The sequence below is a fragment of the Camelina sativa genome, chromosome 11 (genome assembly GCF_030686135.1).
Source record: "Camelina sativa cultivar CO46 ecotype springtype chromosome 11, ASM3068613v1".
NCBI classification, from domain to species: Eukaryota; Viridiplantae; Streptophyta; class Magnoliopsida; order Brassicales; family Brassicaceae; genus Camelina; species Camelina sativa.
The window spans coordinates 16,198,174-16,311,503 of NC_141890.1; the positions used below are offsets into that span (position 1 = coordinate 16,198,174).

Sequence of the window (113,330 nt, forward strand, 5' to 3'; positions counted from 1 at the left end):
AAATTTGGATATTCGTAGACGAAGAATAAAAAAACTTTCTTTATCTTTACATTTTATCCAACGAAAAAAAACGAAAACTATGTAGTATAACACTATACATAATAAAAAAGTGCAGTCTTCTTTTTTATGTTTAAGAATAAAATCAGCAATTCTATAAGATTGAATAAAAATTTCCATCAAAACTCCTTTGATATAATTGCTATGCTTAGTGTGTGACTCGTTGGTTTAGGATTAGATTAAGATAAAAAAAAAAAAAGAACTTACCTATAACAATAACTAATAACTGTAGCATTAAGAAATAACCTAAGCAACTCATTGCTTCACATTATCTGGATAAAAAAATCAGTCAAGATATGATAAATTGATCATATCATTGTAGCAACTGAATAAAAAAAAGAATAAAGAAATATGATTATAAGTTCTGAAAGGTAATCGAAAAGTATGCGGATAAGTGGAAGGATGAAAGAAAGAGAGAAAAAAATGAATATTAATGATATATGATTCCAATTTGGAAAGTCTATGAGGTCACTGTAAGAAAAGCAATGTAATAAAGCATCAATACAGATTCATTCATAATAATTAGATAAATCTGTTCTGAAAACAAAAAAAATTAAGAGCCTTGAGCCAATAAAAACTGAGAAAATTGACTCAAAAACAAATTAAAAAATAAAATTCCCAATCAAGAAGCGATGGGAACGACGGAACCCATGAATATAGAGGATTCTATTGAAAAACAAATCTTAGTAATTCATTGGACAGGATGGCGGAATAAACCAGAAACTTTATTATCTATTCTGATTTTTTATTCTGATATTTCCTAGGATAAACATCAAACTTAATATAGATATTGAAAGAGTAAATATTCGCCGGCGAATATTTTTTTTTCAAGTAAAAAGTTTTTTCAAAAAATAAAAGAAAATAAGGATTTGTTAGAATATTCTAACTCTAACAAAAACGACATTCAAGATGATGATATTACGCTTATTTTTAAATAAATAGAATTCATCTTGGATTCCATTTCGAAAAAGACATACACAAATTTAGAATAAATCAGATGAAATTTAATACCATGATTAATAGAATTAATCATTAACTACATCTATATTGTAATACAAACTTTTTTAGTCCTTTTATTCGCGAGGAGCTGGATGAGAAGAAACTCTCACGTTCAGTTCTGAAGTAGAGATGGAATTTCTAATTTAGAAAAAACCCATCAACTATAACCCAAAAAGAACCAGATTTCGTAAACAACATCGAGGAAGACTAAAAGGAATATCTTCTCGTGGGAATCGTATTTGTTTTGGCAGATATGCTCTTCAAACACTTGAACCCGCTTGGATCACATCTAGACAAATAGAAGCAGGGCGACGAGCAATGACACGAAATGTACGACGCGGTGGAAAAATTTGGGTACGTATATTTCCAGATAAACCAGTTACAGTAAGACCTGCGGAAACTCGTATGGGTTCTGGGAAAGGATCCCCCGAGTATTGGGTAGCTGTGGTTAAACCAGGTAAAATCCTTTATGAAATGGGTGGTGTACCCGAAAATATAGCCAGAAAAGCTATTTCAATAGCGGCATCAAAAATGCCTATAAAAACCCAATTCATTATTTCTGAATAGGAGTATAGAATGAAAAAGCTAAATAACATTTAAGGATAAAAAGATTATAAGTTTTCTTTTTTTTGACAAACAATATTTTTTTACTTCGTCCTTTGCATTAAAAGAAGAGATACAAAAAAAATGATATGATTCAACCACAAACCTATTTGAATGTAGCAGACAACAGCGGGGCTCGAAAATTGATGTGTATTCGAATAATAGGAGCTAGTAATCGCTGATATGCTCATATTGGTGACGTTATTGTTGCTGTAATCAAAGAAGCAATACCAAATACTCCTCTAGAAAGATCAGAAGTGATTAGAGATGTAATTGTACGTACTTGTAAAGAACTCAAACGTAACAATGGGACGATAATACAATATGATGACAATGCCGCAGTTGTCATTGATCAAGAAGGAAATCCAAAAGGAATTCGAGTTTTTGGGGCAATCCCACGGGAATTGAGACAATTAAACTTTACTAAAATAGTTTCATTAGCTCTTGAGGTATTATAAGATCTAAATATCAATAGTTTAGTATAGGATTAAAAAACTGGTATTGAAATTAAATTAATTAATAGATTGTGTATCACGCATATACCCTTAATAATAAAACATTAAGAATTTAATTCATATATTAATATATAATTCGTCTATATCTAAATAAAAGAAAAAGAACATGTTGATTATATCAAAATTATAGAACAAGAAGGAATTTTAACTTATCATGGGTAAAGACACTATTGCTGATATAATAACCTCTATACGAAATGCTGACATGAATAGAAAAGGTACGGTTCGGATAGGATTGACTAACATCACCGAAAGCATTGTTAAAATCCTTTTACGAGAGGGTTTTATCGAAAACGTGAGGAAACATCGCGAAAGCAACCAATATTTTTTGATTTTAACCCTAAGACACAGACGAAATAAGAAAGAATCCTATAAAACGATTTTAAATTTAAAGAGAATAAGTCAACCAGGTCTACGAATCTATTCTAACTCTCAACGAATTCCACGAATTTTAGGCGGAATAGGGATTGTAATCCTTTCGACTTCTCAAGGTATAATGACAGACCGAGAAGCTCGACTAAAACGAATCGGCGGAGAAATTTTGTGTTATATATGGTAATCCTTCTAATATAAAAATTAGATATCTGGAATTTACGATTTGTGAAAAAGGGGGGGGGGGGTTGCGTAATAAAAACCCTGTTCAAAAAAGTTTCGGATGTTTTACTTCGAATGAAATTAAAGAAAAAATGAATTATTGAAAGTTTTCTTTCTGAATAACTTCAGAACGGCATGTTTCGATTTTGTTTAGATACTAAAGATTTCTTTTCATGCTTCTGAAAGGATTCGACATATTTTAGGTATACCTATAGGATAAAAAAGTAAAATTTTGAGTAAGTTCTTAGATATAAATAATTTAATCAGGGGACAACCATTTTCTAGACTCGATAACAAGGATTCAAATGAGTAAGTGGTTTTTTTTAATTTCAACCATTCCTTTCACGAAGATACAATTCAAGATTCAAAAATATCAAGAAACCTTTTTTTCGTCCACCAATAAATATATTCACAGAATTAAGGAATAACAACTATGAAAATAAGGGCTTCCGTTCGTAAAATTTGTGAAAAGTGTCGACTAATCCGTAGGAGGGGACGAATTATAGTAATTTGTTCCAACCCGAGGCATAAACAAAGACAAGGATAATCTTACTAAACGAACTCACGTAAAGGAAACCGCACGTCCAAAGAGCTGAAAAAGGTCTGTTTTGACATGAAATGGATATATCCATATATTTCTTGTGAAATGAGAAAATATGGCAAAACCTATATTAAGAATTGGTTCACGTAAAAATACACGTTGTGGTTCACGTAAAAATGTACGTAGAATACCAAAGGGAGTTATTCATGTTCAAGCAAGTTTCAACAATACCATTGTGACCGTTACAGATGTACGGGGTCGGGTGATTTCTTGGTCCTCCGCAGGTACTTGTGGATTCCGGGGTACAAGAAGAGGAACTCCTTTTGCTGCCCAAACCGCAACAGGAAATGCTATTCGAGCAGTAGTGGATCAAGGGATGCAACGAGCTGAAGTAAGGATAAAAGGCCCTGGACTCGGAAGAGATGCAGCATTACGAGCTATTCGTAGAAGCGGGATACTTTTAAGTTTCGTACGAGATGTAACCCCTATGCCACATAATGGTTGTAGACCCCCTAAAAAAAGACGTGTATAGAACTAACTAAAGGATTAAAGGGTTTCAAGAGAAATAAACGATTCAATGATCTGATCAAATAAAATTACTATGGTTCGAGAGAAAGTCAAAGTATCTACTCGGACACTACAGTGGAAGTGTGTTGAATCAAGAAGAGACAGTAAACGTCTTTATTATGGATGCTTTATTCTGTCTCCACTTATGAAAGGTCAAGGCGACACAATAGGCATTGCGATGCGAAGAGCTTTACTTGGCGAAATAGAAGGAACATGTATTACACGTGCAAAATCTGAGAACATACCACATGACTATTCTAACATAGTAGGTATTCAAGAATCAGTACATGAAATTTTAATGAATTTGAACGAGATTGTATTAAGAAGTAATCTATATGGAACGCGCAACGCGCTGATTTGTGTCCAAGGTCATGGATATATAACTGCTCGAGACATAATTTTACCGCCCTCTGTGGAAATCATTGATAATACACAGCATATAGCTACCTTAACGGAACCAATAGATTTGTGTATTGAATTAAAAATCGAGAGGAATCGCGGATATAGTCTAAAAATGTCAAATAACTTTGAAGACAGAAGTTATCCTATCGATGTTGTATTCATGCCTGTTCAAAACGCGAATCATAGTATTCATTCTTATGGGAATGGGAATGAAAAACAAGAGATTCTTTTTCTAGAAATATGGACAAATGGAAGTTTAACTCCTAAAGAAGCACTTCATGAAGCCTCCCGGAATTTGATTAATTTATTTATTCCTTTTCTACATGTAGAAGAAGAAACGTTCTATTTAGAGAACAATCAACATCAAGTTACTTTACCCTTTTTTCCTTTTCATAATAGATTAGTTAACCTAAGAAAAAAAACAAAAGAACTAGCCTTTCAATATATTTTTATTGACCAATTAGAATTGCCTCCCAGAATCTATAATTGAATCAAAAAGTCCAATATACATACATTATTGGACCTTTTGAATAACAGTCAAGAAGACCTTATCAAAATTGAACATTTTCACGTAGAAGATGTAAAAAAGATATTAGACATTCTAGAAAAAAAATAGAAAAAGCATTTCAAAAAAAAATTGACTAAAAAATCAATTTGAAATTGAAATGGATTTTAAACCTTCAACGTAATTTCTATTTTCCAGTCGAACCCTTTTTAATTAATTAATGAAATAGATATGTATCTAGGGAGAATTCATTTGGAAATGACTACTCCCTAGATACCCACGTCTTTTATTTTACAATTGAATAAATTTAATTAAAAAAGACCTAAAGTTAGAGATTTATCAATCGATAATGTTGCTCCAATACCTAACCACAACGCCGCCATGATGCCAATCAAAAAGACGGTTGTCGCTACTGGACGACGAAATGGATTTTGAAACTTATTAACATTTTCCAAAAAGGGTACGGTTAATAATCCCGCTGGTACTGAAACCATTAAAAGAACACCCAATAATTTGTTAGGCACTGTACGAAGTATTTGAAATACAGGAAAGAAATACCATTCAGGTAATATTTCTAAAGGAGTTGCAAAAGGATCCGCAGGTTCACCAATCATTGATGGTTCTAAAACCGCTAAGCCTACGTTACAAGCAATGGTACTAAGAATGACTACTGGAAAAATATATAAAAGGTCGTTGGGCCATGCGGGTTCCCCGTAATAATTGTGACCCATACCTTTAGCTCATTTAGCTCGTAATACAGGATCATTCAAATCTGGTTTTTTTGTTATTGGGATAGGTGAATTCTTATGGATCCATCCCCCGAGGGAACCGGACATGATAATTTTTTATCATCCGGCTCGAGAAAGAATTAATAAAACTACAAGAATTAATCAAACTAAATGAATACATACAAAAAATATATATGTTATCCACAAGTATTTAATATGTAAAAAAAGAATTATCTGATTCCAAAGTTATTGCAACTAAAGATTCCAGAAATTCCATTCTGACAGGTACAGGTAAATGCTCAACACCCACGTAAGCTTAAAAAGTTGATCATGATTAAGTGCTTTCTGGGTCGTCTCATACCTTATCAATTCGTCCTTAATCTCAAAAATTATATCGAGATTTTTCAAATACAAAGGATTTACTTGTTACTAATGGAGTCTACCCTCTACTCTTCATTAGATCCTGTATTCACTCCGATAGTATCATAAATCGTGTTGATGAAGAGAAAATGAATGCATTTACATACTATTAATTATTTTATTTTAGTCCAAAATAACTAAAAACATAATCAGGATTATGTTCCATCCCGTAATCTACTGGATTTTACGGAGCCCACTCATCCACGACAGCGTCGGGTATGATCATAGAAAAGATTCTCTTCAAGTGAACCAGCCTATCCCCTGTATGGGGCTTACACAGTTGTTGGAACAAAGACACATTTGGCTGGGAATTCCAATGTAGCAGATAAAGTCATATTTCTGCACGGCCCGATCAATAGTTCAAGTCACACACTCCCATAATCCATTATCTCTTCATAGAATTCCCTTCAACCTTTTATGTCAAAAAAAAAATAAAATATTGTGGTGAAGGGAAATATCCAAATACATGTCTTATTTTTTTAATAATCCATATTTATAGCAATAAAATACTATCGTTCCTTCACCAAGTAATAAGTAAGTACAAATATCTATAATCTATATTCTATATTATTTATAACGGACCAGAAATACCTTGCTTACGTATCATTAGGAAATGCATTAACATAAAGACGGTCGTAAGAAGAGGTAATACAAAAGTGTGTAAACTATAAAAAAGAGTCAAAGTGGATTGTCCAACACTAGCACTTCCGCGTAATAATTCTACAAGAGCTGATCCTATTTCCGGAATAGCGTCAGGTACACCTGTTACAATTTTGACTGCCCAATAACCAATTTGATCCCAAGGTAAAGAATAACCTGTTACACCAAAAGATGCGGTCAATACACCCAGAACCACACCAGTAACCCAAGTTAATTCACGGGGTTTTTTAAAACCACCGGTGAGGTATACACGAAATACGTACAGGATCATCATTAGGACCATCATACTTGCCGACCATCTATGTACTGATCGGATTAACCAACCAAAGTTAGCTTCAGTCATTATATATTGAACAGAAGCAAAAGCTTCAGTAACGGTTGGACGGTAATAAAAAGTCATAGCAAATCCCGTAGCTACTTGTACTAAAAAACAAGTAAGGGTAATTCCACCTAGACAATAAAATATGTTGACATGTGGAGGAACATATTTACTAGTTATATCATCTGCAATCGCCTGAATCTCAAGACGTTCTTCGAACCAATCATAAACTTTATTGAGATAGGTAAACCAAGGTTACTCCCCCTCCAAGAACTGTATATGAGAATTTCATCTCGTACAGCTCAAACAAAAAAAGACCCAAATACTTATTGAAACAGATATGGAATATAAAGTTTTAAACTTGTCTCTCATTCAATATTATTTAAAGATATGAAAGAGTCAAAATGCGAAAGCTCGTCTTTGTGGTTAAATGCCAAAAAATCAAGTAAGCTCATTCGTCTTTATGTTGTGTTGATCGTTACAGGCCTCTTGAATCTTCTAGATTACCTATCTTTATTGTCTTTTTTTATTTGGTATTTGTATGGAACGGGGATAGGGATTTCTTCTTGTTTTCTTTATTATTGATAGGAATTCTCTTGTTAAGACCCTACTTAACTAATCAATTGAAACCTTTGATTCATACGAGAACCACGATAATTCAATGAAACCTTCAAAGTCCAAAGTTCACTGAGTGAGAACCATTGGATCATCACTTATTCAATTTCAATAAAAAAAAGCTATAATGACTAAAAACATAAAATACAAAGAAGCGTTTGTCCTTTGATCCAAATAAGAGTTTAAAAGCAGAAAACTATTTTGATTTATTAAAGTTTATAAGATAGAACAGAAAGAAGTCCGGCTACGAGGTCTCAGTATTAAGTATGAATCATAGTTCGAATACTTTGTGATCTATTTGATCTATTTCGTGCTCCAGATACTCGAATGAATATCCGACGAAGTAAAACCATCTTGATAAAGATGACAGACCCCATTCTCTGTACTATCCATAGGGTCAATTCTAACAAGTCACACACTCATATTCCGGAAATATACAATGCAGAAAATAATTTCGCGGTCGAACTACCAAAGGCTAATAGGCTAAAATTGTTAGACCTACATACTTTACTTTTTTGTATCGAGCTAAAAGCAAGAACTTCAAGATTCTTCTCAGTCTAATTAACTGAAATTCCATCCAGTAGAACAGAAGAATTATAAATCTCCAAAATAATAGATAGGAATACTGCAAATAGAGCCATTGCAACACCCATCAAAGGGGTCGTTCCCCATCCAGGAGATACTTTACCATATTCGGAATTCAATGGTTTCAATAACTTCCCTACAGTTGTGCTTCTTGGACCAGATCTAGAACTATCCTCAACAGTTTGTGTAGCCATAAATCTTATTTTGTATTCATTACGATCTGTTGACTTTGTATACCATTCCGTTGTAAATAAATGATCTTAGCATAGATCCAGTGTGGTCTTTCAATTCTATAATAATGGAAACAGCAACCCTAGTCGCCATCTTTATATCTGGGTTACTTGTAAGTTTTACTGGATATGCTCTATATACTGCCTTTGGGCAACCCTCTCAACAACTAAGAGATCCATTCGAGGAACACGGGGACTAGTTGACGTAATCAGCCTCCAAATATTTGGAGGCTGATTATGTCAATGAAGATAATGAAAAATTATTTCATTTTTTAGTTGAAATTTTAGGTGGTTCCCGGAAAAAAATAGCGAAAAAAATTATTCCTAAAGTGGATACTAAGAGAAATGTATAAACCAATGCTTCCATAAATTTGATCGTGGTTTACAATTATAGCTTTCATACCTGTTTTGTTTACTTGGGAGTATCCCTCTAGAAAAAGAGTCAAAGAAACGACAGCGATTTAAATAAAGATTCCTACAGTACCCTACCTATTAAATAAAATCGCAAACAGAAACTAGAAGAAAAAAGCAATGTTGCATCAGACTGCTTGTCGTTTTGTAGTTGGATCTCCAAGTTTTTGGAATGCCCCAAATTCCACTTGAGCATCCAAATCTGGATCAATACTAGCAAAAACATCTCTGAAGAGGGTTCTAGAACCATGCCAAATGTGTCCAAAGAAGAAAAGTAGAGCAAATGAAGCATGTCCAAACGTAAACCAACCTCTTGGGCTGCTACGAAAAACACCATCGGATTTCAAAGTCGCACGATCTAATTCAAAAATCTCACCCAATTGAGCCCGTCTAGCATATTTTTTCACAGTTGCGGGATCACTATAACTCACTCCGTTTAGCTCACCACCATAAAACTCAACAGTTACACCTACTTGTTCGAAACTATATTTTGATTCTGCCCTTCTAAATGGGACGTCGGCTCTAACAATTCCGTCTTCGTCTACCAAAACAACCAGAAATGTTTCAAAAAAAGTAGGCATATGGCGTACAAAAAGTTCACGCCCTTCTTTATTTCTAAAGACGGGGTGTCCTAAACATCCAACAGCTATTCCATCCCCATTGTCCCTTGAACCCGCTCGGAATAACCCCCCTTTTGCTGGATTATTACCAATATAATCATAAAAAGCTAATTTTTCAGGAATTTTAGCCCAAGCTTCTGATAAACTTTGATTTTCAGCCAGTCCAGCACTAACTCGTCGATATATTTCTTGTTGAAAGTATCCCTGATCCCATTGATAACGAGTAGGACCAAATATTTCGATGGGAGTAGTTGAAGAACCATACCACATAGTTCCAGCAACAATAAAAGCTGCAAAAAAGACAGCGGCAATACTACTGGAAAGGACGGTTTCAATATTGCCCATACGTAATCCTTTATATAGACGTTGAGGTGGACGAACACTAAGATGGAATAGTCCCGCTAATATACCCAACGTCCCTGCTGCAATATGATGAGAGGCTATTCCTCCCGGAACAAAAGGGTCAAAACCCTCCACGCCCCACGCCGGGTTTACGGGTTGGACCTTTCCGGTTAGTCCATAAGGGTCGGATACCCATATTCCAGGAACATATAATCCTGTTACATGAAATGCGCCAAAACCGAAGCAAGCCACTCCTGAAAGAAATAAATGAATTCCAAAAATCTTGGGTAAATCCAAAGAAGGTTTTCCTGTACGTTCATCACAAAAAAATTCTAGATCCCAATATACCCAATGCCAAATAGCTGCCAAGAAGCACAAGCCAGAAAACACGATATGTGCTCCGGCTACCCCTTCGTAACTCCAAAGACCCGAATTCGTTATAGTCCCTCCTGTAATAATTCCAACCGCCCCACGAATTGGTTATTCCTAAACGAGTCATGAAAGGTATAACGAACATACCTTGTCTCCATATTGGATCAAGAACGGGGTTGGAGGGATCAAAAACTGCTAATTCATATAGAGCCATCGAGCCGGCCCAACCAGCAACTAGAGCAGTATGCATTATATGAACAGAAAGTAAACGACCGGGATCATTCAATACAACAGTATGAACACGATACCAAGGCAAACCCATGGAAATACCCCTTTATCAACGAAAAATAGACACTATGTAACTTTATTGCATTGGAAAAAACTATGCTACATACCCCCCCCCCCCCCCCTTTTCAGGTAATTTTTTCGGAGAAAGGATTAATATTTGTTCTATTCTGTTAGTAATAATGGAACAATTCAATTCATAGAAAAAAGGGAAGCAGATCTATTCTATATCCGATAAGTACCAATACGCAATGGGGGTGAATCCTATTTTATATGAACCAAGATAGCTATTGTTGTTGATCATTCAGAAGCCCGTTCGTAAAAAATTTCCTTTAGTTTTATTCATTCTCTCTTACTTTACTTTTATTTTATATTTTATTTAAGCTTATTCAACTTATGTATTAAATATAATTAATTGAAATATGATTAATAAAGTAGGACGCTTGCTAAGGTTTTGGCTAAGGTTTTGGATTCTTGTTTGATGAGGTATTCGCATATGTATGGAAGTGACTCTAGGATCTTCTCTTTCTTGGCTGAGCTTGGTGTTACGTTAACTCATGAACCTGGATTTCATCAGGTAATTAAGGAAATGGTTTTTTTTTTGTTTTACTAAATTAGTTGAAACAATTTGGTATGATTGAGAATTTGAGACAGTCAAAAGCCTTGATTTAATTAGAGTTGGTAGTTCACTGTGACATTGATGCTGATTGCTGAACAAGAATATTTTGAGGGATTTCCATATTAGACAAGTTTAGTTCAGTGAGATGAAAACGTTAGGTTAGTTGTCTTATGTGGTTGATATTGGATTAGTGTGGTTAGTATGTGCCTTTCTGTTGCAGTAATTTCCGGATAAGTCTAATTTGCTTACCTTACCATATATGAGTTGTGCTGCTAGAGAAGTTAATTTTAATATTACTATATATGTGTTCTTTTCATAGGTCGATGTAAGAGGGAACATATTTGGTCTGCTATGTGCACACCCATTATCTCCATTGGTATCCCTTCATCACTTGGACGCAGTTGATCCGTTCTTTCCAAAAATGAACCGGACAGAATCTGTGGCTCGTCTTATCGGGGCTTCAAGTTTAGATACTGGGAGGATTTTGCAGCAGAGTGTGTGTTATGATTCTTTGAACACAGTGACTGTTTCGGTTGTGTGGGGTTACGCGATTCAAGTTTATGAAGGTAATAAACTTCTCCCGGATCTTCTCACCCTGCAAAAGACGTTTTCTACATGGAGGAGAGGGTCAGGGGTTCAAAGCAATTATATGTTCAGTACAAGAGATTATCCCAGGGATCCATGTGCGAGACCCCTCATCTTTTTCTTGGACAGTGTAGGATCAGATGGAAATGAGGGAACATGGAGTAATTATTATCTCCATAGAGTCGGAAATTGCCACAGAGCAGAAGCTGTTAAGCGTCTAGAACGCATCAGAGTTCTATCTCGTAAGCTAGAACTTGGTGCTGAACAGGTAATAATCTTATATCTCTTGCTTATCAGTAAAATGCCTTCAGTTTTTCCCGAATTCACATTTTTCTTTTCTCAGATGGGTTCTCCTCGCCGCCAATGTTGTGACATCTCCTCGTCTTATAACAAATAAATGGTCATTAATGTAAGGCAATGCATGTCGGATGAGCTAATTGCCATGAACACTTAGCAATTTTGTGTTTGCTATTCTCTTCAAGAATCAGCTAAAAAAGCCAGAGCAAAGGTCTACGGTTCTTCTGCTCGAAACCAATGGTGTGTTAAGGATACGTCCGTATCATCTCATTACCTCTGCAATATATTGTTTCCTTGTACAGAACTTTACATATCTAGCTAAACCTAGTCTCCTCTACTCGACTTATGTATATATACTAAGATGTAATCCCTTCTGTAAAATATGCAATACATACAAAGCTTACATGGTATCAGAGCATATCGATACCCTCCTTAAAATTTTCTTTTAAATCTCTGCAGCCGCCTCCTCCTCCTCTGTTTCTTCTTTTGTGTTTCTTCCTTCTGTTCTCATCTTTTCCATTCTTCTTCCTCTAATTTCAGTCTTCTCTCAAATCTAATATTCTCGTCATTTCTCCATGGCTGCAATCGCTGAAACAGTTGACACACAAAGTCTCCTCAACATCAACATGATGAACATCACTAAACTCACATCAACAAACTACATGACATGGAGCCTCCAGGTTCACTCCCTCCTTGACGGCTACGATCTTGCTGGATATGTCGATGGCACTTCCGTTCCTCCAGATTCCATGCTCACTACCTCAGATCCGCCTACTCCAAATCCAGCCTATGCGACATGGAGACGACAAGATAAGCTCATCTTTAGTGGGCTTCTTGGTACCCTCTCTCCCGCCTTGCAGTCCCTGGTGTCTAAAACCAAATCTTCTGCTGAGATGTGGAAGACAATCTCTGCCACCTATGCTAATCCAAGTTGGGGTCACATTCAACAACTTCGTCTCCAGATCAAGCAATCTGTTAAAGGTGACAAAACCATTGATGAATATATGCAATCTCTCACTACTAGATTTGATCAACTTGCTCTCCTTGGTAAACCACTTGCACATGAAGAGCAACTCGAGTACATCTTTGGTGGTCTTCCAGAAGATTACAAGACTGTCATTGATCAAGTTGAGGGTCGTGAGACTCCACCATCGATTATTGAGGTGCATGAGAAACTCATCAACAAAGAAGCCAAGCTTCTCGCTGCTGCTCTGTCTGTTGTCACCACTGGACCCACTTCTGCTCATGTTGCCACCAATCAGTCATCTCACGCCTCCGGAAAGCAGTCTTATCGTCCTCACCAGCCATGGAACAACAACAACAACAACAACAAGTATCGTCATCAATACTCACGACAAGATACTCGTATGACCAGAGGCTATCAAGGCAAGTGCCAAATCTGTGGTGTGTTGGGCACAGTGCCAAACGGTGCTCTCAGCTTCAACAACAGCCACACTTTGGCTCTCAAAGTGGTCTGCTTCCGCCTCCCTTCCGTCCGTGGCAACCACGTGCAAATCTGGCGGTCGGACATCAACAACCAACAACCTCATGGCTCCTTGATAGCGGTGCTACTCATCACATGACAAGTGATCTAGGTAATTTGGCGTTGCACCAACCATACCATGGTGACGATGCCGTTCTCATCGGTGACGGTTCTGGACTCCCGATCTCTCACTCTGGTTCACTGTCTTTACCTTCTTCCTCCTCCTCTAAAACTTTATCCTTGACCAATGTTCTTTGTGTACCAAATATCCATAAAAACCTTATTTTCGTCTATCGTCTTTGCAACACTAACAAGGTCTCTGTTGAATTTTTCCCTGCTTATTTTAAGGTGAAGGATCTGATGTCGGGAATCCCGTTACTCCTCGGCAGAACTAAAGGTGAGCTTTACGAGTGGCCGGTCTCACCATCTACCATCAAATCCTTTTTTGCTTCCTCTTCCACAAAACCATCTCTCCAAGATTGACACTCACGTTTAGGCCATCCTTCTCATTCTATTCTCAAAACCGTTGTTTCAAATTTCTCTCTTCCGAATTTACAATGAGATTCACAGACCATGTTGTGCACTGATTGTGCTATCAATAAAAGTCATAAACTCCCTTTTTCGCAATCCTCTCTTCTCACCACTTACCCTCTTCAAATCATCTTCTCTGATATATGGACCTCACCAGTTCTCTCAGTTGATAACTTCAAATACTACCTAGTGCTTATCGACCATTATACACGCTATACTTGGATATATCCTCTCAAACAAAAATCCCAAGTTCGCGACACCTTCATCAACTTCAAAGCTCTCGTTGAAAACAAATTTGGCACACGGATTGGAACTTTCTACTCCGACAATGGCGGTGAGTTCTTAGCACTCCAGCAATTCTTATCGAGAAATGGCATCTCTCACCTCACCTCTCCACCACACACCCCAGAGAACAATGGAATCTCTGAGAGAAAACACCGTCACATTGTCGAAACTGGGCTATCTCTACTCACTCATGCTGGACTACCACACAAGTACTGGACTTATGCATTCTCTACTGCTGTCTATCTCATCAACCGCCTCCCCACTCCTGTTATCAACATGGAGAATCCGCTTCAGAAGCTGTTTGGCACGACACCAAATTACGACAAACTCCGCGTATTTGGGTGCTTGTGTTTCCCGTGGCTCCGTCCCTACACCAAACATAAACTTGAAAATCGTTCAACTCCGTGTATCTTCTTGGGATACTCTCTGACGCAAAGTGCTTACATATGTCTTCAGCCCACCTCTGGTCGTATATACATCTCTCGCCATGTCAAGTTTGATGAACAGAGCTTCCCGTCGTGATCTCCGTCACAGTCACCAGCAGTCTCCACACCACCAACCTCTCCAATTCCTCAACCCTCTGCTGTTCTCATACGATCTGACAATTCTCCATTGCCATCTACCCTCCATTCACCACAGCCACCGTCACCACTCGTAATGCCGCCGTCACCGCTGCCCGGATCTCCGACGTCAGACCATCATCAGCCGATAATCGAGGAAACCGTCAACAATACAGATCGTGATAGTGTTGTCAACGCCGATCTCGCACCAACCCGACTAGTTACCCAACCAGGCCAACTCAAACAATATCAACGTCGTAAACCCACTTCAGGCCCAAACTCGAAGGCCCATTCAAATCCATCAACTTCAAACCCAAATCCAACACCTCATACTAACCCAACTCCAACCATACCTACTCAACCCGTCCAACAACCTCTCGCTGCTAATCAACACCCAATGACCACTCGCCGGAAAAATAATATCCAGAAACCAAAAACCAAACTCAATCTCTCTATTGCTCTATCCCGACATATTCCTCCTGAACCAACTACAGTGAACCAGGCTCTAAAGGATCGAAAGTGGAGAGGAGCTATGTCAACTGAGATTGATGCCTTTGCACAAAATCAAACACTTGATCTTGTCCCTCGTCAGCCTCACTTTAATGATGTTGGTTGTAAATGGCTGTTTAAGAATAAATTTCTCTCTAATGGTTCTCTTGGCAGGTGTAAGGCGCGATTGGTTGCAAAGGGTTACTCTCAACAACTTGGCCGAGACTATACTGAAACCTTTAGTCCCATAATCAATCCACAACGATTCGTTTGGTGCTCGATGTTGCAGTCTCCAAATCGTGGCCTATCAAGCAGCTCGATGTGAACAACGCCTTCCTTCAAGGTACTCTAGAGGATGAAGTGTATATGGAGCAGCCGCCTGGCTTTGTGAACTCGGATTTCCCTAATCATGTTTGCAGGCTTCGGAAAGCAATCTATGGATTAAAACAAGCCCCCCCGAGCATGGTACACTGAGTTAAAGAATTATTTGGTGAGCATCGGTTTTGTTAACTCTCTCGCCGACACATCATTGTTCGTTCTACAACATGGACAGGACTATGTCTATCTCCTTGTCTACGTAGATGACATCCTCGTCACAGGTAGCAACAACGCACATATTCAAAGGATCCTCAACCTCTTAGCTGAGCGCTTCTCTGTCAAAGACCCTGAGAATCTCAATTATTTTCTTGGACTTGAAGCACATCGCACAAGCAACGGTCTCCATCTCTCTCAGCGAAAATATATTGTGGATCTTCTTCACAACTATGACATGTCCACTGCTAATGCAGTCAGTTCTCCCATGGCGTCATCGCTAAAACTCACACTCACCTCTGGTACTGCTCTCTCGGATCCCACTACTTATCGTAAACTTGTTGGTAGTCTCCAGTATCTTGCTTTTACAAGGCTTGATATAGCATATGCGGTTAATAAGCTCTCTCAATTCATGCATCGCCCCACTGATGTTCACTGGCAAGCAGCCAATAGAGTCCTCTGATACCTTGCTGGCACACCCACACACGGAATCTTCTTCTCCTCTACCAACCCACTCTCTTTACATGCGTTCTCTGACGTAGACTGGGCAGGGGATTCCCATGATTATGTATCAACAAATGCCTACATAGTCTATCTTGGTCAAACTCCCATCTCTTGGTCTGCCAAGAAACAGAATGGTGTTGCTAGATCCTCAACTGAAGCTGAATATAGTGCCGTTGCAAACACAGCTGCCGAGATACGATGGATATGCAACCTTCTGACAGAGCTTGGGATCAAACGAAGTGCTCCTCCGGTGATATACTGTGACAATGTCGGAGCAACATTTCTCTGTGCTAACCCGGTATTCCACTCACGGATGAAACATATCGCTACTAACTATCACTTCATTAGAGATCAGGTTCAGAACGGTCTCCTACGCGTCGCTCATGTGCACACAACTGATCAACTAGCTGATGCACTTACCAAACCTCTACCACGACACCAGTTCCTATTACTACGAGGCAAGATTGGAGTGACCCCCGCCCCTCCATCTTGAGGGGGAATGTTAAGGATACGTCCGTATCATCGCATTACCTCTGCAATATATTGTTTCCTTGTACAGAACTTTACATATCTAGCTAAACCTAGTCTCCTCTACTCGACTTATGTATATATACTAAGATATAATCCCTTCTGTAAAATATGCAATACATACAAAGCTTACATGGTGGACTCCGAGGTAAGCTTGTTGATGCGACAGTGTGTATGTAAGAGAACTCTGCTCGCATCAACCTTAATGCTCAATAGGTGGGTTAGCTTTATCTTCCTGACCAACTTCGGGAAAAGTGTCTCATAGGTGGGTTAGCTTTCTTGACTTTGACCATCCAGAAAACTCGCAGGATTCTGCATTTAACACCATAGGTTGTTTCTTTGTCTCACTCTTTTTGTAACAAGTGGAAGGAGAAGAAGAAAATTCAGTTCCTTCTTATGTATATGGTTAGTCTCATTCTCTATCCAAAGTTTTGAGTTTTTAAGTTATGTGAGGTTTTTCGATTGCACCTTTTTGTTTTGTTTTGTTTTGCACAATTGTAGTAACAGTCTGTTCACTAATTTTGGAAGCTTTTTTATTTTCTTTCTACTTGTTTCTTACAAAAACTCATTTGTAAATACCAAAACATTCTCCTTTATATAAGTATATATTGGAATTCACTTGTTTTGGAAATTGAGTTTACCAATGAAGAATGCGAAAAGAGATGCCAAGAGAATGGGGAAGGCGATAAGAACGACAGCTACAAGAGCCAAAGAGTCATATTTACAACCAAAATAACCTTCCAAGAAAGCTGAAACCTTCTTCTTCTCTCCAAAAGCTAGTATCTCTTTCTCCATATCTCCATACTGCGATGTGAGCAATCCGTTCAAAACCCATGACGTAGGGCTCAAGTAATACATCCAAATCCACCACCTTGGAATGTTTTGCATCAACAACAAAAACTCGCAAAATATCATAACAGCAAGAATAGAAATCTAGAGACTTGGTGAAGAGAGGTAAGAGGACTTACTGGTTTTGGCATGACATAACCAGCAAAGAGATTGACAACTGAGTAAAAAGAAGAGCGGAGAGTAAAAGCAACGTGAACATTTGGGGTCACGACGACTAAAAGCATGCCGAAATAGTTGAAGATGAGCAAGGAGCAGAAGATTGAGTAGAAGCTCCAAAACACTTTGAAGACCGACCAGTGATAGCCAACCATAGGGTACACGATTATCACATATACAATAGATTGGAACAATGAGTATGGAATTTCAACCAACACCTGAGCAAGTGAATACGCCCATGAGTTGTACATACGAGCAAATCTTTCACGGTAGAAGACATTACGTTCCGTTGCAACGCAAAACAACACAGTTGAGCAGTTGTTTATTCCAGAGTATAGAACAACCGTGAACATTGAGCCAAATATGTTGAATAGATCTTGCTGATTGTTTCTGCAAAGAAAGAGAGGTAAACAAAGTTTGATTAAGGGAATCACGCTGTTCAAAGTTTGGATTCAAGAAAGATGGCGGCGGGAGTGACGAACATTTCCTTAGCTTTTTGCCAGAAAAGAGTGCCACAGAGAACAGAAGTGAAAAACATGAAAATGATGCGAGTGAGATTGTAAGAAGGGTTTCTCCAATAAGAGAGATGGTGTTTCCACAGGCATGCTTTGAATTGTTCCCAACCCGTTTGAGCATATCGTGAAGACAAGATCAAACCTTCAGATTCTAAAGATGTACATCTCATTCGCTCAATTACCATTTTGTTCTCCCTAAAACAGAACAACAACAAAAAAAAAAGACTATAACAGTTTCAGGCGAAACAACATCCAGGGTATTTAATTAAGTGATTCTTGTTTATATAGACTTACTTAAACATAGTTGATTCCTTGTACATCTGTGCCAAATCAACACCAAGTTTGTCTTCTGATGATTTAGAAATAAGGTCTAGTATCCAAGTGGCTGGATTAGAGTTCTCTTTCATTTTCGAAACTCCAGGAATGCTCTACAGTAGAAATTTTCTTGTTCTAAAATAAAGAATAAACCATACTTTATATGCAACAGTTTCAGTATTATTTATAGAAACTGACCAGGAAATATTCGTTAACTTTGCATGAATGTTGTCCAATAGGTCCATAGTAGATAATCTTTCCTCCATTTTTCATCAGAATCAGCTGCAATTGAATGGTCAATATGATGTATGAAACTTCATAATGAGATGAATGTTAATTTTACAACTTTTTTACCTCATCAAATGCTTCAAAGATATCTATGCTCGGCTGGTGAATTGTACAAACAACAGTTCTGCCAGTCTCAGCGATGTTCTTCACAGCTCTCATTACAATTGCAGCAGCTCTTGCATCTAATCCTGTTGTTGGTTCATCCATAAATATGATTGATGGATTAGAAACAAGCTCAACAGCTATTGTTAGTCTTTTGCGTTGTTCTGTTGTTAAACCGCTTATTCCAGCCATTCCTACTATGGAATCTTTAATCTCCTTTAACTCTATCGTCTCAAGAACTTCATTAACTATTGCCTGAAAAAGTAAAAAAAATAACTCAGGCAAGGAAGCTAAAAAGAAAACTTCTGTTTCTTCTCAAATAATGCACTTACGCTCTTCGTTTCTGAATTGATGTTAGAAGGAAGTCGAAGCCAAGCAGAGTATTGTAGAGACTCTTGGACAGTTAAATTAGGAGAATGAATATCAAACTGTTCACAATAACCTGAAACTCGTGCAAATGTTTCTTGAACCTTAAGGTAACCGCCTACTTCTATCTTTCCTTTAATGTCACCGCGTGTTTTCCTACCCGAGAGAACATCAAGAAGGGTCGTTTTACCAGCCCCACTCACACCCATTAGAGCAGTGAGTACACCTGGCTTGAATGCTCCTGATACGTCAGAGAGAAGCTGCAGCTTCTTTCCCTTTTTAACAGAAATGATATATATCCACTCATTATATAACTCTATGTCTTGTTTGAAAAGTATTCAAGAAAACTTATAATACTCTCTAGTCTTTTACCTGAGGAGTCTCAATAAAATATTGTACGTCTTGAATGTGAAAGTTAGGGGTTTGAAAGGCAATGCATTTTTATATTGGGAAGCAGATTCAGAACTTGATACATTTTCTTTCTCTGAGCTTTGAGTGTTCTTCTCACGAGAAACTATAGCGCGAGACTTCTGCGAAGCTGAGAAATAACAACTTCATTAAGTCACACCTTCATCAAGTCACATCTTCTATATATATGTATCTTGTGAACTTACTCTTTAGAAAGGTTAAGGCTAGTGCAAAAACAGTATTAAAGAAGAGTGTGAACCCAATTAAAGCGCTAAATGCATTCCAGTAAGATTGACTACCAAAGTTCAACCCGCGAGCATCGAGAACTTGTTCTCCCAAAGTTATGTTTTCAGATGTTTTTTTCTTTTTTTTTTGTTAAAAGGTATTCAATTATAAAAATATAATGTCCAGTGGGCTATTTCCGGAGTAGGTCCATACAGAAATCCCAAAGGGTCCAACTCGTTTACATCAAACCAGACTAAACCGTTGGAAAAATAAAACCGGCCGGGTTACAACAACCGGATTAAACCGGCACTACGTGAAACCCTAATCTACAAACCAAGAACTCGTTTTGCAGCCGCCATCCATAATTGCGGATACTCGACCGGAACAGGACCTCCGGCGAGCCTGGACGACGGTAACCGAACGGAGATGGTGATCCAAGATCCGTTTGCCATCCCGCCACCGTAGAACCGTTTTGAGAAGGAGGAAGAGATCCAATCTGTCATTTGTCGTGGAGGATCCATGCTCAGTCGTGAGAGAGAGAGAGGCAGCAGGGAGTAGATAAGAGGACCGTCGACGGTGGCTTAGCTTCACCAGATCAGAGATTACCTCCCTTATCATAACCAATCCGGTGAAACCTCCAGAATCTCCGATCTCCAGATCTATCTACCCTCTTCTCTCGTCCTTCGCCGTGAATCTCCCTCTTCCGCTCCGCGTAGCAACACCTTCGGTAGAGCTCTTTACCGTCAGCGTCTCGCAGATGCTTTTCCTCTCCACCGCTCCTTTGATTTCGTCCAACAGCTTCGCCGGGATGATGCAACAAGTCACGAATGAAGAACCATGGACCGGAGGATCCTCACCGCCACCGGAATTAACGGAGGACCCAGCGTCGGCGCACGAGGTTGTGATCAGAAGAAGAAGGCTTTTGAGAGAGAAAAATCGCCGCGCGTGGGATTCAGTCGCCCGATTTTTCTCTCGACTTTACTTACGTTTCTTGTAAATGCTTCAACTTTTTCACATAATAATATGTTTGCTTTCAGATGTTGTCTAAAGGTAATAAAAAATATGATAAGGATCAATAATGAACGAAACATTTAGCTACAAAAATGTGAAAGCGTTATGAAGATTAATTCACTAGCTACCTTGCTCCACCGATGGAGCAAAAAATTCATTTGCGGTTAGACCAATCTCAGCGTATGACAATGGAGAAAGCCAGAACCCCCACTCAAGCCAAGCAGGCATTGAAGCTGAGACATAACAAGAGAACCATAACAATGAAACCTCCAAATTCAGAGTAATTCAAGTTCCAAGTAACAAACTTACGTTTTCGAACAATGAACCCTCCAAATACTGTGATAATCAGTACACAGATGGTTCCCATGGTTGTGGCAAGAACAAAGTTTCGAAAGATGGCAGCTATAGCACGGAACATTGATATACATGAAAGGTGTAAAGCGAAGAAGATCAAGAACTGGCGAATGAACCTGAAGAACGAAAAAAACATATTTTGGTTAAGAAGAGAAAAGTTTCAAGAACTGAAGAGATTGTAGTACTAGTACCTTCCCATCTCAGGACTGTAACCAATGACATAATATGTAAGAGATGTCCAGAGGAATGATTCAAGAAACGAAATTGGTATCTTTAAAATAGCAGAACGGATTGCATGTGCCCAAGCTGGATAAAAGTAAAGCTCTTTTTGCTTGCAGAACACGGCAATCCTCGAGATTGTCAAAGCGAGTTCTGGAAGTCCATCAGCAAGAAGTTTAAAGAGAGAAAAGAATAAAGAACCCATAAGATAATTAGCGTGACGAGCATCTCTTGTAGAACCAGTTCGTAAATAAACACTTATTGTGATGGAACCAATCAACATTAGCTGCAAGAAAGAGGGCAAAAAAAGGTTTAGTAAAGAAACAAGTAAAAGCTTTTTTGGAAAAGTATAAAGAGAACTCACAAGTCCAGATTTGAATACGTAAACGAAAGAGTTACGTTTCATCAGAAGAAACTCTCTTCTTGAACAAGCTTTGAGCATCTCCCAGTTACTAAGTGAGTATTTTTTAAAGCACAGTGCATCCTTGATAGGAGTCTGAGAGTACTTTTCACATGGCGTGGAGAGTTCATCTTGTAGTTGTAATCCAAGATCAGACTTTTCAAATTTCTCAATAAATGAGTCAATGGATACATAACAATATGGTTTGTCTCTGTGACACCAATACTGTTCTTGATCTTTTCTTGAAATAACCTGCATCAAAAAGAGCATGATGATAAGCGACAGCGAGCCAAGCTGGTGCTTGCGACCGCTCAAGAAATATGTATTTAATCGGCCAATTTTTTAAGTAAGAAGTCATTGGTTCTACTGGAAACATACTACTAGCATAATGAAAGAGTCTCAGGTTCGACACCACATAATGCAATTTCTACAAAATGTTTTGGTTTTTAAACAAAAAAATCAGCCAAATATTTTTTTCCTGCTTGGAGCCACCAAAATCTCAGCGCCGGCTCTGCATCCATGAACAGAGTTTTTATTGGACCTACGATCATCTCCCCTGCAATATGTATATACCAAATATGAAACTTTGCTTTGGAAGATCCTAAAAAACCATTGTGTGAAAAGTTAAAAGTACCTGTAGTTAATCTTCTCTTTTGACCACCAGATATTCCTGGTCTTGAAGCATCTCCAACACGCGTATCTGCACAGATATCGAGTCCTAGTATCTGAATAATGATATTTTGAATATTTTGGTATTTAGGTATAAAACTAATTGATATATCAAAAATTATAATTATAATTTTGGATAACTGAATTATATCAATACTAAATATTATTAATACTATAGATATTAGTATATTACTATATTTTAGGTTCTATAGATACCTGTTTCGGTAGCGGGTATTATCCTAACCCAAATCTAAATCCACATGTTTAGCAATTAAAATCCAATAGAGTTATTTAAGTATATCTGTAGTAACCCGAATTTTTCTTTCAGATCGGATTCTGGGTTGGATATTCGGGTATGGTTTTTTTTGTCTAGCTCTATATAATATGTATTCTGAACTTGGCTACAACATCGAACGACAAACCGACTACTCTAGACACTAATATCTAATGTATAACAAAATATCATATACAAAATAATAGAAAACATATATACGAGGTGTACCGACAGTGTATTAAAATGGTACTACCCACTCCAAAATTATTGCTATTAGTTTAGTATACAATATAATTAATATGTACAACAGTACATATATCATTAAGAAAACACTAAATTATTAAACCATAAAATAAACAAAAATAAAACATGTTTACGAGGTATACCGCGGGTGTGTATCTAGTGATTTTATTAATTCTGGAAGAATAAGAACAAAATAAACTGTATATCAAGCCTAGAAGTAGAGAGTAGAGACCTTCAAACTATATATATTAAAGGGATTAAAAAAACGAAACACACTTTTATTGAACAGGTGCGTACCCCTAGAGTATTTTATTAACAAGAACCGAGACATAATAAGCTATGGCATACGTCACAAAGTTTTTAACAACATAAAATGGATACAGCTTTGGTTGCTTTCTTGTTGCCTGATTCCATAAATGGAGCCCAACTACCACCAATCCATTAAGAATATGATCCAAAAATAGAGCTACGATGGTTATAGCCAAAATGCAATTTTGGCCAACTGTGTCAGAGATAGTAAAGGATGCTGAAAGGTTGGAGGACTTAATTAAGGAATGAAGAGGATCTCCTAAGATGTATTCTTATTGGTCACACGATCGTCAACACGTGTGAAGTGGTTAGGGTTGGGGTTTGTCACACGATCGTCGACACGTGTGAAACGATCCTAACAAATCCACTTGTTTGCGAAAAGAACTTTTGGTACACAAATGCAATGTAGAAAATGTGGAGATTGAAACTTAATATCAAACGATAGCATGCAGGATTTTTTAAACCAGAACAAAGTAGAGTACTTATTACAAAGCCATACAACTAAGATAGAGTTCTTAACCGAGAATAACAAAGATAGATAGTAGGATAGAGTTCATAATCAGCAGCGTGGAATATAACTAAAGATATAGAGAGATAGAGAGGTGGAGATAGAGATGGACACGAAATCTCGACACCTTGATCCAAACAGTACTGTCACAACGCTTCCCTTCCCATGGCAAGCTAACACACAAATAGAGATAAGATGAGTCAATAAGCGACACACATCACAAGTTACACAAACAGCAACACAGGAACCAGATAAGAGGAGTTATGGAGAAGCCGGAAAAAAAAGAGCCTTGAATCAACTTATGAGAGCAATCTTAGCCTTAGAAAGAAGACGGTAACCTAAGAGACAAATCAGTAATGTCCTACAATCTTACCAAAGTAGGAGATAAACATATAACTAACCTCAAATACGGACCTCCAACCAAACGCCGTCGACCTGTGATGTGCTTGCGTTATCTTTAGCGAATTTATTATTGACTCGGACCCGATCCGTCTTCGTCCCAATGATGTCAAAACACGTTCGGATATTTTTCGGGAGACCCAATCTCACTTTGAGCTCGCCGACGGTTAAGTCACCGAGTCTGTTGAGATCCATGCCTTCGGGACCGGGTGTGTCGGATGCATTCCAACGAGCGTTCACCGGGCTGAACCCATATGATCGGCCATCTCTCAGTCGGATAGAGATGGTGTTCTCCCACGGCGAGATATTCTCGACAAGTCTGTAGTCGAAGTCGTATGGATAGTCATTTTCATCAAAGAAAGGAAAGGCACTCGTTCTCCACGCAGTCTCCCAAGCTCCGTTGGTCCTCGCAAGATAGTGGATGTTGGAAGTGGCGGAGCTAGGCAAAAAAAGTTATTTAAAATTTTTGATTTTTTTTCCAAAATTTAACCTAATTTAAAAAATTCACCACATGGTTATACCCTACCCCGGATACTGGATGTGGAAAGGAACATCAATACGACGAAGTAGACTTGAGCAATCGGTAAAAACATACACGTAGGCTCCGTTTTGGAGGGGGTCGCTCGTAACGAACAACAGCGTTTGGCTCAGTGAACTGAATGTTGAGGGGTGGAAGGTCGTACCGGTCCGTGCTAAACGGATTGTAGAGAAAAATGTTGTGAGAAGACTTGGGGTTGGGTTCAACCGAGTCAGAGGCCACAACCCAACCTAGGTTAGAGCCTAAGAACCGAGCACCGTGGAAATGGTGGTCGATGCAGCGGTAACGCCTCTCCCGTAGCGGATCGTAGAGATAAGCTTGAGCTGCTCCCCTTTCATGCTACAAAAGCCATGGCTCGTCTCCACGGTATCCTCCTTCCTTGAGAGTAGGTAAGGTATTTTTCCATTGGGTGTTCATCAGACGGAGCTCATGAGCTTCCACCACGTTGAACTTTTTGGGATCAGCAATTGTGAGCATAACATCACGAAAACTGTCCCTGCAAAAAAAAGGACGAAGAGAGAGATTAGTTACATTTGATTACTCTTCTGCAAAACTAACAAAATCGAGAACTGAGATAGGGTTGTTAGAGACTTACAGGTTGGAAAACATTGTAAGAGAAGAGAGGCGGCGAGGAGTTAGGAGATCAAGAAAGAGAAGTAAAGAGAGGCGGCGAGTAGCTAGGGGGGATCAAGAAACAGTAGTGAGGGTGACTTGAAAAGAAAATGGCAGAGTATTATATGTAGAAGAGGAGTCCAGCTTGTAAACAAACAAGAAACCCTAACTTTCTCACCCCCAAAACAAAAAATAAATAAATAAAGTAAACATTAGATAAGCAGTGAAGCATTAGCTCAATGAGAAACTTAGGTAAAGAGAGATAAATGCACCCAACTACCATTACACTTGTTGGTTAAGTGGAAAAGTAGCTAAATGAGAAATGTAAAAGATAAACAATTACTTCAAATTTAAAATAAAGGTAAGGAGAGAACGGACAAGAGATAGGGTAAAGGCTTCCTCTCTACTGTTTTCGGCTATTTTATATAGTAAATAATTATATACTTACATATTTTACAAAAAAAACAAATTAATAAAAAACTAAATATATTGTAATTAGTTTAAATATGCATGGACATATTTAGTTTAAATATGTAGTTAAGTCTTTTTAGGTTCAAAGGTATATGCAGACGTATACTTATATGTATGTAGAGTTCAAAGGTATATGCAGACGTATAACATATGTAGTGTTCAAAGGTATTAGGATTTAACCTGCGGTACACCGCGAGACAATATTTTTAATTCTAAAAATTTAAAATTTATATTGTATTTATTTGTTACTTTATTATTGTTTTATTAATTTTAAAAATATAAAACTTTACAGGTATTTGATATAAGTATTCAAAGTATAGGATTTTTGTAGTGTTTTCAAGGTTTTAATCCGTGTGGTATATGTATAGTCTAGTAATACATTTATCTCCTGGTACACATCTAAAAGTGTTAAAAAAAAACAATTCCACTTAACTACCTATATGGGATTAATGCCAATCCGTCTCACCAAAATCAAAATAAGTTTTTGCGTAAAAAAAATAATCAAAATAAATTTTTTATCAAGTTTAATTATGTTAATTGTTTTACCAAATTAGAATATTTTTATAGTATATAATTTTTCCATGTCAATATATATAGTTTATGATAAACAATAGAATTTTATTTTTTTTGGTAATTCCTCAAAAAATAAAAAAATAAACCAAGTTATATGGGGGGTTTTCAACATATTTAATGTGACATTTTATAATTGAATTTTCGGTTTAGAAAATTTATTAATGTTAATATAATGATTGTAAACTTTTGTTATGGAAAATCTGTTGTATACCATTTAAATTTGAGAGATTCTAGCATCCACAAAAATAGTTTTGGAGATTTAATGGGTTAAAACATTAATGGGTAGAGTTGTTTTTGGAAAAATCGGAATGTATAGATGTTGTTAAGATTTTATGGCAATAAATGTAACAAATATTGGTCAATTTAAGAAAGTTTAGTATTTGAGTTTCTCTGCAATATTATTTATAGAATTGTTTTAGAGGTTAATGTTGTAAAAAAAATTAAATAAGTAAAACTTAAAGGGCATAAATCAAAATGTATTTCAAAAATGTTAATATAGATATTGAGTAGTTTTAATTTATGCATTGACGTTTTCCATAAATGCAGTTCAACTACCATCTTGGAACTGATCGCATTAATCTAACGTTATAAAATCTGAAACAAACGCATTTAACTTACCTTAATCCTATAATATCTGCTTTTTGCCATTTTCCCAACATTTCAAAATGACAAACAAATTTAATAACATAATAATAAGTCAGGTCAAGAAAAAAAAACATAATAATAAGTCACATATTTACTATATATTTTTTCTGTGTTTTTTACTCATCATTCGCTGTCATAAGAACATTAATAAATAGAATAGAATTTCTTGGACACAATATAGAAAGTAACATTTTAATTAAACGTTGGATGAATAGAACAAGTTTATGGATACAACAAAGTTCTTTTATTCTTACAAATTTCGCTTATACTATAAAACATTACGATTGATGTAACGTCGTATATAAGTTTTTTTTTTTTTTCTTTTTTTTTTTTTTTGTCAACTGACGTATACGAGTTTCTTTGGTCACAACTGCAATTTGGTCAGTAACATATATCCCGGTTAGTACTCTTAAATCATTTTTTGAATATTATTATTTATTTAAGATGGATTTTTTTTAAAACTAATATAATTTAAAACTATTTTTAAACTAAATTTAGTTTTAAACTTACGAATTAGAATTTCAATTTAAATAACAGTAAAAGCAAAAAAGTCATGTGTTTAACATGTTTCTCTTCTTCCTTTTTTTTTTTGTGGACAACAAGTTTGTTTTTTTTTTTTCTAAAAAATAGATGCATGCAGCACAAGGACATGTTTCTTAGTAACCTTTTTTATAGAGTCATCATAAGAAATTCGATCCGACGAGGACGAACCATGACCCAAAGACACACCCGATCGATTTACGGTTTTGTTATAAACAAAAAAAATAATCATCCAGTAAAGATAAAGACTGCTGTAAAATCACATAAGCTACACGTGTGTTTAAATTAATATACCATAATAATATACACTAATTTATGAATAAGTATACATTAAAAATGTTTACGTACATTTACATGCAATATCTTGTAGTGTATAATAATAGCTCGCATCACATATGGGACAAGAATATTAACGTGCAAATGCATATATATGTCGTATCTACTATAAAACAAGTACATATATATGTCTTTCTACGTAGTATTTTCATTACATACATAAATTGCATATATATCATCTAGTTAACACATATACAAGTTGTACAAAACCGTCTTAAATAACCGATTTAGGCAATTCAAAAAAAAAGGTTTTAGCTAGATAACCAACAAAATTAATTTGCGGAAAATTGTCACATATGAAAATGAAACAATGAAGAAAAACTTATCCCAAAAAAAATGATGGAAGGAAAACTGAACACAGACAAACACACCGCACCGCGTCGATGGTTCCATGCTACATAACATTGCCCCTACGTGACCGACATATCCGTTAACTGTGGGAGTATATGGCTAACAGATTATTAAAAATTTAATCTAGCTTGATCGGAATTATCGATTGAAACTTGATTTGTACTAATAAAAACATGATCACGTACAAATAATTTTTTGGGACCGAGAATGATAAAAGATAATTAACTAACTGTGATTAGTATCTAATGGTAATCTTTGAAAGAAAACTAAATTAATTTTGTTTTTGGTGTACTTTCGTACAAGATTAAAGTAAAATAAATTAAATGGTCAACTTCGTTTACTTTAATCATTACCTGACTTTTGAATGTCTACTTACGAACAACTGATGTCACTAAGAAGTTGAAATATTAAAGATCGGATATTCCATGTAGTTTGGTTACTAATTAAATTTAATAGAATATTTAGGACAAACCATCAACTAATTAAACTATTATACATGTTCTTGGGACCAATACGAGGTTTCTAATTCTAGTGGTCGTAATATAACGTCCAAAAAGAATGTCTGGCAAAAAAGACCCCACAAATATCTTTCGATAAAATTTTAAAAATACAGTATAAGTATATTCAATGCTTCTTATTTATTTATCCAATACTCTAATAATAATGGCTCTAAAGTCTAAATAGCAAAAACAATACGTACATGCGGAACTCATCAAATCAGCTAAAATAAGAACGGGTCAACCGGTGTCAACAGTGCAGAATGCAAATTAAGAGGTTTTACCATATTCTTAATTATGTATTGAATGGTGAAACATAGTCTTATATTCCTATCCTAAAAATACCAAAAATTACATAAATGTTTACAGTATACTATACATAATTGTTTGGACAAAAGTAATCGATTCGTTTAGAGACTACGAAAACAAGAAATAGATATTGAATAGTCGTTTTTATTGATCAAAGTATCGAACTCAAATACAAGAGTTTTAAGGCACAACGAGTAACCCTAGCAATGCTTTGGAATTGAGTCGTGTGGCTGTGTTTTGGGTCTCTTGTTCTGCTCTCGATTTCGTGTCTTATTGTGTTGATATCGCTCCCTTTTTATAGAGAAGTCTCTTTACCCTAATCCTCATAGGATTTGGGCTTGGTAACCACCTCTACATGAGATAAGGCCGTTTTGAATATTCTCCTCAAGAGATAGACTCGAATATTCTCTTAACAATATTGGTAGCCATATCCCGTTACGGCCTGTACTGATCCATTGCTTACCGTTACGGCCCATGTTGATTTAACGTTTAGGTTGGTATTGACTGAATATTCTAGATAATACATAATTCTCTATTATTTAATAGGATATATCATAATTATAATAAAATTTATCTATTATAATTTACATGATTAAAATTAGGCCTAACAGTTTGCCCCTACTCTCTATTTTCTTAATAAGAATTTAGAGAGTAGTGTAGTCTAAGGTATTATTTTAATAAGGCAGAGTTAATAAAATTCCATATATGACCAATTGAATAACGTACCTTAGCTGACGTATACACTTCTTTGTGCACTTAGTTTCGATTATGCCACACGAAGGTCCTCGTGGCCTGCTTCTTTTTGAAATGGGCTTCAAGCTCCTGGCCCATTACCAAGTGCTATCGAGAGGTAGTCCAACAAATCAAAGTTTTTGTTTCTTTTTTTTGTCTTTGGTAGTCGTCTCTTTCAAAAGGTTTTCGCGTATCCTAGAAGCCATTTTTACGGCTATTTCTTTTTAGGAGACCGTTCACAGATCTGCTTCACTCTCTCTTGGATGAGCTCGGGTAAGTTGAATTTGTGTATTTGTGTATATGTGGTTGGATCTCAGAAGCTATAGTCGCTACTTCTTAAATCTATGTTGGTAATTCTTCTCCTTGTTTCACATTTGATAGGAACTTTTGAATCCGCTTCTCCTCTTCACTCGTGAAGTCCTTTTCTCTTTGGTAATCGTCCGGTAAATCTTTTAATTCCTCTTTGTCATATCTCCATGTTCCTCTATTTCTCATAACTTCACGATTTGAACTCGGCCGTAGCCAATCTTTGAGGTGAATGTTCACAACAGAGGGTGACTCATGTGACATTGTAGTTGGCTTATCCACCGTGGGTAATAGAATAAGGATATGCCGCCAGTCTTCTCTGAGTGCTGAGCCAAAGATGACCTCCAGAAAAACTCCGCTCGATGTCAAGATTCTTATCAACGACCCACCATCAGCTTTAAAGGAGGGTGACATTGCGGAGCTTAAAACAACTTACGGCCTGTCACCTTCTATGGTTTTGAGGCTTCCAATGTCTTCTGAGAGAGCTTCAGACGCCAGGCCTGATGAGATTGTTGTAAAGGTATGAATCTGTTGTATGTTGTATTCAGGTGGAGTCTAAGTGTGGAAGACACTCTCGGTGAAAGAGAGGGTTACTAATTATTTGAAGTAAAAAGACACGTGAGTGGCACGTGAAGGAGCTTTGTGGTCTCGTCTGGTCAAAGGAGGTTAAAACCGGAGTGGTTAAGCTAGCAACCTTATCTTATCTCTTAATCACGTTTTTTAGATCTCGAGTTAGTTAGATCGATGTGTGAGAGAGAGTTGAGCAGAGAGATCGGGAGAGAAAGCTTTTGTAATGAGACTTTGTTCTTCCCAAGTTATAGTGGATTTCGGAGGTGTTCCTCCGGCGAGACGTAGGGATCCGGCAAGGATCCTGAACTCGTTAAATCGGCTGTGTTGTCTTCTTCTTCTTTCAAGTTCTTTCTGTTTTGGTTATCTTTCGATTCAATCAGATTCGTTTATCAAAGTCGTGTGCGTGCAAATCGATTATAAAACATTACAATTGGTATCAGAGCTGTACGGTGAGGTGCACGGAGGTGAATCGGAGATGTCAGGAGTACCGATCGTGGTGTTTGACGGATCGGGAGACTTTTCTCTGTGGAAGACGAGGATACGAGCTCATCTGAGTGTTATCGGTTTGAAGGATGTGCTTGTGGAGAAGTCTCCGTCGGTTCCGCTTACAGAGGAGGAGTTACAAGATCCAGAGATAAAGAAGAAGCGAGAGGCAGATGAAGCAGCAAGGATGGAGAGATGTGATAAGGCGAAGAATGTGATATTCTTGAACGTCGCTGATAAAGTCTTGAGGAATATAGAGTTGTGCGAGACTGCAGCGGAAGCTTGGCCTACTCTAGACAAGATGTTCATGCCTACATCGCTTCCACATCGAGTTTACTCTCAGCTAAACTTCTATACTTTCAAGATGCAAGAAGGTAAACGGATTGATGACAATATTGATGACTTCTTGAAGATTGTTGCGGACTTGAATCATTTGCAGATTGAGGTATCAGATGAGGTTCAGGCGATAATCTTGTTGAGTTCGTTACCAGCTAGGTTTGATAGTTTAGTCGAAACCTTGAAGTATAGTACATGGAGAGAGAAGTTAAGATTAGATGATGTGATGGTGGCTGCTAGGGATAAAGAAAGGGAGGTTGCTCAGAATAGCAAATCAGTGGCTGAAGGTCATTTTGTTAGAGGTCGATCTCAGGAAAAATATACAGGTCAAAACAACAAAGGCAAGGGAAGGTCTCGTTCTAAGTCCAAGGATGGGAAGAGAGTGTATTGGATCTGTGGAAAAGAAGGCCACTTCAAGAAACAATGTTACAAATGGCTGGAGAAAAATAAGGGAAAGGTTCAGGGTTCTGACAAAGGTGAGGCTGGGATAGCAAAGTCAGGTGGTGATCCTGATCATGCGATGGTTCTGATGGCAGTAGGGGAGAGTCTTGCTGCATCAAGATATGAAGCTGATGAGTGGGTCTTGGATACGGGTTGCTCGTTCCATATGACTCCGAGAAGAGATTGGTTTTGTGAATTTAAGGGTTTAAATTCTGGTTATGTCAAAATGGGAAATGATACAGTGGCACAGGTTAAAGGAGTTGGAAGTGTCAAGTTCAGGAATCCTGATGGTACATTGGTGGTCTTAACGGATGTGAGGTACATACCAGAGATGACAAGAAATCTGATCTCCTTGGGTACTTTAGAGGATAAAGGGTGTTGGTTTAAATCTCAAAACGGTGTTCTCAAGGTCGTGATGGGGTGTTCTACTCTACTTAAGGGTCATAAAAGAGGAACACTCTACATACTTCAAGGAGAGTCAGTTATCGGTGAGATAAATTCATCAGAGGATACAAAAGATGAGACAGCCTTGTGGCACAGCAGGTTGGGCCATATGAGTCAGAAGGGTCTGGAGGTTCTAGTAAAGAAGGGATGTCTGGATAGAGATGTGATCAAGGATCTGAAGTTCTGTGAGGACTGTGTTTTTGGAAAAAGTCAAAGGGTGAGTTTTACATCAGCTCAACATGTCACCAAGGAGAAGCTTGGATATATTCATTCGGATCTATGGGGTTCACCACACAACCCTCTGTCATTAGGTAATTGCCAATACTTCATCTCATTCATAGACGATTATTCAAGGAAGGTCTGGATATATTTCTTGAGGAGGAAAGATGAAGCTTTTGGAAAGTTTGTGGAGTGGAAACGAATGGTGGAGAACCAGTCTGACAAGAAGGTGAAAAAATTGAGAACAGATAATGGGCTTGAGTACTGTAATCAGTCCTTTGATCAGTTCTGCAAGGACGAGGGAATTGTGAGGCACAGAACATGTGCTTATACACCACAGCAGAATGGTGTGGCAGAGAGATTGAACAGAACAATAATGGAGAAGGTCCGAAGTATGTTAAGCGAGAGTGGAATGGAGAAGAAGTTCTGGGCAGAAGCTGCATCTACAGCGGTGTATCTGATAAATAGATCGCCATCAACGGCGATTGGCTTCGAGTTGCCTGAGGAGAGATGGACCTCGGTAAAACCAGTCTTGACAACACTTAGGAGGTTTGGGTGTTTAGCTTATGTGCATTCGGACCAGGGGAAGTTGAATCCTAGAGCTAAAAAGGGAGTTTTTACGAGTTATCCCGAAGGTGTTAAAGGATACAAAGTGTGGTTACTCGACGAAGGAAAGTGTGTAATAAGTAGAAACGTGGTTTTCAGAGAGGATGTTTTGTACAAGGACTTGAAGTTGAATCCATTGGGTACTTTTGATATAAGCATGGAGAGTGTTGATGCTAGTTCAGATCAAGGTGGAGCTAGTACAAGTAACACTAATCAAGGTGAAGTTGCATCGGGGGTACTTGATCAAGTCAGTATGACTCCTGGTCAGACGTCAGAGAATGTCACCACATGTCAGGATCAGTCTGATGTTCAAGATAAACTTGAGGATTCAGAATCTGGTGAGGAGGATCTGAGTGATTACCAGCTCGTTAGAGACAGAGGTAAAAGAACGGTAAGAGCTAATCCAAAATACAGTGAGTCAAATATGGTTGGTTTTGCATATTACACAGAGGATGGAGGTAAGCTAGAGCCAAGAACTTTGTGAGAAGCAATGTTGGATCCAGACTGAGAATTCTGGAGAGAAGCTATGAAAGAAGAGATGGTGTCTATGAAGAAGAATCATACCTGGGATTTGGTGGAAGATCCAAAGAAGCAGAGGATAGTAGGGTGTAGATGGGTGTTCACGAGGAAACTAGGGATACCTGGAGTGGAAGCACCGAGATATAAAGCTCGTTTAGTTGCGAAAGGTTACACGCAAAAGGAGGGTATCGACTATAAAGAGATTTTTTCACCCCTGGTAAAACATGTTTCTATTAGGTATTTGCTGTCTATGGTTGTTCAGTTTGACATGGAACTACATCAGATGGACGTCAAGACAGCTTTTCTTCATGGTAATCTTGATGAGGAGATTTACATGTCTCAGCCAGAGGGATATGTAGATAAAGAGAATCCAAACAAGGTATGTTTAATGAGGCGATCTCTTTACAGGTTGAAGCAGTCACCTAGGCAGTGGAATCTTAGGTTTCATGAGTTCATGGTTAGAATTGGGTATTCTAGGAGTGCCTATGATAGCTGTGTGTATCAGAAAGATCTAGGTGATGGGTTGAAGATTTATCTGCTTTTATATTTAGATGATATGTTAATTGCTTCTGTGATCAAGTCCCAAGTTTCAGAGTTGAAAAAATTGCTTAGCACTGAGTTTGAAATGAAGGATCTGGGTAATGCTAAGAGGATTTTGGGAATGGATATTACCCGAGATAGGACTGCAGGGATTCTGACTTTGTCACAAGAAGGTTATGTGAAGAAGGTTCTTAAAACTTTTGGTATGGATCGGGCTAAGGCAGTGTTGACACCTATGGGTGCTCATTTTAAGCTCAGAACAGCTACATATGAAGAGTATGAGGAGCAGTTTGATAAAATGAAGGTTGTTCCGTATGCAAACACAGTTGGAAGTATCATGTATTTGATGATAGGCACGAGGCCAGACTTGGCTTATCCGGTGGGAGTAATCAGCCGGTTTATGAGTCGTCCTCTTAAGGATCATTGGCAAGCAGCTAAGTGGGTCTTGAGATTCATGAGGGGGACTGAAGGAAAGAAGCTATGTTACAGGAAGCAAGAAGATATTTTGCTAAGGGGCTATTGTGATTCTGATTACGCGGGTAATCTTGATAATCAGAGGTCACTTACTGGTTATGTTTTTACGGTTGGTGGGAATCCCATAAGTTGGAAGTCTAAGTTGCAGAAGGTGGTTTCGTTGTGTACTACGGAAGCGGAGTATATGGCGTTAACTAAAGCAGTACGAGAAGCTGTTTGGCTAAAGGGACTTGCTGAAGAAATGGGTTTTCCACAAGATGCTGTAGAGGTTAACTGTGATTCTCAGAGTGCTATTTTGTTGGCTAAGAATTCAGTGTATCATGAGAGGACCAAACACATTGATATCAGGTTGCATTTCATCCGTGATATCATTAGTGAAGGTTTGGTAAAGGTGGTTAAGATTGCAAGTGAGTGCAATCCGGCAGATATTTTTACAAAGATTTTACCAGTGGAGAAATTGGAGGGAGCATTAGAGATGCTCCGAGTTACTTCTAACTGAGTGGTAGAGCTCAGGTTCCGGAGGGGGAATCCAAGGGAAAGGCTGTGAAGACAATCACATTCAAGGTGGAGAATTGTAAAGATATGAATCTGTTGTATTCAGGTTGAGTCTAAGTGTGGAAGACACTCTCGGTGAAAGAGAGGGTTACTAATTGTTTGAAGTAAGAAGACACGTGAGTGGCACGTGAAGGAGCTTTGTGGTCTCGTCTGGTCAAAGGAGGTTAAAACCGGAGTGGTTAAGCTAACAACCTTATCTTATCTCTTAATCACGTTTTTTAGATCTCGAGTTAGTTAGATCGAAGTGAGAGAGAGAGTTGAGCAGAGAGATCGGGAGAGAAAGCTTTTGTAACGAGACTTTGTTCTTCCCAAGTTATAGTGGATTTCGGAGGTGTTCCTCCGGCGAGACGTAGGGATCCGGCAAGGATCCTGAACTCGTTAAATCGGTTGTGTTGTCTTCTTCTTTCAAGTTCTTTCTGTTTTGGTTATCTTTCGATTCAATCAGATTCATTTATCAAAGTCGTGTGCGTGCAAATCGATTATAAAACATTACAATTGTTATCTACGAGCGCTACTTTGCTGCAGGTTTCCGTGACATGGTTCCTTCACTTGTTGCCAAGATGGCTACTCATTTCGCGATTTCACCTGGCCAATTTTATCCATCTGCCTGGAGATTGTTGACTACCATCCAAGCATTTGGGGAACTAGAGTCAATTCCCATAGGGGTAGAAGAGATTCTTTACGTGTACTACCTGATACCATTCAGGGTTGATCCTGGTCGATATTCAATGCATACGCGAAACGGTCCTCCCTTAGCAATTTCTTCCTATACTTGCAGGGTTTAACATGTCGAATGGCCAGCCAACTCCCACTTCGACTGCCTTTGCACGTTTCATGACAGCTTCAGGGAAATTAGCGGGAGCCAATCCATGTACATCACTTCAAGCACCAACTGATTCCGGAGATGACGTTCAATGCCTAGGAGATCGTCCTGCCAATAAGTGTAAGTCTCGCTGTGACACTACAACTTCATCGGAGGCGAGACGATCGAAGGCTAATTCTACTATTGCGGTTTTACCTCCTTCTAATGGGTCAATGATCAACCCCGATGCTTCATTGGTTGCCGAAGAGCTGAAAGATTCTCGCCCATGACTTTGAATCGTTAGCCACCGTTGGGATTGCCTTGTCATCTGAGCATCAAACTAACGAAAGTCTGAGGCGTGAGTTGAGCAATGAGAAATCAAAAACTGCTTCTGCTCATGAGACCATTGCCTTCAAGAACCGTGACATCGCAAGTTTTGAAGCAAAACTGGGTGAATGTGACCAGGCCATAATTGAGCTTAAAGCTGACAAGGAGCGACTGTTGGGTGAAAAGGAAGTGCTTCAAGATGAGTTTGTTTCTCTCAAGAATTGAATTAAGGTCCTGAAGTATGAGCTGGATTTTTACTTGAACGGGGCAACCATCATAGCTCGATGGGAGGCATTGCGTGAATGCCTGCTGGGAGAGCATAAGAAATGGGATCTAGGTGAAGTGGATATGCAGTACCAGACCGTGATGCGGAGTCAGGCGCTGTTTAAGGGGATGCCTCCTCCTACCTTTGGGGATTCCCTTGCTCAGATCGGAGCTCGAGAGCAGGGTGACTCCAGACTAGATGACTCATAACCTATTGCTCCATGACCAACTATTTTCTTCCCTCGTTATGACTTATTTAGCTTTTGTCTTTATCGTTCTAGTAGAACATTGTCGTACTTAGGTCTTCGTAGTGATTTGCGTTGAACGCATATGTAATCCCTTTAGCTGTAGTATCTGCCATTGTATCAATTCAACTTGACTTTGCCACTTGTAATGTTAAGCAACGACACCGTAGTGATTAGAACTAACATTTCTTTTTAAAGTCGATGCTTTGAAATGCCTGCGTACGAGTTCTATACTGGCTTTGCCATGGCAATGTTGCCATAACCAATCTATTAAATGGGATATGCATTCGTTCCACATTGGTTTGATATTGCCGGTTTCGTGTTAGCCAATTCGGTGAATTGGCTTCACACCGACTCTGAAACGATAAAGTTGTTGTAACCAAGTTACTTGAATTCACATTGGCTCCAATCCTTTGAATTGATTGCGTGGTTGACTCTGTGTTGGTCTAATCCGTCATGTGGCCAAACCCACTTTATTGAATTGGCTGTAAACAATGTGGTCCCTAACCAATTTTTTGAATTGGCTGCATATTGACTTTAAATAGAAAATGTGGTTCTTAACCAATTTCTTGAATTGGTTACACATTGGCTCTACATTGACTTTTAAATAGACAATGTAGTTCCTAACCAATTTCTTGAATTGGCTATACATTGCCTTTAAATTGGCTTTTAAATGACAATGTGGTTCCTAACCAATTTCTTGAATTGGCTACACATTGCCTTTACATTGGCTTTTAAATGACAATGTGGTTCCTAACCAATTTCTTGAATTAGCTACACATTGCCTTTACATTGGCTTTTAAATGACAATGTGGTTCCTAGCCAATTTCTTGAATTGGCTACACATTGCCTTTACTTTGGCTTTTAAATGACAATGTGGTTCCTAGCCAATTTCTTGAATTGGCTAGACATTGCCTTAACATTGGCTTTTAAATGACAATGTGGTTCCTAGCCAATTTCTTGAATTGGCTACACATTGGCTTTTAAATGACAATGTGGTTCCTAGCCAATTTCTTGAATTGGCTACACATTGCCTTAACATTGGCTTTTAAATGACAATGTGGTTCCTAACCAATTCCTTGAATTGGCTACACATTGGCTATTTTGTCATAGCCAAATCATTAATGTTGTGCTCGTGACATAATCCGGGTTCGTGACCCAATTAAAGCGTCTCATAGCTCATTTATTGTTAGCAAGTGTTTTGCTGTCAAGTTTGCTAAGTTTTGACCCGACCATTAGGTGGATTCCAGATTTGTTACATTCCTATAGCGACATCTCGCTAATAGGCAGTTTGTAGCGAATGTTTCACGTTTCAGGTGATTACCCCGTTTCTGCAGAGAGCCTATTGTTCATGTGTTCATGTGTCAATGACTTCAATGCGCAATGTGTTGAAAAGCAGGTCACATAGACCATAACTAAATTTTATTAAAACCATTGCCTAAAACTTGAGACATGTAGTACTATCCTTCGGGAAACTCAAAAACACCAAAAATAAATAATTAAAAACCAAAAACCCAATTCACTTAAAGTAGTAATTCTTTAGATGTAAGGCATTCCAGCTGTTGGAGGGTTTTTCCTTCCTTATTTTGCAACTTGTATGCTCCTGAGCCACGCACTTCGACGATTCTGTAAGGGCCTTCCCAAGTGCGACCGAGTTTTCCAGCTCCTTGTTCCATTGTATTTTGAAAAGTTCGTCTCAAGACCCAATCTCCTGTTTGGAATGCCGTGTTATGACACTTTTGTTGTAGCTCCTAGCCACTTCCTGTTGATAACACCAATTTTGGATTTTTGTTGCTTCTCGTTTCTCATCTAGTAGATCGAGTTCGAGACTCATCAATTCTTTATTTTCCTGCAAGTTAGGGTGCTCGGTACGTGCCGTTTTCACGGCTACTTCACACAGAATTACCGCTTCCATCCTGTACACAATTGAAAATGATAAGGAGAGAACAGACAAGAGATAGGGTAAAGGCTTCCTGAAATGCCCCAACCCGATTTCTATCTTACCGCGATAACTCGCGGCCAAGTTTTACCGAGGAATACTTAACATTTTCCGGTTCAATTCTAGACAAGTCATTTTAAGCATAAAACAAAATACTTGAATTAATAACGAGGTTCCAGTACAACGGTGAATTTGCTAATAAGCTATTACACGTTTTCATACTAGACCGAGTACAACTACCCAAAAATAACCATCCATCCTTCCTTGCCTTAGTCCCGCGAACTGGTTCCAACGTCCCAATTATCTTCCCGATCAGAAATATTTCCTGCGACACAAAGGAGGCATAAGCAAAAGGATTTGCTTAGTGAGAGCGGTCGTCTCATCTCACCAGGCCACAAGCAAGTAATCGCAATCAAACAGTCAATTCAAACAGTGATTATTGCAAGTCGCGAACAAAAACTCGTCCAGCGTAACCATGCGGAGTGACCGAGCAATCTTCCCGCAACCGGAAAGTCCTTAGCGAACATTATTGTTCCCAAGTGAACCGCCGATCTAGATCCTCGATAAACCGCATCGATCACCAAGACTAAACAGCAGATAATCAAGATAACGACAAGCAATCATACAGAACATACATGACAATCAAGGACTAAGTGAATCTATGCAAGAAAACGACACAAGACTCGTCGCCATGGTCACACAACTCAAATTTGTCTCTCAGATACAGTTTCTAACACCTCTTGTCGCGTAGAATCTCGACCAGATCTCCCTATCGCTCGCGCTTCCCAGAAATCTAAGACAAACAGACCAGATCTCTCTATTCTTTCTGAGTTCTTATCTTTCTCTTTCACGCTCGTGAAGAACGACGCTCTATTTCTTTATATAGACGAGTCATGACAGTTCACGCCGAAGAAAACCGCTGAAAACCGTCAAATACGATCTCTGCGTCCTTTCTCTCCTGCAAATAACCGTTCCCGCGTTTTATAGATAAAACGACACCGTTCCACTAAATACCGAGAAAACACGCAAATCAGCGTACATGGCCGAGAGTCTACCCGTGGATTCACGTATCACCGATAGCCGCTCGTCCGCTCTCCGACCAACTGTCCCTCGAAAATCGCATGTCGAGACTCGATGCGGATTTATCGGACTTCAGCTCAAATGATCGACCATCTCGATCGACCATCGCTCGATCATTCATATGGCGCGCGGAGACGGGCGTTACACTTCCCTCTACTATTTTTGGCTATTTTATATAGTAAATAATTATATACTTACGTATTTTACAAAAATAAAAAAAGATTAAGAAAAAACTAAATATATTGTAATTAGTTTAAATAAACTAAATATGTAGTTAAGTCTTTTTAGGTTCAAAGGTATATGCCGTATAACATATGTAGAGTTCAAAGGTATATGCAAACGTATAACATATGTAGTGTTCAAAGGTACTAGGATTTAATCTGCGGTACACCGCGGGACAATATTTTTAATTCTAAAAATTTAAAATTTATATTGTATTTATTTGTTACTTTATTATTGTTTTATTAATTTTAAAATTTTAAAACTTTACAGGTATTTGATATAAGTATTCAAAGTATAGGATTTTTGTAGTGTTTTCAAGGTTTTAACCCGTGTGGTATATGTATAGTCTAGTAATACATTTATCTCCTGGTACACATCTAAAAGTGTTAAAAAAAAAAAAAACAATTCCACTTAACTACCTATATGGGATTAATGCCAATCCGTCTCACCAAAATCAAAATAAGTTTTTGCGTAAAAAAAAAATAATCAAAATAATTTTTTTTTATCAAGTTTAATTATTTTAATTGTTTTACCAAATTAGCATATTTTTATAGTTTATAATTTTTCCATGTCAATATATATAGTTTATGATAATTAATAGAATTTTAATTTTTTTGGTAATTCCTCAAAAAATAAAAAATAAACCAAGTTATATGGGGGGTTTTCAACATATTTAATGTGACATTTTATAATTGGATTTTCGGTTTAGAAAATTTATTAATGTTAATATAATGATGGAGATTGTAAACTTTTGTTATGGAAAATCTGTTGTATATCATTTAAATTTGAGAGATTCTAGCATCCACAAAAATAGTTCTGGAGATTTAATGGGTTAAAACATTAATGGGTATAGTTGTTTTTGGAAAAATCGGAATGTATAGATGTTGTTAAGATTTTATGGCAATAAATGTAACAAATGTTGGTCAATTTAAGAAAGTTTAGTATTTGAGTTTCTCTGCAATATTATTTATAGAATTGTTTTGGAAGTTAATGTTATTAAAAAAAAAATAAGTAAAACTTAAAGGACATAAACCAAAATGTATTTCAAAAATGTTAATATAGATATTGAGTAGCTTTAATTTATATATTGGCGTTTTTCATAAATGCAGTCCAATTACGATCTTGGAACTGATCGCATTAATCTAACGTTAGAAAATCTGAAACAAACGCATTTAATTTACCTTAATCCTATAATATCTGCTTTTTGCCACTCTCCCAATATTTCAAAATGACAAACAAATTTAATAACATAATAATAAGTTAGGTAAAAAAAACATAATAATAAGTCATATATTTAATATATATTTTTTCTGTATTTTTTTACTCATCATTAGCTGTGATAGGAACATTAATAAATAGAATAGAATTTCATGGACACAATATACAGAGTAACATTTTTTTATTCTTACAAATTTCGCTTATACTATAAAGCATTATGATTGATGTAACGTCGTATACAAGTTTTTTTTTTTTTTTTTTTTTTTTTTTTTTTGTCAACTGACGTATACGAGTTTCTTTGGTCACAACTGCAATTTGGTCAGTAACATATATCCCGGTTAGTACTCTTAAATCATTTTTTGAATATTATTATTTATTTAAGATGGATTTTTTTTTTAAACTAATATAATTTAAAACTATTTTTAAACTAAATTTAGTTTTAAACTTACGAATTAGAATTTCAATTTAAATAACAGTAAAAGCAAAAAAAGTCATGTGTTTAACATGTTTCTCTTCTTCCTTTTTTTTTTTTTTTTGTGGACAACAAGTTTGTTTTTTTTTTTTTTTTTAAATAGATGCATGCAGCACAAGGACATGTTTCTTAGTAACCTTTTTTATAGAGTCATCATAAGAAATTCGATCCGACGAGGACGAACCATGACTCAAAGACACACCCGATCGATTTACGGTTTTGTTATAAACAATAAAAGTAATGAGAAATATCCTAAACTGGCACTAATTTAAGTTTTTCTTCCAAAATTAACACACAATCTCAAATATTCCAAAATTAGCATTATTTTTTTAAAATAATAAAATTAATTATAATATTTACAATTTTTGATGGATTCACTGAAGCTTCTGGAGATGCTTGCGGCTAAGCTCCGGTGATGCTTGCGGCAAAGCTCCGGTGATGCTTCTTCTTCTTTGTGTATCAATTCCAATCTAAACTTAGATAGGGAGAACAAAGAAGAAGAACGAAGATCGGAAGAAGAAGCCACGACGTTACGGTCCTTGTTTCTCCGTTCTCAGCCATAACCTTATTCAGGTACCCTTACTATTAAATTATTCTAACCATGATTTTACAATTGGCTTGAGACTGAATCGAACATTTATGGTTTGTGAATCATGTTGGTTTAGGAATTTTTTGAATCAATAACACAATTTGTTGATGGGTTAAAGTTCTCGGAAGGATCCAACAATTTAATTCCATATACACACACATTCACACTCTCAAAAAGCTAGAAAGAGAGAGAGAAGCTAAAAAAAAGCACACAACTTTTGCCTCTTCTCATCATCCTCCCTCAGATCACTTTGTCTTCTGATTTAGGGTTCTTCGTAAACAGGAAGAAACAAAGAGTTTTTTTCTTTGATTGTACACTATTTTGATTTGAGAAGAGAGAAGAAGAGACGCCATGAACATCTTCAAGAAGAAAACCACTCCCAAAGGTAAACAAAAAGTTGATAATTTTGTTACCATTGTTAGTTTTCTGTGTGTTTTATCTTCTTCATCTATGAAATTGCGATTAATGATATGAATCTTGTTGGTGGAACAAACTCAATCTGGATTAAAATGGGAGATTTAAGTGTTTGTTGTGTTCAAAATTCGATCTTGCTGTGTGGGTTTTTGTTATCCATAAAAAGGTAGATAGATTTCTTTATTGCTACTTAGTAAAAAGATTGGATTGAGGGAAGAATGCTTTAACTTACCAGTTGTGTGGTTGAGATTCACCAGTGATGCATAGATATAAACAGTACATTACATTGTACTAGGAAAATTGATTGAATTAAGCTTTGTCTAAAATTCATGAAGCATTGTTGAAAATTTAGGAAGGGATCCGTAAACATTAGGAAGACCTTCTTACACGGTACAAGAGATTTTTGGCGATGGTTCTTGACGGAAACAACGGTGGTGTGGTCTGGTTAGGCGGCGGTGGTGGAGGAGAAAAGGAAGAGAACGAGGAAGGTGGTTCGTGGGGAATGAATAAACAGTACATTACATTGTACTAGGAAAATTGATTAAATTAAGCTTTGTCGAAAATTCATGAAGCATTGTTGAAAATTTAGGAAGGGATCCGTAAACATTAGGAAGACCTTCCTACATGGTACAAGAGACTTTGGCGATGGTTCTTGACGGACGGAAACAATGGTGGTGTGGTCTGGTTAGGCGGCAGTGGTGGAGGAGAAAAGGAAGAGAACGAGGAAGGTGGTTCGTGGGGAAGGAATCAAGAAGATTGGGCTAAATTTTGGAGGCGGATTGTGTCCAAGGAGAAGAATGCAAACCAAACATACCTTTTTTTATATTTCTGAATATTTAGGAGAACCTTCCTAAAATTGAAAAACATCTTCCTAAATATGATGAAACACCTCCTAAACATTATGAAATTCTTCGTAAATTTTAAAAAATGAGTTTTTAAATCTTTTATTTATGTTTTGCCTTATGTATCAGCTTGGTTCTTTTGTTGTAGATATTGTTTGGAATAAGAAGCTTCATATAATCTTTAAACCATTATGTTTATGAAAACCATCCTGAATTTCAAGGTGTTGATCTTCAATAGTATCGAACCCCTAAAGACTGCTGTAAAATCACATAAGCTACACGTGTGTTTAAATTAATATACCATAATAATATACACTAATAAGTATACTGTATACATTAAAAATGTTTACGTACATTTACATGCAATATCTTGTAGTGTATAATAACAGCTCGCATCACATATGGGACAAGAATATTAACGTATTATGCAAATGCATATATATGTCGTATCTACTATAAAACAAGTACATATATGTCTTTCTACGTAGTATTTACAGTACATACATAAATTGCATATATATCATCTAGTTAACACATATACAAGTTGTACAAAACCGTCTTAAATAACCGATTTAGGCAGTTCAAAAAAAAGGTTTTAGCTAGATAACCAACAAAATTAATTTGCGGAAAATTGTCACATTTGAAAATGAAACAATGAAGAAAAACTTATCCCAAAAAAAATGATGGAAGGAAAACTGAACACAGACAAACACACCGCACCGCGTCGATGGTTCCATGCTACATAACATTGCCCCTACGTGACCGACATATCCGTTAACTGTGGGAGTATATGGCTATCAGATTATTAAAAATTTAATCTAGCTTAATCGGAATTATCGATTGAAACTTGATTTGTACTAATAAAAACATGATTACGTACAAATAAATTTTTGGGACCGAGAATGATAAAAGATGATTAATTAACTGTGATTAGTATCAAATGGTAATCTTTGAAAGAAAACTAAATTAATTTTGTTTTTGGTGTACTTTCGTACAAGATTAAAGTAAAATAAATTAAATGGTCAACTTCGTTTACTTTAATCATTACCTGACTTTTGAATGTCTACTTACGAACAACTGATGTCACTAAGGAGTTGAAATATTAAAGATCGGATATTCCATGTAGTTTGGTTACTAATTAAATTTAATAGAATATTTAGGACAAACCATCAACTAATTAAACTATTATACATGTTCTTGGGACCAATACGAGGTTTCTAATTCTAGTGGTCGTAATATAACGTCGTTTAATGATACATACTTAATTTTAGTATTTGTATGTTTTTTTTTTTTGTGATAGTTTCTTTATTTTATAGATTGACTGATGAGATTTTTTTCTTTTCAATCCATTATATGGCTTATTATCATTTATTGAAGTGAAAAAAGTATTTAAGCTTTAAAAGTTCAGTTCTACACTACCATTATTTTTAAAATGATAAATCAACTATAAGTATAGTTTTTTTAGATTTAGATATATCTTTCTTAATAGGGATTATTTTTCATAATGTCATTTTTTAGCTCATCATCTTTTTCAAAATTGTTATTTTCCCAAATATCTGTTAAAATTGCCATTTTTACCACTTCAAAACTAAACATTTGGAAATCTTTTTCATATATATATATATAAGCATTAGGGTTTTCAGTTTTTTTGGTAGTCTCGCTTCAGTCGAGAAAGACAGTGAGAGAGACTTCTATATTTTTTTAGGTTTAAAGTATACTTTCCTTAAGTCGGTTACTCATTAATACGTATAAAGATACGTATGTAAACATCTCATCATTTCTTTATTAATATATATATATATATATATACACTTAATTTTAGTATTTATATGTCTTTTTTGAGATGGTTTCTTTATTCTATAGATTGATTGATGAGAATTTTTTCTTTTCAATCCATTATATGGCTTATTATCATTTATTGAAGTGAAAAAGTATTTAAGTTTTAAAAGTTCAGTTATACGCTACCATTATTTTAAAATGATAAATCAACTATAACTATAGTTTTTTTTAGATTTAGATATTTGTTTGAGTGGATGGAGAGAGTTATAACTATAGTGACGACCATAACAATAATGTAAGCACCATCTCTGCATCTAAAATTACGCATCCCTTTCCCTTTACCACTTGAATGAAAATATCTCTGATGTACATTTGGTTTGCAAGCAGGCTTTGGACTGCGGATGTGGTGAAGTTTAACCAATCATCATAAGTGATTAACTTGACCTGTGTTATCTATTAGTGGGTATCTCAAAGTGTAACGCATCATCGTTTTACACGGCTTAATCTTGTTGACTTAGCTGGATCTGAAAGGTAAAATCAGCAATGTAACTCAACTATGTTAGGAATCACTTATGATAACCATCCACGACACATGCTTCAGCTCAAGTATTCTAGTTTAGCCTTTATCATTTAAGTGTTTGTGATTAAGCCGTTCGTGGATGGCTATCAAGTATTCAATTTCTCAAATTAAAACTTAACATATGTGTTATCTATTAGTTATATACAGATAGAAGTGTTTGTAGGAGCTATAAATTTGCCACACTACGTAAGAGGTATTGATTATGAGAACAACAAGTAAACGTTAAGGGAAGAATGGAGGCGAGACCGAAATCTCTTTCCTTAACTCTTTGAAACCCCCGCAGTGCGACGGGATTAGTGGTCACAAGAGTCCCAGGATACAACCATACACAACCGGGTTTGCTAATCACTCAAACACGGCTCTATACGAACTACACTTCTACGATACTCTCGAAACTTACTTTGTGAGAGATTGTTGGATGTTTTGCGCTTTTGCTGTGTGTGAGAACAAGCGATTTTGATATCGTCAATTCACTATTTTACAAGAGAAGAACTCATGCGTATATATAGAGGACTTGGATGACTTGGGTTTGAAATTGATTCTCCACAACTTTACCTAGTCCATCGCAAATCTAGGAGGTGGGCAACGTGAAGAAGCGACGATCTCTCAAAGAAATCAAACTCTCCACTTGATCACGAAAACAAAGAGACCGAGTCTCACAGAGACGTGAAACAGAGTTTTGACTCTATCCAATCTGACCCACTCCTCTTGGAGCTCCATCTTGTGCAAGACCAAACCATTAAGGCCTAATTTCTCATTCACACAATCCAATTTTATTAAGCCCACTAAGCTTAAATAAATTGAGGTCCAACAGTGTTTGTGTTTCTTGTTAGAGCATCATCACTTATGATAGCCATTCACGACACAAGCTTCAGCTCAATCATTGATTATTGTCATACCAAATGACATGCCTCTCACCAACCTTTCCTGCAACATTGAAACACACGACTTCAATATTCGATAACCCCCAAACGTGTAAGCAAAAGAAATAACCCCTTTGACTTTTTTGGACTACAATGTGCGGAAAATCACTTACCTGTTCAATCTCAGAAAACTTGGATAACATGTCATCGGGTATGGACCTATTGAAAACATTGAAGTTCTAATTTAATTAATCTTGTCTTCATGGGTGCTTTTCGGAAGAACACTTCGACCCATTTGGTGACCCCCAATGCAGTGCAACTTGTGCAGGAGTCTTGCCGAGCTTCTCAGCAACACTGCCAAGAATAGGGTTCTTTAGAACATCACTCCTGAGTTACGTTATCCCTGAACCCTACAAATACAGTATATCAACTAAACTACCGAGGATGACTTTGGAGTCAAATTTTTCTTTTTTTATTCTAAAATCATCCAAAATTTATTACTCCATCCGTTTCATAATATAGGATGTTTAGAGAAGTTTTTTGTTTTCAAGTTTCTATGCAACTTTTAGATTTGTTTAATATTTTATATTATGCAGTTTTGTTTGTGATTGATTAAACTTTTTTAAAGTGATTATTTCTTAATCTGCGTGCTTTACTCAAAACATCTTATATTTTGAAACGGAGGAAGTATAAAATTTCACATAATCATACTTCATCTCTCTAAAATATATATATAAAAGCTCTAAAAATAATCAAAGCTCCTAAAACTCACTAAATCTTTTAAAATTCTAAAATATTTAAATCTCTTAAATATCAAGTTCAGTACCCCATTTTAGTATACTCTTCAGAATAAATATATATATTTATCAAGAAGTATAGAAAATATGAAAAGAGGAATTATTCAGACTAATAATAAGGAATAAAAATGAAATTCAATTTCTAAATATTAATTACCAAACAAAAATATGAGAAATATAGAGTACCACATATTGTATGTCATTTTTGTTAATATGCCGTCATATGATTAACAAAGAAATGTAAAACTAAATTAAATAATTTTTAAAATGTGAAATGTTAAGATTATATCGGGCATAGCCCGGATTTTTCTCCTAGTCTTTAACAATAAAAATTCCTCATAGAATGTGTATGTTATTTACACTTAATTTACTCACTCATCTTTATCAAATCTATCTTATTCATTTGAGTATGTAAAAATGTTTAGTTAGCTTCATATCCAAAATTATTCGTTCTTTACTTTTAGTTTCTATTTCGCGTTTCAGATTTGACACAAAACGAGGTGGTGATCTTGATTTGAACGTGTCAATATCTCCGGACTCCGAGTGCTTATCTGATTCTGATGTTTGATTGGAGAAGGTTTACGTTCTAGATTAGAAACCCTAACTGCTAATTCTGTTTTGAATCTGATGATTTGAATCTTGTAGGTTGAATAATAAATAAATACGAGATGATGCACAACATGACGATGCAGGATGTGAAAACGTTGGTGTGGTGGAACATAATTAAGCAGCTGTCCGATTCCCACTGGTTATGATCCTCGTCAGGTCCGTCCGAGAATAGTATCGGCATTGAAGAATTCAGGGGTCTCTGGTCCTGTCACCATAACCGCCATCGGCAGACTAACGCACAACCCGAACGCTCCTGACGATGATGTCTTGCGAGACCTGTCTTCCACTGGAATCTCTCTTATATACTCCAAAGGTTAAAAAAAAAATTGTTTTCTATAATTTTTAATACATCAGGGTGTAGTATACGTACGTTGATCCAACATTGCTTTTACTGAAATAGAACTTCAAACGAATTTGTTTAAGTGGATGGAGAAGAATCCACCTCCGGCTAATATAATGCTCATATCTGGTCCTAAGGAACTGGACTCCCTAGCTCGTACTCTTTACCTCTTAGAAAATGAGGGATACAAGATTCTTCTGGCATATCCTCAACGCCATCCAGCTCCAGACTGGCTCTGGGACAGCTTTCTGTCTGGTGTTTTTAAAGAGTGGCTCTGGACAAACATACTAGTACGTGTTTTTGTCCTTTTCCTCTATCACGTAGTTTAATTTCAAAAAAACCATTCTGAATTATTTGGTTTTTTAGCAGATGGATGATATGGATTCAGGGTCTGCGGATAATAAACAGGAGACAACAAGACTTGTTCTTCAGGAAAAGTGCAGTGAAACGGGTGAGTCTCCCTGGTCTTGTTCAATCTGTTTTCTTGCTGGCCAGAGCATTGAAGATTTCACCTCTCAACTCAAGAGTGAAGAACATGCGAGTTCTGTAAGCATCCTCTCTTGCTTCTAAAAAATGTATCCCACAAGTTTGCCTTTCTCATTTCAATGAAAACATCTCTGATTTCCACTGGATGTATATTCGGTTGTCATGCAGGTTTTGGACTTGGTGACAATTGCGGATGTGATCAAGCGTAACCAATTAAAGGCAAGTTTTGAGATTATTGTTGCTTAGAATTTAGAACTTAGAATTTAGAATTAAAGGCAAGTTTTGAGATTTCTGGAACTTAGAATTTGCCTCAAGTATCCCTTTCTCACTTCATTGAATATACCTCTGATATACATATTTGGTTGTCAAGCAGCCTTTGGACTATTCGGTATTTGTTGCTCCCGAACATAACCCTGAAATGGTGGATACGGTGAAGCTTCACCAATTACAGGCAAGTTAAGATTTCTAGTTTTTTAAACTTAGGTGAATCCGGAACCTACAATTTGCTTTCAACAAAATAAATGAATACGAGATTATGGCAATGCAGCAAGTGGAAGTGGAAGAGGAGGAGGAGAAAACGTTGGTGTGGTGGGACATCAGCAGCTGTCCGATTCCCCCAGGTTATGATCCTTGTCAGGTCTATCCGAGAATAGTTTCCGCCTTGAGGAATTATCCTGTCTTTGGTCCTAATCCTATCACCATAACTGCCATTGGCAGACTCGCACACCACCCTAATGCCCCTGACAATGACGTCTTGAGAAAGCTCTCTTCCAGTGGAATTTCTCTTATACACGCCAAAGGTTATAACCTTCTTTAATTTCTGCAAGTGTAGTATCTTTTTCTATATAAACTACTGACCTACGGTTTCGATTAGACGTTGCTTTTCATAAATGAAACAGAACTTGAAACGGATTTGTTTGCGTGGACCAAAAGGAATCCACTTCCGGCTAAGATATTGCGCATATCTGGTACTGAGGAACTGGAATCCTTAGCACGTACTCTGTATAGCCTTGATATGGATGGATACACATTTTTTCTGGCATATCCTCAACGACGTCCAGGTCCAGCCTGGCTCTGGAAAAGTTTTCTCCTTGGTGTTGATAAAGAGTGGCTCTGGACAAGCTTACTAGAAGGTGTTTGTCCTTTGTCCTATATCTCAAGCAGCTTTGATATTTATAACCAGCAATGCTGTTTCTTAACTAAATCAACTTTTTCTTTCTTCCCACACAGATGAAATGTGTTCATTGGATGCTGATGAGGGCAAGTGCACTCAAACGGGTCAATCTATCACATGGTCTTGCACAGTATGCGCTTTTGCTGCCCAAAGCTTTGAAGATTACACCACGCATAGTAAAGAACATGCACAGGTTTGTAATTAAGCATCCTCTATCTTACCACATGAACATGCACATTTGATATTGTCTTACCACAAGTTTCCCTTCCTCACTTCAAAGAAAATACGTGAAGCTGGATTCACTATTTAAAGACAAGTTGAGATCTCTAATTTTTAGATTGCATGATTTTGGATTTACTTACTGACGTTTGTTGATGCTAAAACATTGAAGTAAAACTGCAAGAAGAGGAAGATTAAAGAGGTTGAAATAGAAGTGGTACTGTAATGTGTGAACTAGACGAACCAGAAGAAGGAGAAGAGTGATCAATGAATGGAGCCGAGTAACAATACAGTATCTATAATAGGTCAATTACCGGTTTAGCTAATACTCTCTCTGTTTTAAAAGAGTGTCATTTTGACACAGGACACACAAATTAAGAAAAGATAGAATTATACTCCCTCTGTTTCATATTAAGTGTCATTTTCTACTGAAAATTTTGTTTCAAAATAAGTGTCACTTTGTATTTCCAATGTAGATGTTTGGTAAATTTTCTAATTTTATCTTTACTGGTTTAATGTATTGACCAATAGAAAAAATTAAAAAATAAGGGGTAAAATAGATAATTTGATGATTTTTTTAATATGTGTGAAAAATTCTAAAATGACACTTCATATGAAACAGAGGGAGAACATATTTGCCCCTATTTAATAAGTGACTAATGGTTTAAATTCAATGAAAATGAGCTTTGGATTAAAAGGTAAATAAGAAAATTTAATGTAAAAAACACATTGGAATTGTAAAGTAACAGTCTTTGTAAAACAAGAAAAAATCTCTAGAATGACACTCTTTGTGAAACAGAGGGAGTAATTGTCTCCGTTTATAAAAAAAATTATACCAGTTTGATGAAGCGCACATGCAAAAGGTTTCGATTGTGTTTGTTAGAAGTTATACCAAATTACAATTTAGAAACCAACGTTTGTTGCGTTTGCTTTTATCAAATTTCAGTTAATTTTGGAATTTAGTTGGGCCATGTAATTTATTTATCTTTACGAAGCTTGAGTCTAATATCTCTATGGCTCTTAGAAAGTGGCATGTCTCATAGAATTTCTATATATCTACCTTAATTAGTCATCTCCCTTCATGAGCTCGAGCCCTATGGTGATTAGAGATGGTACAAAATATGGTTTCACACCAAAAAAGTAGTAAATTGTAAGGTGTGACAAATGATAATAATTTATACTAATGAATATAAATTGTTGGCCCATTGATTCGCTTGCTACCTCTAATTGTTTTTTTATATAGAAAAATGTTTAATATATCGTGTTCACGAACTTATAATGCAGACGATAGGGGTCAATATATTGATCAGCGTAGCATACATGCATTTTCCCTATTGTTAGAATACCAGATTCAATGCAAGTCTCTCCAAAAATCTTTCTTAGCAATGATTTCCCGATTACGATCTTTTTGCAGTAGCTAGATATTCTTATTAATTATGATATTTGACATGGAAAACTATTTAATCCGATTTATAAAACGAGTCACAATTTCACAATTCTTCAACTAAAACTAAAAGTATAAAACACCACTTATTTCGATTTTCTACGTTCACTTCAGTCTGGATCTGTAATAAGTTATAATCCTAGAAAATGTCATCGTATTAATTTTAAAAATGAAATGATTCTTTCAATATTTATTTAATCATGCTTCGTTAATAAACGACGTATCATTTTTTGGGGTTCTATGGATTTCACAAGATCATGCTGGCCAAGTTAAGGTTCATAGGCTCATAGCAGTTTTTTTATGCTTTCAAGTTTCACCCCTGGGGACCGTAGTCGAGTTGATGTGGAGTTTATGGACACTCAGGAGCCTGGGAGATGTTCAAATTGCTCTGGATAATTACCTAATGTAATAATGTTGAACGGTAATTAAGATGGCCGTTGATGCCATTACACAACCTAGGGAGTAGCCAAGATTTTTCTATTAAAAATATAGAATCAGGAGTATATTTTATAAGAAAGAAAAAATTATAAGAAGAATGATTTGTGGACCAAATTCTGTGCCCATATATTTAAACAAATTGTCCGGACAAACGTACAGACTACAGAGGATGCCTAGACGATTAAGAACTAGATGATTTTTAAACTAATCTTGTATATGCGATTTAAATTTTATGTAACAGGCGACAATTCATATTATATGCGATTGGGTCATGTGATCAGAATTAAATTCTTCAGTTCAGTAGTGCTAGAAAACAAAGAATTTAAATTGTACTTGTCATTCAAATTAAAATAATATGATGACTCAATAAAAGGCTCTAAAGTAGTTGAAAAGTACATGAGTCCAATGTACAAAAAGGTCTTGTCACGAGTCTCACGACTCTACAAATAGACCACAAATCAGAGTACTTCAAACCTTGAGCTCCCTCCTCTCTCTCTCTTTTTCTCTTTCCCCCTAACCAAAATTCTCAGAAAACAATATGGAAGAGACAGCACTGACAAAAGATCAGATCACTGAGTTCAAAGAAGCCTTTTGTCTCTTCGACAAAGACGGCGACGGTTCTCTCCCTTTTTCTCTAACATTTTCATAGAATAATATACTTAAGAAGAGTGATATATATATATATATCTGTTGCGTGACATTTTTACTTATAACCTTTTTCTTTTGGAATCTAATAGGTTGTATAACGGTGGAAGAACTTGCAACGGTGATCCGTTCTTTGGATCAGAATCCCACAGAACAAGAACTTCAAGAAATCATCACTGAGATTGACTCTGATGGCAATGGTACCATTGAATTTGCTGAGTTTCTCAACCTCATGGACAAGAAACTTCAGGTTCCTCTCTCTCTTGATCTCTTTATGTATTACATGCTAAATAGTTTTCTTAAGGAATATACACTTTTACAATTACATCAAATGAACTATATATTGTTTTTTTAGAGACAAAAGCAAAAAAAGAACTATATATTGTTTTTAAATCGTTGCCTCGTTATTACGCTTACTTTGCTAATTGACTTTTTTTTTTTACTATTACGGAGATATTCAATTTTGTATCACAGCAGGTTTTTCTTTCTTTCTATGTTTTTACTTGTTCTCTACAGAAAAAAAGATTTGTTGTAAAGATCTGTGTTTATATTCTAAACAAAGACATTGTTTATATTATATTACAATTAGTTGTCTTATTGTGTATTGTTAATTTGTTGTCGTGATCATGTGATGGTATAGGAAAATGATGTTGAGGAAGAGCTGAAAGAAGCTTTCAAAGTCTTTGACAAAGACCAAAATGGTTACATCTCTGCCAGCGAGGTCTCTGACTTTTACTCTTTTTTTCGCTCTTTTTAATTATTTCTAGTTTGGCATATATAATATATAGTTAGATGTCTATATATATATGCTTGACTTATATATTAAAAAAACTTATGCGGAGAAAAGAACTTATAATATAACAAATTAGTTCGATGCACTGGAATACTGGATTGCGTTTTTGTACAACGTTCTCCAATAATATATACCATGTACGGTCTAAAACTGTGTTTTTATTTGCTTATAAATGATTAGAGCTACAATTATATATATATTTTTTGTGTCTACTAAATCCTTGCTAAATTTGAGTCATTGTCGAATTTAAATACGGTTCATGAACCAATTTCATAAATGTCTTCTCTGCTAAAATGGTACATGCTCTATATCTCTATAAAGTGTCAAATCCAGGCTAAGCATAACAATAATGGTAATTGTATAGAAACCACTTGATATCAATTAATTCTGCATTAACTAGAAAAACGAGAAATCCAGCTAAAACACACTTTGATATATTTCGAAGCAATGACAAAAATCAGACAACAAAGCCAGACAATCTTCCAATTTAAAGAGATCCATAGTTGTTGTCTCATTTATGTTCTAAACATTTTTTTAACAAGACATGGTTATTTATTTATTTCAGTTTATCCTTTCAAAAGTCTGTTTTCCAATCGTGAAGGCTAGCTGGCATTGTGAATCTATTAGAGAAGAACAAGAGGAACAAAAAAAAAACAATTAATAGAAAGTAGTTAGATAGATTAAAATGTGTATGATTCTATTGGTGCACTGGACAGGAGGGCACATGTTTTAGATAGTTTAATTAAATATCTACACAATAATCAACATCCTCAAAGTTACATTAATGCGTATACTTTTTTTTTGTATACAAGCACATTTTTGCATGCTCATATAAACTATCTAAGTATTTTTGTGTTCATGATTTTTCTTAATAGATCAGAAAATAATATTCATGTTAGGCTTGACCCATACCGCTCTGATCGACACGCGTACTTTTGATTTATTCTTGGTCGATCGATGGTGCCACATTTGAGATATATATTAATGTGAAAGTTGTGTTATTGCAGTTGAGTCATGTAATGATAAATCTAGGGGAAAAGCTAACAGATGAAGAAGTTGAACAAATGATAAAGGAGGCAGATTTGGATGGTGATGGCCAAGTCAATTATGAAGAATTTGTCAAGATGATGATCAATATTGGTTAATTTTTTTAATTCTCTTAATTATATAAGCCAATGATCCTTAATTAATTATCTTGTTAGTTTTTTCTTCATTTTTTTGTCAAAGTGATTTAATTACCTTGTTGGTTTGAACTCCTTCGTGTTTACAATATTTCAACAAATTCCATTGTTCTACATTCATTGAAGTTTTCAGATCTACTTATTGTTACATCTCTTACTGAAGCTGTTACTATACACATAATATTCAATAATAATATACTCCCTTTGCATCACTAATTTTTTAGGAATTTTTCGTGTATTAAAAAGATTAATTTTCTGTAAATTGTTTATCAATGAATGTTAGAAAATTGTAAATTTTAAAATTTGATGAATTACTATTGGGTAATAGTTATGAGAGATATGTTATTAAAAAAATAATTTATTTATAACTAAACATTAAATATTTTGCTTGATTTATGTGAAAATCCTAGAAAATCATTTTTTTGTGATACAAAAAAGAGTATGTTGTATCTATTTTTTTTGTTCAAATCATCATTTTAAACTAAAACTTAAGCACATGATAATTACAATTGAATATATAAGATATATCTCTTATATATACTCAAATAATTTTAATTAGAATTTAATATTCTAGAGGTTAAAGTTTGATCGTCTTTAACATGTCGGTACTAAAAGAAAACAAAAAAACATAATTAACCATAATTAGTCCATCAATATACATATACAATTGATGAAAAAAAATCTTCACTCAAAATACATATTTCAACTTTCTTCTAGGTTGATTTTCAATTCTTTTTTATAAACTATTTTCACTCAAAATAATAACTCGACTATTGTTTATGATACACTGTTTTTTTATAAATGATACAATTACTAAAATTATTTGTAGAAGTTTATTACTAGTTTTAGTATCAATTATTTATAAATGATGGAATTCTTAACATCAATTAGTATAACTGTTACAAATACTTACATCACTTACCCAAAGTGACTTTGATACAAAATTAACATTAGTATAAAAAATTAACATTAGTTAAAGTAACCAATGTAAATATGATGTATAGTTGCATCAGAACTTTAAAAAATATTTATTTAAGTGATGTAAAATTCCTTTGCATCAATTATAATTGATACAAAAATTAATTATCAATTATAATTGATACAAAAATTTAAATACAAAAATTAAAAGAAGTGATACAAATTGCTGTTTTTTTGTAGTGGGGAGAAGCTATATTTCGGAATACAACTTACAAACTAAAAGACTATGAACGAGTGAAAGAGGTCACGGACCGCATGATCGTAAAACGGTAAAAGGCTTTATTAGGCATATATTGAACGATTTTGGATCCAAGAATATAATGCTATTGTCAGGTGATGTAGATTTTTCCATACCCTTAGATTTTCATAAAGAAAACGGTACAAAGTCTTTCTAATCCAGAAACGTGATTCAAAAGACGAACTTTAAGTTAGTGCATCTTGTATATTGGTACTGAAGAATATCATAGAAGGAAGTACATACATCTTAAAAGAACTTAAACTTTTGGCGGAAACTTGGTTTTTAACAGATAATTATAACGATTTTTTTTTTAAATATTAGATTTTCAGAATCGACTTCCCACGAATTGTATTTCATATACCAAAATCAGTGAAAGGAAAGAATTCATAATACATTCTATTTTGCTTACGGAAAATCTTCAAGAGAAGCAAATCGTAAAACTATACTCTTCAAAATCAACCCTTTATATCTTCTAGCTTAAGTTTCCCCCACCAAATACCTAAGACTTATGTCACAAAAGTACGAAAACCTACTAATTTCCTCTTCTTCTTCTACCCCAAAGTCTTTACATCCAAATCTTTCAAGTTTAACTTGCACAAAATTCTTCTCTTGGTTCGTTTCGCCACAAATATTTTTTCGTTGCTACTCGATTATCTCTGAAATCTAAAAAAACTAAAATCTTAAAACCATTTAAAATCTCTCAACTATTTATGGTCTATGTAATCTTATGAAAAAAAAACTTTTACCCAGTTTTCAGAATTTTTCCGGTGAAAAATATGAACTTTTTGAGTTATTCTCTCTTTTTTCATTCTTTTACACACATGCCACGAATGGAATAGGTTTTAAATTGGTTTTTAGTTTTTGGTTTTTGGATTTGAGTTGGGTGTGTTTTAAAAATTCTTTTATTAAAATATGCATATAAAATAATAAAAACTAAAATTAAAGGCAGTAAAACTTTACCAAAACCCCTCAAACAGAAAAGCCCATTTCAAGTATACAGAAAACCCAATCCACACGTACTTGTTTCCTCCCAATTTCTCAAAACCATAATTTAGAAAAGAAAAAAAACCATCAAATCACAAAATAATTTGTTTAATTCATGGCAGTGGTGCAACAAAGGCATGTTCCTAAGACCGAAGATTTGCTCCGTTTTCTGACTATGCCTTTCATAGAACCCGATGAAGCTTTAATGTCCACCAAGTTATCTTCTGAGCCCTTGGTTTCTTTGAAGCTATCATTGTGTTTCTTCAACGACCCTAGAGACATCTCCATGCCTCTTGATTTCACAGAATCACTTCTCTTCAGCATCACAGTTTTCTCTTCCACGTCGATTGTTGCCTCGTATATCTCAGTCTTGTCCTCACAGATCAATGGATTTTTCTCTGTCAATTCATCGCTTCTTGCTTCGATTCTTCGGTCATGACCGAAGCTAGGAGCTCGCATCTCATTGCTTTCAGTAGTTTCTTGCGCTTTGTTGCTTTCTACGCAAGAAATGAGCAGAGTCTCAGATGTGTTAGCTTTCTCTAAACCCATCTTGTTTCTTGAAGGGAACGCAACCTCTGAAACTAACTGTTGAACCAGCGAATCCCCGATACTTCTACTATTCTGGCTCACAGGGAGCGATCTGCATCGCGACATACGTTTTAGGCTTGATTCTCTTTTGTCCTTGTCTTCCATAGAAACTCCAAGATCGGTCTCTTGAATAGCATTTGACTCTTGTGAACCAGGTTTACTGTTAGAGATCGCCTTATCGGCTTTTTCTTCATCTGCAACTTCCTCATCATGGACAACACGATAGTCGACATTCAGAATCTCCTGTGGCTCGCTTTCAGGAAACCCTTGCCTTCCTGTTCTCTGTTCCATACCAGTCTCTTGATCACGATTTGCAACTTCCTCTGAATGAACAATTTCGTCTAGAGACTCATTCACCATGTTTTCTTCAGTTCCAACAGGTTCAATAAAGCTTGCAGATTCAAAGACCATCTCATCAATCACACAGAGCTTCTCTTCAATATCAGACTCTCTCGAATTTCTCACAACACGTTGAGTTCCAATCACAGAAAACTCTTCCACTTCTGTCGCTTGACTCAGAGTTTCAAAACCTGATCAGTAATAGAGAGAAAATTGCATTAGGTTAAGTTTCGAATATGAAGAGAAGAGAGAAAAATTAAGATCAACCTTCAGCAACTGATGTTTGTTTCTGGAGCTTCTCATCGGTTTCCATTACAAAGCTCTCCAAGCCACTCTGGTCTATCTCTTCTTTGAAATTCTTTACTTTCGATTCATCGACTGAGTCCTTGCTATGTGGTTCTGTTTCTTCAGGCAAGCTCTCTTTCTCTTCATCTCCATCTCCATCTTTTACTTCACCTGCAAGAAACAACTGATCTTGTCTGGTATCTACGGAAATAGAGTCCAACGGAGACATTCCATTGGTTTCTAGCTTTGAGCTCTCTTTCTCTGTATCTCCATCTATTTCTTCACTAGCAAGAAACATATGTTCTTGAGTGGTTTCTACGGAATCCCATGGAGAGATTTCATTAGTTTCTAGCTTTGAGCTCTCTTTCTCTTTATCTACATCTTTGCCTTCACCTGAAATAAACAACTGATCTTGTACGGTCTCTACGGAAACAGAGTCCAAAAGAGACATTACTTTGGTTTCAAGCTTTGAGCTGTCGATCTTTTTATCTCCATCCTTACCTTCACCTGCAACTTGATCTTGCGTTTCTACGGAAACAGAGTCCAATAGAGACATTCCATTGGTTTCTAGCTTTGAGCTCTCCTTCTCTTCATCTCCATGTTTACCTTCACCTGCAAGAAACACCTGATCTTGCGTAGTCTCTACGGAAACAGATCCAAACGGAGACATTCCATTGGATCCTAGCTTTGAGCTTTCTTCTTCTGCAATTACACAGACATAATATTAAGTGAGAATACTAATAATACAAATACACAAAAAAAAAAATAGAAGATTTGTTGGTTTACCTGTTAAAATGGCGGTTGCGTTGGTATTGCCCATATCATCTCCTTTGTTCAACTTGCAATAAATCAAGATCTCTGGATAAATCTGAGAAATTGAAACATAGAGCAATTAATAAGAGGCGATTTTAGCTGAACGGAGGGTTCCGAGTACTGTTTGTGTCTGCTGGATTAAAGCATGTTTGGTGTTTTATTGAATTCTGTTATAAATTAGTTTAATGCTTATTAGTTGGCGTCACTTTGTTAGGACCCTACGCAACATTATGAGGCCATATGATATGTAAATTTTTCATACAAAACCGTAAGGACAATTCAATATTTCTATTTCTAAGTTGGAGGCACAATACATCTAATATTGGACCATTTTAAAGTGAGAGGGCCAACCACTAAATTGAGAATTTTAGCTATAACTTTAGTGTTTCAAGAACTCACCAAATGTCTACATAAATTCGTGAAACAAAACACTTGATTTGTATAGACTAAAAATTTCGACTTGTATGAAACAATGAATATTATGATAGAGATGAGATATCTCTATAAATCAGAGTTAAAACTTAAAAGATAGATAAATATATAGTAAGAAACAATATCACTAGAAAATTCAATTTTCATCTCATTTTATAAATAATCAAGTAAAACCTTGGACCTGAAGATATAGTATATGTCCATTTCATTTAGGTGTTGACTGGTTTTTCCGCTACCTCCCGCAAATGCTGCATTTACGGGTGGTAGCGGTTGCTAGCGATTGGAACCAATCACACAAACCGCTTCCAATCTCTCCTAATCGCTCCAAACCACTGAATTCCAAAAGCTGCTTTCCGCAAGCGTTTGCGGTTGCGGTTGTGGGCGATTGCGGTTGAAATTTTTATTTTTTTTTTTAAACTTAAAAGAAATCAATGATAATGAAAATTTTGTTTGTTATATTTTCTATCTAACCATTTTACTCATTAAGGATGAGAGAAAATGAAGTACGGATACGATTGCAGAGATTATAAAATAAACAACTAGAAGAAAATAATATTCCAATTAACAATAACCCGGAAAACTTTATGTAAATTTAATGGCACATCGCACATAAGTTCAAAAAATCTATATAAATATAATATTTCATCATAAATTTAAGAAAATAAGATTATTTGTGAAAAATATTAATACAAATCACCAGTGACTCTTCTCAACTCTCACTTGACCATTCCTACCGATGCAATTACTGACCCACGATCTAAGAGAAAATAGAAAAGATCTACGATCTAAAGGATATGTTTTGTCATTTATCAAATTACTTGATTAAATTTTTGGTAAAAAGCCAAATGCATAAATGAATAAGTATTTCAATATGATTTTTTTTTGAATAATTATTATTTTAATAAATTTTAATTATAAATCAAGTTTAATAAAAATTTTGGTGTATTTAAACATTTATATATTAGATATCACATTTATTATGTTCCAACCGCTATTGCATCCGCTGGTCAACCAGTCGTAAACCTCCTGCAAACGCACCAATTTTAAACTGCTAAAACAATCGTTCAAAACGCTTAATAACGCGTGAAACCGCAATCGCCCGCTTCCGCAATCTTCCACAACTGCAACCACAACCACAACGTTTGAACCAGTCTGGCTTTTACAATATAACTAAACAGTTTTCGAATATCAAAAGTCTGGGTGTAGTGTTGTAAATTGTCTCTATAATTTGAAAAAAAAAAAAAATATTTTTCTTGTTTTTGGTTGTATTTTTTTTTTCCAATCCACAACACGCACAATATTTTATAGATTCTAGATATTTTGTTGTTTTCTTTTTGTTGTGAATCATCAAATACCATTTAAAACCCACAATTATTGGTATTTTTCATTGTCACATCAAATGGAACTCGATGGAATTTTCCAAGTAATATATACTTTGTCTTTGTTAATGAACAAGAGGTAGATTCTAGAGTTTTTATATATTTACGAGTTCTATGGCCCAACCATTAATCCAACCATTCATTTATTTTTTCTGAAAAACCAATTATTCCAATCATTCTTTGGCTCTTGGAATACATAATTTTTGTTAATGATTAAATGTTTGGTGAGCTATGGACACCAATAGAGTCTTAAGAAATTAGAGCATCTTTAGTGATCGTTACTCTTAAAGGTACTTTCAACTAAAAATTAAAAAATAATAATAAAGTAAATCAAAAAATGAGAAATATTTCTTTAGCGAGCATAGGAAAAATCGTTCCTCTATAATATAACAGTTAATGATTAATCAAATTTTTTTATTAATTTATCATTTAAATATATAATAATATTGAAAGAAAATAATTAAAATATATTATTTTGAGCAACACTTTCGTTGCTACCGATAATGATTGTCTTAGAAGGGACTAATAGTGGTGGGTCAATATGTTCATCCCTTTTAAGTGAGGAAATTATTCATAAATATATAGTTCTAATATTTTTGATAAGAAAACTCTTATGGAACCAATGGACCTCTCATCTTTAATAATTTTTCTTCTCTAACTTTGATCTTGGTTTATATAATTTAAATGATTTGAGCTACAAAATAGCCAATAATCAGCTTTCAACTTTTGAAAGCATTCTCTTTTCTTTTACGTTTAATTTAAACAAAAGAGGTATTTTTTTTTTGCTGGAATTCCTCAAACCAATCCTTTTTGTAATACTTAATCTTAGAAAATAAATTTAAGTAGTAAGATAAAAAAAGTATTGCACAGTTCACATTCGATTATTGGCTAGCATTTAGAGTGAGTTCGGCTGTTTCATCATGTGATGATTACAACAAATTGGCTCCTTCTTTTATTATTTTTTTTGAACTTTTTGAAGTCATTTTCATTTTTTATTTCAATAGTATATAATTTGAAATTGCCCACTCTTAATTGTTATTTTTTATGCAGACACTGTTGAAACTACAGTCTTTTGATGAAACCGGAGATGGAAGGTGTCTCAATGGTTATGAATAATCCAAATATAAGCTCTTGTTTGAAGCTGTTGAAGATGAATTGCTCAATGAGATACCCAACATCGCTCCACTTTGAAGATACAAGATAGATACAAAACCGATTTAACTTCTTATATCATATTCTTAGATATATATATATATATATATATATATATATATATATATATATATCAATATATGTAATGTATAAACCACGACTATGTATAGAGATATATTGGCTTAATTTGATTAACTTTAATTAGAGATCTATTTTAACTTAAGTGGTTGAAGTTTGGTTGGAGACTTGGAGTTATATGTCCTTTTATATATAACTACTCGAGTTCTTTAGTGGCTAATCACAGAAATCATTTTGAGTATTACAAACACAAGCATATGATGATATGACCAAAAAATATATGTTGAACAAACTCGAAATCCAAACGATGTCTCTATTCTTTTAATTACAGAAATTGAAACTTCGTACGCTACACCCACTTCGTTCCAACCGTAGTCTCAACCTGAATCCAAGACATTTGTCATTCACAAAGATCGTATGAATTCCAGCATCTTCATGTATAAGAGAGGTAAACATTCTCAATAGGACCACGCCTCAGCTACCTAAATATGCAATTATGTAGCTGGAGAACGGAAAACAAACCTGAGCGATTAAGAAGAAATAATCTTATCTATTCCTCTTTGTGGTATGCAAGAAGCATATGAGAACAGCAGGAACATAAGAGAGAAACAAGACGCACAGTCCGGAGGGATCGGAAGAAAGATCCCATCCAAGAACGAATATTAACCATTCCCGTGCCATCCACGAAACCAAAACATTGAATCTATTTGGGGGTTTAGAGAACTGCCAAGCAAGCAACTGTCAAGGCAAAGGTCATATACGTGTGTTTCTTTTCAGTATCAAGATGGATCAACGAGAGTTGATAATAAGATCAACGAGAGTTGATCAAATATTGTTTTTATACGTTTATGCTCATATAATTAAGGGAATTAGATCTGCCAAGCAAGCGCACCTGGCATGGCAAAGGTCAGATACATACCTTTCCTTTTACTCTATGAAGATAGAATGGAAGCCCAAACAAAAACCTAAGCAAGTGTTAAATCTATGATAACGTTTAATCAGAACATGCTCACAACGGTAAAAAAACAGAGAAACAGAGGAAAAACAGAGTTGTTAATTATTGAAAGAAACCGATACAACTGAGACAACGTTCACGAGAGAACGCAGAATCACTTCTCACCTGCAGAGTCTCGGAAGAGAAGCTCCAACAAAACGATGAGGGAAAGTTCTAGAAAGTACTAAAAAGGTTTACAACTCTGATAAAATGCCTAAAAGATAAAGATGAGCTAACACTGCTCTTATACTGCCACCACACTAACAGCGTTAACCGTTACTTGACGTTGACAGCCTGCAACCTCTGCCACCTGCACACTGCCAGCTTGATTATTCCTTCTTCACGCGCTCGTCACTCTCTTATCCAAACAATAAACCCCATGTGCGCTAAATGCCTCTTTTGCTATATCAAAGCTCCCCTGTTCGAAGAATCTTGACCACAAGGTTCAAAGGTTGGGAACTTGCGCTATAAGTCAAACAAGAACTCCCAAGTAGCTTCGTCTTCCGTTTCATTTGTCCATTGAACCAAGACCTTTGTAACCGCTCGTCCCTGTCGCTTAACCATTTGACGACCCAAGATCTGCACAGGTTCCTTGACACAGATATCCGACACAATAGTTGGGAGCTGGGACGAAGTGGGAACATCTCCAACCGCTGCCTTGAGTTGTGACACATGGAAGACCGGATGAATCAGAGGATGGTCCGGTAACTGCAGTTTGTACGCCACTTTACCACAACGGTCAACAATCTTGTAGGGACCATAATACTTTGGAGCGAGTTTCTGAGTTGAACGCATAACCACAGAGCCTTGGTGATATGGCTGCAGCTTGACAAACACCGACTCACCAATATCAAAGTGCCTCTCAGAGCGATGCTTATCCGCAACATGTTTCATACGGTGTTGAGCTCGCATAAGGTGAAACTTGAGAACCAACAGCATTGATTCACGTTCCTGCAGACTTCTGGCCACAACAGAAACCTTGGACTCACCGGGAATATAAGGAAGATGCACCGGAGGATCTTGACCATAGACTGCCTCAAATGGACTGAGCTGCGTGGAAGTGTGAAAGTTGGTATTATACCAAAACTCTACTAGAGGTAACCAACGACTCCACAGCTGAGGACGTTCACTACACATGCAACGAAGGTAGGTCTCCAAACAACGGTTAACAACCTCTGTTTGTCCATCACTTTGAGGGTGATAAGCACTCGAAAATTGCAGTTCAACTCCCTGTAGCGAAAACAACTCCTGCAAAAAGTTGCTGACAAATACCGTATCTCTGTCACTCACAATAGACCGAGGACAACCATGAAGTCGAAAAACTGTGTCCATGAATGCTTGTGCAAATGATACTGCAGTGTATGGATGTGATAAAGCCATGAAATGGGCTGCTTTAGTCAATCTGTCCACCACCACAAATATCACCGTCTTTCCGAAAGATTCAGGGAGGCCGTCAATGAAATCCATGGACAAGTCAGTCCAAATTGTGTCTGGTATGGGAAGTGGTTGCAGCAAACCCGGATAAGCGGCCGTGTCATACTTGCATTGCTGACATACTGCACAACTCCTTTTCATGTCCACCTGTTCCCGAGCAATGCATCCATTGTAAGATGGTTTTTCGTAACTGAGCATCATTAGGAAATACAATTTTGCTCTTCCACCGTAGAACTGATTGAACCCATGAATATTGTCTTTTTGCTGCAGGATTAGCCTTTAACTCGGTTATCAACTGTTTGAGTTCTGGATCCTTCTCATAATGAGCTTGAATGTCTTTCATGAGATCACACTCCAGGACTGACATTGCCATATGTAACACTTCAGCTCCCTCTAACCTTGACAAAGCATCTGCTGCTATATTGTCTTTTCCCTGCTTGTACTGAATTTCATAGTCAAACTCCAACAGCTTAGGTAACCATTGTTGCTGAATGGGTGTGTTCAACCTCTGCTCCAAAAGGTACTTCAAGCTCCGCTGGTCCGTTTTGATAACAAAGTGATTTGGCAAAAGATAATGTCGCCATTTCTGTACCGCAAAAACCACTGCAAGCAACTCCTTTTCATAGATCGACAAGTTCAGCTGTTTACCTTTCAAATGCCGACTGATAAAGGCCAAAGGGTGGCCATCCTGCATTAATACAGCGCCAATACCGGTGGAACAAGCATCTGTTTCCACCAAAAACGGCTTGTTAAGCACTGGAAGTGCTAGAACTGGAGCCTGACTCAAAGCTGTCTTCAAGTTTCCGAAAGCTTCCAGTGCCTCTTGAGACCATAAGAACGAATCCTTCTTGGTCATGGCAGTCAAAGGACGAGCAATGGTACCAAACTTTTTGACAAAACGTCGATAGTACCCTGCTAGACCGAGAAACCCACATAATTGTTTTAGATTCGAGGGTACTGGCCAGTTTGCAACAGCGTTGACCTTGGCAGGGTCTGTAGATACCCCACCAGCAACAATAAAATGCCCCAAATACTCAACTCTATCTGTTGCAAACGCACAGTTGCTTTCCTTGGCAAAGAGTTTATTTTGCCTCATTGTCTAAAAGACTTGCTGCAAGTGGTTGATGTGATCTATCAGATAGGAACTGTAAATCAAGATGTCGTCGAAGAATATGAGGACAAACTTGCGCAAAAACTCCCTAAACACATCATTCATCAATCCTTGGAACGTAGCCAGTGTGTTAGTTAAGCCAAATGGCATTACCAAATATTCATAATGTCCACTGTGTGTTTTGAACGCAGTTTTATGAACATCCTCTGGCTCCATACGAACTTGGTGGTACCCTGCTCTTAAGTCGATTTTAGAGAACACAGAAGAACTCCCCAACTCGTCCATTAAATCCTCAATGAGTGGAATTGGAAACCTGTTTTTGATGGTAAGAACATTGAGTCCCCTGTAATCCACACATAGTCTCCAAGTATCGTCCTTCTTCTTGACCAATACTACGGGTGAAAAAGGGCTAGCACTAACTCGAATGGTACCAGCAGAGAGTAACTCCTTAACCATCTTTTCAATCTCATTTTTCTGGTACACCGCATATCTGTAAGGACGTTGATTAATCGGGTCGCTACCCTCTTTTAAAACTATCTTGTGGTTATGCCCATCACGAAAAGGTGGTAAAGCTGTAGGTTCTTCGAACAAATCTGCATATGTGGTCTTTAACTCTATGATAGCTGTGTTATCAGCATTGTTACGTTGACTTAGCTCCACTGCATAAACCATGGCCTCCTCTTGCTCAACTATTTCCTGAGCATAGATCATCGAGATTTGTATCGCCTCCTCATGATTCTTGTTAAACTTGATGGCCTTAACTGTTCTCACCGACCCTTGTTTGATTCCATGAAGAAGTATTTTCTGATTCTTCCACCAGAATCCCATTTCTAACTTCTGCATGTTCCACGTCGTGTCTCCTAATGGTGCTAACCATTGAACCCCTAGCACCACATCGCAACCTCCCAAAGGAATGATCATGAAATCATCTTGAAATTGTGTACCCTGAAAAGACCACTGAAATTGAGAGACCTTCGCTTGTACCCCCAACTTACTTCCATCAGCTACTGCAACTCTTGAAACACCTGCAGATTATACTTTTACCCCTAACTTCTTTGCTGCACTGGGATCCATGAAATTGTGTGTAGATCCCGTATCAAGGAGTATGAATAACACCTTTTTCTTGTGAACTCCCTTCACCTTCAAGGTTCTGTAATCCGAAATCCCAGCTACTGCACTAATTGACACCATTGGCATGTCTTTATCTTCCTCGGTTACCATCAGTTCACCATTTCCCGTATCACCCTCATCCTCTTCTTCGACTTCAATCATGAAAACTTATGACTTCTTATGCTTGAGATAGTGGTTTGGGGTATACTTTTCATCACAGATATAACACAATCCTTTTGCTCTCCTAGCATTCATTTCCTCTTGAGATAAAAATTTCCTCGCCGGTTTATGAACATTAGACCCCACATTTTCTGCTAGATTCTCTTTCTTACTTTGAGTCGACTGTTTTGTGACTGTGATTGTGCTTCCACCATGAAACTGCTTAGTATTTGATCCACCAGACGTAATACCTTTCGATATAGGATGAGCCTTCTCATAGAGACGACCAAGCACAAAACATTGGCGAACGGTCTGTGGTGAAAACATTATGATATGCATCTGAGTATCAAGACGAAGGCCTGCAAGATAAGAACGCACCAAATAATCTTCTGAGAGAGTAACTCTCGTACGAATCAAATCAAACTTCTAGTGATAATCCACTATTCCATCAGTCTCCTGCAACGCTTTCAACTCAGCAATCGGATCTTCCAACACATCAATGAATCTTTCCTTCATTAATAACTTGTACGACGACCAATCATTCAAAAGGTGTTTGTACCAACGCATGATGCCAAACCGATGCGTGACTATCAAAATGCATAGTGGCCATACGAACCTTTGAGTCGTTTGGTGTAGCATCGAGAACAAAATAGTCTTCCACCTTACAGATCCACTCCGAGAAATGTTCTCCATCAAAACGGGGAAAATCCACACGCCCTAAATGAGTCACTCCTGAGTAATGACCAGCCCCCGCTGATCTTCCACCGCGTTGTTGACCAGAAGCACCTCCGCTTCCCTCTGGCAACGCCGACACCGCCAAGGGACTACACTCTCCATGAGATTTTCTCGAGGAAGCTGGTGGACCCGGTATCAACCTGATCAAATGCATCATGTCAGCCATATTCTGATCCATCCTCTTATCTTGTGCTTCAATCGCTCGTTCAATCGCATGAGTCCGGTCAAGAATGGTTCTCGCGTCACCGATCGTCTCACTTTCCCCTTCCTGAACTTCTTCCCCAACCAGATCCTGCCGATTAATCTGAGAACTCGTCTCCACACCCATTATTTCCGAGGTTCGACTTCGCTCTGATACTAATGATAACGTTTAATCAGAACATGCTCACAATGGTTAAAAAACAGAGAAACAAAGGAAAAACAGAGTTGTTAATTATTGAAAGAAACCGATACAACCGAGACAACGTTCACGAGGGAACGCAGAATCACTTCTCACCTGCATAGTCTCGGAAGAGAAACTCCAGCAAAACGATGAGGGAAAGTTCTAGAAAGTACTAAAAAGGTTTACAACTCTGATAAAATGCCTAAAATATAAAGATGAGCTAACACTGCTCTTATACTGCCACCACACTAACAGCGTTAACCGTTACTTGACGTTGACAGCCTGCAACCTCTGCCACCTGCACATTGCCAGCTTGATTATTCCTTCTTCACGCGTTCGTCACTCTCTTATCCAAACAATAAACCCCACGTGCGCTAAAATGCCTCTTTTGCTATATCAACTATGGGGATAGATTCAAGATATCAACGAGATTTGATAGTTAAGAGCATCAACGAGAGTTAGTTGATTAGGATCAACGAGGGTTGAGCATCAACGAGAGTTAGTTGATTAGGATCAACGAGGGTTGACCACTGGATCGTATCAACGAGGGTTGAACATTGGAGGATCAACGATGGTTGATTAGAATCAACGAGGGTTGATCACAGAAGTATCAACGAGAGATGATCAGGATCAACGAGAGTTGATCAGGATCAACGAGAGTTGTTTAGAATTAACGAGGGTTGATCATTGGAGTATCAACGAGGGTTGATCAGGATCAACGAGGGTTGTTCTGGAGTATCAACGAGGGTTGATTAGAATCAACGAGGGTTTATTATAATCAACGAGGGTTAATCACAGGAGTATGAATGAGGGTTGATAGGATGTTGTGTTTCAGTGTTTGTCGCAGTACGCTCATAATAATCCCTACAAGATATGTATAAGACCGGAAATATTGAGAAACCCTAGGTATATAAAAGAAGAAAAGAAGAAGAAGAAAAAAAGCCTAGATACATAACTAGAACCACATACCTCGATGACAAGCCAAACCTGTTAGAAGATGATCGGTCAGACAAGGAGCTTCGAAGGGTAATCTGCAGAAGCTACAAAAAATAAAACAAATCTACACAAGAACTTACTTGGTCATAATTACAAACCAGACTCACACGAAAATACCATGATCCATCCTTTTTACATTACAAGTTAACACACCGACTTCTTACTGTTGATCAGCAATGTTTGATTTGATATAGATCATGGTATTTTCGATGAAGAGGATCAACTAGCTAGATCTGATATATGAAGAGGATATAGATCATCAACCACATCTATCTTAACATTTTAGGAGTATATTTTTGTGTCATCCTCTCTTATCTTTGTATCCAAACAATCATAACAAAATTTCTTTACAATCCTTACAATCAAACACAATCATTTCTTAATATGCTAATATTAATTTCCTAAAATCTATCTACCTAATTTAAATCAATATCTTAGATTAAAATATAATTCTCCTTTCACTTTTATTTAATCTTATATTTAATTATTTGAATTACTATTTAATACATAATGTTAATAAAATTTTAGTTTTTTTTTTCAGCATATGATGTGATTTGAATTTTTATAAACGAAGATATATTTTAAAAATTATTTTAGGTTTTTTGTAACCAAAAAAATATATTCTAATATAGATTATTTTACATTTGAGTTATTTTAATATATAATGAATATTTACACTTAATCCATATATTAGTTAAAACGAGAAATCATATTGAAAAAATGGTATAATATTCGGGTTATAACAAAAGCCAATAAAATCCATAATAATTATCAATATACAAGTATATTTGTTAACATGGATAAACACACAAATACGCATTTATAACGATTTCAGTCACAAAATCCGGTTTTGGTAAGATCTTTTTAAATAAAGAAAAGAGTTAGGCGGTTTTAGTACTAAACATTAATCATGAAATCGTAATTCAATAAATATTTCTCTCATTTCTTAGCTAAAGATTGAGAAAATATAGGAAACATAAAATTTGCTAGACTAACATTCCTTATCTAAATATGTTAGGCTTGCTCACCAATTTTCTCTCGATTTGCAATCATACCTAACTGGCATCATCAAAGATCTTTATAAAAAGCCTGTCAATAGAAGGTAGAAAAATCATTTGAGCAAACACAATTTACTTATAGCAATCCATAATAAACTTTAAGATTTCAATGGCTGCCTCATTTGCTTACCTATGAGATTGGTGTTAGCGAAAGTGATTGGTGTTAGCCGATGAAAAAGCATATCTCTGTCAACACTTTATTTCTGTTTTCTCATGTATAAATATATCATTATATGTTATATATATATTAACTACTAATAGCACTTCTTCCTTTCTGAAAAACTTAGGGTTTTTAGGAGTTTTTTTATAATTATTTATTCTCAACAAAGAGGCAAGATTGGAACACCAACAACTAATGTGGTGTTTAAACATGTCTTTCAGAATCTGGAGAACAAAGATGTTGAATAAACATATTTCCACTTATATATCATCCAGATTGTATACATATTTCTACTTAAAACTTATCTTTCTCTCCATACGTTGAGTTTGTACAGAAAAGTAGAAGTAAGGTGGGGTTATTGGTTCTATGATTTTAGTGGATTTAGAAATCCAAACAAAAATCATGTGTTATTCAATCATTGATTTTAAAATACTTATCCAAATTTTGTGTTATTGGTTATATGATTTACAAATACTTTTTAAAATCTCATGTTATTCATTTAATGATTTGTTTTTGGATTTCAAAATCCACATTATGTTTTAAATGGATTTACATGGATTTGAAAGGGTAAAATAGAAGGATTCAAATCCAAGGATAAAACATGTTATTTCAAAATCCATATGTTTTGATTTCCATTATTTACAATTCTATATAGATTTACAAATCACATCACCAATAACACCTCCTAAGAGAATGTTAGACGATTCCTTAATTAACTATGTCTTTGTCAACCAAACTTCGTCTTATTTAACTCTTTCATCCATTTTATGTTAATAATACAGTTAGATTACTGAACTTTTACAAAAACTAATAACGTGATTTTTTTTTGGGCACAACGTTACAGAATAGATTGAGATATCTATTTCAATATCAACCTCTTATTCACATAAATCGAAGAGTTAAAAATTTAAAAATCAATCTATTTTACATCCAGAACAAAATATTGATTTTTACTCTAGAAGTAAAATCAGTTTGTGATTCTGATTGTTCCACGCTGTACTCCGCTCTCTTTGTTTGGACAAATGAAGAGTTTTCAATTATAATACTCTATATTATCATATTTTTTTATTGTTAATTCTCTTGCATTAAGTTTCTCTCCTTCCTTTTAAAAAAAAATAAAAATACTTTTAATAAACAACTATTTACACACTTCATGGTAATTTCGTGTTATAAGGATATACAAAAAATCTCTTCAAATTAAAACATTACCTAACATTAAAATATAGTCCTTCACATACTATTATTTTCAAATTACTAACAATTACTTCAAAATTATGAAAAAAACATATTTATCTGCCAAACTCAAACAAAATTATATACTACAGTTAAACAATTATAATTAACAATTTATTTAAATACCGCTATATCTTTTAATTATACCAGATATAATAGTTTTATAATTTTCGAAAACTTAAAATGTTATAAACATTCAAACTTACAAAAATGTGTAAAATATCATATGGGTGAAATAATGGGACGGATTTGGATCAACATTCATATAATTTTAATTTAATTTGGTACTACCACACGGGTAAATAATTTTGTCTGATGAAATCTTACTCTTTTTATAAGTAAGACTCACGTACATTTAATAAAATATACTGTTAATTATTACAAAACACCAATATATATACAATAACACTGTAATATTTATATTAAACCCCAATCTACTTTAAATATAAAATTATAAAAATTAGATATAATAATAAAATGAAAAACGTAAAAATTGTCCTGTGATGTACCACAGAGTAAATCCTAGTTATATATATAGAGAGAGGGAGCAAAAAACATAATCCCAAATTGGTTTCGGATTGAGGAGAGATCCTAAGGTTGTTATTAAGTGTTAATTAATCGACGGTGCAGATCAAACACAATTAGGAAAGGCGGTGAAAAAAACACAAAACAAAAGTCGGTTAAGAAAATCTCATGCTCTTGAGATTGGTTCGGTTAACTTTGGTTAGATATATCATCTTAGCAATCCGGTTTAGCGTTGGGTCCCATTCGAATATGAGCTTTTTCATAAGAAAATTCAATACCAATATAGTAGACACAGAAACTTCTAGGTTCTTCTCTGAAAGGAACATCTCTAGATCATGTGCAGCGTAAGATCAAATGTTCTCTCTTTATTTAAGAATCTGGATCACAATCTATAAATGCGCCAGGAACGTGCCAATTACAACGTACTCAGAACATAAAAAAAAAAAAAAAAAAAACAGAAACCATTTTTCACATTATAACTCTACCAAGACGAACAGAATGATTAAAAAAAAAATTCTGTCAGGCATTTAAACAAACAGTGCGCAAGCATGTAAGTTAACCAAGGGAGAATCATCAAAAACACTTAATTAGTTATCTGAGATATATGAGAAAATAAGTAGTAGGCTAAAACTAAAATTATAGCCAGCATTTTGATTAGTTCAATTAGATACCCAGCATCGCTCCACTTGGAAGATACAAGATACAAAGACCAATCAACTTCTTATATATTTTTCTAATATTCTTAATTATATATATGTAATGTATAAACCACGAATATACAGAGATTGGTTTCGTTAACTTGGTTACAGATAGTTCTTGTTGATGACTTCTGGTTATATATTATAGACTATGCATATTGTAATTGAAGTTTTATGTCCTTTTTATAAAACTATGTACTCGGGTATATATGTCTTTAATGGCGCCTAATCTGGTCTGTTTGAAATTTGGTAGCTAGCCAGAAAAAGTAATCATAGAAATCATTTGAGTATTACAAACACAAGCATATGACGATATGACCAAAAAAACAATATGTTGAAATTTTAAAATCCAAACGATGTTTTTCCATGAATCAATGGAAATTGAATTTGGTACGCTACTACATCCACTTCGTTCCAATCACCACAACCTGATCCTAGACATCTTCTCATTCACAAAGATCATATTCCAGCATCTTCATGTATGAGAGATGAGAGGTAAACATTCTCTCCATAAAAATTGATCCATGATTCTGACACGAACTAGCGCTATATCTATGCAATTATGTAGCTGGAGAAGGAAAAAAAGGCAGGAAAATAAGAGAGACACACAGTATAGGGAGAGGGAGATCCAGGAAAAGAATGAATATTACCAATACCGTGCGATCCAAGAAACCAAACTTTGAATCTTTTTTTTCTTTTCTTTTATAGGGTTTCTAGACCTGCCAAGGAAGCGCACCAGTCATGGCAAAGGTCGTATGCATCCCCTTCTTTTTCAGTTTGGAAGCCCAAACAAGAAAGTAAATCTATGGAGATAGATTCAAGTTCCTTCTTTTTAAAAACTCAACGAGGGACGTTGATTAGAATCAACAGAGTTGATGGTTATAGGGCCAACGAGAGTTGATGGTGAGAGGGCCAACGAGAGTTGATCAGATGCTCCACTTATATACCCGTAGGCTCGCTTATTATTTAGGGTCTTCGACTTGCCAAGCAAGCGCACCTGTCATGGCAAAAGTCAAAAACAACCCCACCCAATGCAAGAACCTTGCTTCTTTTATCAACAAGGGTTAATGGTGAGAGGGTCAACGAGAGCTGATGATATTAGAGCATCAACGAGAATTGATTAGGATCAACGAGGTGTTGATGATGAGATCAAGAAGAGTACTTGATCGTGAGAGCATCAACGAGAGTTGATTAGGATCAACGAGGTGTTGATGATGAGATCAAGAAGAGTACTTGATCGTGAGAGCATCAACGAGAATTTATTAGGATCAACGAGGTGTTGATGATGAGATCAAGAAGAGTACTTGATCGTTAAAGCATCAACGATAGTTGATTAGGATCAACGAGTGTTGATGATGAGATCAACGAGATCAGTTGATCGTTAAAGCATCAACGAATATTGATGATGAGATCAAGGATTGATCGTTAAAGCATCGACGAGAGTTGATATCAGATGTTGCGTTTGTCCCAGCACGTTCATATATATTGATCCCTACAAGAATACGAAACAGATCGAGTCAAGTTTACAAGATATATATGTATAAGCAGAAGACTCGAGATATTTAGAAACAGAGTAACAACGAAACAGAGAAACCCTAGTCTCGCATGTAAGGAAAAATATAATACTCCTAGACATAGAAGATAAGCCAAACCCTAACAAGAAGAACATCGACTTCTGGTTGTTAATCAACGAGGGTTGATCATGGAGATCAACAACGCGAGTTGACAACGAAGATCAACAACGAGAGTTGATTAGATATTGATCAACGAGGGTTGATAATGGAGATCAACGAGGGTTGACATGAAGATCAACGAGAGTTGGCAACGAAGATCACAACGAGAGTTGATTATATATAGATCAACGAGGGTTGACTTGACAATGAGGATCAACGAGAGTTGATGAATTAGATGATGTTATTTGTCACAATATATATAGAGAGAGCAAACCCCATAATCCTAGTTGATTTAGGAAAGATCCTACGGTTGTTATTTATTCTCATGTTAAGTAATCCACGGTACAGATGAAACACAATGAGGAAAAGTCGGTAAAAAGACAAAACAAAAGTCGGTTAATATAATACAAATCTGTGCCCTGAGATTGGTTCGGTTAACTTCGGTTAGATAGCATATTTCTTATCAATCCAGTTTGACCTCGATCACGAAAGAGAAAAATAAAAAACACTAGCAATAATATTTCACATGCAGGTGGAGAAGATCATTACATTCACAAAGATCACAAGGTAGGTTTTCATATTTTGGTACGAGTTGAGAGAGTAACCAACACACATTAACTAAAGATTAAGTTATATAGACATAAGAGATTGCCCAAAAACCCCACACACCACATGAAGAAATGATAGCAGATCACTCTTCAAAGATTGGTCCAAGATAGTCACCTTCCAAGCTAGCCAACGCCTGAAACTCTCTCTCTGCCTCCATCCACTTGGTCCCAAGCACCACGACCCTCACTGTAGCCTCAACCTGGATCCTAGACATCTTATCATTCATGAAGATCGGGTTCTCTCCTGGGATGTACTTGTAATCCGGCATCTTCGTGTATGAGAGGTAAACATTCTCGATAGGACCACACCTCATGAACACACCGTGCTTCAACACCTTGTGCACCACACCGTGAATTATCTCTCCTTTAAAGATCTTGAAAGTCATTCCGCTGAACATCACCGGGAACAGAACTTCACCCGTGTGCTCCCTGATTTTGCCTTCTCCAATCTTGTCCAGAGTTGTGACTGCCACGTAGTAGCCAAGCTCCTTGGTTGCTTTCTTTGAAGCAAATGCGTCTAGTAACTGGACTAGTATAGCCCTCTTTAGAATCAGCCCTTTTGCGTCCATGTTTTCAGCTGGAATCATCACGTTCCACGGTAACTGGACTTTGAGAAACATGTTTCAACCTTCAAAACCAAACCAAAAAAACAATTGTCAAACAGTTACATAAGGAACATGCTGCATATACCTATCATCACATAACATTTTTCTCAAAGGAAAGAACAGAGAAAGACTCTTGACAAAATCAGAACAGAAAGAAAAGATAGTAGACAGAGACTTTCTAGGTTCTTCTCTGAAACGAACTTCTATGTTTACGAATCATCATCAGCAACCTACGATCAAATGTTCTGTCTTTATTTAAGAATCTGGATTACAATAAAAATGCACTAGCAACATACCAATTCCACCTATCAACAGTACTCAGAGCATAAAATCAGAAACCGATATCACATTATACCTATAACAAGACTAACAGAATGATTAAAAAAAAAAAGTGAGCTTTGACTATAAAATAAACTTCAGTCAGGCATTTAAACAAACACTGTGCAGGCAAGTACCCAAGGGAGAATCAACAATAATTCCATCAAAAGCTAACAAATTTACAAGAAATGAAAAGACCCACAACAGCTTTGATTTTGCAATTTACGACTAAGTACTCAGACGATCAATTTTTTTCTACATTTTCTCTAGCAACCTACAATGTCTTGAGAAAATAGTTGAGAAAATCGGAAGAGTAAAGAACCCTTACCTTTGTTTTAGATTCCGAAGGTAGGAAACAAACGAGAATCGAGCAACAGAGAGAGTGAGACTGATTTTGAAGAATCAATAACAAAGCGAGGCGAGAGAGACAGAGAGAGAAGAGAGACGAGCCGAGACAAGACGCTCTCAACTCTTAAGACTTCAATAATTTGGTTGTTTACAAGTTAATGGGCTATAAAGGCCCATTATTATTGACCCATTAATATGCAATTTTTTTCACCTGAACGTAACGTTTAAAATCAAATAAAAGATTTTTTGTTTTTCTTAATGGAAGAATAAATATTAGGATGATTAACCTTTGAATCCTATACTGAACTATCTCAATAGGTTAATCTCTACTTTACTTCTAAGGATTGGCTTCTATATAGTGCATGCTTGTATCTTAGGTGATAGATTTGTGCAATTCTTCTATTATAATCTGGCTTTTTATTTAAATTAATCCCAACAGACGAAATAAATTCACAAATATATATATATTATACTAGATAAGGCCAGTATTAATATGCGGGTAAAAAAAAAAAATAAATCGATAATAATTCAAATATAAGTGATTATTTATATATTTTAATGATTTTTTAAAAACGAATTTGAATTTCGCTATATCTATTTCTAATACAATTTAACTATTTGCTCCATCATAATAAACTATATTTTAATTTTTACATATTTTATCATAAATAGTTACAAACTTATATTAAACACAATCTATGCATATTAGTCTATATCATAATAAGAATTGTAATATTTGAAATTAACAAAAATTAATTCTTTAAAAAAACCACTAAATTTTTTAAAAAACCAACATTGGCTAAGATATTTTTATATATATCGTTGTCGTATGTTAAAAAAGTAATATATATATATATATGCATAATACGTTATCATATGATTGAGTTACATAAACACACACATATATAAATTAGCTTGGTCTCATAATAAAAATGTTGAAAATATGGGATCGTTTATACAATTTTTGTGTATTTTTACTTTATAATATGAAATATCATAATAAGAATAATAAAACCCCATAAGAAAAAAATAATAACTTTACCAATATAACAAAGTTGTTAGGTGAGAAAATATTAGATAATTTAGTTGTTGGATAGAGATGAGTCTTTGTAATCCGTTTTCTTTTAAGAATAATAATTTACTATTAAATATTCTATGAATTAATTGTATATCCTTAATCTATTTTCCATTTTTAAGAATAAAGGTAATCTTTTTCTTTTTTAAAAAAAAACCAAAGTTTATATAATAAGATATGTAAAGTTGTTTCCTGTAAATTGATTAATATTTGTTATATATATTTGATTAATATATATGTAACAACAATTAATCATATTATATGGAAATCTATTTTCTGTTTCTTGTAACTTTTATTTTCCTCGTTTCTTTAAATAAATTCACGAATTAATCATATTTTATGTAAATCAGTTCAAAACAAACGAAATAAATTTCCAAAAAGAATTTGATGTGAAGAATCGCAAGAATTATTAATTGCTAAGGAAAGGAGAGTAGTTTTCAGAAGGAATTAAAAGTATATATATAGTTAATAGTTTCAGCGACTCAGCGGGAGTTTGGTTATTTTCTTTTTAGAAGAAAGTTTTATTTCCTATATTTCTTTCAGAAAATAACCTATATTTCTTTCAGAAAATAAATAATATTTACATTGGATTTAGGGTTTCTTATTCAAGTTATTAAGGGGTTGTTATTGGAGATGTGACTTTTAAATCCATATAGAATTGTAAATTCTAGAAATCAAAACACATGGATTTTGAAATAACATATTTTATCTTTGGATTTGAATCTTTTTATTTTACACTTTCAAATCCATTCAAATTCATTTAAAACATAATGTAGATTTTGAAATCCAAAAACAAATCATTAAATAAATAACATATGATTTTAACAAGTATTTGTAAATCATAGAAATAATAACACATCATTTTGATAAGTATTTTAAAATCATTGATTGAATAACACGACTTTTGTCTAGATTTCCAAATCCATTAAAATCATAGAACCAGTAACCCCTCTAGCCAAATTCGATTTGGATACTCTCAGAGCTTCATAAAAAAATAAGAAATCAGAATCCACAAAATCTTCGACAGATAAGGTAACATGATTCAAGTTTCTTGTATAAATTATATTCAACAACGCGATGCTTGCTTACGCTGTGGGTAAAGTGAGAGATCAAAATTAGTTTAGGGTTTATCTCTGGTTTCTAAAAGGGTCTGTTAAGGTTTAGGGTTTATTTCTATTGTTTTTGTTTGATTATAGTGATCAGGTTTTGGTTTTATTTGTCTCTCTTGCACTGGTTTAGAGAGGAAGACAACGATCGATGATGAATGCTACGAAATTTAACCCCAAGGTCCAGGTTATACTTGGAAAAGTTCAGGCGCTTGCCGTAAGATTGTCGCATGTCCAAGTAACACCTCTGCATCTCGGAGCTACTTTGGTTGATGACCGGACTTGTGTTTTCTATCGAGCAATCACGAGTGCAGGTGGATGCGATACCTCGGCTCAGTCAGCTGTGAAAGTGATCAACCAAGCCTTGAACAACCTCCCAAAACAGGCTTCTCCTACACCAGTACCAAACGGAGCCATTCCCCAAAATCCAGGTCCTAACACAGCCCAGCGGAGAGTAAAGAATTCTACCATACCAGCTCCAACCAATCCTCAAAATAATCCAAGTCTTGTTACGGTCTTAACTCGTGCGCAGAAGAAGACCGGGGAGACCAATGCGGGAGAAGAGGATTTGGTGATTAGTCTTCTTGCAGATTCTCAAATCAGGGATTTGTTGCAAAACGCTGGTTTTGTGCCAGAGAAGGTCAAGTCTGAGGTGGAGAAGCTTCGTGGGGAAGTAATCCTCAAGGCTTTGAAGACTTATGGGACAGATTTGGTTGGGCAAGCAGGTAAGCTTGATCCTGTGATTGGCCGAGATAAGGAGATTAGAAGAGTTGTTGGGATTCTCTCAAGGAGAACCAAGAACAACCCGGTGCTAATTGGTGAGCCAGGGGTTGGCAAAACTGCTGTTGTTGAAGGTTTGGCTCAGAGGATTTTGAAAGGAGACGTGCCTATCAATCTTACTGATGTAAAGCTCATTGCCTTGGACATGGGTGCATTGGTTGCTGGAACAACACTCCGCGGACAATTCGAAGAAAGATTGAAGTCTGTCTTGAAAGAAGTTGAGGACGCTCAGGGAAAAGTTGTTCTCTTTATCGATGAGATCCACATGGCTCTTAATGGTTCCACAGATGCTTCTAATTTGCTTAAACCTATGTTAGCAAGAGGTCAGCTTCGTTGCATTGGAGCTACTACACTTGAGGAATACCGAAAACACGTTGAGAAAGATGCTGCATTCGAGAGAAGGTTCCAGCAAGTGTTTGTAGCTGAGCCTAGTGTCCCTGAAACTATCAGTATTCTTCGAGGGCTTAAAGAAAAATATGAAGGACTCCATGGTGTTCGTATCCAAGACAGAGCTCTTGTTGTTGCTGCTCAGTTGTCTGCGCGCTACATCACTGGTCTGTTTCGCAATCTTTATATTTTAATATGTAGTTGTTGTATGATGATTCTTTTATTTTGGCTGACATGTGTTCTGTTCTGTATATGCTTAGGTCGACATTTACCGGATAAGGCAATTGATTTGGTTGATGAGTCTTGTGCACATGTAAGAGTCCAGCTTGATAGTCAACCAGAAGAAATTGATAACCTTGAAAGAAAAGGGATGCAACTAGAGATAGAAGTTCATTCTCTCGAAAAGGAGAACGACAAAGCTAGCGAAGCTCGTCTAGCCGAGGTGAAAATCACATTCAAAACATGTTTTTATCTATATCTATATATATATAAGAAGACTGCATTGTGACTGTTGTTAAAGTTTATATACGAGCTTCTTTGATTTGTACGTTATTCTGCAGGTGCGGAAAGAGCTTAATGACTTGAGGGACAAGCTTGAGCCTCTTACAATAAAATACAAAAAAAGAGAAAATGGTAATTAATGAAACTCGGAGGCTTAAACAGAGACGAGATGAGCTCATGATTGCTCTACAAGAGGCTGAGAGACGATATGACCTTCCTAAAGCTGCTGATCTAAGATATGGTGCAATTGAGGAAGTAGTATCCGCCATAGCGAAATTAGAAGAGAATGCTAAAGATAACGTGATGCTTACGGAAACTGTTGGGCCAGATAATATTGCAGAGGTAGTGAGCCGATGGACTGGGATTCCGGTGACTAGACTTGACCAGAACGAGAAGAAGAGACTACTTTCTCTTGCAGATGGGTTGCACGAGAGAGTTGTTGGACAAGACGAAGCCGTGAAAGTTGTGGCTGCGGCAATTTTAAGGTCGAGGGTTGGGCTAGGAAGGCCACAACAACCGTCTGGTTCTTTTCTCTTCCTTGGTCCAACTGGTGTTGGCAAAACTGAGCTGGCTAAGGCTCTTGCTGAGCAACTCTTTGACGATGAAAACCTACTAGTTAGGCTTGATATGTCAGAGTATCATGACAAATACTCTGTTAATAAACTTATAGGGGCACCACCTGGGTACATAGTGCTTAACTCAAAGTCTCTTTTTACGTGTTTTGTAATTAATGGTATAATGGAAACTCACATGATAGTACACTTTCTTTTCTAGGTACATTGGTTATAACGAAGGTGGACAACTAACTGAACCCGTGAGGAGACGACCTTTCTGTGTTGTGCTATTTGATGAAGTTCAAAAGGCCAATGTTACCGTATTCAACACGCTACTTCAAGTGCTAGACGATGGGAGATTAACGGATTCGCATGGGAGGACAGTCGATTTTAAAAACACTATTATCATAATGACTTCTAACCTTGGGGCTGAGCACCTAACGGATTCGCATGGAAGTGGCAATGCAAGAGGCTCGAGACGGCGCAATGAAGGAGATCAAAAACTATTTCAGGCCAGAGCTGTTAAACAGATTGGATGAGATAGTGATGTTTGATCCTATGTCCCACGAGCATTTGAGAAAAATCGTTCAACTCCAAATGAAGAGCGTTGCTAATCGGCTTGCTGAGAAAGGTGTATCTATGTCTGTCACAAATGATGCATTAGACTACGTTTTAGCAGCCAGTTACGACTCGGTAAATGTCCTTTTCCTTATCCACTTAAAAAGTATGTTGTGCTTGAGGTTTTTTACATTTGTTGTTGTATCACTTAATATTGTATGATTATTATTGTAGGTGTATGGTGCTAGGCCCATTAGGAGATGGCTAGAGAGGAAAGTGGTCACAGAGATGTCAATGATGATTGTGCGAGAAGAAATCGATGACGACTCCATTGTGTGCGTTGATGTAAATGAGGCTAAAACTGATCTTGTCTACCGAGTAGATAAGCATGTGGAAGTGAAGACCGAGCAAACGTCAGAGGTTGTGAGTCATTCACGGAATAAGAGGGGAAGGAATGGCGAAGGTAACATCGTGACTCTAACCAAAAGAATTTAAAATGAAGTCATAGTGTTAGATTGAAGAACGATGAAGGATTGAAAGTTAGATTCATATTGTTTTTTACGCTTTGATTTGTTTTTTTCTTAATTTATATGTACTATAATATTAATAATATAACTCACACTTAATGAAATATCTTATTATACAAACTACAAAGTAAGGTTTGCCTCCTGTTATAATTTGGCTAGATTCACTACTGCCTCTGAAATCTCTCTGATCATTGGTTTTAAACTATGAGCAATTCTGCTGGCCATTTTTCGATTTTAAAACATGAACACCTTATGTAGGCAACTCTTAACTTATATAAAGCTTGCTTATAATAAGATATCTAAAATCGGTATATCTCAAAATTTCAACATCATTGTTCATATAAGCTTTTCCAGATCTTATTACCATGACTAATGATTATGTTAAAAGATCTTAAAGAAACTATAATGTTATTACTTTACTAAAACAAAACAAAACAAAGAATGTGTTTAGTCTGTCTTAAACCGGAATCTTTTCTGGGAGTCTAGTATTTCCGGTTAGAGTCAAACTGTCATAGTAATCCACAAGCACTTTCCAGCCTCCAGGGCACATAAATCTATCAGGAGGGTTTTCTCTGTTCTTTGCCAATGCTCTCATCTAAGAAAACAACACCAAATAAAGCTTTCATCAGGAACTGAGTACTCTGCTTAGATTATATAACACTAGATCAACGCCCGCATGATATGCGAGTTTTAAAATTATTGAAGAAAATACATCTTAAATCGTAAAAAAATATATATATATATATATAAAGAAATTTTATTTTCTGAATTAAAAATATAATTAATTTTAGTTAGAGAAAAAATCATATATGTATTTACCTTCATACACTTATTTATATTTATATTTTTAATATATTATAATAATTATTACAATAATTTAAAGCTAAATTATATCTCAACTACTCATCATTACGAATATTATTATTGTCAAATTTTAAAAACGTTACACAACTTATTCACAAAATATTTTATATGCAAAGAGTTCATCAAAGCAACATCTAATTAGTAAACATGTATAATTTTACTCTTATGTTTTACTATTAAAAATATGTTCTTACATCCAAAATTATTTTATTGTTAAAGTATACTCTTTATCACCACCTAGAAAATATTTTCTGAACTAATTAAACAAATTTTATGTTGCTTTACTTTCACTTTGGCATAATTATCGTTCTTATAATTACTAAAATTGTTTTGTGACATAATTACTTTAACCATGAATTTTTTTTACTCCAAAGATATTTTGAATAAACAACTGGTGAAAATTATCTACTCATTTACAATGATTTTATGACCAACCTAATAAAAGTTGAGAAACTGAAAAAAAGTTAATATAACATAATAAAAATAAAAATTTAAAAATTATAATCACGATGGTATATATAAGTCTTAGATAATTCAAATATACAAAATAGAAACTTTATAAACAATCCAAAACATGACATATGTCATAATCACGTTAAGCATCGACGACCTATTTACTCCTCAGAAGTATCGAATTGTACTAAAACTACTTAAAACTATGATCTCGTCTCAAATATTCTCGAATCGTAAATTCTCAACTTATTTCTATATGAATCAAAAGTTCTCATATATTTCTCCATATAATTTGGGTTAAACGATTTACAAACCAAATCCAATAAAACACCACATAAATCCGGTTCGAAACCAATTTTAAAACGGTTTACCATTCCAACTTCCCAAATTTGAAAATCGCTTCTCAATTACTCAAACTCGATCAAGCAGCTCTTGTTTCAATACCAGAATCATCAACATTATTCAGAAGAGAAAATTCTAAATTTTGACTAGAAACATTAAGCACCGACTAATCTTCTAAACTTATAATGCTACTAATACTATCCTATTACGTTTCAAAAATAATAATTCTTTTAACATAACTTATGTTATTCTTTTTAATTTTATTATTCACTATTTATTGATTAATAATAATATACATGCTTAATGAATCATTTTTCTGTTTATACATGCCAAAATCTAATTAAGAAAAATATATAATATAATTAGTATACAATGGAAAATAGATTAGTTTTGTTAAAAATCGCTTCTATATTACTCGAACTCGATCAAGCAGCTCTTGTTTCAATACCATAATCATCAACATTATTCAAAAGAGAAAACTCTAAATTTTGACCAGAAACATCAAGCACAAGTTCTCATATATTTCTCCATATAACTGGGGTTAAACGATTTACAAACCAAATACAATAGAATACCACATAAATCCGGTTTGAAACCAATTTTAAAATGGTTTACCATTCCCATTTTCCAAATTTGAAAATCGCTTCTCAATTACTCGAACTCGATCAAACAACTCTTGTTTCAATACGAGAATCATCAATATTATTCAGAAGAGAAAACTCTAAATTTTGACCAGAAACATTAAGCACCGACTAATCTTCTAAACTTATAATGCTACTAATACTATCCTATTACGTTTCAAAAATAATAATTCTTTTAACATAACTTATGTTATTCTTTTTAAATTCATTATTCACTATTTATTGATTAATACTAATATACATGACCAGAAATAATAATTCATTATTATTTATTTTTAAAATAATAATTCATTATTCAATATTAATACTAATATACGAGAATCATCAATATTATTCAGAAGAGAAAACTCTAAATTTTGACCAGAAACATTAAGCACCGACTAATCTTCTAAACTTATAATGCTACTAATACTATCCTATTACGTTTCAAAAATAATAATTCTTTTAACATAACTTATGTTATTCTTTTTAAATTCATTATTCACTATTAATTGATTAATACTAATATACATGCTTAATGAAATATTTTTCTGTTTATACATGCCAAAATCTAATTAAAAAAATATATAATATAATTAGTGTACAATGAAAAATAGATTAGTTTTGTTGAAAATCGCTTCTCAATTACTCGAACTCGATCAAGCAGCTCTTGTTTAATACCAAAATCATCAACATTATTCAAAAGAGAAAACTCTAAATTTTGACCAGAAACATCAAGCACTGACTAATCTTCTAAACTTATAATGCTATTAATACTATCCTACTACGTTTCAAAAATAATAATTTTTTTAACATAACTAATGTTATTCTTTTTAAATTCATTATTCACTATTTACTGATTAATAATCATACACATGCTTAATAAATTATTTTTCTGTTTATACATGCCAAAATCTAATTAAGAAAAATATATAATATAATCAGTGTACAATGGAAAATAGATTAGTTTTGTTAATTTTTCTTTTTGATTTAAGAATTTTTTAAGATATAAAGATGTAAATTTTATGTATATTTAATGTTATTTTCTTAATTAGCTGTTTTGAAAAATAATAATTTTTTTGACACGTGTCAACATCTCATCAGTATACTTGACACGTGTCATGATCATGTTAATGACTAAGTTTGAAAACCCAACTTTATATAATAATATGTCCCAATTGGTCTGAGAAGCTGTACCTTAGTGCCAGAAATGAACAAGAAATCCTGAGCTCTCGAGGGATCAAAGAAAGCCATCTTGGCTTGTGTCTTATCGTAGGCAGCAACCTAAACCATTTGAAACCAGAACTCAAAAAGACTAAATCTTAGAAGGAGATACCAAGGTTTGAGTATGTGGTGGTTAATAAATATATATACCCTGAAAGGAAGAATGTTGAGTCGTTCGAGTCCAGGAGCCATGCTTAGTACTTTCTTCCCGTGATCAGCATCATACAGGTCACGTTTCTCCATGGGGTGACCCATTCCAGCCGGATCTCTACCCACAATGTAGAAGTTAGCACCAGCATTTATCCTAGCCTTTGCGTGCCACTGCACTTCGGTTGGACCAGCATAAAGCATTGGAGATGGGAATATAGACACCACAGTCGTCTCTGGATCAAGAACACCGTCCTCAAGCACCTAATGAAAAACCATTTTAGCATCTCCTATAAAGAACTAGGAACAACACACACCAAAAAAGACATTGCTTCCATTATTTACCTTCTCGTGCTGTTTCATTCGCCAGCTGAGAGGAACATCATCCGCTTTTGTAAAACCTCCCAACGGATGCAGCAAAAGAATAGGGTTTTTGTAACCCATCTCAAGAAGTCTCCTACGAGTATCAGTCATGAGAAGAGCATGTCCGTTATGAACCGGGTTCCTAAGCTGGAACGCAAAGACAGCATCAGCGCCACGTTTCTCTAGCTCACCACGCAGTTCCAACGGAGAAAGCCTGAAACGGTCAAGCCCATCATTGTACTTAACAGGTTCCAAAACCGCAAGATCACCACCAATGAGCCAGTTCCCAGCATTGGTTATCGCCTCTTCTACATAAGGCAAACCCGGGGCAGTGGTACCCCAAGTTCTCGCTATCCGTTCTTCTTTCGGATGTTTATAAATCTCAATACTGAAAACAAAACACAGACACATTACTACTCAGTGACCAACATAACTACCCAAAAAAAATCCAAACTTAATTCCTCAAATGCTATGGAAACTTTTAAAAGCCATTGAATTTGAGACTTACTCGTTGAGAATAGCGATAGGGTTATCATCAGAATCAACAAGAGAGACTCGTTTCGATTGACCAATCAGAGCTTTCTGGTCATCATCAATAGCAAGAACAATAGGCACAGACATTTTAACGACGGATCAATCATCGAGATTGAGCAAATTGAAATGAAGGGTTTGGAGGAACTCAGATTCCCTCATGAACCCTCGAAGCGGACTTGCCCAACCTTCACTCAATACGTGCATCCACTGTAGATCAATCTCCGTCAATCTCACTCTCGCCAAACCCGCCGCTTCGTGTTTCTTCTCTCGCCGTCGCGGCTCCGGCACGACAAGATCCACGAGCTTCCCACCATCTGGCTCGATTAGCCCAGCTCGTACGCGTGACCTTCTTAGGCTGCGGTTTCTCGAATTCGAAGGGAATGAAACTGATGTGGTGATTGAATCGGATTTGTGGGGTTTGGTGAGTGGTTGAGAGATGAAAGAGGTTGATTTGGGGAAGACGGTAGACATGGAAGACATTGAAGGAGAGAATCAAAACACAAAACAACGAAGCTTTAAGCTTTTTACTCTAATGGAGGAGAATCTTTTATAAAAAAAAAAAAAAAAAAAAAAAAAAAAAAAAAAAAAAAAAATTGAATTTTGAAGTGGAAAATGAAGTGTGAGAGTGGGCTTTTTATAGATCAAAGTGATTAATTGAATGGCCGTCTTGCAAATGTACCTAGACATCTAAAACACTAAACTGAAGAAAACATTTATTTATTTGGCAACAGAAAACAATAGTATTAATTTTAAATTCACACAAGTTAGGACCGATGCTAGAATCGAACTTTATCCAAGAATACGTCAAGGTTCGACGAGCACTATGCTCATGACTCATGACGACGGTATCAACTAGGCAAATAAATATTAGTATTGGACCATATGATATTACCCTAATATTCTTTCCCTTTTTTTTTCTCACCAATATTTTATTTATCCCTCTAATTATTTTTCTTTTCTGATTATCTGAGTTTGTGAAAGCATTATCATTAAAAAAAAATACTATATAATGCCAGCTTAAGAAAAGTGTATATTATATTTGTATTTGTAACACTTACATTTTTTCGACTCCATTATGAAACGTACTTTTGCGTTTTTGACCTCACTCACTCTATGTTAACATGAAGCCATCAAAGCCACCAGGTAATTTTTTGTCCATCTTTCAAAAGGTCAATAGTATGATTAATACTATATATTTTAAATGCTCCATCTTACTTAAAAAATAAATAAATAAATACATAGAGAATGACTCAATTGACTCGGTTTCTTGGTGGGAATATATGAGATTCTGAGGGCTCACATTCAACATATGCAAATAATAAATCAGAGAGTTCACCTACCCTCCTCATTCACTCATATAATTACCTAGCGGTTTTCCAATCAGGCACTTTGTTTTTTTGTGATAACAAAAAAAAGGTAAACAAATTTAGATTTTAAGAAATAATTTATTGTCAAAATGTCTTCAGTTATGCATGTATATAAGAAATTAATCTTGTAGTTTAAATAAATTTAGATAATTAAGGTTCCCAATATTTTTTTGGCAAATCTCACAACAGCACCAGAATAATAAGTTTTGTTTTCAAATTTAACACATTACCTTCTAAAGTTCCAAAAATAGAATTATGTTTCAAAATTAACTATAAATTCTAAGGATTCAAATGGTGACTACGTATTTGGTTGTGCGGGACAAATAATTTAGTAGTGCGGATACGGTTCAACTGCGGTTTATGGAAGAAAAATATATTTGCGGGATAAATGAGGTTAATACAAAATAAACAGTACAAAATGATATTTGATTAGTGAAAAAATAGTAATTGCGGTTCACAATAAAATCACACATATATTTCTACATTATAATAATAGTTTCAAGAATAAATTAGTAAATATATAAATAATTAATATAATTGTAGTTTATTGTCTATTTTGTGTTAATGAAAAAAATATTTAATAAATAATAATTATTTAAACTAAGAGTTCAAGTTTTTATATATATATTTTTATGCATAACTAAAAACACTATTTATTTATTAATATTTTTTGCTATTTATGACATATATGAATTTATTATTATTTATTTGGTTATTTATAGTTATGATTATTTATTATATAATTATAAAATTATTATTAATCAATTAGTCATGAAAAACAGATTTTAAGGTGTCCCGCACCATATATAGAGTTATATAGCATATAGTGTATTATTCATTTATCCATAGATAACAAAAAAAGCGGATTTCCTTTTTGTATTTACAAAAACCGTAAACTAATATAATTTGGTTGATTGCTATAGTTATTGCGGATTTCATTTTTTGAAAATATGTTTCGCTTATTTAAGTCCCCATTCATGGTCTTAGGATAAGAAATTTGCAGAGAGGGGGTAATTTACTTGGGACTAGAAGAAGCCATAGACCAGTGACAACATCTCGTTCTGCATCCTTTTTTTTTTTTTGTTTACTTTGACTCACCACCACTCTACTCTGAAAATGTGGGTTCCTTGACTACACAGTACTATCTTCACCTCTTATCTTTGTTTTTGTTTTCATAAAGAAATAATCAGTTATAGGCAGCTGTACAATATAACTGCGATTCTTAGGTAGTGAATGGAGACATATAAAAAGCGTTTTCCAGTTTTGATTTGTCAAAACCGTACCACATTCACCAATCACAACAAAAAGTGAAATTTGCGTTTTTCAAAAAATAAAAAAATTCTATGTGCGGATTTGTCCAGTGAATAATGCACTAGACCGCTTTCAAAAATGCATAAAATTCACAAACCATGCGTAACTAGTTTTTAAAAACAAAAACGGTCCACTGGTAACAGCGTATTTGGTTGTGCGGGTAAAGCGGTTTTATTGTGCGGTACGGTTTAACTGCGGTTTGTGCAGGAGAAAAATATTTGAGGGACAAGTGCGGTTTATAGAAAATAAGTGATATAAAATAATATTTGATTGGTGAAAAAACTACTAGCGGTATTGTTAATAAAAAAATTGTTAAACATGTTGTTTTACTTTTAAAACAATATATTCGGTTATATTCACACAAATATATATATATATATATATATATATATACGTATATGTGTCTAGTATTTAGAAAAAATGATAAAGATATGAAACAATAAAATTGTACAATTTTGTATATAATTCAATGAAAATGTATAAATTTAAAAATAAAGTAAACTGGATAAAAGATTAAAAAGAATTAATATATGGAAACTCCATGATTTATGATATACTTAACAGTTTATATTAATCTGTTTTTTATTTATAAGAAAAATGTTTTTTATATATTAAAAACTTATTATTTAATAATTTGTGAAGAAATAAAGTCATAAATTAATTAAATAAAACAAGTAAATAATTATTTTGCTTTACCCAGTGCGTTTCTTAAACAATATGCTGGGTAATTGGTATTCTTGGAAACAAAAGCGGTCCTTGGGTTGATTACCCTGTTTTGAAAACGCACTTAAGTTATTTACACTTTTTAGAGAAAACGCAAACCACTCAAATAAACTGTGGATGGTGACATTAGGTATTTGTTTTTTAACTCGTGAAATACGCACTTCATAGTGTTTCCAATCACTGCCTAAGGGTCCGAATGGTAACCGCATATTTGGCTGTGTAGAAAAAATGGTTTTAGAGTGTGGTACGGTTCAACTTCAGTATATGCAAGAAAAAATATTTGCAGGAAAAGTGCGGTTTATACAGAATAAAATTTGGTTGGTGAAAAAACTAGTTGCGGTTTACAATAAATTTTAAAATGTTTGAATGGTAAAAATACAAAAAACGATACTTATTACAAATTATAGATCAAATTATCAAAGTACATGGCGAAACCCATTTTTTGTTTTTTTTTGTAAAAATAGTGATGTTTTACATATTATATATTTAAAAATTTATTATAATAAAATAATTATATATAGTTATATATTAATTTATATATGTACAAATGAGATATAGACCCTATTATTGTAATAAAATTTTGAATTAAGAAAATAGTATAAGAAAGTTTTATGATTTCTTTTTATATGTGATTTTGTGAAAGATAAGTAAAATATATATACCAAATATTAGTGAATTAAAAAAAATCAAACTGAAATTTTAATTTGACAAACTTTTTTTTCTTTCTATAAATCTGTTTTTTCATAAAAACTCATTATTTTATAACTTATGAAAAATTAATGAAGTAATTAGTATATTTAAAAAGACACATTTTTTTAACAGCTGTTTAGAATAAAAAAAAATTTAAAAACTAAATTATCTATGAGAAGTATTAACAATTAAAAAATAAGTTGATTATTAACTCTTTTTATTATATATAAATTATACAGAAATTTTTTTTTTATCCATTAGGTAACTGTTTAACAAAAACGCTGGTTAATTGGTGACTCATATACCCAACTGCGGTCCATGAGTTAATTTTGTTCCTTGAAAAACACAAATGTCAATTGGTGACAGCTTGTCCTATGGGAAGATTGTTAAAGGATGGGGACCAGGGTTCGAGGAATGCCTGGCGCACCAATAGCCTACTGGTGGATTTGGATGAATAGTTCCTATCCATAGTGAGGGATTAGGATCGATGCCCTGAAGGACCAGCTTGGGGTCCGTTGGGGCGGCTAGCGGTAGGCTAGTAGGGTCCACGGGACGGGTTGTCACAACAAACATAATTAGGCCATGATTGGTGACAATAAAAAAAGCGTATTTGAAAAGAAAAAAAAAGTGAAAACCGCTTATGTTTACCAATTAGCAAAAATTAATGATAATTTTAGTTAATATATTGCACTGGACCGCTTTTTTACACAACCTCATGTTATTATCCAGCGTATTTGGACAAAACCGCAGTGACCAGTAGATAAAACCTTTTTTTTTACATATATATATATATATATATTAATTTAACTAGATTTGCTAGATATAGGTTAGATCTATTATCTAGTGGATAAAAGCATTTTTTTCTTTTTTTTTCTATTGTTTTTAATTTACTATATTTGCTATATAGTTTACATCTATGTTTCCAAAAGAACACATACAAAAGCAAAATGAAATAATTCTTAAACTATTTTCTCATAGATTAACAATTTAGTGTATGTATACCTTAGCTAATAAAATATGATTACATTTTTGTAGAATTTCAACCCATCTATTAAAACATGTTTTTCTATATTTGGAATTGTTTTTTTAATTGATACAACGTAGTAATGTGGATTAATGTTTATTAATCTATATTCTTTGAAAAAAAAATATATATATATTACAAGAATAAGTTATGTATTTATTGTTTATTAATCTATATTCTTTGAACAAAATAAAATATATTACAAGAATAGGTTATGTATATATATTACAAATATATTACAAAAAATGTATTAATAACATTTACAAAACATTTACTAATTTATTCATACAACTAGTACAAAAAAATATATTTACAAAGTCTATGAACATACATTATAAATTACATTACAATTATACTTTATATTAAATATATACAAAAAATAAAAATATTTATTTATTAATACAAGACAAATTAAATTATTTAATTATACTAATTATAAATAAAAATATGAAATCCGCACTGCAAATAGTTTTTCACCAATCAAACATTATTTTGTACCACTTAATTTGCATTATCCGCACTTGTCACACAAATACATTTGTCCCGCATGAACCACAGTTGAACCATACCACACTAAGGGTCAGAATAATAACAACGTATTTGGCTGTGCGAGACAAAAATTTTGATAGTGAAGTACGGTTCAACTGCGGTTCATGCGGGTTATTGATTACTAATTTTTTTGCTATATATAAGATATATGAATTTTATTATAATTTATTTTGTTATTTACAATATTGTATTATCATTTATTACAAAATCACACATTTATGGAAAGCGGATTTTAGTTATTGATTACTAAATTTTTTGCTATATATAAGATATATGAATTTTATTATAATTTATTTTGTTATTTATAATATTGTATTATCATTTATTACAAAATCACACATTTATGGAAAGCGGATTTTAGTCCCGCATCATATATGGAGAGTATTCATTAAGCAGTGCGTTTTTTGTTTCACAAGACATAACAAAAAATTAAAGCAGTTTTTCTTTTCTAGTTTTTTAAAAATCGCAAATCATGTATAATTATGTGATTGGTGTATTTATTGCGGATTGTCATTTTTTGGAAAAACGCCTCGCTTTATTTGGTCACCATTCAAGGCCTTAGTTTTCTCTTTTTAAAAACCACACTTAGAAATCCGCATTTGTTATGTCACCATTCATTGCCTCACCATGAAAATCGCAACCAATTATTTATTATATTTTTTTAAATAACGTAATTCACATACATATGTGTGATTGGTGACTGAACTAACTTTTTTTAAAATAAGTTTTGAAATCAGCTTTTTGAGAGTTACCATTCAAGGCCATATTTGCGGGACAAGTGCGGTTTATACAAAATAAGCGGTACAAAATGATATTTGATTGATGAAAAAATTATTTGCGGTTTACTATAAAATATGTGAATGGTAAAAAAAAAGCGGTGCGGATGATATATTATGACTATTTATGTTATAAATAAATAAATTAATAATTAGTATGATTGTATATTATTGTATGTTATGAATTAATAATAAAAAAATTAGTTATATTTATGAATCTTAAATACTATTATTGATCAAAAAGGTAAATTTTTTATTTTTGACATATTGATAAAAAGTTCAACCATAAAAAAAATACAACATAGTAAAAAAAAATTATCGAGTACTTTGATTTTCCCATAACATATTTGCAATATTATCTCTTATTTGCATCATATTTTCTCCATCTGCTATCCGTGTTGCCTCTGTGTCACCTATATCATGCTCAAAAATTTTGGTCGTTGTTTGTCTGAGTCATTACATCTGTGAAATCTGCATCTGAGAAATTTGAAATTCTGATGAAATTATGTAGTCCCATTGTAGCTATTACCACTCTTTTTTGAATATGAACATTATATCTTGGAAAATCAGAAAGTATCTTCCACTTCTTCTTCCACATTCCAAACATTCTTTCAATAACAAAACGTAAAGATGTATGACATTGGTTAAACAATTCATGTATATTCCTTGGAGGAGAGCCAAAATAGAATTGAGACATGTGATATCTCACAACTCGATTTCGTGCTGATCTATAAGGAGCAAGAAATCCTTGTTTATTTGGATAGCTAGAATCAACGAGATAATACTTCTCTAATGGAGGCAGAGGAAACTCAGTATCACTTTGTTGTGCCATTTGCAGAACAACTGTATTGTGGCATGATCCTGGTGCTCCATTCCATGTATATGTGAATAACATATTCAAATCACATATTCCCATGATGTTTAATGACACATTATCTTGTCAGTTCCAAAACATTCCAAATAACTCAGGCTTTACTTTGACGCATACATGAGTCTCATCCATAGTTCCAACAAATCCACTAAAATATGGTCAATATCTCCAGTCAACTTGAAGTCTTCAGGAATTCGATAGAGTTTTTGTCTTATTGGAGTTCTAATATTATCACCTGCCAATAATTCAGTTATTGTAAGAACTTTCCTAAATTTGCTATGTACAGTCTCTTGATTTCGGCCAAATCTTAAACCAACATCTCTTTGAACTTCATTGTGTCCGCATATCCGTAAAAACATAGCCACACTTTCTTCAATACTTATATTTAATATTGGTTGTAGACCATATTTTGTTTTCAACATATTACACAATGTTGTGAAACATGGAAGTGACATCCATAATAACAGAAGACAAGCAGCATCATCATGTTGTAGTTGATGCCATATATTTCTCAATCCCAAACCTCCAATAGTTTCGACTGGTGCTTTTAGAAAATATCGATCAGAATAAGCCAAAACTGGTTCTATTACTAACTTTTCAAATTGTTCATTTTCCAAATTCAACAATTAGATTGTTTGGGCCTTGTGATCGCAACTGACATATACGAAATGTCTGAAATTACAAACGATATTTCATTAAAGATAAAATTATTTTAAAATCTCACAAATTACATAAAATTTAAAATTAACTAAGACAAATATGAATCATATATTGATTAAACACGAAGCCACATATTATTCATCTCCTACATCACTTTGAAGACTTTCATTTTGTTCTTGCAGGGTTCCCCAAATATTGAAAAGGCCTCCTGGTCTAGGTGTTTGTGACATTCATCCAGATTCAAAATAATTAGTGAAACCGAGACCGACTGAAGTTTCTTGTTGACTATTGATAACATCATTATTTTATCCATTTTAGCTATAATTTTAGTATGCATTTAGAAAGAGTTTGACATGATTTCAAGGCTTTAATGTCTATTATCAATTATTTTAAGTTTCAAGAATGTTTTACAGGTTTTATAGCAAAAAGGACCAAAAGACAAGGAAAATACGTTTCAGGACAGATTTAGAGCTTTACAGTACGAGAAACTTTTGAAGAGCTTCCAGAAGTCACATTTTGACGTGCTTGGTGTCTATCGAAATCTGAAAGAGTAATCTTTCTCCTCGAATTGAAATCAAGTCAATCCGTTCACTTCAGAAAGTTATGCCCGATTTACCGAGACGTGTTATAAACCGACGAGGAGATAAGTTTGAAGCCAAGTGGACTTTAATGACGGCCCGATTAGCAACCTTCACGGTGGCCCGGCCTGCAGGAGTCACGATGGTCCAGAACCTTCGTTAGCCGCCCCTTGTCCTGCACTCATCAAGAAAAGACGTTTTTACCCTTACAAAACCCTAAGCCTTCAAAACCTTATAAATACTCATCTAAGCCCTATGGTTTAGAGTGTGCACAAATTAGAGCAACCAAGAGATCACGACCAGAAGAGCAGCCGACGACCAGAGCCTTCTCTCGTTCCTCTCTTTGAAGCTTTGAAGTTCACCAACTCTTTTCTATTATATTTGCTTTGTTCTTTGTTTCTAAAGTAAGAAGATCCTACACTTTGTTTTACAATCATTGAAGTAATATCTAAAACCCTTTTCTCTATTTATTCTTTTATGTTTATGAGTTTATTAAACCTTGGTTTGATGATTCCCTTAAACATGCTAGAGTAGTTTTTTCTAGTTGGGATTAAAGGATTAATCAAAGGGGGTGAGATGATCTTAGTTTAGGTGGCAATTTTTAGGGTTTGTTAGATTTAAATTCTGTTTATTCTATACTTTAATTCTAAGTCTTTGCTTAATGCTTTAAGTTAGCTTCATGAACTAACTATGATCTAAAGTGTGTATGCGTGGCCAAAAACTTGCATATGTGCTTAACCTAGCTTCAATGTGTGTTGTGTCATAGGAAGCACATACCACTTACCTATGGAACTTTATGGATTAGAATCGAACCTGTTTTAAATGCTTTGATCTATGCGTCGTTGCCTGCGACAGTTGAGTAACGAAGTATAGGGATCTTAGACGGTAGACAGTTAGCTTGTGATCTATAAGTTAATGGTTCATCGTGTTTCGTAGTCTGAGTCTTAGATAAACAAACTAACCCTAAACTTTCCTAGATAGATAGATCATCAATCCCCTGCGATTCCCCTTGATGCCCAACGCTTTTCTTATTTATTTTATTTGCTTTATTTTCGTTTATTTGCTTACTTACGACCGTGACAACCAAAACCCCATTTTTATTGAGTCCTAGACTTACATCTCTTCCAACGTATTCTCTAAACACCAACTCTCTCTCTGTGGGATCGATCCTTAAATACTACTACCGATTAGCTATGCACTTGCAGCCGTCATGTGGTCTTTTTAAGGTAAAAGATTTTGAAGCGAAATATCACACGCACAACTATTCCTCACATTTTCACCTCGGTCACCTAGTGAAAATCTATATTGAACATTTTTGGAGTTATTCCAGATGAACCGCCTTGCTGAAAATTTTGTGTTTGTTGCCATGGATGTAAGTTGGATGGTGTGCTGCACTATGAAGTATTCAGTGGTGTGCCCCACTGCGGAAAATTTGGAGGTGTGCCCCATTGTGGATGAGCATGTGGTGGTGTGCCCCACTGTGGAGCATGTGGTGGTGTGCCCCATTGTTGATAACCATGACCCCAACAACCAAGTGGAGTTTGCCCTCCTAAGTTATTACCCACAGATGATGGACAACCAAATGATAGACCTCCTGAATGCGGACTCCCAAATGAATGACATGAGCTTAACTCTTTGGGCACATCTTGGTTGTTCCGTGAAACACCCGTCATAGCTTCTAACAATTGTAGCTCATTTTCGTCAGTGCTTCCTGCTATGTCAATAAAATATTTACGCCAAAAAACTAACTCCTTAAGTGAATTAATGCATGCCCAATAAAATTTTGTGTACTTGGGTAGATCTAACACAATGAATATTGCTTCTGCTTTTTTAAATTCATCATAATCATCTTGGTCAAAACCACTGGGACGAAGTTGTTGAAACCTTTGTCGTTGAAATTCTTTGTACCCAACAATGGTGTCTTGTATAGTTGTTTCAAATGATTGTCGACTATGATTTCCTCGTGAACCACTTCCAATAGAAACTCGGGAGCTTTGCCCAGATCTTTATAAGCTACTCCCACTTCTACTAGTCGACTACAAATTTAGTCTACTTCGTTGTTGACTTCTAGAAGCGGAATATTGTAAGGTTTCATCGTCATCAGTAGTAACACTATACACTTCTTCTTATTCTTCTTGCGCCTCAGGAACTGGTGTTTGTGGTTCGTCATCACTATCGGCTTCTGAGTCATAATGATCATCATCGCTATCTCCATGCTCGTTAAGCAATTGTTCTCTTCTTTGACGAGCCGAGTGTTGAGATTGTGATTGAACATCATGTAATGTGAGACATCGTTTCATCACGTCCCAAAACTCAGGCGGTTTTCAGTTTAAGCTTTTTGTTAATTTGTAGTCCTAAAATTAAAGTGGATTAGTTTTAAAATCTAAATTTTGATACATAAGTTGATATGTACGAGGATAATGTGTAATTACAAACTCTTGGTCCGCCCACTATGATTCAGATGCGTATATCATAGATGTATCAGAATCAACCGTAATCCCAGTTTTATGCATAAGAACCTTCCACCATTTGTACTTTTTATTTTATTTCATCAAACTTGTTTTTTAAGAAATCATAAGTTATATCCATATTAAACGCTTGATTGAACTTTCTAACCATATGCTCTCTACCGATCGCAGTAGGATTCTTAAGAGTGTAATTAGACATGGCAATTGCTTCGTCAAACAATTGAATTAATGTTTTCTCTCGAATGTGCGACCATTTGTAATTGTCTTTGTTCTACATATATCGATTACAAAATATTAATTATTATATAAAATTATATAGTATTTTTTTTTAAAAGACAAAACATATATTTACCCAAACTGTTGTCTCTGTTGGAGGAGTTAAAATTTTGTTTGGATTAGTAGAAGTTCCTCGTTTCGAAGGATTTTCGTTCCATCGACGATTAGATGATATATCTACTTTAAATATAATAAAACAATTACGATGCATCCAAAATAATAATAAAATTACTATGAAAATAATAACAGTAGTAAACATTAGTATGAGAGCAAATATAAATATATGTTATAATTAACAACAGTAACAATATGCATGAGGAAATTAGTAATTTTTTGTTAATATTATTAAACTAATTTTTTGAATATTTTTAAACTTAAATTTTGTAAATATAGTATAAGTTCCTCGTTTCGAAGGATTTTTGTGCCATCGACGATTAGATGATATATCTACTTTAAATATAATAAAACAATTACGATGCATTCAAAATAATAAAAAAATTACTATGAAAATAATAACAGTAGTAAACATTAGTATGAGAGCAAATATAAATATATGTTATAATTAACAAGAGTAACAATATGCATGAGGAAATTAGTAATTTGTTGTTAATATTATTAAACTAATTTTTTGAATATTTTTAAACTTAAATTTTGTAAATATAGTAGAAGTTCCTCGTTTCGAAGGATTTTTTTTCCATCGACGATTAGATGATATATCTACGTTAAATATAATAAAACAATTACGATGCATCCAAAATAATAAAAAATTTACTATGAAAATAATAACAGTAGTAAGCATTAGTATGAGAGCAAATATAAATATATGTTATAATTAACAAGAGTAACAATATGCATGAGGAAATTAGTAATTTTTTGTTAATATTATTAAAATAATTTTTTGACTATTTTTAAACTTAAATTTTGTAAAATAGTTAAAAGAAAAATCTGAAAATACTAAGTTAATTTTGTACATAGAACTATTTTAAATTAAATATTTAATAAATACTATCTGTATTAAATATATGTATCTATTTAAAAATTAATGAAATATATAACCTACTACTATTATAAAAAAAAAAATTGCAAAACATAAGTTAATAAATATTGAATCATACTTTTAATTGTTATGAGTTTAAACTAAAAAATATATCTTATAAATTTTATAAGAGTGTAAATATATTACCTATAAGCTTATTCTAACTAAACTATCAAAACAAAAATAATTTTATGAAACTATTATTATTTGAGAAAAAGATTATTTCAATAAGAAAGATAATAATAATAAAACCAAGTAGGAAAATAAAACAATACACCTCACTTTAATAAATGCTAGAAGCCTAGAAACAAGGAGACAATTTTTTTTCTTTTGGGTTCAACGTGAATTTTTTATTGGGAAGGAGTGAAAATATGGAAAGAGAGAAAGAGTTGTTATGATTTTTCAGATACGTACATCTACACCTGTATATATATAACTTATTTAAATTAAAAAAATCAGAAAATGATTATTCACCACAGATTTCTATTGGACTGTTGTATAACACACTTCTCTTGTATTGAAACGCGGTCCTGTTTTCACTACAAAAAAAAGTGAATATTGTGATGATAAAATTGTGACCGTTTGTTTTGTCATAATATTATGATAATTTGTTACAAAATATTTAGTCACAAATATAAAGACGGATTTGTAACTAAATAAGGTAACTAAATTATACGATTTTTGTGACTATATTTACGTCACGTTTAGTTACAAATATTTTGTAACTACGTTGTCACAATTAGTCACTATTTTAGTTATCTTTGCGTTTAGTCATAAATTGTGACATACTTATTACCACTTTTGTGACTCCACTTTGCTTAACGGAGTTCTCGGGTCTATTCAAAGAACTTGTCAATAATTTATTTGGTTATTTTGTATCTTAGGCAACTTGAAAAATTGATTTGTTTTGAGTGTATTATGATGCTCTCTGTGTTTTTCTCAAACTAATTGAGAGAAGAATCGGTTTGGATTTGAGAAACAAAAACAGAAAAAATCAACCTAAGTTAGTGTCAATGGCTCCTTTATTAATTTTAAGATATAACTATTGTTTTGGACTTGTTCTTTGTGTAGACTTGCAAAACAGGCCGTAGGTGAATTGTTTTAGGCCCAGTTGGAAGTAGCTTAGGTTACAAAAAAAGGAGAGACGTGTCTTCGTGTCGTCTTCTTCACACGCCTCCATAAGTGAGAAGATATGGAAATAGAGAAGAGATTGAGCTTGTTGAGAGAGTTCTGCTTGTTTTTTTTTTCTCTTCTCTTGTTCTTCTTTTATTCTTCTTTCTTTATGCTTATGGCTTGAATTAGTGTTTGGTTTAATTAACTATGGCTAAGGATGTGGAAGTCATTCCCGGAGAAGAATTTCAGACAAAAGACTATCAAGATCCATTTTTTGATGGAGATGAGCTAAAGCAGCGGTCTTTTTACAGAGCAGTCATCTCTGATATGAATCTTCTTCAATCTTGGCTTTGGTCAGATTTCGCTTAGATTTGGATTTAGGAAATATGTCGTTAATATTGATGAGAACCCAAACTATGTTTTATTTACACTGAACCAATCAAGTTGGTTGGAATAACATTGTCTCCATTTTTTTAAATATTTGTACATAAAGATATATGCAAATAAGTTAATTGAGAAAATAAATTAACCATAATAGAATTTTCTAGATCCTTAAATTTTTGTTTTTCATTACCGTTTTTGGTGAAATTTACCCAATTCTCAAAAGTCCTAAAACTGCATCAAAACTATTTAACTACCTTCCTCTACTTCTCAGGTTTCTTTCTACTGCCACTTCCCATTTATAAGACCTATTGGCTGTTTTTTATTTCACAAATCTCAATAAAATGTATTTCTATTAATTTTTTTTAGAAGTTAATCTAGATGTTAAATTACTAATATTTACTCGCCAAGTTTTCTTGATGTTAAATTACTAATATTTACTCGCCACCAGTCTTCCAAGTTTTAATATATGCTAGTCATTATTGTTGTAGTTTTACACATTCTCTGCTTACAGTTTTTACAAATCTTGTTACTCTCTATCATTTTTAAAATCTCTGTTAATCTCTATGAATTTAGATTAGAGTCATTTTGATATGAACACTTTATTTTTTCACTTGATAAAATTGGGGATTGATAACTTCTGAATGTTTATGTGTTTATAGTGTACGTATGGAAGAGCCATTTGTGGATCGTTCGAGTTTACCTGTGCTGCATCAATCTCGGTTAAATGGAGCTAAATGGCATGGATTTATTTCAACATACTATTGATTACTTTCACATAGTTATAAATCATAAAGTAATTTATTTCAATGGAGCATGTTTAAATACCACACCCAAGTATCAATTGGTGACCGAAAGGTCATTCAAAGTTGTTTTAAGGGACCATGGTACTCTTGGAGAAAATTGCATCCCTTCTACAAAAGAATCTGGTTTACATTGTTTATGGTGCTGCTGTGTGTTATCTTTCATTAATCTATTTCATAAATGATTTACAATATTACTCATCATTTGTAATTACTTTGTTTTCTCAGAAAAAGATTAACCGGGATGCTTCTATCAACTATCAAGTTGAACGAGAGTTTAAAAAGCTTGTTGCATATCGCCTCAAAGGAATGATAAACCATGCTAAGAGGGAAGGAGAAAAACCAGATTGGATTTTGTCTGATTATTAGACGATTATACATGCACATTGGACAACAGCAAAAGCAAAAGCAATGAGTGAGAAGGCTTGTGCTTCTCGAATGTCTGATCACAATGGTTTAGGCCCACATTCTCATCCAGTAGGTTCATGTTCGTATGTCAAAGTTCAAGCTGCTTTGGTAATGTTTACATTTTCTATCACTTTTAATATAAATTCATGATCATTTTTGTATTATTCACTTAGTTTTATTGTTTTGTTTATAGGAAGCACACAACGAAGATTACTTCTATATTGTTGTGATGAAGAAAACACATAAGAAGCCTGACGGAACCTATGTTGATCAACGAGCACGATTGGTTGCAGAAACTTATGAAAAGCATGTACAAGAACGCTTGGAACAACTTGAATCTTCTGGTGAAGAGAATGTGACAGCTGAAAATCTTGACAAAGATGAAAAAATAAGATTTATATCAAGGTAACATTTCAAAACAGTATATTTTTTAAGTGTTTTTTGAGATTATATATTATGATTAGTATATTGAGGTTCAGCCATATACGTTATTAGGGTGGATCAAATTTGTTAGTCACCATGGAACTGTGAATATGTGTGGTGTTTTATTGTTTGGTTTGAGTAACGTACGTGTGGTGTATTAGTTTGGCGTGAGTTGTGTGTGTTGTATTGGTTTGGTGTATGGCAACTCATGTGTAAGTTATTTGTGTTGTATTCGTTTGGTGTATGGCAACTTATGTATTCGGTTTTTAGTTCTAGGCTGCTGGATCATCTAAACAATGTCATATCTTTGGACTTGGAGCACTTAGTGAGGTTTTGCCATCTGTAGGTGCTTCTTCAAGTGTACCACAATCTGGTGAAGAAGTAGAGACGATAACACATCGGATGCAAGAGATGGAAACTGATCTGAAAAAAGCTTTGAAGAAAATCAGCAAATCCAGAAAAGACTTGAAGCTATGGAGAAACTTGTTGAATTTCTTTCAAGTCAAAATGTTTAAATCCAACTCCACTACCAAGACCATCCACCTTTATCTAACTACTATGGTTTGTACTTATATTTAGTTTTGTTTAGTTTGTATTTCTTTTTAGTTGTGTTTATGGATTAACTTTGTCTTTGGTTTGTATTTCCTTTCAGTTGTGTTTATGTATCAACTTTGTATTTGGGTGTTAGTTTGTTATGTATATATTATCGTTTGCTTATTATTTTTAATTTTCATGATTTAATCTATAATTATATATTTGTTTAAATATGATGAATGAATTTAATTTAAAAAAAACAGAAAAAAGAAATCCTAGGAACGTGAAAAATGTCACAAATAAATAACAAATTATGGTGATAAAAATAAAAATAAATAATAAATCATGACGGTTATGTGTCTCTAATCGAGTCACTAATTGTATCCAGTTTGTGATCGTATTTTGGTGGGAAAAAATAACAAAATGGTGACTTAAAATAGTAATAATTTGTAACAAATATATGACACTTTATGGGTCATGTTTTGTGTCATATTTGTGACAGTATTAATCGTCATAATTTGTGTTTTTTGTGACTATTTAAATATCGTCACAACTTGTAACAAATTGTTACTCTAAAAACGTTTTAATTATTTATGACTTTTTTTGTGACTTACACTCAGTTGTGACCATTTTATTGTGACATAGAGAATTTGGTATCATTTTTGTCAAAATAAAACATTTGTGACAGTATATTGATATATTGTGATTATTGAATTAGTAACATATTTTCTTTTTATTGTAGTGTAATTTTGTCACAAAATCTGCAATTTTTTTTTGTTGAAAAACACAAATTTGTTTGAAAAGTCTTGATTGGTAATTACTTTTGTATATTTTTGAAAAACGCAACTCGAAACCACTTTTTAATGGTTACTGTGTGGAAATCAAAATCACAGTGTACAGCATCTTTGTTTATATAAGACGCTCAGTTATAGTGTTATACAATGTTATTATGTATGTCATTAGAGAGGCTAGCCACACCGAGCCTATAATATCATGTGGCTCATACAAAAAACCACAATATGATTCATTATCCACCATTGAATCTGATGTTTAATTTAAATCTGACAAAATTATTAAAAAAACTCTTTAAATATCACTCTAAACGCAATCTTATATAATAAGAGAAGGTTTTTCTCAACTTCTTCTAAGAACATGACACCTAGCGAATTAAAAGCAATTGTTTTTACGTTTTAATATTGGGGCTTAATTACAAAATAAGACCAATTAAAATAAAATTGACAGTCTTTTCACCCATGAGGAGCATACGAAATAAACAATGTCGATTTCACCTGTACTCACCTTCTCACCTTCTGCACCACCGTTCGCAGCAGCTACCACCTCCGATGTACTTTCTCCATGGATCCTTTCTCATTTCGTTCCGAACTATACGCCACTGGTCTCTGTCTTTCATTGCAAGGTCTTTGGTCAACTTCCCCATGAAGATCTCTTAGATCCATCGTAGTCATATTTATTTCAAGATTTAATTCGGTCTCATCTTTGGTTCCCCTTCATTGAACGGTAAACCTCCAACTCACCATCATTCATGTTCTTTCCCCTCTGGTTTTTTTCCAAAAATCTCCTAATCTTTGGTTTTCTTTGGTTTATTTCTCCTACTCCACCACCAAATTCTAAATCATTTCTGGTTTGATGTCTGGGTCAAGATCCCGAACACCTATTTGAAGTTTTCAACTGTATGTTACATTAATCTTCTCAAAATCATTTTCAAATTATTTGGAATCAAATTTTAAAATTCAAAAAATAAGGTGTTAAGATCCACACCACCGATTAGAATCATACAGACCATTACTATGATTATGTCATTTGTATTACTTATTACAATATTTAAGGTAATTAAAGAATTCCATTAAAGTATATCTTTTATTTTCCTCTTTACGTTTTCCACTCAATTATAATGTAATGAAAATAATACCAAACACCTATGATTTTATGGTCATTAACATTTCATTCCAATCCCTGATTACTCTCTCCCTCAACCATTGCATTAAGTTTTCTTTGTAAATAATAACCTTCGACGACTCTCACCTTCTCTATCTCACACCATGGGTAAAACTAAAACACTAGCTCCCTACTCTACATTTGATTCAATCTCCAACGAAACACACGACACTGGTATCAATAGGATTGTTGTTCGGGTCATCCATATTTGGGAAGTTCGAGACTTTCCAAGAAACAATATCTTACTAAGTCTTGAATGTCTCCTTCTTGATGAAAATGTATATTATCTCTATTATTTTTCCTCTTAACCCCTGATTTACCTCCATTTTAACACATTCATTTCACCTCCGTTTCAGGATTGTGTGATACAAGCTTCAGTCTTTCCTAATCGTGTGCCTATGTTTCAAGATCAATTGGTTAACGACCAGTTGCACATCATCAATGATTTTGATGTTATTGCATCCTCTCACCGTTATCGTAGCACCAACCACAAGTGGAGAATTATTTTCACAGAGAAAATGTCTTTGGATACTATTAAAAAACAACAATGCTCTATTGCTTATGATTATTTTAGGTTCTCTACTTTTCCAGGCTTGCTTGATTTGGTAGACAAGGGTGAGGAGCTTCCAGGTAACAACATATTTTGCAATGTTCATTTTTATGGTCTCTTAGCTTCCACTTTGTTCTTTAGTATATGATTTATATCTACATTTACCCACTCACCAGATGTTGTTGGCCAAATATCTTTGTCTCGAACATATGAAAATAAAGATCAGAACAACCCTTTGAAAACAACTTTCAATTTAATACTGACTTGCAATTTAGAAAGGTATTGCTTTTGTTTTGTATTTTGTTTTTCTCCAATTCAGCTTCGTTATACTGTATGTCTGTAACTGTTTTACATTTCTGGTGTTTGTTGTAGTGGTGACAACATACATATCTCTTTGGGAGAACTTGCAGTCGAGCCCATGCCAAACTTTTAACCCTAAATGATGAAACAATTGTTGTCATTGCAACCCATGTTAACCCACAAAAATTTGGGCGTAAGTACTTCTTCCTTTTAATTATAAACTGCCCTTCACTTTTTGTTGTGATATAAGTTAACTTCTATTGTTTCTTACATGGGTATTGACTGTATCTTGCATCTAATCAGACTACTTGTATTTGAATGGTACATCCTCTAGCCATATTTTGCTTAACTTTGACAATATCGTATATCAAAGGTTTTGCCAAAGGTTTTCATCTCTTCAATTTAATATATTTCACCATTTACACCAGCTTGCTCATATTTAACAAAGTTTTCTTTGATGTGGCGCCAGCAACCATTTCAAAGATATTGACAGGACAACCATTTTGACTCCAACGCTTTGAACATGAATGAAGATGTTGAGACTTACGTCAAAAAACAAGGGGGCAAGGTATTATTTAAAACAAATATTCACGGTTTAATTAGAGAGTTTGGTTCTTTAACTCAATGTCTTGATTGGTTTATAGGAAAAGAGCTTCTGATGTAAAGTGAAGGTGGTTGATATTGCATTACGCAATGGTTGGAATTACTTTTCATGTGCAGGATGCAATATTAAAATGAAGACAGCTGGCCCCATCATATATTGTCTCACTTGCCCTCCAAACCAAGTTGTCAAAATACTTCGGTAACTTTTTTCCGTTTCTATCGTCTTCCTCAATTTCTTGTTGGCCACTCACATGTTTCCATATAGGTACCAAATTCAAATTATTGTTGATGATGGCCACAACAATGCAAACTTTGTAATTCTCAATCAAGAGGCAACAAAACTGTTAAAGAGAAAAGCTTCTGACCTGGCTGAAGACAAGGTACTCATAGGATGAAGCCAAATTACCCTACCTCTATTTTCTGCCCTGTTAAAATGGTAACAACTATCCAATATATCAATTGCAGATGAACTTCCACTAGTTTGCGAAAGATGTGCCTGACGCCATCAGAGAATTAATAGGGAAAATTTTTTATTTCAATATCAAAGTGGCACAATACAATTTCATTGCCACTTACCAGATGTTCATCTGTCACATCCTTCATACAATTTCATTGGACCAACACTATAATGGCATTTAAATACTATTATGTTACAAACAAACCAATCGCTGAAAAAAATCATACAACGACAACAAAAATTTGAATACAAAAATTAAAATCTGAAATAAATAACAAATCAGTTAAACAAAATGATAGACATGCACTATGTACGAGTATAAAAACAACAGTCCAAGTATGAAAAACACTAAACAAACAAAAGACGGAAAAACATATACACACTATAACAAACATAAATCCAATGGATTATATACTATATACAATGTACTATGCTATGATTCCAACGCAGACACATCCTGAAAACCACCTCCATCTCAAACTCAGAAGACCACACTGAGGAGAAAACAACATCGCATATACCATCTCGTTCACCAATTAGCAAATACTACATCCGACTGATAATCAATTCAATGAAATCACCAATTTCTACCTCGCATTCCATGATATTGACGAAGCAACATCAAGTACAATAATCGATAGTTTAACGGATTTTATACCTTAAAAACTGTAACTAAGGGAAACCAAGGACTGTAACAGATTCATTTAAAATAGGACAACATATGTATTAAGGGAAACTATACCTTAAATATTGTAACTAAGGGAACCCAAGGACCGAATCAACTCAAGGGTTACATGAATTTGACTCAAAGTGCAGAACATGATTCAAAACATGAAAATAAATATTGAACAATGAATGAGCTAAAAAGGATAATTAGAAGAATCAACACAAGGGAATGCAACAAGGTAAAGAAGGAAACTAAACTCTAAAGACTACAACAAAAAGAAACAAAATGGGGACAATAAAACATGAAACTGCATATTGAAGGAACAATGCGACAAACAATCAATAATGTAACTTCCAATGAATTAGAGAAACTAAACCCTAAAGCCAATTACATATGTCAACTCAAGGGAATTACATACACGCCTATCGAATAAAGGAAACTAAACCCTAAGATTTTGAAGAAATGAGAACCTAATGGGCATGATAAAACACAAGCCAATGAGATCTAAGTTTCATGACAGAGAAGAAGAGGTAACATAACAAATTCAACTCACAATGACGAAAGAACATTACACCATGAGATAGGATGCTTCCATTCATCATCCATTAGAGGAATTCATCAAAGCCAAGCATTACTTGAATCTGCATCCCATGAAGCAAGAAAAAAACCATGATGAAATAGATAACAAATTCAACATATGAGCAGTGAAAAAATTTACTAATCAAGCTTCTACTCTTAACAATGATTTAGGAACATGCGTAAATGTCATTATAGAAAACGAATAATTAAGAGCTTAACCTAACTTTATACTTTATAAATAAAATTCCATCACAACTTATGAAAAAGCAAAATTCAAGTAGAGATATAAATAATAATCCTCCTTTTTATTCATAATCTGAAACCAAGAGGGCTGAGCTACATCGATGGAAGACTTAGCATGAGTTGGCTACTTGTAATCTAAGAACACATCAAGCAGATAAATGAAAACTGAAATTATTTTGTGATAAGATATTTTACCTGGATTGTAGCGGACGTTGATTTCATGATTAACCAAGCGACTGCTGCAACAATCGAATAAGCCAGAGCCGAATTAGAGGTCAAAACTGCAGACTTAGGCCTATTCCCCTTCTGTTTTCCATGAAACAAACAAAGAAACTACGGAGAAGGGGGGAGACAATCAGACGCCTTTTTAGCCATTTGAGGTCGACGGTCAGCAAAACTTGTATCGGCGAAGAGATCTGAGCAGACACAACGGTCAGCAAAACGTGCATCGACAGAGAGATTTCGTGAAAGAAAGATTGGTTGAGGCGAGAGAGATTAAGAATCGTTTATGTGATAAGGGATAGTTATGCCTTTTTGCTTGAATTATAATGCCTATTTAAGTACGGATAATCATTCCTAAATCGATAAAAATATGAGGAAAAATGCTCAATTCTGTAATTAATCCATATATAGATGGAATTAAAATCCAATCCATCTCAGAAAAGAAGAGAACACATACACATTATTCAAAAATGTTTATATGGATACAATACAATATCTACGACTCCAAATAGTCAGATAGTGAAATCAAACCAAAATAACGATCCTAAGTGCTAGAACTTATACACAACTGATGAAATTTGTCCATCTCACTACTCAAGTGTTAACCGTAGTATTCATCAGGAAACTACCGATGCGGGGATATATGCCCCTATACCATGATCACAACTTACATGTTTATATACTTTAAAGAACAATCTCAAAAAACAAAATAAGTGCATCGTGTCGATACCCCCAAAGCAAAGTATATATATATAAGTTAAAACTTATGCAATATGCCCACAGAAGTTTACACAAGGTCATATTGAATACTAGAGGACAACAAAGTTTGTCACAACCAGTAGTAAGTACTTCTTCTGTTTCACAAAAATTGTCATTTTGACACAATTCACACAAATTAAGAAAACATAAAATTATACATGTTTGCCCCTATTTTATAAGTGATTAGTAGTTTAAATTCAATAAAAATAAGTTTTGGGTTAAGAGTAAATTAGAAAATTTAATGTAAAAAACGCATTGGAATTGTAAAGTGATACTCTTTGTGAAACAATGAAAAATCTCCAAAATAACACTCTTTATAAAACATAGGGAATATTAACGAAGCAAGAACAGGAGACTTTGATTCTACAAGCTTTGTAAAAAACAAATGGCAAGAACAGAAGAATGCTTTTGTGCTTCTCATTTTTTCTCGTTCTTATTGTTTTTTTAACGCGAGTAAGCAAGCTTATGGGCTTCGGGACTTATTGTTCGGCCTTTCAATGACCTTATAAGAGAGAGAATTGGAGTCTATGTGAACACTTTCCTCACGTGAACACTTTTCGTCTTGAACTCAAAACTCTCAAACACTGAAACACATATATATTTTTAACAGTTTTTTTCTGCATTTGATTTTCAACATGTTAATAATTTTCGTCATAAGTAATAAAAGTAGATTTCTCCTCTATATGCAAAAGGTAGTATATACTATAAGTCTTTAGCAAATACCACATTTTTATTGATGTAAATATGTGTGTTCTTATTTACCGTTTCATGCGTAATATTAGGGAACGTAGGAGAAGTGGGCACGCAGCCGTGGATGGGACACAAAGAGGATCAAAAGGAGTCAGCATGGGTCTGCCATAATGAAGTCAAGTAAGTTCCAATACGAAACGAGATCGACTTCGACTTCTCTCTACCAGAAACAAAATCTCCTTAGTGAAATGAAATATTCTGAGCCGTTAACTTTGTTTCTAAATATTTTGAGACCGTCGTTTTTTTTCTTTCTCTTTACGTGTTTTTACCAAACTCACTTGGCATTGACCAATCAGAAAAAAGACCAGGGAGTTGTGTCTCTGTGTGTGATGAAAGAAGGCACGTCATCAGTTTACATACACTTTTTCAACTAGACGTGGCTCTTTTGAGATCTCACCTCACATTCCTCCCGTCTTTTAATAAAAACAAATTCTTGGCTAGTACGTGTCATTGTGTTTAGCGTTCAACACAAATTCCTAAATACAGTATATTAATTTTTTTTATACATATAAACATTGACCAATGAATTTGTTAGTCGTTACAATAAACATGGAAAAAATCTCATAAGTTTGAAAACATTATTACTAATCAGGAATCATTTTTTTTTATATTTGTTTCTACTTATTACTCTACTACACACCACAAACACAACATAAAATAATATAGTAATCTTGATATCCCATAAATCAATAAAGATAAACAAAGATAAAATTCAGAAAATACTAGACCTATCATTCACATTTCACCTACTTTATAAATAAAGAGATGCTCTTTGAGTTACACCACAAACCAACTCCATCTCAAACCTCAAGTCTTTAGAGAATTCAATTCCTCTCACTAGTTCCAATCTTCTTCGATCTTTAGCGTTTTAAAACTATTCAGAAATGGCAACGGCGTCGTTCAACATGCAGTCAGTGCTCGCCGCTCCTTCCGGTGGATTGATTTCACGCAACATCAGAAACACAAACCAACTCTTCTTCAAGAGGAATGCTCCAGTTGGAGTCAAATGCATGGCTCAGGGTGATCCTATCAAGGAAGATCCTTCCGTGCCCTTGACCTCGACCTCGGCCGCTCAACCGCAAATGCCACCGTCTCCTCCTCCACCAGTTAGCAAGCCTAAGGTATATTTCTATATATGATCTAATGGTCGAAGTCATTAAAATATATCATTAGAATTTGATTAAAAAAAAAATGTGAGCTGAAAGAATTGTTGATTGTTTAGGTGAGTACGAAGTTTGGAGATTTGCTAGCATTCAGCGGTCCAGCTCCCGAGAGGATCAACGGAAGACTAGCCATGGTTGGATTCGTGGCTGCCATCGCGGTGGAGTTGTCAAAGGGGGAGAACGTGTTCGCTCAGATCTCCGACGGTGGCGTCGGGTGGTTTCTTGGAACAACGGCGTTGCTGACGTTGGCATCGATGGTTCCATTGTTCAAAGGAATAAGAGCGGAAGCAAAGTCAAAAGGGTTCATGACGTCAGACGCTGAGCTATGGAACGGTCGTTTCGCGATGCTCGGTCTAGTTGCTTTGGCCTTCACTGAGTACGTCACCGGTGGGACTCTCGTCTAAGACTTTTTTGCTCTAGTTTAAGGGAAAATCATATTTTGAGGATTGTAACGCATAGATTAAAATTTATTATAAGATTTAAAAAATGAATTGTTGACACAGATTAAAATTTATTATAAATTTTTTAAAAGCGAAGTGTTGACGCGGATAAAAATTTATTTGAACTGAGAGTTAGGCTAATACACTACTGGTGCATCAGCATCAGCCAGTAAACTTCGTATAATTTTTGGTTCGAGTAAAAGGGCTTAAACGAAATTGAGAATTGGGAGCTGGAAAATGACAATAACAGAGTGTACCCTCAAAGCAATTTTTTTTTCTTTTTTACTTATTGGGTCGATACCAAAGACGAAATAGAGAAAATAATCATGGGTATTATAGATATCTATTCTCCTCCTCAAATGTGAGCGACTCCAACACGTCTTTCGGGATATTCTCACGATGGTTATACTTTACTAAGGAAATTACTGAAGAGGAAGTCAAATGAGCCTTACTCTTCTTGATTCATAAAAACTTTCATGATCCTATTACGACAGCTTTGTTTGTCTAACGTTTTTTGGAGAATAATTAAGGCTGATTTCATTAAGATGGTAAATAAATTTTTAGCTCTAGGATATTTGATGAAAAGCTAAGGCCATGAATGTTTACAAGTTTTTAAGTAGTTTTTGAATTCTAGTTTCTAGTTTTTAGATTTTAGATTTTGGTTTATGGTTTTTAGATTTTGTGTTAAAAAATTATTAAAAAAAACAAAAAATAGAAAAAAGAATTCAAGTCACGCTTAAAAATGAAAAACTAGTAAAACATAGATTTTGGTTTTCTTTGAAAATTACCAAAAACCAACAAAATCTGGATTCCCAAATTTTTAGGAAATCCAATTTTTACATAATCTTGATTGGCTTTAAAGTAGATTTTTGAAAAATCTAAAACCAAAAACACTTTTAAAATATACAGCCATTCAAAAATGAAACCAACATATATGTTATCCCAAAAAGAGATAAACCGTGTAATATCCTTTTCAACCAATTAACCGTTGTAATGTGAGTTCTAAATTTCTTAAAATTTTGATGGGAAAGATAGGATCTGATCAACGATGGATGGAGTGGATTATGCATTATATTACTTTCGTCTCCTATTGATTAGTGATCAATGGCCAAAAGGAAGGATTAATCCAACTTGTGGAATCAGACAAAAGAATCCAGTTTCTCCGTATTTATCTATACTATGTACGGAGGTCCTAAATGTCGGGATAGGAGGGCTGAAGTAGAGGGAATAATATGTTCGGTGACGAAAGTATTTTTTTCATAGCGGATGCTCAACAAAGCAAGAAAGTAATTAGTGTAATCCGCTCTTATGGCGAAATGTCAGATAAGAAAATATTTTTTCCAAATTATTTGTTATGTATAGAAATGAGGTCTCGTCCCATATGCAACAAGAGATCCAACCTAGTAAGAATATCAAAAGAAGGAGATATGAGGACATATTTGGGTCTCCTTATGAAGATTCATGGGTCAAACGTGAAGGTCTCTGCATTTATGCGAGATCGACTACATAAGAGGATAAATTTATGGTCTTCAAAATTCTAATCCAAGGGAAAAGAGAAAGTTTTGATAAAATCAATGGCGCAAGCGCCCTTCCAACATATGCAATATCATGCTTTCTTTTATCAAAAGTCATATGCTCCAAGTTGAGTTGTGTGATTGCGGATTTCTAGTAAAGCAATAAAGCATATAGTACAAGGTTACGTTGGATCTCATGAAACATATTTGTATTCAACATTTGGAAGGCGAACTAGGATTTAGAACATTGGAAGAATTTAATCTTTGTCTTTCTAGGAAAACAGATATGGAGGCTATTAAGATTCACAGACTCTTTCTTTAGCCAAGTTCTCAAAGGAAGATATTTCATATATAGTAATTCACTTAAGATACATTATCAAATCGGCATTTACAAGGCTGGAAGAGTAAGTTGGCGGCATAACATGTTCTAAGTTATG

At 34.8% G+C, this 113,330-nt stretch overlaps 7 protein-coding genes, 3 long non-coding RNA genes and 4 pseudogenes across 23 annotated transcripts; 7 read left to right on the forward strand and 7 right to left on the reverse strand.

The window, feature by feature from the left end:
• The first annotated feature begins 10,820 nt into the window (after window positions 1–10,820).
• Window positions 10,821–11,977, forward strand: LOC109127303 (uncharacterized). Its single transcript, XM_087474574.1, has 3 exons — window positions 10,821–10,947; window positions 11,309–11,842; window positions 11,918–11,977. The coding sequence occupies exons 1-3, from the start codon at window positions 10,852–10,854 to the stop codon at window positions 11,969–11,971; spliced, it is 684 nt and encodes a 227-aa protein (XP_087330700.1). The 5' UTR covers window positions 10,821–10,851; the 3' UTR covers window positions 11,972–11,977.
• Window positions 11,978–17,397: 5,420 nt separating this feature from the next.
• LOC104728094 (ABC transporter G family member 43-like) lies at window positions 17,398–22,260 on the reverse strand (annotated as a pseudogene). Its single transcript, XR_015571340.1, has 13 exons — window positions 21,955–22,260; window positions 21,563–21,876; window positions 21,327–21,487; window positions 21,156–21,250; window positions 19,988–20,144; window positions 19,746–19,911; window positions 19,340–19,648; window positions 18,972–19,262; window positions 18,816–18,899; window positions 18,597–18,730; window positions 18,270–18,497; window positions 17,751–18,177; window positions 17,398–17,682 (listed from the first exon to the last, which is right to left on the reverse strand). The product of XR_015571340.1 is annotated as an ABC transporter G family member 43-like (transcript).
• Window positions 22,261–23,889: 1,629 nt separating this feature from the next.
• LOC147934075 (uncharacterized) lies at window positions 23,890–25,709 on the reverse strand. Its single transcript, XR_015573028.1, has 4 exons — window positions 25,526–25,709; window positions 24,919–25,426; window positions 24,395–24,831; window positions 23,890–24,166 (listed from the first exon to the last, which is right to left on the reverse strand). It is a non-coding gene; the product is annotated as an uncharacterized LOC147934075 (long non-coding RNA).
• A 17,761-nt stretch (window positions 25,710–43,470) lies between these two features.
• Window positions 43,471–49,200, forward strand: LOC147934076 (uncharacterized). Its single transcript, XM_087472457.1, has 4 exons — window positions 43,471–43,574; window positions 48,406–48,465; window positions 48,654–48,844; window positions 48,932–49,200. Exons 1-4 carry the CDS (start codon window positions 43,471–43,473, stop codon window positions 49,198–49,200), a joined length of 624 nt encoding a protein of 207 aa, XP_087328583.1.
• Window positions 49,201–50,196: 996 nt separating this feature from the next.
• LOC147934077 (uncharacterized) lies at window positions 50,197–51,123 on the forward strand. Its single transcript, XR_015571030.1, has 3 exons — window positions 50,197–50,490; window positions 50,588–50,724; window positions 50,923–51,123. It is a non-coding gene; the product is annotated as an uncharacterized LOC147934077 (long non-coding RNA).
• A 1,929-nt stretch (window positions 51,124–53,052) lies between these two features.
• On the forward strand, window positions 53,053–55,376 carry LOC104723726 (calmodulin-like protein 8). The gene is made up of 4 exons (XM_010442118.3): window positions 53,053–53,249; window positions 53,370–53,527; window positions 53,918–53,998; window positions 55,078–55,376. Exons 1-4 carry the CDS (start codon window positions 53,171–53,173, stop codon window positions 55,213–55,215), a joined length of 456 nt encoding a protein of 151 aa, XP_010440420.1. The 5' UTR covers window positions 53,053–53,170; the 3' UTR covers window positions 55,216–55,376.
• A 1,977-nt stretch (window positions 55,377–57,353) lies between these two features.
• Window positions 57,354–59,765, reverse strand: LOC104723725 (uncharacterized). The gene is made up of 3 exons (XM_010442117.3): window positions 59,450–59,765; window positions 58,646–59,365; window positions 57,354–58,569 (listed from the first exon to the last, which is right to left on the reverse strand). The coding sequence occupies exons 1-3, from the start codon at window positions 59,481–59,483 to the stop codon at window positions 57,560–57,562; spliced, it is 1,764 nt and encodes a 587-aa protein (XP_010440419.1). The 5' UTR covers window positions 59,484–59,765; the 3' UTR covers window positions 57,354–57,559.
• Window positions 59,766–73,366: 13,601 nt separating this feature from the next.
• Window positions 73,367–75,013, reverse strand: LOC104723722 (uncharacterized). 3 transcript variants are annotated; one of them, XR_015573059.1, is made up of 4 exons: window positions 74,765–75,013; window positions 74,275–74,604; window positions 73,763–74,109; window positions 73,367–73,680 (listed from the first exon to the last, which is right to left on the reverse strand). It is a non-coding gene; the product is annotated as an uncharacterized LOC104723722 (long non-coding RNA). The 3 variants fall into 3 exon arrangements; XR_015573060.1 differs by having other exon boundaries at window positions 73,769–74,604; XR_757407.2 differs by having other exon boundaries at window positions 73,763–74,604.
• Window positions 75,014–75,284: 271 nt separating this feature from the next.
• On the reverse strand, window positions 75,285–76,806 carry LOC104723721 (DNA-directed RNA polymerase V subunit 7 pseudogene; annotated as a pseudogene). Its single transcript, XR_015572102.1, has 2 exons — window positions 76,645–76,806; window positions 75,285–76,021 (listed from the first exon to the last, which is right to left on the reverse strand). The product of XR_015572102.1 is annotated as a DNA-directed RNA polymerase V subunit 7 pseudogene (transcript).
• A 2,124-nt stretch (window positions 76,807–78,930) lies between these two features.
• Window positions 78,931–82,144, forward strand: LOC104728091 (putative chaperone protein ClpB2, chloroplastic; annotated as a pseudogene). Its single transcript, XR_015572103.1, has 5 exons — window positions 78,931–80,179; window positions 80,273–80,454; window positions 80,573–81,196; window positions 81,288–81,760; window positions 81,860–82,144. The product of XR_015572103.1 is annotated as a putative chaperone protein ClpB2, chloroplastic (transcript).
• Window positions 82,145–82,450: 306 nt separating this feature from the next.
• On the reverse strand, window positions 82,451–87,380 carry LOC104723720 (ATP-sulfurylase 3, chloroplastic-like). 2 transcript variants are annotated; one of them, XM_087474577.1, is made up of 5 exons: window positions 86,674–87,380; window positions 86,148–86,553; window positions 85,806–86,066; window positions 85,629–85,715; window positions 82,451–82,747 (listed from the first exon to the last, which is right to left on the reverse strand). In XM_087474577.1, the coding sequence occupies exons 1-5, from the start codon at window positions 86,784–86,786 to the stop codon at window positions 82,610–82,612; spliced, it is 1,005 nt and encodes a 334-aa protein (XP_087330703.1). In that variant the 5' UTR covers window positions 86,787–87,380; the 3' UTR covers window positions 82,451–82,609. The 2 variants fall into 2 exon arrangements, with proteins under 2 accessions (XP_087330703.1, XP_087330702.1); XM_087474576.1 differs by lacking the exon at window positions 86,674–87,380.
• Window positions 87,381–96,642: 9,262 nt separating this feature from the next.
• LOC104728090 (uncharacterized) lies at window positions 96,643–97,915 on the reverse strand (annotated as a pseudogene).
• A 2,063-nt stretch (window positions 97,916–99,978) lies between these two features.
• LOC104723719 (uncharacterized) lies at window positions 99,979–102,876 on the forward strand. 8 transcript variants are annotated; one of them, XM_087476350.1, is made up of 5 exons: window positions 100,183–100,494; window positions 101,185–101,467; window positions 101,554–101,841; window positions 101,927–102,138; window positions 102,503–102,876. In XM_087476350.1, the coding sequence occupies exons 3-5, from the start codon at window positions 101,737–101,739 to the stop codon at window positions 102,531–102,533; spliced, it is 348 nt and encodes a 115-aa protein (XP_087332476.1). In that variant the 5' UTR covers window positions 100,183–100,494; window positions 101,185–101,467; window positions 101,554–101,736; the 3' UTR covers window positions 102,534–102,876. The 8 variants fall into 8 exon arrangements, with proteins under 8 accessions (XP_087332474.1, XP_087332476.1, XP_010440418.2 ...); XM_010442116.2 differs by having other exon boundaries at window positions 101,185–101,262; window positions 102,427–102,876; XM_087476349.1 differs by having other exon boundaries at window positions 101,185–101,262.
• Window positions 102,877–110,412: 7,536 nt separating this feature from the next.
• On the forward strand, window positions 110,413–111,470 carry LOC104723718 (early light-induced protein 2, chloroplastic-like). Its single transcript, XM_010442112.3, has 2 exons — window positions 110,413–110,897; window positions 110,999–111,470. The coding sequence occupies exons 1-2, from the start codon at window positions 110,661–110,663 to the stop codon at window positions 111,341–111,343; spliced, it is 582 nt and encodes a 193-aa protein (XP_010440414.2). The 5' UTR covers window positions 110,413–110,660; the 3' UTR covers window positions 111,344–111,470.
• The last annotated feature ends 1,860 nt before the right edge of the window (window positions 111,471–113,330 follow it).

Excerpts from the sequence above, each read along its gene's own strand:
- LOC109127303 (XM_087474574.1), top strand. The coding sequence starts at position 10,852 with ATGAGGTATTCGCATATGTATGGAAGTGACTCTAGGATCTTCTCTTTC. Across the intron at positions 10,948-11,308 it reads ATGAACCTGGATTTCATCAG|GTCGATGTAAGAGGGAACAT; the intron begins GTAATTAAGGAA and ends TTCTTTTCATAG. Across the intron at positions 11,843-11,917 it reads TAGAACTTGGTGCTGAACAG|ATGGGTTCTCCTCGCCGCCA; the intron begins GTAATAATCTTA and ends TTCTTTTCTCAG.
- LOC147934076 (XM_087472457.1), top strand. The coding sequence starts at position 43,471 with ATGGTTCTTGACGGAAACAACGGTGGTGTGGTCTGGTTAGGCGGCGGT. Across the intron at positions 48,466-48,653 it reads TCAATATCTCCGGACTCCGA|CTGTCCGATTCCCACTGGTT; the intron begins GTGCTTATCTGA and ends ATAATTAAGCAG. Across the intron at positions 48,845-48,931 it reads CTCTCTTATATACTCCAAAG|AACTTCAAACGAATTTGTTT; the intron begins GTTAAAAAAAAA and ends TTACTGAAATAG.
- LOC104723726 (XM_010442118.3), top strand. The coding sequence starts at position 53,171 with ATGGAAGAGACAGCACTGACAAAAGATCAGATCACTGAGTTCAAAGAA. Across the intron at positions 53,250-53,369 it reads CTTCGACAAAGACGGCGACG|GTTGTATAACGGTGGAAGAA; the intron begins GTTCTCTCCCTT and ends GGAATCTAATAG. Across the intron at positions 53,999-55,077 it reads GTTACATCTCTGCCAGCGAG|TTGAGTCATGTAATGATAAA; the intron begins GTCTCTGACTTT and ends GTGTTATTGCAG.
- LOC104723725 (XM_010442117.3), bottom strand. The coding sequence starts at position 59,483 with ATGGGCAATACCAACGCAACCGCCATTTTAACAG. Across the intron at positions 59,366-59,449 it reads CGCAACCGCCATTTTAACAG|AAGAAGAAAGCTCAAAGCTA; the intron begins GTAAACCAACAA and ends GTGTAATTGCAG. Across the intron at positions 58,570-58,645 it reads ACAAACATCAGTTGCTGAAG|GTTTTGAAACTCTGAGTCAA; the intron begins GTTGATCTTAAT and ends ATTACTGATCAG.
- LOC104723720 (XM_087474577.1), bottom strand. The coding sequence starts at position 86,786 with ATGTCTGTGCCTATTGTTCTTGCTATTGATGATGACCAGAAAGCTCTG. Across the intron at positions 86,554-86,673 it reads CCTATCGCTATTCTCAACGA|TATTGAGATTTATAAACATC; the intron begins GTAAGTCTCAAA and ends TTTTGTTTTCAG. Across the intron at positions 85,716-85,805 it reads TCAACATTCTTCCTTTCAGG|GTTGCTGCCTACGATAAGAC; the intron begins GTATATATATTT and ends CAAATGGTTTAG.
- LOC104723719 (XM_087476346.1), top strand. The coding sequence starts at position 101,737 with ATGAGTGAGAAGGCTTGTGCTTCTCGAATGTCTGATCACAATGGTTTA. Across the intron at positions 101,842-101,926 it reads TCAAAGTTCAAGCTGCTTTG|GAAGCACACAACGAAGATTA; the intron begins GTAATGTTTACA and ends TTTTGTTTATAG. Across the intron at positions 102,139-102,426 it reads AAAATAAGATTTATATCAAG|TTCTAGGCTGCTGGATCATC; the intron begins GTAACATTTCAA and ends TTCGGTTTTTAG.
- LOC104723718 (XM_010442112.3), top strand. The coding sequence starts at position 110,661 with ATGGCAACGGCGTCGTTCAACATGCAGTCAGTGCTCGCCGCTCCTTCC. Across the intron at positions 110,898-110,998 it reads CACCAGTTAGCAAGCCTAAG|GTGAGTACGAAGTTTGGAGA; the intron begins GTATATTTCTAT and ends TTGATTGTTTAG.